This window comes from Bombina bombina, chromosome 5 (genome assembly GCF_027579735.1).
Source record: "Bombina bombina isolate aBomBom1 chromosome 5, aBomBom1.pri, whole genome shotgun sequence".
Taxonomy (NCBI): Eukaryota; Metazoa; Chordata; class Amphibia; order Anura; family Bombinatoridae; genus Bombina; species Bombina bombina.
The window spans coordinates 87,114,191-87,258,369 of NC_069503.1; the positions used below are offsets into that span (position 1 = coordinate 87,114,191).

Genomic DNA, 144,179 nt, shown 5'->3' on the forward strand with positions numbered 1-144,179 from the left:
AAAGGGGATGTTTTAACTTTTATTAATATGTTGGATTTTTTTAAAGCATTCAAAGTAACAAAGATCTGTCTCTCTCCACTTCCAAAACTGAACAGAGGTGGAGGGTGGCTGATCTAAAGTCCTAGCAACATTGTGACCACTGTGATTGGTTGTCACAGCGATCACGTGGGCTGGAACATCGTGATTTGCTGTTGCTAGTCTGCCTCAGATGCTGAGGCAGCTAGCAAGACCATTAACCCTGTGATCACCAGTACCACAGTGATCTGGGGGTAATTTTAGTGCATGACAGAATTATTCCGTCATGGGTCCTTATGGCACAGACAACCATGACGGTCCTTAAGGGGATAGAGGAGTAAAACTATAATATAATAAAACTTGCTGATTTGGTCTATTGAATCCACTACCTGTACTCAAAATTGAATACTTAAGTATTGGATATTGAAAAGCTATGTAAACAAGGGACAAGAGAAGACATTACACTCCTAGGGGTGAGTAGGACTAATGTGTATTAAAATGTTCATTTTAAATTGTTCTTTATAAATAATGGGCTTTGGCTTACAGACAGAGATAAGATAAGGAATTATTTCTGTGTGTAGAATGTGATACAATAAATAGGTATGATCTCTCTAAAGTTCAGCCCATTTGAATGAGTTTTGGTTTCAAAGAGCTAAAACACTAAACCTAAATGAACAGTTTGACATACATTTTAAACTCTACAGCTTGTATAACAAGTTACTGGAATCAGATTGAGGGGAAACCAATTTAACAGTAGACTGTAGAAGAAAAATAAATAAATATAAAATACTTTTACTAAAAATCACCTTATATAGAATATACATAATACAATCCATTTTACACTATTTTACACTCACCCAGCTGTGTGACTAATGCTGCTGATTGGGTCACTAACAGTTTCCAATTTGGACCAGCAGTTCTTTGTGTCTCCCAAGTCATACTTTACCTGTGGGTTTAACCCTTTTTGTGAAGGTTAAACACAAAGATTTGCGGTCAAGGAACAGGAGTTGTGTTTTTAACTATTTTTCTGGCACGCTAGATACAACTTCTATTTCTGCTGCCTTTTTTAACTATAACTAGTAAAAGTTACATTATAAGTGGAAAAATATATACTTTATGTGTAGAAAGAGCATACTTTTCCCTATTCTCTTAATAGGGTTTTTTCCTTTGATTTAAATGTTGTAATATGCTCTAAGCACACTCCCAGCCAGTTACCTCCTTCTATAATAAAGACAACAAGGTCAGCTGGAAGACAATAGAATTTTTGCCTTTTCCAGCAACTCTGGGATCACTTCCCTTTGTTTTGTTACAACGATTTGCAGGGTGTATAGTGATAAAACCACATGCTCTAATGAATAAGATCCTGTCACTTTGTCACTATAATGCCCTGATATAAGAATGTAACTAAAGATATATACAAAAATATATTTCAAAGCAGCTGGGATAGGCTAATATAGTATGATGTAATATACATATGGTGGCCTTTGATATGGTTAAAATCGTATCATAGATTATACCATTTTTTCACCTTTGCTTAAGCTAAATGGTTTAAATGTTTTAGAAATACTAAATGTTTAATACACTAAACTTGATGAGTTTATTCATGTTGATATGCTGTCTTAAGTATTAATCATGTGACTTATGTTTAACCAATAATGAGCGGATACTGTTTTTAAGTACACCTGAGTATGTAACCCTGTATAAGCATATATGATTAAGGCATAAAGCCGAAACGCGTAAGATGCGTGTTTTATTATCTGCCACATCGTGACATTTGTACAGTTAACCATGAGTTAGTCTTGACCTTTTGTCTCTCTCAGTTTACTAGGTGAAAGCATGTTGCCTAGTGTGGGTCCCTGTTTATAGGTGAACTTGCAACCCTTTTGTACAACCTTCTCAAGTTTCTCATCTGCTGAGAGTGCGGAAAAATGTTTCCTTATTATACCACAAATCCTTTCATATTCAGAGGAATACTCAGTAACGAAGGTAACCCCCTCCTGCCTAGTGGACCTATTTCTGTTGTCTCATGCTCTAAGGAGGCCTTGTCAATTTCACTTTTGACCCTTGTTATGTCGCTATCCGAGTATCCCCTTTTTATTAAAATATTGCTCTCTCTCTCAAATACTCAGAACCTTCCGAGCAATTTCGCTTTACTCTGATTAGTTGCCCTTTTGTAATGGCATATGGTACGTGACGAGCATGGCAGCTCTTACCATGCAATATTGTGTTACCTGAGATCGGTTTACGATCTTGGAGCTTGTTCCGGCAGCGGAGTCCACTAGTTGTGGCAGTGGAGGATGTTCAATCTCTCTCTGTGTGGGAGACTTTGAATACCAACAGCACGGGCTGAACATCCAGAGGCATTCCGCGATGAGTGGGGTGAGTTGGAGAGTTCCTGAGTCCAGTAGCCTGGTAAGGACATTGTCTAATCTTTCTTGATACGCTGACCCGTTTTCCACTTGCTGAGAGATATGGCCCTATACAGGAGCACTGTGTTTGGGATCTACTAACCAGCTTATGCTTAACCCTATGAGACTGTTCTTTACATCTCATCTGCAACGCACAGTTTCCACTTATTACAGAGCATTGATATATGAATTAGTTTCCCTTTTTTGTGATATAGATATATACACCCTGGTACTCTCAGCTCTCTGGGCTACTGAACTGATGGAATAATCTAGTTTAGCAGATCTCTTATTATGTACAAATGTGTTACTATATTGTGTTTACAGCAGCATTCAGCAGCCTGTTGTGTAGTGCCCTGTATATTGTGCAGCTTTACACCGTTCCTTTATTAGTATAAATAAGACAAGAGAAAGTGATGCTAATTTAGCCCATGCTCAGTATTTAGTGTCATTGGCCGTTATATGTGATCAGGTACAGACAATACATTGGGGCCTATTTATCAAGCCGTCAACTGCAAATACGCCGGAATTCCACGGCTTAATTGTGGAAAACCTGATTCGCCCTAGTTATCAAAGCATACAGACCGGCAAAAGTTGAATTTTGTGACGTAACATACGATCCGCCGGTTTCAATCCGACACAGATCGATGCTTACGTCATTACAAATTCGGCACTATCTGACAACTTTTGCTAGTTAACAAATTCCTAACGGGTACGCTCGCCAGCGTACCTGGTTTTCAATGTTTGATGCAGCCCAATATCCCATTGATTTCTATTGTAGAAAACCAGTAAAGTTTACACCTAACACCCTAACATGTTCCCCGAGTCTAAACACCCCTAATCTGCGGCCCCGACATCGCCACAACCTAAATAAAATATATAAACCCCTATCCCGCCGCTCCTGGACCCCGCCTCAACTAAATAAAGTTATTAATCCCCATCCCGCTGCTCCCGGAGCCCACCGCAGCTAAATAAATGTATTAATCCCTAAACCCCTTGCCTCCCACATCACTACATTAACTAAACCTATTAACCCCTAAACCGCCAGCCTCCACATCGCCATAAACTAAATGAACCTATTAACCCCTAAACCTGACAACCCCATAACTTTACATTAAATATTAACTCATCCCTATCTTATAATAAATGTAAACTTACCTTTAGAATTAAATTAAACTACATTAAACTACTAATTAACCTACCCTAACTATTATCCTACAATTACATTAAACTATATTAAACTATCAATTAACCTACCCAAACCATTATACTAAAATTACAATAAACTAACAATTAAATTAATTATATTACATATTTAAAAACCTAACCCTACTCAAGTTATTTAAATATTCTATTAATTGAAGGGACGCCATCTTGGATGACGTTATTTAAAGGAACCTTCATTCTGGAAAAAACGTCGATTGAAGAGGATGCTCCCTGCCGGATGTCTTGAAGATGGACCCGCTCTGCGTTGGATGGATGAAGATAGAAGATGCTGTCTGGATGAAGACTTCTGCCTGTCTAGAGGACCACATCTCCCGGCTTGGATGAAGACTTCTCCCGGCTTCGTTGAGGACTTCTTGCCGCTTCGTGGAGGATGGATGTAGGGTAGTGTTAGGATTTTTTAAGGGTGTATTGGGTGGGTTTTATTTTTAGGTTAGGGCTTTGGGCAGAAAAAGAGCTAACTGCCCTTTTAAGGGCAATGCCCACCCAAATGCCCTTTTTAGGGCAATGGGGAGCTTAGTTTTTTTTTAGTTAGGTTTTTATTTGGGGGTTTGTTGTGTGGGTGGTGGGTTTTACTGTTGGGGGGGTTGTTTGTATTTTTATTTACAGGTAAAAGAGCTGATTTCTTTGGGGCAATGCCCCGCAAAAGGCCCTTTTAAGGGCCATTGGTAGTTTTTTTTATTTTGGACGGGGCTTTTTTATTTTGATAGGGCTATTAGATTAGGTGTAATTAGTTTAAATATCTTGTAATTTGTTTATTATTTTCTGTATTTTTTTTTTTTGTACTTTAGATAATTTTATTTAATTTATTTAATTGTATTTAATTTAGGTAATTTATTTAATTGTAGTGTAGTGTTAGGTGTTAGTGTAACTTATGTTAGGTTTTATTTTACAGGTAAATGTGTATTTATTTTAGCTAGGTAACTATTAGTTATATTGTAGCTATCTTAGGTTTATTTTACAGGTAAGTATTTACAGGTAGCCTTCAGTTTACACCGGGGTTAGGTTCCAGAAGGAATGGTTGTAAATCGAAACCGTTGTAAATTGAAACCCAATTTATAATGTAAGTCAATGGGAAGTGAGGGAGATAGGTTCCAGGTCCCTCTCAAAATTGTCATAAGTAACACCTAATACATTATTTTTAAAGCTTTGAAATGAAGACTTTAAATGCTAAACAGCATTATAAACCTAATAAAATAATCACACAACACAGAATATATAATTAAACTAAGTTAAATGAACAAAAACATTTGCTAAAGAGCATTATAAACCTAATAAAATAATCACACAACACAGACTTCACTTGCATTTTTCTGCAAACATTTCTTTCTATGCATTCCAATCTGGACTGATTTATAGACAGGAAGATTTTGTTCCTTTGAAATCTGCTCGATAGCTCAAGTCTGATTAAACTGATTAATTTCAGCTTGCTTGGCTTTGCTGCAACACAAGCGGACAGCTCCACCTATTGGTTATTTTAATAAATGCTTCTCGATGCTTTTCAATAGCAGTCACATGACTGGAAAAATAGGTTGTTATTCTGAAACGGTGTAAATTGAACCGTTGTAAAACGAGGGCCACCTGTATTTTAAAAAAGGGATTATTTAGGTATTAATATTAATTTTTATTTATATTTATTGTAATTATATTTAAGTTAGGGGGTGTTAGTGTTAGGGTTAGACTTAGGTTTAGGGGTTAATACATTTAGTATAGTAACGGCGACGTTTGGGGCGGCAGATTAGGGGTTCATAATATTTTAGTAGTTTTTGTGAGGCGGGAGTGAGGCGGTTTAGGGGTTAATATGTTTATTCTAGTGGCAGCGATGTCCGGAACGGCAGATTAGGGGTTAATAAATATAATGTAGGTGTCAGTGATGTCGGAGGCGGCAGATTAGGGGTTAATAAGTGTAAGATTAGGGGTGTTTAGACTCTGGTTCATGTTAGGGTGTTAGGTGTAAACATAACTTTGCTTTCCTCATATCAATAAATGGGGCTGCGTTAGGGAGCTGTACGCTGCTTTTTTGCAGGTGTTAGACTTTTTTTCAGCCGGCTCTCCCCATTGATTCCTATGGGGAAATCGTGCACGAGCACGTATAACCAGCTCACCGCTGTCTTAAGCAGCACTGGTATTGAAGTGAGATGTGGAGCTCAATTTTGCTCAATGCTCACTTCTTGCCTGTTAACGTCGGGCTGATAAAAACCCGTAATACCAGCGCTGCAGGTAAGTGAGCAGTGAGAAAAAACTGCACATTAGACACGCAAGCCTTTTACCGCAAAACTCGTAATCTAGTCGATAGTTAATTTAATTGTTAGTTTAATGAAATTTTGGTATAATGGTTAGGATAGGTTAATTAATAGTTTAATATAGTTTAATGTAATTTTAAAGGTAAGTTTTAATTTATTATAACATAGGGATGTTGTAATTTTAATGTAAAGTTAGCGGGTTGTTAGGTTTAGGGGTTAATAGTTTAATGAAGTTTATAGCGATGTGGGGGGCTGGCGGTTTAGGGGTTAATAGGTTTAGTTAATGGTAGTGATGTGGGAGGCCAGGGGTTTAGTGGTTAATAACTTTATTCAGTTGCGGTGGGCTCCGGGAGCAGCGGGATAGGGGTTAATATATTTCATTTAGTTGCGGTGGGCACCGGGAGCAGCGGGATGGGGGTTAATAACTTTATTTAGTTGCGACAGGGTCCGGGAGCGGCGGGATAGGGGTTAATATATTTAATTTAGTTGCGGTGGGCTCCGGAAGCAGCAGGGTGGGGGTTAATAACTTTATTTAGTTGCGGTGTGGGCCGGGAGCGGCGGGATAGGGGTTAAACATTTTAGTATAGTGTGGGTGTTTAGTGACAAGGTATAAATAGACTTGTTAAAAAGCCGAATAGCAGCAAGATTGATGACTGTTAGTTAACAACAGTCCGCTGCTCATCGCCCATGCTTGGTGCACGGCTTTTTGACCGCTTTTTTGATACATATGGAGAGCGTATTGAGATACGCGGGTGCGATGTTAGGCGTATTGGTCCTGGCGAATACTAAAAAGTTGACGCTTTGATACATAGGTCTCAATGTGTCTAATAGCACCTTATGTCATTTACTGCCTCTGTGCTCTATACCAGGGGTCGCCAACCTTTCAAGCCTCAGGGACCACTAAATTCACATTTTTGAATCCCGTGGACCACTAACGATTTTTTTTAAAAGGCACAAACCTCTATAATGTATGTATGTGTGTGTGTATATATATATATATATATATATTATATATCCAATGAAGAATGCAAGGTTCCAGCCTTGAGTGCAGTAAAAGAAAGTCTTTATTTAAATCTTTAAAAGCATTATACACACAGCTAGTGGAAAATCCAAAAAAGGCGACAGATATATACATACATACACACATACTGTACAGAACTAGTATAACCATAGCTAAGTTTACATTATGTATATATTTATACATTTTTAAGAATTATTTTTTGGAATTAACTAACTAAATGACAGAACTGAGAGAATACTTCCAAATGACAGATGAACGGTGACTGCCAACTTTTGAGCTAGAAACAGAGGCAGAAAGTGGGAAAAAAAAATATTTTTAAAAGGACCACAAGACTTCCAAGTCACCTCCCCAGTTAGGAATGATTTAAAACTACTTATGATCATGGACAGACATTGGAGTCATAAATGAAGTTTATATCAGAAAGCTCTCAATATGGATGTGAGATAACCACCACTGATGTTACTGACAATTACTATAATACAGGTGGGATAGGGCTGATCTGCTGGATGGCCGTTACTGCAATTCAGGTGGAATGGCTTTGTGCGTGGGAAAATTATTAGAATGAAAAATAATTAATATTTAATTTAAAAAAGAAGATAGAGGGGAGGAAGACAAACATTGATGTAAGTCCATCTGAAGGAATTAGGAAAACTACTACAAAGAAACAGGTAAAGGGAAGAAAATAAATGAAATATGAGGAAATTTTTTAAATTTTTTTATATACTTTAATTCCACTATTTCAAGCCAAGACTATACCAACCTCTGCTGGCTTTAGAATGAAAGCATCTTCCTCTGAGCAGCACGCCAGGGTGGGAGGAGTTAAAAATACAATCTAACTACGCAAGTTGCACAGTACTACGCAATGTGCATAGGGAGATTGAAATTTAACACCTCCTCCGTCGGTTTTCAATGATGTCCAGCCAGGCACTTTAGGGAGTTGCGGTGTGACACCATCAGAGGAGATTAATTCCTGCTTGATGGTGTCAAGGACCACCAACATCTTCTCGTGGACCATGGACCACTGGTTGGCGACCGCTGCTCTATACGCCCCTATACATTATCCTTCCCTATCTCCCTTCTTACCTTATCTACCCCATCTTCCCCAGCACCTGTTCCTTCCAGTTACACAACACCTTGTGCTGATTGTCACATTCTCCCTTATCTATTTGTGTATTCTCAGATAATATTGTGTTTTGTTTTATATTCTGTCTGTTATTAACAGTTTGTTTTATATCTTGTTACTTTACTGGTCTGTGTTTTATTAATATCTCTCTGATTCCTCTTGTCATGTGTATGTTTATGTCAATATATAATCCATTAGAAAGAAACTTACTTTAACCCCTCAAGGACCGGGCATTTTTAGCATTTTTATCATCACTCTATTTAAACAGAAATAGAGCCTTGTTTTTTTTCTTTTTATTTACCTAACACAACTATATATTTATTCTTAGTAGACAACCCAAAGTATTTATCTAGGCCCATTTTGGTATATTTCATGCCACCATATCACCGTCAAATGCTATCAAATAAAACAAATCATGAACTTTTTTACAAACTTTGGGTTTCTCACTGAAATTATTTACATATCACTTGTGCAATCATGGCACAAATGGTTATAAAAGCTTCTCTGGGGTCCCCTTTGTTCAAAAATAGCAGACATACATGGCTTTCCCATTGCTTTTTTGGAATTAGAAAGCCACTAATAGCAGCTGCAAACCACATTTTTATTATTCCCAGCAGTGAAGGGGTTAATTAGGTAGCTTGTAATGTTAATTTTAGCTTTAGTTTATAGATTACCCTCAGACCTGACACTTCCCACCCCTTGATCCCACCCAAACAGCTCTCTTCCCTGCCTCAACCCCAGTGACGTGCGGTGAAGTCAGTGGCTGGTGAGGCACTGGCTAGTATCACAGCCAGATAAATACACATATGAACCCAAAAGAGGTTCAATTGTTGCATACTAAAAAGTCTGCATACATAGTTACACTCATACACACACACACACACACACACACACACACACTCATACATACATACATATACACACACACATACATACATACATACATACATACATACATACACACTCATGTGCACACACACACACACTCATTCATTCATACACACACACATAGATTTATTAATTCATACACACACAAACACTCATACATACTCATACACACACACACTTATACACACACATACATACACACACACACACTTTCATACACACACACACACACACACATATATATATATATGTGTGTATATAAACACAAAACAACAAAAAGTAATGGTGCACATCCAACCACTTAAGTCCACTCTTTCATGGCATATTTGTATATGCTTCTGTCTGCCAAATATACTTACATAGCTTCTAATAAGATTGGGATAAACATCTCGCAATAATATTGGCTTATATTTGAGCTGCAAAAACAAATATACTTCTATCTGCTAAATATACTTACATAGTTCAAACAAAATTGGGATTAACATCTCACAACAATATTGACTTATATTTATGCTGCAAATGCCTTTAATTGGAATGGGATCTTAGTCATACAATATGATCATATTCTGCTAAGCCAGTCACCACTTACAGGGTTTCCCATATTAGACTGGTCCTACACTAACCAATTTCCACACTGCAGCAAGTCATGTCTACACAGTGTGAAGCTTTCTAGCTTATTAAGTATATTTATCTGGAACACATCTGGGCTGGGTGGCGTGCATTAACCAAAGGAGAGGGATTTGGTCAGCTCCCTATTTAAAAGATACAACAAAGGGGTTTTTTGGTTAAGCACACCACAAAAGGACTGTTTAATTTTAACACACATATTGTGGGAGTGCTACCAAAGTGACCAAAACAATTACAAAACAACAAAAAGTAATGGTGCACATCCAACCACAATACAATACATACACACTCATGCGCACACACTCATTCATTCATACATACACACACACATACATTTATTAATTCATACGTCCGTCATATTACATTAATTTTTACAGCTATATAGCTGTAGTACAGAACACTAAAGAAGTAGAACAGTTATAGTTAGAGTACAATACGTAATGTAAACAACTGAACTCAACACACACAAAGCTAATTGAAATGAAATTAGCTGGCCAGCTCTTACCACATTGTCCGTTGTTTTCTTGGGCAGTCAGTCTACCTGTGATATGAGTAACATACAGTGTATGCATGGAGAAACCTGCAAAGTGCTGACTGTCCAGCAGCATGATTTGTGTTGTGCTTTTAAGTACAGTAAAGTTAGTACAATGCACACTGCAGCATGTGTTGGTTATTTAGCTGAGTGACTATCCAGGAAAAATGAGGGATGTGGCACTGACAAGGTAAATCCTGCAACCTGTTTTTAACAATCATGCATCAACTAATAGCAGCAGCACTGCAGCATAGTACTGTGTACAGTGAGAGTACATTTTTCAAAATTACAACAGAGAATACAATACAAAACATTGGAAGTTGGAACCTGCCCTGGTTATGGCATTTGCCATCCCTACAGCCAGACTGCAGTCAGTGCACAAAGTGCATGTGCATTTTCACACAGGAGATAAATGTGAATCACTAAGTATTTGAGCTGACAACATCATAATGGATTTGTTTGTCATAGTGAGTGACACATTAAGTACAAACTATAAGATATACAGCTTGTAAAAGGAGGGTCCATGAAGAAATTCTGATGATTTGTCATTTGTAATAGTAAATAATTTAGTAATATGTAATAACATAATTGTAATATTATTATTTACTATATATATATATATATATATATATATATATATATATATATATATATATATATATATTTATTTTTTAAATAAGAGAATAACATAAATAATATATTATATAGAACTTAAAAAATTTGCATGGTTTGGTTACTTAGGTGGTTTTTGGATAAAAAAACAACAACATCTGATTATGACAGTAGTAGTACCATTTTTTTTATTTCAAGCATTACTAGTGGTAGTGGGTATGTTTTTTTTGCTAAACAAACAACATATGTACCATTTCTGGCTTCAAGCATGAACGTTGACAAGTCATCACATTTCCTCCTGTGCTAAACACCCTCTCTGATGGTGAACTAGTTGCAGGAACACAGATATTTTTGTGCAAGCTTGCTCAATTTTGGAAAGTTAATCTGGTGTAGTTTCCACCATTGCAGAGGATTTTTCTCACTATCAATGGAGCGAGAAAGCAGGTAGCTGTTCAGCTCTGATGGTATGGCTTCTTCAAGTTGAGAGATGACGCAGCAGACTCAGTCTTGAAAAAAACTTCCTAAAGACTTTCTTGATTTCTTTGCGGGAGGAGGAGGACGTTCTGCTGCAGTTGCTGGCACTGTTTCTTCTTCTACATCTATTACTTTGCATGGGGGACTGCTGATTGCTTGACTTGGTTTCTGCATTACTTGCTGCTTAGACACAATGGCCATATCAGACATCACCCTGGCCTTGATGTTTGTAATTCTATCTGCATTTATGTAGGTTGTCTTGAATTGTGGATCAAGGAATGATGCCATATCTAGCAGATCTTGAGTATCTTCATCTTCATAATTTCTATTCATATATTCAAGAATTTTGGATTTCAGTGTCTTGGTAAGGTCAGAATCATCTTCCTCCAGAGCCAGGATGTTTGCGTTTAATAGATGCAGAACTGGTTTAACATATGATACACTGACAAAGTTTTCTCCAGAAAGGGCATCAGTAAAATCTTGAACTTGCCCCAGTGCCTTACTCACAGATTCAAGAATATCAGTGTCCTGCCATTGTGGAACCAGATGTCTGTTTTTTCTGTTTGCAGAAAGAACCTGAGTCAATGCTCTCTGTTGCTCTAAAATTCTCTCTATCATCTTTTGTCTTGAGCGCCACCTTATTGGGCACTCTGTTATAATGCTTGGGCAGTTGAAGTTCTTCCTGGGATTGAGTTAATGCCATCTTCTTTTTCCAGCTGTGTGAGAAATGGCAAACTATTTTCTTGCATAAGCCTGTGACTCTAGAAATGCGAGGCTCATCTTTCACTGCATTTTCAATTGAAAGATGCAACCTTTGCCCAAAAAACTGTAGTCTTGTCCATTTATTCAGAGCGACAGCTTTGACAATGTTTGTGCCATTGTCTGTGGTGATTGATACTTGTTGCTCCTCACAAGGCCAAAGCCTCTCTCAAACATTGGGCCACATTCTCTCCAGTGTGGTCAGAAGGAAAGTACGATGTTTGCAAACATAGACTTTTTTTATCTCAAAATCATCATTGATGAAGTGCACGGTTAAACTCATATATGGCTCCATTGTTCGGCATGACCACATATCTGTTGTTGTTGCATAGTATTTCAATTGTTTTATCTCAGATTCAATTACAGCTTTGCATTTTGCATACCTTTCTGGGATTGCAACTACTGAGAACTAACTGCAAGATGGCAGTTGGTATCTCTTGTCAAGTGTGTGTATCATTCTTTGGAAGCCTTCTTTACTAACCGTGTATGCAGGCACCATGTCTTTATATAATATGCAATAGCGTTGGTTATTTCTCTATGCCGTTTTAAGGTCTTCACATATGGTGATGTGCTTGCAAATGCCTTTATGATTGATTGTTGCTGCTCAACTTTAGCTTCACAGCTTGTTTGTGTTATCTTTTCTCTATCAGGGTTTTTTTTTGCCATACATAGTTCAGATTTCCTTATGCCTCTGTTGAAGGTGCTGGAACAGCTTTGATGTGTTACTTCATTTTGCTGCAACACTCGTTCCACAAGTCTTGCAGATTACTTGGTTCTGTTTCACATCCTCTTTTCTGAATCCAAAATATTACCAAACAACTGATGTTGATTTTTTTCTTTGGCACCAACAATTCATTAGCAACATCAACATCATCATCATCATCATCGTTATTGTTGGACACGGACAGCTCTTCAGAACTCATCTTGAATTTTATGTACCGCGCACACAATACCAACTGGCACAAAAAATGAGGAGATATAAACTACCGGAGTCTACCGCATGCACTGCAAGCTGCCACAGAAAATTAGTAGATTATATTACCGCACACACTGCCAGTATCAGTAGGGTGGCAACTGTGGCACAATGAGAGACAAGAGACCACAGACTTGCACTTGAACAGAAAGACAGACAACAATTGAATGGCCTTGATTGATGATGCAGTTAGCTGTTACCTTAGCTCTGATGATGCTAGTATAGCTTCTTCAAGTTGCAAAGATGACGCAGCAGAAGAAGTCTTAAATAAAGCTTCCTAAAGATACTGGTATAATAAGGGTAATGGCAATGTAAAACTAACACTTATTATTAGAGGTAAAATATAGTAAAATAGTGTTGTGCAATGCACCACTGTGTACTGTATGATGATTGAGGATCTATCTTGTGGGAATCTACAGTACACTCAACTAAATTATAAAATAAAAATATAATAATTAAATTTAAAATCTATCTAGTAAGTAACTATCTCTATATCATACTCTATAATCTATCTACTAGATACTGTAGATGATAGGGATAGAGTACGAGTAGTATATATTTTATAATTTATATATTTTTGTAACATCATGAATATATTATTATTTAAAATTCACTTCACAGTACATCCTTCAAGCAACCCTTAATGAACATATATAAATAAAATACATTGTAAAGTGTAATCAAAATCAATGTTATGCGTCACAGCAGAAGTTTAAAAAAAAAAAGTCAGTAAGGCACTTTAAAGTTTTTTTAAATACTCACTTTATTGCTCCAAACTTTGAGCTGTCACACCACCGCTGTCCCACCACCACACCACAGCTTGACCACTGCCACACCACTCCCAGTTGAATGCCTGTTGCTCCCACACACTCTGCAAACTCTGCAATAATGGCCATTTCGCAGGCATTCTCTGGTCCGCCAATGGCCGCACACTGGTCCGCCTCTCATCCTATACACACACACACATATGTATATATATTTACACAAACACACACAGACATATATATATATATATATATATACACACACACACACATATTATTATTTTTTTAGTTTTGGGATCCAAGCACTCACTGTAAGTGTGTATTGCCTGGGTGCACTCTATGGTAGATAGGTAGAAACTTCAAGGAAAGAAGAGGCGCTCACAGGACTTTGTTAACACAAATTTTATTAATTGTTCATCAATTCAGTCAACGTTTCGGCCCTCACAGGGACCTTTGTCAAGACTGTTTCTCAATACAAGAGTGTATGATGTGTTCAGCTGTAATATATATCTATATACACACACACACACATATATATACATATATATATATATATATATATATATATACACACACACACACATATATATACATATATATATATATATATATATATATATATATACACACACACACATATATATTTAGATACACTGTATATGTGTATGCATCTCAATGTTAAATCCCTTTGCCTGCCTTTTTTCTAACACCTGAAATATCATATCTTTGAGCCCTTATAACTTTTGTGTGCAATATTTGTTTAATAATTTATATTAGATGGTGTTAGTGTAACTGTACTGTGTAATGTATCAGCAGCTAGCGCACCATAGTGCAGTGTAAGCTTTGCCTCAAAGGACTCCAAGGGAACCAAGCAGATTTAATAATAGATGTAAATTGGAAAGTTGTTAAAATTAGAATCATGAAAGTAGAATTTTGACTTTGCTGTTCCTTTTAATGCGTTTCTAATAATTTGTCATTCCAGTGTATAAAAGTATAAAGTGTAAAGGAAATGTCACCTTTAGATTTATTTGTGCATAGAAAATAGCTGTAATTGTACACAGGCTTTTAAAATACACTTTATAAGTCACCAGTTCCTACTTAGCAAGTGCAAGAGCTTATATTAAATAAAATACACGTTATACGGCACCAGTTACTACTTAGTAAGTGCAAGAGGTTATATTAAATAAAATACAGGTTATACGGCACCAGTTACTACTTAGCAAGTGCAAGAGTTTATATTAAATAAAATACAGGTTATACGGCACCAGTTCCTACTTAGCAAGTGCAAGAGTTTATTTTAAATAAAATACACATTTTACGGCACCAGTTCCTACTTAGCAAGTGCAAGAGTTTACATTAAATAAAATACAGGTAATACGGCACCAGTTCCTACTTAGCAAGTGCAAGAGTTTATATTAAATAAAATACACGTTATACGCCACCAGTTCCTACTTAGTAAGTGCAAGAGGTTATATTAAATAAAATACAGGTTATACGGCACCAGTTCCTACTTAGCAAGTGCAAGAGTTTACATTAAATAAAATACACGTTATACGGCACCAGTTCCTACTTAGCAAGTGCAAGAGTTTATATTAAATAAAATACAGGTTATACGGCACCAGTTCCTACTTAGCAAGTGCAAGAGTTTATATTAAATAAAATACACGTTATACGGCACCAGTTCCTGCTTAGCAAGTGCAAGAATTTATATTAAATAAAATACACGTTATACAGCACCAGTTCCTACTTAGCAAGTGCAGGAATTTATATTAAATAAAATACAGGTTATAAGGCACCAGTTCCTACTTAGCAAGTGCAAGAGTCTATATAAAATAAAATATACGTTATACGGCACCAGTTCCTACTTAGTAAGTGCAAGAGGTTATATTAAATAAAATACAGGTTATACGGCACCAGTTCCTACTTAGCAAGTGCAAGAGTTTAGTTTAAATACTCTTTATTGAGGTTTCAAATAAGGCAAACATACAAAAAATGTCAGTGGAAAAAGTACAAATACAGTGTATAGTTACATTGCATGACATAATATAATCTTAAAATGCACAACAATTGCCTTTAAAACTTTAAACCCACTGAACAATTTGGCGGGCCACTCTAGGACCTTATAATGATGTATTGTGGGTATAGTTATAGTAGGTAAATTTAAATAGATTGGGATCACTCTTGGATCTTAGATGTGAAACCTTGTTTTACTCTTTTAATTTTTTATAATTAACAAGAAAAAATGCTAGACAAACCTGCAAAGCTGGGGAGGAAAAATATGGTCATTGTCGGATTGCACTGCAGGATATGTGGATATGAAAGTAATCAGGGTGCGGTACAAGCAAGATACACCGCTCAGATAACCCTCCTAAGTTAGGAAGTATATTATTTGAGAATGGGAGGGGGAGAAGGTGGTCATTATAAAGTAATAGGTTATTAATATGTTGGGTGCAAGCTAGGTTAGGGGAGCACTTAAATCAACGGAGCCATAGGTTCTATGTTTGTATAGTTGGCAAAATTTGTAGGGCTTATCTGAGATTCAGTGCATGAAAAGGGCATAAGTGATAAAAGTAATAATGCAGGACCTGCCTGCCCGAGAAAGACTGTATTAAGCTGCAAATTCTCGCAACCCCTCATGCCATAACCTCTTAGCAATTAATAATATATTTATGAGTTAAGTAGGCAAGACTATTAGCCAGAGGGTTGTACCTCCTTACAGTAATAAAAATGCCAGCTGAAATAAGTTAGCTAATATAATGAGCACTGCAATTCGTCTCTAGATACACTATGTAGGTAACATATAAAGTCTGGTAAGTCTGGGCACCAAACGTCACCACAAATAGGAGAGCTATAAGCAGAAGCAAAAAAATGGGCTATGTGGGTTGAGCTAGAACCATTGTAACATAAAACATACCTATCTATAAAAGGCTGCTGATAAAGTGGTAAGAGGTCTTATAACTTGGAGTAGCGTGGGAGCAGATGACACACTTTGTATACAGGGAGTGCAGAATTATTAGGCAAGTTGTATTTTTGAGGATTAATTTTATTATTGAACAACAACCATGTTCTCAATGAACCCAAAAAACTCATTAATATCAAAGCTGAATATTTTTGGAAGTAGTTTTTAGTTTGTTTTTAGTTTTAGCTATTTTAGGGGGATATCTGTGTGTGCAGGTGACTATTACTGTGCATAATTATTAGGCAACTTAACAAAAAACAAATATATACCCATTTCAATTATTTATTTTTACCAGTGAAACCAATATAACATCTCAACATTCACAAATATACATTTCTGACATTCAAAAACAAAACAAAAACAAATCAGTGACCAATATAGCCCCCTTTCTTTGCAAGGACACTGAGAAATTGTGGTATTGATGTGCATGAGGAAATTGCTGAAGCAAGAAAGATAATTAAAAAGTGTATGCATGAAAAAGGAAAGAAAATTGTTTTTTATGGCAAGATTGGAGAAAATGGAAAAGGATGAGTCTTGTAGTAAATATTTTTTTAAGAAAGCTTTTGAAGGAAAGACTGGTTTTGTTAGTGTTTTTGATAAGGTTGAGTGTGAAGTTAATGGTACGGATGGTGTTTTGCGTGAAGTTCATGAGTTTTACAGTGAGCTGTATAAAGAAAAAACAATTGGAAAATGAGTTGTTGGAAAACATTGAGGTTAAGTTGGAAAAGTATGATAATGATTTGTTAGAAAGGGATCTAAGTTTGGATGAGATTGCAGAGGTTGTTAGGAGTTTTAAGAATGGGAAGGTACCTGGTTGTGATGGTTTGCCTGTTGAATTTTATACTTGTTTTTGGAATTTGATTGGGGTTGATATGTTGGATGTTTGTAAGTTTGTTTTTAGAATGAATGTTTTGCCTGTTTCAATGAGGAAAGGTTTGATTGTTTTGTTATTTAAAAAGAGTGATAAGAGGGATTTGAGGAATTGGAGGCTGATTACGTTGTTGAATGTTGACTATAAGGTTATTGCAAAAGTGTTGGCAAATAGAATGCGTGGAGTGATTGGTAAGGTTGTGGGTGAAGAGCAAGTGTGTGCTGTTCCTGGGCGTCAGATTTCTGAAAGTTTGTTGTTACTACGTGATGTACTGTTGTATGTGAGGGAGAGGATGAGGTCTGTGAAGGGGCATAGTGTGCTAAAAGAGTATGCACCCTGAGTGGCACCCAAAAATGAACAGGCACAGAAGTTTTTCCAGCTTTTGTTCTGTCTCAGCTGAGTACATCTCTCTCTCTTTTTATATTTATGCAAATTGCTCTTGGGTCTCCCTAAGAGTAAAAGGAGAAACCAGACGTGGACTCCTTGCACACATGCCCTTAGAGAGATGCGCCTGCCATCCATGGATTCTGTCAGTGTTTTGATCTGTTCACCATCAACATTGCGTGCAGCAGCAACCACAGCCTCCCAGACACTGTTCAGAGAGGTGTACTGTTTTCCCTCCTTGTAAATCTCACATTTGATGATGGACCACAGGTTCTCAATGGGGTTTAGATCAGGTGAACAAGGAGGCCATGTCATTAGATTTTCTTCTTTTATACCCTTTCTTGCCAGCCACGCTGTGGAGTACTTGGACGCGTGTGATGGAGCATTGTCCTGCATGAAAATCATGTTTTTCTTGAAGGATGCAGACTTCTTCCTGTACCACTGCTTGAAGAAGGTGTCTTCCAGAAACTGGCAGTAGGACTGGGAGTTGAGCTTGACTCCATCCTCAACCCGAAAAGGCCCCACAAGCTCATCTTTGATGATACCAGCCCAAACCAGTACTCCACCTCCACCTTGCTGGCGTCTGAGTCGGACTGGAGCTCTCTGCCCTTTACCAATCCAGCCACGGCCCATCCATCTGGCCCATCAAGACTCACTCTCATTTCATCAGTCCATAAAACCTTAGAAAAATCAGTCTTGAGATATTTCTTGGCCCAGTCTTGACGTTTCAGCTTGTGTGTCTTGTTCAGTGGTGGTCGTCTTTCAGCCTTTCTTACCTTGGCCATGTCTCTGAGTATTGCACACCTTGTGCTTTTGGGCACTCCAGTGATGTTGCAGCTCTGAAATATGGCCAAACTGGTGGCAAGTGGCATCTTGGCAGCTGCACGCTTGACTTTTCTCAGTTCATGGGCAGTTATTTTGCGCCTTGGTTTTTCCACACACTTCTTGCGACCCTGTTGACTATTTTGAATGAAACGCTTGATTGTTCGATGATCACGCTTCAGAAGCTTTGCAATTTTAAGAGTGCTGCATCCCTCTGCAAGATATCTCACTATTTTTGACTTTTCTGAGCCTGTCAAGTCCTTCTTTTGACCCATTTTGCCAAAGGAAAGGAAGTTGCCTAATAATTATGCACACATGATATAGGGTGTTGGTGTCATTAGACCACACCCCTTCTCATTACAGAGATGCACATCACCTAATATGCTTAATTGGTAGTAGGCTTTCGAGCCTATACAGCTTGGAGTAAGACAACATGCATAAAGAGGATGATGTGGTCAAAATACTCATTTGCCTAATAATTCTGCACTCCCTGTAATATAAATGTCAATATTAGGGGAACATCCTAACAATAAAGGGATGGATCTATTAAACATAATGGAACACCCATTTTCCAGATATATTAATTGGGAAGGCGCAGTCCCGGCCGCTGACTACGCCTGTACCACTAAGGTAAAGAGAATAAGACAATGTAAATAGTTGTATAGATGTATAGGTGTCCATCACTTGAAATAATAGCAAGCATTTAATTTAAAAAGAAAAGGAATCCCAGTAAAGGCAGAAAAATCTCCGTAAATAAACACATAGTTGTGACATGTTAAACTGTAGAACCTCAAATTGTTAAGTATTAATTACAAACACCCTTAGAAACACGTTCAAGCCATGTAAAATATTGATCTTGGCAGACCTAGAGATATAAGAGAGATCTTTAACTGTGTTAGCAGAAACATTTTAAAGTATTGCACATGTACATAATGACAAGACCTAAGAGCATGAATGTTTCCTAAACGACTTGCCAAGGGATCAAACTACAGGGAGTGCAGAATTATTAGGCAAGTTGTATTTTTGAGGATTAATTTTATTATTGAACAACAACCATGTTCTCAATGAACCCAAAAAACTCATTAATATCAAAGCTGAATATTTTTGGAAGTAGTTTTTAGTTTGTTTTTAGTTTTAGCTATTTTAGGAGGATATCTGTGTGTGCAGGTGACTATTACTGTGCATAATTATTAGGCAACTTAACAAAAAACAAATATATACCCATTTCAATTATTTATTTTTATCAGTGAAACCAATATAACATCTCAACATTCACAAATATACATTTCTGACATTCAAAAACAAAACAAAAACAAATCAGTGACCAATATAGCCACCTTTCTTTGCAAGGACACTCAAAAGCCTGCCATCCATGGATTCTGTCAGTGTTTTGATCTGTTCACCATCAACATTGCGTGCAGCAGCAACCACAGCCTCCCAGACACTGTTCAGAGAGGTGTACTGTTTTCCCTCCTTGTAAATCTCACATTTGATGATGGACCACAGGTTCTCAATGGGGTTCAGATCAGGTGAACAAGGAGGCCATATCATTAGATTTTCTTCTTTTATACCCTTTCTTGCCAGCCACGCTGTGGAGTACTTGGACGCGTGTGATGGAGCATTGTCCTGCATGAAAATCATGTTTTTCTTGAAGGATGCAGACTTCTTCCTGTACCACTGCTTGAAGAAGGTGTCTTCCAGAAACTGGCAGTAGGACTGGGAGTTGAGATTGACTCCATCCTCAACCCGAAAAGGCCCCACAAGCTCATCTTTGATGATACCAGCCCAAACCAGTACTCCACCTCCACCTTGCTGGCGTCTGAGTCGGACTGGAGCTCTCTGCCCTTTACCAATCCAGCCACGGGCCCATCCATCTGGCGCATCAAGACTCACTCTCATTTCATCAGTCCATAAAACCTTAGAAAAATCAGTCTTGAGATATTTCTTGGCCCAGTCTTGACGTTTCAGCTTGTGTGTCTTGTTCAGTGGTGGTCGTCTTTCAGCCTTTCTTACCTTGGCCATGTCTCTGAGTATTGCACACCTTGTGCTTTTGGGCACTCCAGTGATGTTGCAGCTCTGAAATATGGCCAAACTGGTGGCAAGTGGCATCTTGGCAGCTGCACGCTTGACTTTTCTCAGTTCATGGGCAGTTATTTTGCGCCTTGGTTTTTCCACACGCTTCTTGCGACCCTGTTGACTATTTTGAATGAAACGCTTGATTGTTCGATGATCACGCTTCAGAAGCTTTGCAATTTTAAGAGTGCTGCATCCCTCTGCAAGATATCTCACTATTTTTGACTTTTCTGAGCCTGTCAAGTCCTTCTTTTGACCCATTTTGCCAAAGGAAAGGAAGTTGCCTAATAATTATGCACACCTGATATAGGGTGTTGATGTCATTAGACCACACCCCTTCTCATTACAGAGATGCACATCACCTAATATGCTTAATTGGTAGTAGACTTTCGAGCCTATACAGCTTGGAGTAAGACAACATGCATAAAGAGGATGATGTGGTCAAAATACTAATTTGCCTAATAATTCTGCACTCCCTGTAGAAGAGCTTGAATGTAAACTAGTATACGTGAGATACAAGTATAATTAAATCTTACACAACATACAAACTAGGAATTAAATACTGTGTGAGGTGGTGGCATATTGATACAACCCTGTTGCATGCTAGTCTAAAAAGGTCCATAGTTGCACTGGTGTATTTATGAGCCCCATATTTTTTGTGTCTATCCGTTCTCAAAGTACGTTAAAATCACTAAGGGGCTTACTGTCCTTTTTGTACTCAGCTTGTTTTGCTGCAGTAGTCCCTTGATCTTATCCAACATGCCTATCTCAAAGCACCATGGAATAGGCCCTACATTCCTCTTGTGCAGGATCCACTGTGAGGGGGGTTCTTCCCCACCCAAAACAAACAAGTTCCTAGTCAGGGCAAAAGTAATTGGAGAGTCTGCAAGTTCATGATCCCCTACTGCCGGTAGATTGTTCATGTAAGAGGGCTCGGTGGTTTTACTGCAAGCTAAGCTGCCGCTGTAAGAGAGCTGTGGGCTTTCAGACCTGTAGGTTTCGTCTTTCATGTCCGCCGCGAGCGCACAGGATTCTACTGCCATATGATTCACTCCCAGCGGGTCCTGCATCCGATGTTTCGCTGGCGTGGCACTTTGTAGGCCCGCGGCTCTCCCGTTCTCCTGAACGGGCATAGGGAAGTAAACAGTGTGCAGTGTTAACGCCGCTGCTGACAGCTGAGGCTCCGGTGCATAATGACATTTGAGCGCAGCTTTACATATATCGAGGAACATATGCATTTGTACCATGATGTGCTCAGAGTCCTCCATGATAGAATAGGGTACCAATCTCCACTCTTAAGGGTGAAATATAATAGCCCTTGGTTGATGTAACTCACAGTTGAAGGTGCCGGATAGGCCGCAAGATGGCTGCTTTAAACCACGCAGTTGGTTATAAACACATCAGGGTAGTGGAGTTTTATGCATGAAGTGCCGCTCTCCTCAAAATTAAGAACGGCAGAGATTTCAGGCTAACCTCAGTGGTGAAATAAAAAAGTAGATGGAGCCAGATGGTCACTAATAATGATTGTTTTATATGGTATAGTTGGAGCTGTTGAAAAGTGCGTCCGTCTGGTACCAGAGTTGGCTCCGTCCCCTGCAAGTGAAAGAGTTTATATTATATAAAATACAGGTTATACGGCACCAGCTCCTACTTAGCAAGTGCAAGAGTTTACATTAAATAAAATACACGTTATACGGCACCAGTTCCTACTTAGCAAGTGCAAGAGTTTATATTAAATAAAATACACGTTATACGGCACCAGTTCCTGCTTAGCAAGTGCAAGAATTTATATTAAATAAAATACACGTTATACAGCACCAGTTCCTACTTAGCAAGTGCAAGAGTTTATATTAAATAAAACACACGCTATACAGCACCAGTTCCTAGTTAGCAAGTGAAAGAGTTTATATTATATAAAATACAGGTTATACGGCAGCAGTTCCTACTTAGTAAGTGCAAGAGGTTATATTAAATAAAATAAAGGTTATACGGCACCAGTTCCTACTTAGCAAGTGCAAGAGTCTATATTAAATAAAATACACGTTATACAGCATCAGTTCCTACTTAGCAAGTGCAAGAGTTTATATTAAATAAAACACACGCTATACAGCACCAGTTCCTAGTTAGCAAGTGAAAGAGTTTATATTATATAAAATACAGGTTATACGGCACCAGTTCCTACTTAGCAAGTGCAAGAGTTTATATTAAATAAAATACACGTTATACAGCACCAGTTCCTACTTAGCAAGTGCAAGAGTTTATATTAAATAAAATACACGTTATACAGCACCAGTTCCTACTTAGCAAGCACAAGAGTTTATATTAAATAAAATACACGTTATACAGCACCAGTTCCTACTTAGCAAGTGCAAGAATTTATATTAAATAAAATACAGGTTATAAGGCACCAGTTCCTACTTAGCAAGTGCAAGAGTCTATATAAAATAAAATATACGTTATACGGCACCAGTTCCTACTTAGTAAGTGCAAGAGGTTATATTAAATAAAATACAGGTTATACGGCACCAGTTCCTACTTAGCAAGTGCAAGAGTTTATATTAAATAAAATACACATTATACAGCACCAGTTCCTACTTAGTAAGGGCAAGAGGTTATATTAAATAAAATACAGATTATACGGCACCAGTTCCTACTTAGCAAGTGCAAGAGTTTATATTAAGCAAAATACACATTATACAGCACCAGTTCCTACTTAGCAAGTGCAAGAGTTTATATTAAATAAAATACATGCTATACAGCACCAGTTCCTAGTTGGCAAGTGAAAGAGTTTATATTATATAAAATACAGGTTATACGGCAGCAGTTCCTACTTAGTAAGTGCAAGAGGTTATATTAAATAAAATAAAGGTTATACGGCACCAGTTCCTACTTAGCAAGTGCAAGAGTTTATATTAAATAAAATACACGCTATACAGCACCAGTTCCTACTTAGCAAGTGCAAGAGTTTATATTAAATAAAATACACATTATACAGCACCAGTTCCTACTTAGCAAATGCAAGAGTTTATATTAAATAAAATACACATTATACAGCACCAGTTCCTACTGAGCAAGTGCAAGAGTTTATATTAAATAAAATACACGTTATACGGCACCAGTTCCTACTTAACAAATGCAAGAGTTTATATTAAATAAAATACACATTATACAGCACCAGTTCCTACTGAGCAAGTGCAAGAGTTTATATTAAATAAAATACACGTTATACGGCACCAGTTCCTACTTAACAAGTGGAAGAGTTTATATTAAATAAAATACAGGTTATACAGCACCAGTTCCTACTTAGCTAGTGCAAGAGTTTATATTATATAAAATACAGGTTATACGGCACCAGTTCCTACTTAGCAAGTGCAAGAGTTTATATTAAATAAAATACACGTTATACTGCACCAGTTCCTACTTAACAAGTGCAAGAGTTTATATTAAATAAAATACACGCTATACAGCACCAGTTCCTAGTTAGCAAGTGAAAGAGTTTATATTATATAAAATACAGGTTATACGGCACCAGTTCCTACTTAGCAAGTGCAGGAGTTTATATTAAATAAAATAAAGGTTATACAGCACCAGTTCCTACTTAGCAAGTGCAAGAGTTTATATTAAATAAAATACAGGTTATACAGCACCAGTTCCTACTTAACAAGTGCAAGAGTTTATATTAAATAAAATAAAGGTTATACAGCACCAGTTCCTACTTAGCAAGTGCAAGAGTTTATATTAAATGAAATACACGTTATACAGCATCAGTTCCTACTTAGCAAGTGCAAGAATTTATATTAAATAAAACACAGGTTATAAGGCACCCGTTCCTACTTCACAAGTGCAAGAGTTTATATTAAATAAAATACAGGTTATACAGCACCAGTTCCTACTTAGCAAGTGCAAGAGTTTATATTAAATAAAATACAGGTTATACAGCACCAGTTCCTAATAAGTGCAAGAGTTTATATTAAATAAAATACAGGTTATACGGCACCAGTTCCTTCTTAGCAAGTGCAAGAGTTTATATTAAATAAAATACAGGTTATATGGCACCAGTTCCTACTTGGCAAGTGCAAGAGTTTATATTTGTGCCAGACCCTTCTGTCAGGACTGAAGGAGTTAACTGTGTTTAGCTTTAAGAATCTAATTTCTAAAGACAGGTTTTCTGGCCTCAGCTATTGTGTGCTATAATTACATTTAAGTAATAAACAGGCCATTGTTTAATCACCCTCAGAGAGCAGACGCTAGGTGATAAGACAAGCCAAATGTGTTTAAGTTGTTATCTGCCTAAGTAAAGTATTTAAGTAATGTAATTCTACTGTTTCATAAAAGGGCGTCTTCCCCTTTTATCTAAATGTACAAGAGTCTTTCAACCCCCCCATCTGGGGTCAAAACCTGTATAAATACTAGGCATTCAGCCTTTAATAAATACATTCTGTTTTAAACCTGAAAACTGGCTTGGTTGTGAATTGCTGATTCCCTATGCAGGACATTGTTCATCTGGTATTAACCCTTGGTACACTGTTGGTACCGTAACAATTGGTGGCAAGCGACAGAATGAACCTTATCGCCCAGAAGAGCAACTACACAAGCCAGTAACCTCAGGAAGAGGGGGATTATTACAATACTGACTAAGATGGAAAGAGTACCAGGGACAGAAGGAACCAATGGGCCCAGCATATCAGACAGAACCCCTGAAGAAGCAAGCTTTGATCGGGCGGTTAAAATAAGACTGGCACATTATGGCCCCAACCCATCTGCGGAAATTATCGACCGGGTCATAGCAGCTGTGGAGGCCAACCTACTTCGCCAAAGCGGCGCTGCAGCAGCCCAAGTCACAGCAACCCCAGTGGAAAAGGGAAAAGTAAATTTTGCAGCTTTTAAAAACTTCCTGGAAACAGAAGGAGAGATTGATGGGTACCTTGCGGATTTTGAGAGGCAATGTGCACTACACAAGGTACCCGCAGAGGACTGGGTCATGATATTATCTGGAAAATTATCCAGCCGGGCCAGTGAGGCTTTTCGGGCCATTCCAGATGAGGAAGTCTGGGATTATAATACTGTAAAAGAGGCTCTGCTCTCCAGGTATGCGGTTACACCGGAGGCATACCGGAGGCGGTTCAGAGACACTGTTAAATTAACTGGAGATTCCTACCTTGAGTGGGCATGTAAGGTGCACCGCACAGCAGCTCACTGGATAGCGGGGTGCCAAGCCGTGTCTGGGGAAGAGGTGCTGCAGCTATTCCTGTTGGAACATTGCTTCGACAAGTTACCTGCAGGAGTTCGAGAGTGGGTTCGGGACCGTAAACCCTCCACCCTGCATGAAGCGGCTCGCTTGGCAGATGAGTATACGGATGCCCGCAAACTGGACACTTCTACCACTAAGCCCCCTGCTAGAGTGGAGTACAGACCCCCAGTCACCCCAGCAGCTGCCAGTTACCAACCCCCGGCACACCGCTATACCACACGGCCTCTGGCCACGAACTACCCTCAGAGAGCCCGGTTCAATTTGCGGGGCTACTCACAACCGATTCGGTGCTTTGGATGTAAGCAACTAGGGCACAAAAGACCAGAGTGTCCCCTAAATGCAGCGAACCAAGCACAGTCCTGGAGAAGACCTGCCGGCGGAATCGCACGTAACCCTCAGCCTGCGGCCCGCTACGTAGAGGCGCAAGAATGCTGGGGCATCCTACATGAGGCAGACCTTGTGCAAGCTGCCCACCGGAATAACTGGCAACTGGTTAAAGTGAATGGGAAGGAGGTCAGTGGTCTACGGGATACTGGTGCTACCATGACCTTGCTTCGAAAGAACTTGGTGTCTGAGAAACAGCACACAGGAGACAGTGTGGCTGTGAGGGTAGCAGGGGGCACTGTGTTCCGCCTACCTGTTGCCAGGGTACATTTGGATTGGGGAGTGGGCGCTAGACCTGTGAATGTGGGGGTCATGAAGGATTTACCCGCTGATGTTCTCCTTGGAAATAACTTGGCCCCCCTTGTTTCTGCCTACGCTCCTATGGGTCCCGCTGATGTTAACCCTGTGACTACCCGTGCCCAGATCCGTGCAGCAGAGACTGACCCCCCTGCTGCTAAGCCCCAGGACGCTGAGCTCAGTAAATCTCTGTCCGCTATTGATACGTGGAAGTCCCGTTACAATGCGCTGATGAAGGAGAAGAGGAGCGCAGAGGAAAAAGCACGTTTAGAACAGGAATCTCTGCTAGACAGGCTGCACCGACAGACTGCAGAAAACACCAGCTTGAGAGTGGAACATGAAACATTAAAGACAAACTTAGTGACACTTGAGGAGAAGCTGACGCTGGCTCATAGTGAGGTGCAGCAACTCAAGGGCACCCTATGTCAGTATGAAGGGATTGTGGATACCTATAAAGAGCAGGTACAGAAAACTCGTAAAGAAGCTGATGGGATTTTGAAGGACTGTTTAGCCCTAGTCTGGGCACTGAGGAAGTTGAACCCTTGTTTGTATGGACAGGAATTCTCTCTCATAACGGAAATACAGATGGATTGTCCTGACAAACTGACATGCCTACCACCTCCTAGTCCGGTCATCCCCAGGTTGACCCGCCAAAGGGTCAAGCCGGGTCTGCCGGAGTGTTCCACAAGGGGGGAGCTATGTGACAGACCCTTCTGTCAGGACTGAAGGAGTTAACTGTGTTTAGCTTTAAGAATCTAATTTCTAAAGACAGGTTTTCTGGCCTCAGCTATTGTGTGCTATAATTACATTTAAGTAATAAACAGGCCATTGTTTAATCACCCTCAGAGAGCAGACGCTAGGTGATAAGACAAGCCAAATGTGTTTAAGTTGTTATCTGCCTAAGTAAAGTATTTAAGTAATGTAAGTCTACTGTTTCATAAAAGGGCGTCTTCCCCTTTTATCTAAATGTACAAGAGTCTTTCAACCCCCCCATCTGGGGTCAAAACCTGTATAAATACTAGGCATTCAGCCTTTAATAAATACATTCTGTTTTAAACCTGAAAACTGGCTTGGTTGTGAATTGCTGATTCCCTATGCAGGACATTGTTCATCTGGTATTAACCTTGGTATCCTGTTGGTACCGTAACAATATTAAATAAAATACAAGTTATAAGGCACCAGTTCCTACTTAGCAAGTGCAAGAGTTTATCATATATAAAATATGAGTCTGTTATTGGCTGATAGCTGTCACATGGCACAGGTGTAGAACAAAATGTCAGAAAATCTACTTTTGAAATTCATAGTAAGTTTTATTGTATTGTTAGTATGCATCTGTTGATTTTGTAATGCTGTACAGTACTTTATTATCCTTTTATAGGGCTGAGCTTGCTGGGAGAAAATATCTTATTTTGTTATCACTCTATGTAAATACAAAGCAACCGATTTATTAAAGTGCAGCGGACATGATCCGATGTAGCAGATCATGTCCGCTGCACATTGATAAATCCCGAAATGAAAATATGAAAAATATGTATACATATATATTAATGTATTTATGTGTATATATGTCTATAATACATATATACACATATACACACACACATGTGTATGCGATCAGGCTGATTGCTGTCCGCCACCTCAGTGCTTCTTAACTCCTGTTTCCGGCGAGCCTGAAGGCTCACACGGAAACAGGTGTATATGGCCCCATTCTGGCCATGATAAATCAGCCCTATAGCCTATATAGATAAATAAATCAGCCCTACAGCCTATATAGATAAATCAGTCCTATCTCTGTGGATGATTTTTTGTTTATTTCATGATAATCTTTGAACATATAATAAAAAATGTGAAACGGTTTCTTATAATTTTTTGTTCACTGTTTGGCCCCTAGTTATCAAGCCGTCAACCTCAAATACACTGGAATTCCGCAGCGTATTTGTGGCGAGGCTGATTCAAGTAATTTTTTTTTACAGGCAAAAGAGCTGATTTCTTTGGGGCATGCCCCGCAAAAGGCCCTTTTATGGGCTGGTAAGGTAATAGAGCTGTTAACTTTTTAATGTAGAATAGGGTAGGGCATTTTTTTTATTTTGGGGGGCTTTGTTATTTTATTAGGGGGCTTAGATTAGGTGTAAGTAGCTTAAAATTGTTGTAATATTTTTTAAATGTTTGTAACTTATTTTTTTTTATTTTTTGTAACTTAGTTTTTTATTTTTTGTACTTTAGTTAGTTTATTTAATTGTAGTTATTTGTAGTTAATTAATTTAATTTATTTAATGATAGTGTAGTGTTAGGTTTAATTGTAACTTAGGTTAGGATTTATTTTACAGGTAATTTTGTATTTCTTTTAGCTAGGTAGATATTAAATAGTTAATAACTATTTAATAACTATTCTAACTAGCTAAAATAAATACAAAGTTACCTGTAAAATAAATATAAATCCTAAAATAGCTACAATGTAATTATTAATTACATTGTAGCTATCTTAGGGTTTATTTTACAGGTAAGTATTTAGTTTTAAATAGGAATAATTTATTTAATGATAGTGTAGTGTTAGGTGTAATTGTAACTTAGGTTAGTTTTTATTTTACAGGTAAATTTCTCTTTATTTTAGCTAGGTAGCTATTAAATAGTTATTAACTATTTAATAGCTATTGTACCTAGTTAAAATAAATTGAAATTTGCCTGTAAAATAAAAATAAATCCTAAGATAGATACAATATAATTATTTATATTGTAGCTATATTAGGGTTTATTTTAAAGGTAAGTATTTAGTTTTAAATGGGATTAATTTAGTTAATAAGAGTTATAATATTTAGATGTATTTAATTAATATTTAAGTTAGGTGGGTGTTAGGGTTAGACTTAGGTTTAGGGGTTAACATATTTATTATAGTTGCGGCGGTGTAGGGGGGGCAGGATAGGGGTTAATAAATTTATTATAGGTTGCGGCAGTGTAGGGGGGGCAGGATAGGGGTTAATAAATTTATTATAGGTGGCGACGGTGTAGGGGGGGCAGGAAAGGGGTTAATAAATTTATTATAGGTGGCAACGGTGTGGGGGGGGCAGATTAGGGGTTAATAAGTTTAATATAGGTGGCGGCGGGGTCCAGGAGCGGCGGTTTAAGGGTTAAACAATTTATTTAGTTGGATCGGCAGGATAGGGGTTAATAAATTTATTATAGGTGGCGGCGGTATAGGGGGGGCAGGATAGGGGTTACTAGGTATAATGTAGGTGGCGGTGGGCTCCGGGAGTGGCGGTTTAGGGGTTAATACATTTATTATAGTTGCGGCGGGGTCTAGGAGTGGCAGTTTAGGGGTTAATAACTTTATTTAGTTGCGGGGGGCTCCGGGGGCGCCGGTATAGGGGGTAGAACAGTGTAGTTTAGTGTGAGTGCTTAGTGACAGGGGTATCAATAAAGCTGGGAAAAAGCCGAAGAGCAGCGAGATCAGATGAGTGATAACTTTGACAGTCCGCTGCTCATCGCCCCGTACTTGGTGCGCGGCTTTTTGACAGCTTTATTGATAACTTTGGTGAGCGTATTCTGGTCCGCAGCGGCGATGTGAGGCGAGCTTAGGCGAGCGTATTGGGGCCGGCGATGGCAGGTAAGTAGACACGTTGATAACTAGGCCTCTTTGTGTTTAATTGGAGTTGGTTGTAATATAGTTTTCTTTTTTAAAAAACATCTGTTCTTGTCTGGAGTAGCTGTGAAAGGTGCCCAGACAGAGATAAAATGTGTTACATGCAGATTAGATTTGATTTCAGTGCAAATCTGTTTTATTTTTTATTAGGGAACAAACTATATGAAAGTACTGAGTGTGGTAATATTTAGATACAATCAGTGACTGAAAAAACAATTGGAAAACATTATGTTGGAGACCCATGTAAGGTGACTTTTAGATGTAAAACATTGTATGTTTTAAGTTGTAGTAATATTTATACATTAAACAATATAAAGCTGACCCTTTCAAATTCAAATTTATTTAGCTTTACAGACATTTAACATTTTATATGTAGTTTTTTGTTTTTTACTATTTTCTTATTTTTAAAAATTAAAAAGATAATAGATGAAGCAATTTATAACAAACACACAAACCTGCCGGTCTGTTACTTTAGAAATTAGTGTAAAATCTTTCATTTTAGGCTTTTCCAAAGTATGGATTTATCTTAAAAAAGATAGAGCAATATGGTTTGTGTACATGTATATATTATATGTATGGGAATATAATTTATGCTGGAAAGATTAGAAAAAGAAACATTAGATAATACCGTTAGTAAACAAACCTGGCTACAGGTGATTCTATCCTATACACAAAAACTACAAATACAATTAGTACCCCCATTTAGAGATTCTGAAACCATGTATTATAATATTGAAATAGGTAGTTTCCCACCACAATGGATTGGGAGGAACAGATAGGGGCCAAATTCATTTTTTTTTTATCCCCCTTCCCAGATGTACAAAAATCCAATACTTGGGTAAAAACTGTTAATAAGCATGAGGAAGAGGCCCTGCTTATTTTTATTTTTTTCTTTTGATGATAAGGAAAGATATAGTATGTAATAGCTGTACATGAGAGCATTAATTGTACTAGAATGTAAAGGGAACTTATAGTTAATGAGGGTATGGGATTTTGTTTGATAACGTACTGTATGTATAATGTTTGAAAGAGAAGATCGATAAAAGTTTATTTAGAATCTATTAATAGATGAACTGGAACATGATCTTGATTAGGATGAAATAGGTACAGTTGTTATGTTGAAGAAAGCTTTGAAACACAAAAGGTATTATGTGAATCCAGTCTAGTTATTTGGACGCTTAGTTTATTATATTTATTGGTTTGCTAATGGATCGAAAATATGTATACCATAAGATGTAGAGATTTGTTTAGATCTTCCCTTTTGTCTAGTGCATTTTTATGTATTAATATTGTGAATGTATATTTTAGCTTACACAATAAAGGTTTATAAAAAAAAAAAAAAAAGATAATACAGTTAGTGAACAAACAATGAAAAGGTCACATTATTAGTATTCAAATACTCAGCTTTGTATCTCATATGAATCTAATAACAAGTTAATATTATACATCTGTTTGCAACTAAGTTTTTAAAATAACAATTTTCATCAATAAAAACATAATATAATGCTGTATCCTGAGATATTTTAGGACACAACAGAAAAATCTCTCACATATAAATAAACAGTTTGTTTCCTCCTAACTTATCCATATAATAATCACACCCTGAGGGGGACTCTGTATTCATGTGACACCAGAGGGGACAATAAACATCTATATGAGAACAAAAGTCCAGGTGTGACCCTCTCATTGTCTCCCAACTGACAAGTTGTACTCATGTGAGTCACACAGAGAAAGGTGACACTCCCACATTAGTATAAATATCTGTGTAACACTCAGTGATATCACAGGAGGAACCAGAGAGACTTCATACTTACAGAGCTTCTGCTAAACGGTAATATGCAAACCCTGACATAAATCTTTATTAACAGCCTCACACTGTTGTGTTTTATATAATGATGAGAAAATATTGTTCTGTATTTTGTTATGATAAAGATAAAATATTTCACTTCATATAAAAAACTGAGTTTATATTAAAAAAAAACTCAACTGTACTTATTTAATTTGTTTTCTATATTTTTCATGCTGTGTAAATTAACTTATTGTTTAGTTTTTCCATTAAAAAGCCCAATTGAATACATAATAAGTTATAGCATTTTGTAAAATGAATGTTTGTAGCTGAGCCAAACAATATTTTGAAGCTTGAGAAGGTTTTGTAATAATAAATGTGTGGGGGATGTTCCTGTTATCCAGTATCAACCAACCAGAATCCTGTATTTCTCCAACATAGGTGTGTCCGGTCCACGGCGTCATCCTTACTTGTGGGATATTCTCTTCCCCAACAGGAAATGGCAAAGAGCCCAGCAAAGCTGGTCACATGATCCCCCCTAGGCTCCGCCTTCCCCAGTCATTCTCTTTGCCGTTGTACAGGCAACATCTCCACGGAGATGGCTTAGAGTTTTTTGGTGTTTAAATGTAGTTTTATTGCTTCAATCAAGAGTTTGTTATTTTAAAATAGTGCTGGTATGTACTATTTACTCTGAAACAGAATAGAGATGAAGATTTCTGTTTGTAAGAGGGAGATGATTTTAGCAACCGTTACTAAAATCGATGGCTGTTTCCACATAGGACTGTTGAGATGAAGTAACTTCAGTTGGGGGGAACAGTGTGCAGACTTTTACTGCTTGAAGTATGACACATTTCTAACAAGACTTGGTAATGCTGGAAGCTGTCATTTTCCCTATGGGATCCGGTAAGCCATTTTAATAACAATTTATAAAGGGCTTCACAAGGGCTTTAAAGACTGGTAGACATTTTTCTGGGCTTAAACGTTTGTTTTATAAGCATGTTTAATGGTTTATTACTCTGAGGAGTTGTTTTTATCTGGGAATATTGATAATAAAAACGGCAGGCACTGTATTGGACACCTTTTTCACTGGGGGCCTTCTCTAGTCTTAGGCAGAGCCTCAGTTTCGCGCCACTAATGCGCAGTTGTTTTTGGGAGTCAGAGCATGCAGATGCATGTGTGAGGAGCTCTGATACACTGAAAAAGCGTGCTGAAGGCGTCATTTGGTATCGTATTCCCCTCTGGGCTTGGTTGGGTCTCAGCAAAGCAGATACCAGGGACTGTATAGGGGTTAAATGTAAAAACGGCTCCGGTTCCGTTATTTTAAGAGTTAAAACTTTCAAATTTGGTGTGCAATACTTTCAAGGCTTTATGACACTGTGGTGAAATTTTGGTGAATTTTGGACAATTCCTTCATACTTTTTCGCATATTCAGTAATAAAGTGTGTTCAGTTTAAAATTTAAAGTGACAGTAACGGTTTTATTTTAAAACGTTTTTTGTACTTTGTTATCAAGTTTATGCCTGTTTAACATGTCTGTACCATCAGATAGACTATGTTCTGTATGTCAGGAAGCCAAAGTTCCTTCTCATTTAAATATATGTGATGCATGTGATAGTGAAAATGATGCCCAAGATGATTCCTCTAGTGAGGGGAGTAAGCATGGTACTGCATCATCCCCTTATGTGTCTACACCAGTCTTGCCCACACAAGAGGCCCCTAGTACATCTAGTGCGCCTATTCTTCTTACTATGCAACAATTAACGGCTGTAATGGATAATTCTATTAAAAACATTTTAGCCAAAATGCCCACTTATCAGCGAAAGCGCGACTGCTCTGTTTTAGATACTGTAGAGCATGAGGGCGCAGATGATAATGGTTCTGACATGCCCTTACACCAGTCTGAAGGGGCTAGGGAGGTTTTGTCTGAGGGAGAAATTTCAGATTCAGGAAAAATTTCTCAACAAGCTGAACCTGATGTTATTACGTTCAAATTTAAATTGGAACATCTCCGCGCTCTGCTTAAGGAGGTGTTATCTACTCTGGATGATTGTGACAATTTGGTCGTTCCAGAGAAATTATGTAAGATGGACAAGTTTCTAGAGGTTCTGGTGCCCCCCGAAGCTTTTCCTATACCCAAGCGGGTGGTGGATATTGTAAACAAAGAATGGGAAAGGCCCGGCATACCTTTTGTCCCTCCCCCTATATTTAAGAAATTGTTTCCTATAGTCGACCCCAGAAAGGACTTATGGCAGACAGTCCCTAAGGTCGAGGGGGCGGTCTCTACCTTAAACAAACGCACCACTATCCCTATAGAAGATAGTTGTGCTTTCAAAGATCCTATGGATAAAAAGTTAGAAGGTTTGCTTAAAAAGATGTTTGTTCAGCAAGGTTACCTTCTACAGCCAATTTCATGCATTGTTCCTGTTACTACAGCAGCGTCTTTCTGGTTTGATGAACTAGAAAAGTCGCTAGATAAAGTTACCTCTTATGAGGAGATTATGGACAGAATTCGTGCTCTTAAATTGGCTAATTCTTTTACTCTAGACGCTACCCTGCAATTAGCTAGATTAGCGGCGAAAAATTCAGGGTTTGCTATTGTGGCGCGCAGAGCGCTATGGCTAAAGTCTTGGTCAGCGGATGCGTCATCCAAGAACAAATTGCTTAATATTCCTTTCAAGGGGAAAACGCTGTTTGGCCCTGACTTGAAAGAGATTATTTCAGATATCACTGGGGGAAAGGGCCATGCCCTTCCTCAGGATAGGTCTTTCAAGGCTAAAAATAAGCCTAATTTTCGTCCTTTTCGTAGAAACGGACCAGCCTCAAGTTCTACACCCTCTAAGCAAGAGGGTAATACGTCTCAAGCCAAGCCAGCCTGGAGGCCAATGCAAGGCTGGAACAAAGGTAAGCAGGCCAAGAAACCTGCCACTGCTACCAAGACAGCATGAGATGTTGGCCCCCGATCCGGGACCGGATCTGGTGGGGGGCAGACTTTCTCTCTTCGCTCAGGCATGGGCAAGAGATGTTCTGGATCCTTGGGCTCTAGAAATAGTCTCCCAAGGTTATCTTCTGGAATTCAAGGAGCTACCCCCAAGGGGAAGATTCCACAGGTCTCAATTGTCTTCAGACCACATAAAAAAACAGGCATTCTTACATTGTGTAGAAGACCTGTTAAAAATGGGAGTGATTCATCCTGTTCCATTGAAGGAACAAGGGATGGGATTCTACTCCAATCTGTTCATAGTTCCCAAAAAAGAGGGAACATTCAGACCAATCTTGGATCTCAAGATCTTAAACAAATTTCTCAGGGTTCCATCGTTCAAGATGGAAACCATTCGAACAATTCTTCCTACCATCCAGGAAGGTCAATTCATGACCACGGTGGATTTAAAGGATGCGTATCTACATATTCCTATCCACAAGGAACATCATCAGTTCCTAAGGTTCGCGTTTCTGGACAAACATTACCAGTTCGTGGCACTTCCATTCGGATTAGCCACTGCCCCAAGAATTTTCACAAAGGTACTAGGGTCCCTTCTAGCGGTGCTAAGACCGAGGGGCATAGCAGTAGTACCTTACTTGGACGACATTCTGATTCAAGCGTCGTCCCTGCCACAAGCAAAGGCTCATACGGACATTGTCCTAGCCTTTCTCAGATCTCACGGGTGGAAAGTGAACGTAGAGAAAAGTTCTCTATCTCCGTCAACAAGAGTCCCCTTCTTGGGAACAATAATAGACTCCTTAGAAATGAAGATTTTTCTGACAGAAGCCAGAAAATCAAAACTTCTAAACTCTTGTCAAGTACTTCATTCTGTTCTTCTTCCTTCCATAGCGCAGTGCATGGAAGTAATAGGTTTGATGGTTGCGGCAATGGACATAGTTCCTTTTGCGCGAATTCATCTAAGACCATTACAACTGTGCATGCTCAGACAGTGGAATGGGGATTATACAGACTTGTCTCCAACGATACAAGTAGATCAGAGGACCAGAGATTCACTCCGTTGGTGGCTGACCCTGGACAACCTGTCACAAGGGATGAGCTTCCGCAGACCAGAGTGGGTCATTGTCACGACCGACGCCAGTCTGGTGGGCTGGGGCGCGGTCTGGGAACCCCTGAAAGCTCAGGGGCTTTGGTCTCGGGAAGAATCTCTTCTACCGATAAACATTCTGGAACTGAGAGAGATATTCAATGCTCTCAAAGCTTGGCCTCAGCTTGCAAAGGCCAAATTCATAAGGTTTCAATCAGACAACATGACGACTGTTGCGTATATCAACCATCAGGGGGGAACAAGGAGTTCCCTGGCGATGGAAGAAGTGACCAAAATAATTCAATGGGCGGAGACTCACTCCTGCCACTTGTCTGCAATCCACATCCCAGGAGTGGAAAATTGGGAAGCGGATTTTCTCAGTCGTCAGACATTTCATCCGGGGGAGTGGGAACTCCATCCGGAAATCTTTGCCCAAATAACTCAATTATGGGGCATCCCAGACATGGATCTGATGGCGTCTCGCCAGAACTTCAAGGTTCTTTGCTACGGGTCCAGATCCAGGGATCCCAAGGCGGCTCTAGTGGATGCACTAGTAACACCTTGGACCTTCAACCTAGCTTATGTGTTCCCACCGTTTCCTCTCATTCCCAGGCTGGTAGCCAGGATCAAAAAGGAGAGGGTATCGGTGATCTTGATAGATCCTGCGTGGCCACGCAGGACTTGGTATGCAGACCTGGTGGATATGTCATCGGCTCCACCATGGAAGCTACCTCTGAGACAGGACCTTCTTGTTCAAGGTCCGTTCGAACATCCGAATCTGGCCTCACTCCAACTGACTGCTTGGAGATTGAACGCTTGATTTTATCAAAGCGAGGGTTCTCAGATTCTGTCATTGATACTCTTGTTCAGGCTAGAAAGCCTGTAACTAGAAAAATCTACCATAAAATATGGAAAAAATATATCTGTTGGTGTGAATCTAAAGGATTCCCATGGAACAAGATAAAAATTCCCAAGATTCTATCCTTTCTTCAAGAGGGTTTGGAGAAAGGATTATCTGCAAGTTCTTTGAAGGGACAGATTTCTGCTTTATCTGTTTTACTTCACAAAAAGCTGGCGGCTGTGCCAGACGTTCAAGCTTTTGTTCAGGCTCTGGTTAGAATCAAGCCTGTTTACAAACCTTTGACTCCTCCCTGGAGTCTCAATCTAGTTCTTTCAGTTCTTCAGGGGATTCCGTTTGAACCCCTACATTCCGTTGATATAAAGTTATTGTTACAAACTGCTATTTGTGACTGGCCCTTTAAATGGAAGGTTGCCCTGCTTCCCTGGATTTTGGAGAAGCCTATTTGCCAGCCTCCTTCCTCATGACTATGGCCCCTGGAAGATTGTGCCCCTGAGAGTATATTGACTTTTGTTGGGTGTGTGTGGCCCTTTGGGAAACGTCTGGGGACATATTGTGACTCTGGTGAACAATGCCCCCTTTAAGACTATGTCCCCAGACCTGTGAAATGACTTGTCCCTGGCTTTCTCCCACTTGGTTCAGTTTCAGTGTGTGCCATTAAGAGTTAAATTTTGTTCAGCTTCAAGAAACCTATTCTAAATACAAGTCTGCTGGGATTAGCTATAATTAGGTTTAGTGATCAACTTTCCCATTGTCTAATCAGACTTCTAGTATTGATAAGGTGGACTGCATTGTTTTATTGTGTGTAAAATGTTATCTGCTGAAGTAATGTTGTGGCCTGTCAAAGGGAGTGTCTCTATCTAATATCAAATGTGTGATGGGGGATTTTATGCCTCCCCCTGAGAGTGTCCTGTTTGCATGTAACCTGAATAAAAGCAGGCTGTGTGCTCCAGCACATCAGACCTATGTTGACCCTCTAACTTGAAGCTTTGACTCATGTTTGTAGGATACAGCTTATAATCACTACAGGGATTGCTATGCTCTATATACTCCCTTAGCTACTGAGCTCCTGTAAGAGCTCTTGTTCCTGGGTTCACCTACTGGAGCCTGGTCGTAGGTCCAGGGCGCAGAGCAGACGGCGAGATACCAGCCCAGCAGCGGTGGTTCATAGAGTCTGCGTTACTTATGGTGGCTACGCAGTAGTTATAGTGTCCACGGTGCTGCTGCTCCTTTGGTGAGCGCTAGGAGCATCCTTTTCTACGGTCCAACTTCCAGCCAGCCTGGAGGCAACCGTAACATTTGGCGGCAGCGGTGGGATTGGCGTCCTAGCGCAAGGAGCAGCACCACAACAGCACTGGTATCGTAGGAGAGTAATTGAGGGCAACGCTAGCCACTGCGCAGCGTCCCTACCTACAGCAGCATGGAGCTGACAAGATACTGGTCAGAACCATGTGAAGAGCACCTCAACCGGATCCGTCGCTATGAGGGCGCGGATTTCGTTTCAGAGGTAAAGAGGCGGCTAGTCCGATATGGTCCAGACCCTGCGCAGGAGGTAGTCAGTCGCATCATCCGGGAATTGGATACGGAGAACAAAGCGGCACGAGCCTTTGAGCGCCAACTGTGGAGTTTGAGGGTATGAACACCTGGTCTCTCTCCCCAGCCGCAGCATGTTCCACAGGGAGAGGAGAGCAGCGACCTCCCTCCCCAGCGGCAGTATACTGTGCAGAGGGAAGAGACAACCGGTCTCCTTCCCCAACCCCAACCAGAGATACCAGAGGCAGCAGGCCTCATAGACTGGTCCTGGGAGGACCCCCAGCAGGCAGGTGGAGATGGGACCGCAGTCTCTCTACCGGCCCTACAGGGATGCTGGGCAGGCGGCCCAGATCCCCAGCGACAGACCCAGCTACAGGGAGGGGAGAGCATCGACCTCCCTCCCCAGCCGGAGTGTGCCTTCCAGGGAGAGGAGACAACCGGTCTCTCTCCCCAGCCGCAGCATGTTCCACAGGAAGAGGAGAGCATCGACCTCCCTTCCCAACGGCCGCCGGAGTATCAGGAGGAGGAGGTAAGCCAATCTCCCCCTCCCCAGCTAACTCCTAACTTGGGCCCAGGGTTAACAGTGGAGATGTTAACCCCCACTGACCCCCACGTTCCCTTTGCCACCGGGCAGGACTATGCCCCAATTCCCCCAGCAGAAGAGCTGGCATCAGAACAGAGCGCTGCTGGCCTCTGCCCTACAGACCCCCTTGTTACAGGACTGGCCTGCAAACCCCTCACCCCAGCAGAAGCGCTGGCACCAGGGCAGAGTGCCGCTGGCCTCTGCCCCCCAAGTACCATCAGCTATTTGCACAGCTGCGCCAGGAAGGCAGAGGATGCTACACTTTCATCCTATAACCTGGAACCTACAGGCCAGTGCTACTTGTTGTGGGGGGGCTGCTTTGCTGCTAGTGTTTATTTGTGGGTGGGTTGCGAGACTAACTTAGGCACTGACCGACAGAAGGTCAGGTGCCTTGTTAGTCTCCCTCCAAAAGGGGAGATATGTTACAAACTGCTATTTGTGACTGGCCCTTTAAATGGAAGGTTGCCCTGCTTCCCTGGATTTTGGAGAAGCCTATTTGCCAGCCTCCTTCCTCATGACTATGGCCCCTGGAAGATTGTGCCCCTGAGAGTATATTGACTTTTGTTGGGTGTGTGTGGCCCTTTGGGAAACGTCTGGGGACATATTGTGACTCTGGTGAACAATGCCCCCTTTAAGACTATGTCCCCAGACCTGTGAAATGACTTGTCCCTGGCTTTCTCCCACTTGGTTCAGTTTCAGTGTGTGCCATTAAGAGTTAAATTTTGTTCAGCTTCAAGAAACCTATTCTAAATACAAGTCTGCTGGGATTAGCTATAATTAGGTTTAGTGATCAACTTTCCCATTGTCTAATCAGACTTCTAGTATTGATAAGGTGGACTGCATTGTTTTATTGTGTGTAAAATGTTATCTGCTGAAGTAATGTTGTGGCCTGTCAAAGGGAGTGTCTCTATCTAATATCAAATGTGTGATGGGGGATTTTATGCCTCCCCCTGAGAGTGTCCTGTTTGCATGTAACCTGAATAAAAGCAGGCTGTGTGCTCCAGCACATCAGACCTATGTTGACCCTCTAACTTGAAGCTTTGACTCATGTTTGTAGGATACAGCTTATAATCACTACAGGGATTGCTATGCTCTATATACTCCCTTAGCTACTGAGCTCCTGTAAGAGCTCTTGTTCCTGGGTTCACCTACTGGAGCCTGGTCGTAGGTCCAGGGCGCAGAGCAGACGGCGAGATACCAGCCCAGCAGCGGTGGTTCATAGAGTCTGCGTTACTTATGGTGGCTACGCAGTAGTTATAGTGTCCACGGTGCTGCTGCTCCTTTGGTGAGCGCTAGGAGCATCCTTTTCTACGGTCCAACTTCCAGCCAGCCTGGAGGCAACCGTAACAGTTATTATCTTGGAAAGTTTTGTTTTTGGTTGCAATCTCTTCTGCAAGAAGAGTTTCAGAGTTATCTGCTCTGCAGTGTTCTCCTCCATATCTGGTGTTCCATGCAGATAAGGTGGTTTTGCGTACTAAACCTGGTTTTCTTCCGAAAGTTGTTTCTAATAAAAATATTAACCAGGAGATAGTCGTGCCTTCTTTGTGTCCTAATCCAGTTTCAAAGAAGGAACGTTTGTTGCACAACTTGGATGTAGTTCGTGCTCTCAAATTTTACTTAGCAGCTACTAAGGATTTCAGACAAACATCTTCTTTGTTTGCTGTTTATTCTGGTAAAAGGAGAGGTCAAAAAGCAACTTCTACCTCTCTCTCTTTCTGGCTTAAAAGCATTATCCGATTGGCTTATGAGACTGCCGGACGGCAGCCTCCTGAAAGAATCACAGCTCACTCCACTAGGGCTGTGGCTTCCACATGGGCCTTCAAGAACGAGGCTTCTGTTGATCAGATATGTAAGGCAGCGACTTGGTCTTCACTGCACACTTTTACCAAATTCTACAAATTTGATACTTTTGCTTCATCTGAGGCTATTTTTGGGAGAAAGGTTTTGCAAGCCGTGGTGCCTTCCATCTAGGCGACCTGATTTGTTCCCTCCCATCATCCGTGTCCTAAAGCTTTGGTATTGGTTCCCACAAGTAAGGATGACGCCGTGGACCGGACACACCTATGTTGGAGAAAACAGAATTTATGCTTACCTGATAAATTACTTTCTCCAACGGTGTGTCCGGTCCACGGCCCGCCCTGGTTTTTTAATCAGGTCTGATGATTTATTTTCTCTAACTACAGTCACCACGGTATCATATGATTTCTCCTATGCATATTCCTCCTTTACGTCGGTCGAATGACTGGGGAAGGCGGAGCCTAGGGGGGATCATGTGACCAGCTTTGCTGGGCTCTTTGCCATTTCCTGTTGGGGAAGAGAATATCCCACAAGTAAGGATGACGCCGTGGACCGGACACACCGTTGGAGAAAGTAATTTATCAGGTAAGCATAAATTCTGTTTTCCCTATAGGTTTATAATTAACTGTAGAGCCCAGATAAACCATTTTCATTTAATATTAGTGTGAAGCTGCTATTTGCTCCAGTAATCAATATCACTCAGCTTATGGCCCTGTTGTATCAGTCTCATCACATATACTGATATAATCATAAATATCTTGTGATCTGCATATTATTTTATTTCTAATAAGGTTATTGTACCTATCTTCCCCCCCATATTTTATTATTTTATTGAGATAGAAATAATTAAAAAATACAAATACATATGTGACATTCCATATAGATCGTCATTTAAGTGTCTACTCGAGTCCATACATCTTGATAACTGGGAATACTTCCCATTGTCTATAATGTATATAATACATTTACATAGGAAAATAATAGAGTTAAAATGAGATTTCTTCATATTTATCTTATATCCTGAGATATGTCCAAATAATGAAATGCTCTCTATAATTTGTTCTCTATTATTTGGTCTACATTGTCAACCGCAGGTTGACAATGTAGACCTTCTAACTACTAATCACAGGGTCCTTCATCTACATAGAGTCCTGAAAGAACTATTATCCTTTATGTTAAAAGACTCCAGACAAACATGGAAATTCTCATTTCCCCTGGGTATCTTCTTCCTTCTAAGTATAGGAGAAAAAAGGGGGAATCCTATAGCCCTACCTGGTATAGGAATACTTCCACCATGAAGGGTACATCATAATATTAAAATAACCTTCCGATGTCGGAGCACCCAGAGTAGCTAAAATCTCCTCAAGAATTAAATGGAGGTATTCAAGCTAAAATAGAAGGAAAAAAACAAGCTCCTGATCAGATAAAGGTATCACCTCATCCGAGACTGAGAATTCCTTGTCCGGTGTTACAGAAATATCTTCCTCCTTAGTTCCAGGGAAGAAACATTCGGAATAACTACAACTGAGTCTATCACACTATTCTGAGTGATTAAGACCTCATGCACATTTTTTCCAACCGCGTGGGAAAAAACAGACAATGTATTAAAAGCAGGGCAACTCCAGGTGGAATGTGAGAGGAAACGCAGGGCCCTGCATGTAGGCTATACATTTTTTGGGACACCTTAGGAGAAATTTGTGGTATATTTGACAATTGTCACTAGGCTCCTAAGCAGTATGCGCCTAGAAGAAGTAGGTTTAGAACAAGTCTATCCTTATCAATTAAAGATTTCTCAATAAATGAGAAATAGAAGTGGATTATTAGAACCACATTGGAATCCAAGCCTAAAACAAGAGACCTCTAGCAGGGCCTCTTGGACCACCTTGAATCATATAAGGATTCTTTAACAAAAAATGAGCACATAAAAAACATTACTGTCTCTTTAAATTTTAAAAAGTAACTTTTTATTTCTGTGGGCAGAGGTAAGCTAAATTAGTATGCAAACGTTGCAGAACTTATTAAAAATGTTACTTCTTTGTTCACAGATATCAACATGACATTAAAGATGCAATGTCTTGCGCATTAATTCCAGATGGATATTGCGAGGAACCGCAGGGCACTGCATGTCTGTTAGAAAATTTAATGTACAATTCCTTAATCAATCTGCCTCACATATGGCAGAATAATTAAATAAAGAAGCGATGTCTTGCGCAGCAACTCCAGATGGAATTTGCGAGGAGCCGCAGGGCACTGCATGTGTTATAAAATTTAATGTACACTTACTTAATCAATATGACTCACATATGGCAGAATAATTGAATAAAGACTTAAACTCTTGTTAATAAAAATTAACATATAGCAAACGTTACTGTCTCTTTAAATGTTAAAGAGTAACTTCTTTATTTTTATGAGGTCAGAAATGACTGAATATGCACGAGAGGAATTTCAGTACTGCTCAACTCTCTCTACACCTTAGCTTGACCCAGCTGAGGCAGACAGCCTCTCTACACAAATTCTGTCCTTGCTATAGCGCTGTCTTAAGCGCAAGAACTGAGACAAGAATTCCTCCGTTTCTTCCGATAACCGGAAGGGTTAGGAAGGAAGTGCTTTCTGCAAGGCACACATTCTAATCTTAAATTCCTCCACTCCTTGCGTAGTCAGAAGTGTTAGGAGGAAGGAGTGCAAAACATTGGCGCCATTTACAAGCTCTGCCCCTCGTGAGCGTTTCACAAGCCATCTCCCAGTCACCATTGTTTAAGTAAAGGCACCAGGAGCAAAAAGGTAGATTTTACAGCTTCAAATTAAAAACTGCTTAGTTCGCTGTTATCATGGAATGCCTCTCACACTGTGACCAACAGCTTACAGTTTAAATAAACAAAAGCTCATATGTGATCTCCCGGCCGCTATTGCCACTCTAAGTATAACCACCGGGAGCAAGAGAACAGACTAAACAGCTTCAGTTTAAACAGCTGTTCAGTCCGATAGCTCTACATGACAGAGAAACCCCTTAGAGCACACACTCTGTCACACTCAATGTAAAAACTCAATATAAAATCTCACTGTCGACTCTATTATTAAATGCGACCGTCAGGAGATGAGACACATGTGAACCCAGTGCCTGCGTTCTATCTTCCATAATGTCTCCTAATCGACTAGGAGAATCTGAGTCCAAGTTCAGTGAGGTCTGGATAAATTAATAAAGCTCCCAAACTTTTTCTGGGATCCTCTATCCCCAGAAATAAAGTCAGCACTTACCTCATCTTCTGCCTGGCAGCAAGGCAGTTCCCAGGTTTAAGAGGTCCTCTCCCTCCCATGGACTTGTAAATAAGCTAAAGTCCTGAGTAAATATCCCTCAGGTTTTCTTGGTAAGGGCAGCGTCAGAATATGGGAGGCGCAGTGAGAATTATGTCCCACAAGTTCCCATTGCTCTAAAGCCACCAATGCCCTACTGAAGAGACTGATATGGACTACGGCTACACCCTAGGAAAAAGCAGCACAAACTTGTACTACTTTAAAAATAATAAACTCTTGATTGAAGAATCTATACTAACACCTCACTTTACCTCTTCCTATCACTAACGTAGGCAAAGAGAATGACTGGGGTGGGAGGGAAGGGAGGGAGGAGCTATTTAACAGCTCTGCTGTGGTGCTCTTTTCCTCCTCCTGCTGACCATGAGGTGAATATCCCATTAGTAATTAAGATGATCCGTGGACTTAACGTGTCATAAAAAAGAAAATAAATGATCAAATATTGAAATTAATTACACCTAATCTAATAGCCCTATCAAAATAAAAAAGCCCCCCCCCCAAATAATAAAACCCCTAGCCTACACTAAACTGCCAATGGCCCTTAAAAGGGCCTTTTGCGGGGCATTGCCCCAAAGAAATCAGCTCTTTTACTTGTAATTTTTTTTTACAAACAACCCCCCAACAGTAAAACCCACCACCCACACTTTTCTCAATTTATAAATAACATGCATACAAAACTAATTATTGAGCAATATGATTCCTCTATTGAATCGGAGCAAGAAATCAAGAGATTCTTTAATAAATGGATTAATTTTATCCAAAGTCTACCAATCCGTACCCAGAAACAATATATTTTCCTATTTCGGAACTCTATTTGTGTCTAAGAAGCACAACTTAGAGGAGAATTGCCCACCTGAAAGGTTTATTCTTCGATTGGAGCTAAGTTGGGTTACATGGAGGGGGGAACTCTTTTCCTTTCTGCTTTGTTACTTCTCCTTTTCCCTTTTTTTTTTTTTTTTTCTTCTTTTTTGTTTTGTTGACGATGGTTCGAATAGTATAGATATATACTGAAACGATTAAAGGTTATAAAATGTATAAAATTTCTAGTACTGAATTACAGAGGCATTTAGAATTGTTAAGTCATGGCGTTGAACACTCTAATGTTTAGGCGATATATAAAATATTGAACATGTTAGAAGCTTTTTGGTTTGTCATTTTCAGTTGTATGAGCAATGTGCTTGTTCTTATTTCTTGCTATCTTCACCCTGCGTGGTGTGTAATACTCATTTAATTTAAATCTTACTGTTTTCTCTGTAGCCTGTACTGGTTGTAAATAAAGTTTAAAAAAAAATCTGATTTCTTTGGTGCAATGCCCCACAAAAGGCCCTTTTAAGGGCAATTGGTAGTTTAGTGTAGGCTAGGGGTTTTATTATTTTGGGGGGGGCTTTTTTATTTTGATAGGGCTATTAGATTAGGTGTAATTAGTTTAAATATTTGATAATTTCTTTTTTATTTTGTGTTATTTAGTGTTTATTATTTTTTGTAAGTTAGATAAATATATGTTTTTAATTAAATTTATTTAATTTTAGTGTAATGTTAGGTTTAACTGTAAGACAGGTTAGGTTTTATTTCACAGGTAAATTTGTATTTATTTTTACTAGGTAGTTAGTAAATAGTTAATAACTAATTACTAACTAGTCTACCTAGTTAAAATAAATACAAACTTACCTGTGAAATAAAAATAAAACATAAGCTAGATACAATATAACTATTAGTTATATTATAGCTAGCTTAGGTTTTATTTTACAGGTAAGTATTTATTTAGTTTTAAATAGGAATAATTTAGGTATTAATTATTTAGTTATGAGTTTTATGGTACAGCTTTGTAACGTAAAACCCATAACTACTGACTTTCAGGTGGCGGTACAGATCTTGTAGTTATGGGCTGTACCGCTCACTTTTTGGCCGGACAGGCAAACTCGCAATACCAGCGCTATGGAAATCGCATTAAAAAAGGACTTTTTGAAAGGTGCGGTAGTTACGTTGTGTGACGGCCAAAAAAGTGTGGGGTACAGCTGTACCTACAAGACTCGTAATAGCAGCGGTAGTAAAAAAGCAGTGTTATGAAGCTTTTTCACTCATAACGCAAAACTCGTAATCTAGCCGTAACTCTTATTCTATTGTATTTCCAAATATTTGATAGGTTCATTTTATCTAAAGGTTTATATATTAAATACTGGCTATGTATATACATACCAATTTCATATGACAGTACATCCAATATTCAAGCCTCAGCCTTATAATTAAACCTATTCCTCATAAAACAACATCATTGTTATTATCCTTTTTTGCCATAACTTTAAAATAGAGGATATTAACATTAGGCATCATATAATCCTTGGTCTAGGAATCTTATCGCCTCAGCTGCAGAGCCAAAAACAAACACATCTCCTTGTATTTTCAATTTTGCTGGGTACAATAGTGTAAATTGTCTTTTTTCCCTGACCAGTCTCTGGCATACTTCAGAAAATTGTTTCCTGCATCTTGATAAGTCTGCCGAGTAGTCCTGGAATAAAATCATGTTTTTCCCCTCAAACAGCAGATTCTGCATACTTCTCTATGCTTTTAGAATCTTCACTTTAGTCTGGAAGCTAAGATACTTAATAATAACAACTCTGGATTTGTGCTGGTTCTGAAGTGTTGGATTATTCACACCCATTCTGTGTGCTCTTTCCAGTTGAAACATATGTGTACTATTGTCTAAGCCCAGCATTGTAGCTACAGCTCGTTCAGCAAACTCAATCAGATGGTATGATGTGATAGACTCAGGTAATCCGACCAATCTGATGTTATTTCTCCTTGTATGATTTTCAATTTCATCTAGCTTGATTTTTTAGCTTTTTATTATCTTCCTCTGATTCTCTTAACCTTTTTTCCATATCAGCTTGCTTATCCTCTGTGTCAGATACTCGCTGTTCAATTTCAGTTATTCTGCCTGTGATTTGTTGCATCTCTTGAACAACTTTATCCAAACTTGAGATTTGGATAATGAGGTTATTTTATAATACATTTCTTATTTCTATTAGCTGCACCTGTTTATCATTAGAACGTTTATCCCACTGATCTGTGACTGATTCTTGTTGTTAGTAAAGACCTTAGTAAGTGTATTCTGCACCTTCAGCTGCTGCTGTTTATGTCACATGATCACAGACTTAAAGGGACAGTGTCCTGTAAATTTTCGCTTAAAAGAACAAGAAACCCAAATGTATCTCATTATTTAAATAAAACATATAATTTAAAACAACTTTCCATTTTACTCCTATTATGATATTTGCTTCATTCTCTAGATATCCTTTATTGAAGCAACAGCAATGCACTACTGGGAGCTTGCTGAGCACATAAGGTGAGACAATGGCAAGAGGCTTGTATGTGCGACCACTAATCGGCACCTTTTCCACAAAGGTCTCTAAGGGAATAAAGCAGATTTGTTAATAGAAGGATATTGTAGAGTTGTTTAAATTTGAATCATAAAAGTTTAATTTTAACTTTGCTGTCCCTTTAATGCAGGGGTGCCCAATAGGCAGATCAGTATCTACAAGTAGATCCCAAGGGCACTGCTGGTAGATCACGGCCGATGTGATGAAAATGATGTGGTCACGTTACACAATCTCAACACTGGGGCATGAGTAGAGTATGGTTGCTAGGGATACCACTTTATCTACCGCAGTGTGTGAGGGGCAGGTCATTAAACAGTCTGATGGTCGGACATTAAAATTGATACAGGATTAGATCTTGAGGGACATTGATTTCAACCAATCAATGTAGATGATTTTTGAATGACAACACAATTGGCCTATCAAAAGCATGGTTGAGTGAGTACCCTATGGATATAACAATATAGTATCATTAGGAGGGTAAGCGGAGGCTGCTGTGCTCTGCTAAAGGAACAAATCTGATTGGCTTCTGGCAACTGAACGTGTTGACCCAGTAAGAAATCTGCATGTCGCGCTATTGAGATTTATTTGTGTGAGCCTCACTGGATCATATCAGGCCAAGCCCACGGCACAAAGTAAAGGGGGTCAGTGGCAGTCATTTGAATGCAGTGTTTTGTAACAAGGCACAAGGGGTTCCTCCTGTTAACCCAAATTAAAGTCAGTGCTACTTTTGTCCTCAGGATTAATCTGTTGTATCTTTATGCTTTTGCACATCCATGTGTTGCTAAATCATGCAACCTTAAAGGGATATGAAACACATTTTATTGCAGGGCACCCCTGCTTTAATGTGTTTCTAATGACTTGTTTTCCCAGTGTATAAAATAGCATAAAGTGTATGAGAAATTTCACCTTTAGGTTTAGTTTTTTATGTAAAATAGCTGTTTGCTGTTTGTAATTTATTTTCATTATTAAATTGTACTCAGCCTTTTAAATTACCTGTTATAAGGAACCAGCTCCTACTTAGCGTATGCAGGAGTTCACATTATATAAAAATATGAGTCTGTTATTGGCTGATAGCTGTCACATGGTACAGGTGCAGAACTACATTTAGCAGAAAACAATCTACTTCTCTTTTTAAAATCATAGTAAATTTTATTGCATTGTATTTTTATTATGCACCTGTGGTTTTGTAATTCTATATGTTATGGTCCTTTTATATTGAAATAGTTTTTATTGTTCAATTTTCGAGGTCAAAACAGAAACAAATACATTCATAAAAGCATAGTTGTACAGGTGTATTTTTGAAAACCATCAACTTAAAGCATGGATCTTAACATTCTTGATAAAAGTGGATCCTGGCAACATAGTATTAATCATCTTTAGGTCTCCAAACAATCCACTCCAACCTGTATATTGTAATTACCTTCAGTTAGTAACATACCCTTCCCCCCCCCTCCCCAACTAGAACCCTCCCCCCTCCCAGGAGGTGCCAGTATTGTGTTGTTTAAATCTATTAACTAACATACTATGACTCTATATATCGTTGCTATCTGCTTCTGCAGAGATTATAACTACATGGGCGACTAATAGAACCAAACCTTCTGAAATTGCTCTGGCTGTCCCTGTGACCACGCCGCTATTTCTGACATGGTATATGTCTCTGTTATTTTTCCCACCACCTCCTGCCATGTGGGTACCCCCACCTTCCAGTGTCGGGCAATGCAGATTCTCAAGCAAGTGCAGAGGATTTTGATGAACTTGTTTATTGATGCATTGAATGGTTTCACCCTATCATGAAGTAATGCCTGTGCGATCGTGAGAGAAACTCTTTCTTCTAACAGATTGCTAACCAGCTCTGACAGTCTCCTCCACAGTGACTGTACTCCCTGACAATCCCACCACATGTGCCTAAATGTACCCCTTTCTTGACATCCCCTGTAACAGTTACCATTTAGCGTTGTGGCAAAGTGCGCTGTCCTTTCTGGTGTCAGGTACCATCGAAATATCACCTTTATGCAGTTTTCTCTCATGTCTGCGCTAATCAATCCTTTGTATGAGTTTAGCATCAGTTCATTCCATTCATCTGTCTCCCACGTCTCTAATGTGTCCCTCTCCCATCTCTCTGTCATGTCTAGCTTGGTATTGCGTTTAACCTTCTGAATTAATATAAAGATCCTAGATATCAATTTTTTCCCTCTAGAGGTCGCCATTACCATTCTCTCGAGTTCTGTAGGTTGGGTGGTCTGCTTATTTGACATGTACGTTGTGATCGCTGAACTAATCTGCAGGTATACAAACCAGTGTAGCTGTTCCGGCTCTATTTGGTCTCTAATATGATTAAACGAAAGTAGCTTGAGGTTAGATAAAAAGTCAGCCACCCTATACAGCCCCTTATTTGCCCATTTATCGACTATTTTCCTTAATTCGTTTGGCAGTAGGAATCTGACAGGTCTTGCCAATGAGTTTGGCTCACATAACCCCAGCCCTTTCGTGATCTTATTCCACTGCCTAATTGCTTCTAGTGTTATTGGCGATCTATATTCCCCTGGTTTGGTTATTGCTTCTAAGTCCCATAATATATCCACTGCTTTCGAATTACCCGCAATCTCTGCTTCTATCCGTGGCCACACTAATCCATTGTTTTGTCTACCTAATACAGCCGTCTGCGCCAGTCTTGAGGCCTGGTAATATTCCACTAAATTTGGAACCCCTACTCCCCCTACCTGTCTGTGCATTTTCAGCAAATGCGAGGCTATTCTCGGTCTACCTTCTCCCCTCAAAAACTTCAAAATATCTGTTTGTAGTGCCTCAAGTTCCGGCATAGGAATGCCAATCGGTATGGCTCTGAACAAGTACATCAGTCTAGGAAGGACATTCATTTTAATAGACATTAATCTCCCATACCAAGAGAACTTACCCTTTCTCCACTTCCTCAAATCTGCTCTAATAGCTTTGAAAACTGGGGTATAGTTCAATTTGTAGAGGTCCGTTAGGTTATTACCCACTTTAATTCCTAAATAAGTGATAAAGCACTTTGCCCAGGAGAATGCAAAATTTAATTCAATTGTTTTTTTAGTATGTGGCGGTAGATTAAGTGCTAGTGCTTCGCACTTATCGGAATTTAGTTTATATCCTGAGATCTCCGAGAAATCATTCAAAACTCTATAGAGTTGTGGCAACGAGCTCATCGGTTTGGTGATCGTCAATAAGACATCATCTGCGAACAGCATAGCTTTGTACTCTGAAGGTCCTATCTGCACTCCCGAGATTTCCTTTGTTTTCCTAATACATGCTGCCAGCGGTTCAATACAGATTGCAAAAATAAGCGGTGACAGCGGGCATCCCTGCCGTGTTCCGTTCATAATGGCTATCTGTCTTGACAGATATCCCGCTGCCCCCACCACTGCTGTCGGTCTTGAATATATACTGCCTAATGCCTCTATGAAGGCACCTCGAAAGCCCATGACCGACAATACCTTAAACATAAACTTCCAGTCTACCTTGTCAAACGCTTTCTCCGCGTCTAGTGACAGGAGTAGAGCTGGAGTTCCTTTCGCCTTCAAATAATCTAGTAGAGTGAGCACTCGTCTAACATTGTCTGGGGCTTCTCTGTCCTGCACAAAACCTACCTGATCTTGGTGTATTAAGGAGGGCAATATCTGTTTCAATCTATTAGCCATAATTTTAGCGAAAATTTTTATATCGTGATTAATAAGGGAGATAGGTCTATAGTTTTGACACAATTTTGCATTTTTTCCCATTTTTGGAATTACAGTAATCTTGGCCTTAAGCATTTCCTCAGGTATCTCCCGCCCTTCCATGATCCCATTACAGAAGCTAGTCAGATGGGGGAGCAATTCTTTCTTAAAGAGTTTGTAATATTCACCCGTCAACCCGTCGGGGCCCGCCGCTTTACCTACTTTTAATTCTTTAATTACCCCCAATACTTCCATATTTGTTATTTTCGCATTAAGTGTCTCAAGGTCCTCAGTTGTTATAGATTTCAAGTCGGCCTTGTCTAAGAATTCAGAAATTTGAATGTCCCCTATACCCGTGTTTACTTTTTTTCCCATCGTATAATTGTTCATAGTAGTGGGCGAAGCTGTCCGCTATTTCCTGCGGGTTCGAGGTAAGTTCACCTTTTGTAGTTATAAGTTTGGGGATAGAGAAGAATTTATTTTTTTCCCTGAGTTTTCCTGCTAGATATCGATCAGGCTTGTTCGCGTATACATAATAGTGGGCTTTCAGCCTTACTGCAGCTCTAATTGAGGAATCATTTAATATTTTAGCTAATTCCTTTCTCTTATTAACTAAGATTTTATATGTTTTACCTGACAGCGTGCGCTGGTGTTCCCTCTCTAGGTGTTCAATCTCACTCTGTAATGTTTTAGTATGTGCTGTCGCTTGCTTATTTCTTATAGCCTTTTCTTTAATCAACACTCCCCTCAACACAGATTTATGAGCAGCCCAGGCCACCAGCGGGTTATCAACTGAGTCCACATTAAGTTCCCAGTAATCATTCACTGCCTTTTGAACTCTACTAAATATCTCAGGTTTTTTCAATAAGGTCGGGTCATATGTCCATGTCCGTTGTCTAGTAAAATTTATAAGTCCCTTAAGTTCAAGGTATATGAGTGAGTGGTCAGACCACACACAAGCTTGAGTACCTGATTTCACTAGATTGGGTGTTAAAATCTGACTAACGTAAATATAATCTAGTGTGGTGTATGTCTTATGTGCTGGCGAGTAGTAAGTGTACTCGTGATCCGAGTAGCCTAAAGCTTCCCATGAGTCTACCAACCCCTGTTCCTCCAGAGAATGGCGAACTGATTTAACTATGCTGTTATGTCTGTGTTGTTTGTTTGTTATTATTTGATTATCTAGTCCCCCGAAAGAGGACATATTAACATTGAAGTCGCCAGCTACTATCAATCTAGTTCGTTCCCACTGTGTGAGAAGCGCGGATATCTCGGTGAAAAATATGTTCTGCGACTCATTGGGGGCATATATATTACATAGTGTGACTTTTGTACCTTGTAGTGAGCCCTGGACTATTACATACCTCCCCTCCCTATCTCTAGTCACTTTATCCAACTCAAAGTCTAGTGTTCTGTGCAGCAAAATTGAAACCCCCCTTTTCTTGGAATCGGCTGTAGCGTGATAGTGTGATGGAAAGTGATGTGACCAAAACCCTGGAATACCTGTTGAAACGAAGTGTGTCTCCTGTAGAAATATTATTTTGGCATTAGATCTCAGATACTGAGACATTGCTGTCCTTCTTTTAATATCTGTATTCAGGCCCCTTGCGTTGTGTGAAAGGAGTATAAAATTATGAGCCATAATCATTCATTTTCTCCCCTTTTCCTTGTACCTCTGCCGCTATCCTGAAACAGTTGATTAGTATATAGGAGTAGCTATGTATCCCGTGACATCTACCTACTCTGTTGTCACATCCCGTTTCCCCCGTAGTGTTTCCTCTTATCCCGTCGCTAACTGGCACCCCCCGGTTAAACCCATAACATAAAAAACCATAACATAAAAAACAAACAATAAATTTCACATACGTAACGATACTTCGCCACATATTAACTTCAGAGGCAGTAACAGTGTTCCATCATACATTTTGAATAACAGTAAAGACTGATATTATTCCCCCCCATTTAACTAACTTACCCTCTTTTATGCTAGGACTGCTTCAAATAATCGTAACCCCCTTCTAGACCTCACAGTACAGTATCTCATTAACATCTGTATGATATTCAAATACATCTCGTAATGTCTGTCTTATATATGGTAAAGTCTTATTAGTGTCCATCAAAAATCTTGAGCCCACCACCCTAACGTATATCTCAACATTTGTATACCCCATATTTGCAACAGTAACCCCAAACAACCAACATAAACAAAACAATTTGGATAACATTATATTATACTCATCTGTCCGGAGTTCAGCAAAAGTTCCTGAGTTCCAAGCTTTTTTTTCCCTCAGAGCCTGGTGAACTGAGTCTGTTAGCGGAGCTCTTTACAGCTCCAACTCTCCTTTTGCAGATTGGTTTTAACTATACTTCGAGTCCTTTTTTAAACAACATCAAGAGATTTCATGTTTTCCTCCTCTTCTCAGGAATTTTAGACCATCTCTTCTGAGCAGTCTGTCTGCTCCTTTCATCGTTACTTGTCGGCGTTTTAAGTTGCTGAAGAGCTGGTACTTCCAATTTTAAGCGTCTGCAGATTTCTGGAATCTCCTCCGGATCTCTAATGGACATCATCCTGTTCTCCCAATTAATGTGCAGAGCGAATGGAAAGCCCCATCTGTATGGGATTTGAGCTTTCCTTAATTGTGAAGTAAGGGGTCTAAGAGCACCCCTTCTCTGTAATGTCCTTGGGCACAAATCTTGGAAGAACTGCACCACATTTCCCTGATGTTTGTATGTGGGTTGTCTTCGTGCGGCTGCTAGGATCTCCTCTTTTTCCTGATATCTGAGCATCCTGATAATGATGTCGCGTGGCGGTTCATCACCTTTGGGTTTGGGCCGCAATGCCCTGTGGGCCCTTTCTATCTGGAATTTGCTATCTTCATCTGTGTCGGTTATACCCTGAAATAGGTTGAGCAAATATGTGTTTAGTTCCTTGGGGTTCACCGATTCAGGTACTCCTTTCAGCCGTATATTACAGCGTCGACTTCGGTTCTCCAAGTCCTCAAGTTTATCGTAAATTTCCTCTATATCATGTTGATGAGCACTTGTGTGGTTCATTACTTCATTTAAACCTTCTGCTAAGGTGTCGCCATTTTCTTCAAGTGTATTCACTCTAGCTCCCAATTCTCCCATCTCCTTCTTGAATTCTGTCAAGCTGCTGGTTACTGTACTTTGCAGGACCTCCATTTTTTCTAGAAGCTTTTCAAAGTTTGTAGATATGTCTTGCTTCGACACCAGATTATCTAGATCTGCCCTTGTTAATGGCGTCTGGTTGCTCAATTCTGTTGTATACCCTGCAGAAGCACTTAGCTCCTCATCTGATCTAGGTGAATTTTGCTCTGGTGATTTTTCACCTCTGTTAGTTCTGAAGAAAATGGGAGCAGTGGTTTGTTTTCCTGCTGCAGCAGTTTTTATATTTCTTCTGGCAGCCATGTTAACAGTGCACTACCTTTAATGAGGGTCACTTATCTTATAGTTAAATGTCTATAATTTTCTTTGCTTAATCCCTTTTTCTTTGACAGAAGGATATGGACCTTAGCATCTGTGTCACTTAGGGGTTTGTCCCTTCTCAGGGTATTGTCACCGCAGGAATATCCGCCTTATATTGAAAGAGCAGGTTGTGTGCAAGCGCTGCTGCACTATCAGGGCATTTATAGGGCGTCCATGAATCTATCCCAAAAGTTTTCTTTTCTGTATGTACCTTCAATACATGTTTTACACTTTTCTTTGCCAAAAGTTTCAAACTGGGGTCTGCTAGTAGTCAGGGGCTGTCACCGTTATTTTTAATATCCTCCAGGAGGGTTAATGACTGAGAGTTGCTTTTTTCATTTCAGGCCAAGTGCGCTGCAAAACTATGGGGCCGTTTAGGTTGTGTGGGATCCCTTTTAGCGGGGTTCAAAACTGGTCATATGCCTGACCGCTCCTATTGTTTGACTCCTTAAGTTACTTTTATCCCCTTGCTTGCGATCTTAGAGACCGCCGTCTCAGCCGCCCCACGTGGGTGTCCGCCATGATGTCTCACTCACCGCACTTAGCTGTAAGTCCCAGCCTGTTCTCTTGTCACACGGAGCTTCTCGTGGCCGGTTTTTGTGAGTGCAAATGCTTCCCCAGTTGCTCCGGTCAGCGTGCTGTAGAATGAGGGTCAAGTGTTCCAAGTTTATTCAAGCATATCAGCCCTTATGCTCTGTGTACTGCCCGGAGCTTCTCGATCATGCAGCCATTACTTGGCTTCCCCAGGCTCCGCCTCTTGTTATGGTCCTTTTAAATGGACTGAAGGAGGTGAGGAGCCTGGACCAACATGGCGATGGTCTGTTAAGCTGTGAGCTCCGGGAGTAGTTTAGTTAGAAAGTGGGTACGTAACCTTCAAAAGCCAATAGGTCTACCTAAATCTCAAGCTGGACTGTCACGACAGCACAATTCAACTAACAATGAGATTGCAACTTCGTTAATGAAAGAGGTCACGGAGGAGAAGAGACACACACACAGCACAGGAAAAGCTAAACGCGCTGCAGGTGCACGGCAAGGAAAACCAAACGCAGACAAGAAAACCATAGAGATGGGTAACCGGTCTAACAAAAACAAGGTCTCTGGTAAGCATATGAAAGTGGAACTTGAATTTTAATAATAAAGTCACTGGGACCAAGAACGCTGCATAGCCACGTGGGAGGTTATAAAGATGGCAACAGGGATATAAATCTGATACGAGAGGAAACATAAACAGAACACTCCATATGTAATAAAGACACTTAGCTATACATGAACTTGTGAATGTAACCATGTTCTGGAAAGCCTAAGTTGCATAATAAGGGGAACTACAGAAATAAAGTGAAAATTATTTTTTAAAAGATTACATAGATTCACTGATCCAAACGACTCTGAAGAGCCAGGAAATAATATAACGCTGATCACTCATGCAGTTGAGCCTGATTTGTTCTAAACGTAGAAGATAGGGGGATAAATTACAATATAGTCTATTTTGAATCTCCAACTAGATAACAACTGCAGCAGCTAGTGGGAAAACACTGGCAACTCAATATCATAGACCTGAGGCTGCTTTAACGTCTTTTTGGCCCCAATACCCAAAAGGACACGTCAGCCAGGAGACAAAACAAGCTAATTCCACCAACTAAACCTGCTGCAGCAAACCTTTTCTTTAAATCGTCGAAAGGCGACAGAACACAGGAAATGGAGAAAACCAAACAAGACGGAGAGACAGACACTGATGTGGAGTCACAGTCTTCTAGCGGGAACAATACCCCTGTAACCAAAGGTGATCTAAAGAATCTTGTATCCAAGCAAGATATAACAGTGAATTTTGACAAGATGTGGGAAAAAATGGACTCACTCCAAAATACTGTAACGAGCAGTCTGGCCAAAATCAAACAGGATATGCTAGATCTGGGAGCAAGAATAGACACTCTAGAAGAAAAAGATGAATCCATGGAAGAAGATATCACTATTCTCAAACATCAATTGTCAGATCAACAACAAGAAATCACAGATATTCTTGAAAATATGGAAGATTTAGAAAATAGGAGCAGGAGGTGTAATATTCGTCTGAAAGGGGTCCCAGAATCAGTTACCACAACAGAGCTAAATGAATACCTAAGACAACTTTTCCAAGCTATCACAGGATCGTCTGAGGAAGGACAGTTTCAAATGGAAAGAGCCCATAGAGCCCTGAGAGCAAGACCAAAGGAAGGAGAACCCCCTAGAAATGTAATAACCAGACTGTTCCACTTCCAGGAAAAGGAAGTGATCATGGCAGCAGCTAGGAGAAACCCAACTTTCAAATTTAAAGGCTACATTATACAATTTTTCCAAGACCTGTGTCTTAAGACCCTACAGAAATGTTCTGCCTTACGCCCATTGACGTAACTGCTAAGAAAGAACAAAATAATATATAGATGGGGTTTCCCCTTTGCATTTCTTATACTTCATGATGGTAAAACAACTACGCTGAAGGAGAGAGAGGACATACCAGAAGTCTGCCAACTTCTCAAATTGGAATGCCCAGAGTTACAGGACAATCAGCAAGATATCAGAAGAAGACAACCCCGGCAACGACAAAGCACCCCTCAAGCTGAGAGATGGATAAAGGTTTCGAAGAAAAAGCAGAGACCTTGAAAAGTAGACATGCTTCAGACCAAATATCAATATATCTCTTGTTTTCTCTCTTTTCTATAATCATAAGTGGAGATATAGGCCTCTAGTCCGAATTGGGAGGCATTTTCCCAAAAGATTAATCCCTTTAAAACCTTCAACACACTGGAAGAGGAGATTTAACACAGATGAGTATCTGGCGGGATCAGACTGATATATTTCAGGAAAGTTTTCTTCTGTGAAAAGCACACTGGTCTAAAAGAGGCTGCGTCCGGGTGGTAAATCGCCATAGAACAAGCCACTGAGCTGCTGTTCGTTCCTGGTAGAGCGCTTCTCTCTTTGTATGCTGAGTATCTGAGTATCCATCCTTGAAGATTGCTCCACACGGGACATCTAAATGGACAGTCATGTATTAGTTGTTTGATATATTCTTTCACTATACTCTATAGATGATAGGCAATCCGCTCCAACTCAAGATATAAATTAGTCTTAGATAGCTCCCTTATTACCCATCCACATAACCTATGAACAGACCATGTATTTTATACCCACTTTCTACACTTTAACACTGTTAACCCTACCATATTTCTGGTAACTACAACCCCGATACACTGGGTAAAGGTATGCAAATGTTTTATTGGGGAGGAACAAAATTGCTATAATATGCAATTGTTCATTGTTGTTTGTTTATTAATTGTTCTATTTTGTTTTATGTCCCATCGAGCTGCAGAGAAGAAAGTTTCTCCTTTAAAAAAAGAGAGTTGAAAAACTCGCAAAATCACTACTAGAGGTTTGACCCAAGCAAAGGTAGGAGAGGGGGGATAGGAATGCTGATGATGTCCAAGCTGAGAGTAATCTCACATAACGTAAGAGGTTTGAATACAGATAACAAAAGGAAAACAGCAATAACACAATATAACCACCTAAAAGCTAACATTATTTTCCTGAAGGAAACACATTTTACAACCCAATAAATACCTAAATATTGGTGTAGACACTTCACACAACACTTCCATTCCACAACAGATAAAAAAAGAGAGAGGAGTATCCATACTTTTACATAATCCAACCAACTTCATAAAAGAGGAGGTGATATCCGACAAAGAGGGGAGATATCTTATAGTGAGCGAACATATACAAGACACTCTGACTACACTATGCAATATTTATATGCCGAATGAACAGCAACACGACTTTTTTCTCAACCTGTCACATTTTCTGACTCAGTGGTCACAATTGAGAATTATATTCGCCGGAGATTTTAACATTAACTTAAAGACACATAGTGTAGAACCACCTTCCAAACTCACAAATAAACAAATGAGACATAATTCTATCTCCAAAATCATTAAGGAAACCCTAGAGAACCATAATGTTGTAGACTCCTGGACAGCACTATACGGACAGACAACTGACCACACCTATTACTCCCCAGCACATAAAACCTACACCAAACTAGATTATATATATATATCAGCCAAATTCTACTTCCCAGTCTAGATAATTCCACAATACATACATGCGTTTGGTCAGACCATTCTATTATTTTGATACAATTAGAAGGTTTGGTTAATATATCCAGACAGAGATCGTGGACCTATGACCCTAATCCCCTTGAAACAACCAGACATGTATGACAAAATTTTGCGTAAGCTAAAAGAATACTGGAAAATAAATATAAGTTCGGAAACTAGCCCCACGATTACTTGGGCAGCCCATAAACCATATGTTCGGGGCTTACTGATTAAGGAAAAAGCATTATATTTGAGAAAAGCTAAAGTTAGGGTTGATACTCTTCAACAGGAAATAGAAGCCCTAGAAAAACAACATCAAAAAACACTATCCACAGAGACACTAGATAAGCTAACATGTAAGCGACAAAAGCTAGCTAAGATCTTAGATGAGAAGTCCCTTAGAGCTATTCACAAATTAAAAATGCAGTACTTTCTATATAGATAGATTTTTGGCCCATAAACTGAGGGAAAGGACAAAAAGTCTAGCTATACCACAAATTCAGAGAATAGATGGCAAATTAACATCTCATCCCCAGGAAATAACGGACTGTTTTGCACAATATTATGAATCGTTTTATGACGGGAAAAAGGTTCAACATACCATACAGACAAAGGTGCTTACACACCAATTTTTACAAACAGCGAATATCCCGAAACTAGATAATACAGACGCGGAAGCATTAAACTCAGAAATTACGATAAGAGAAATCGCCCTAGTAATAAAAGACCTTAAAATAGGCAAAGCTGCGGGATCCCACATTAACACAAATCCTGTAATGACATTATGCGTGGTAACCAGATTCCATCGGAGTTGCTGCAGGCCAAATTAGTGGTAATACCCAAACCATGAAAAGACCCCAAAAAGTGTCAAAGTTATAGGCCGATCTTGTTGATCAATCAAGACTTAAAAAATATTTACCAAGATTCTGGCAAATAGACTATAAACCCTATCTACCCTCCCTGATACATCCCGATCAGGTAGGATTTATAAAAGACAGGGAGGCCCCAGATAATGTAAGATGCATGGTGTCTCTGGTGGAGTACTTGGTGGGGACGAAAACGTCTTCTCTGCTCCTTTCTTTGGACGCAGAGAAGGCGTTTGATAGGGTTGATTGGAAATATATGTTCGATACACTAACTCATATATGATTTAAAGGACCCTTTTTAACGGCCATTACAAATTTATATTCGGCCCCAACAGCATTAATTAGAGCAGCAGGATACCAGTCCAGGCCAATTCCAGTTCTAAATGGGACTCATCAGGGATGCCCGCTGTCACCCCTTTTATTTGCACTCAGTATAGAACCTTTAGCGGCATGCATAAGAAACACAGCGGACATCACCGGAGTTAGACTTAACTCTGAGGAATACAAGCTTACGTTGTTTGCAGATGACATTCTGCTCACCTTGACAAAAACCCTGAGATACCTACCTAATTTGTATCAAGTGATAGAAGAATTCTCGAAAATATCGGGATTCAAAATTAATTCAGACAAATGTGAGGCTCTACCACTGACATTACCACCACATACATGTAAGTTGATCAAAGCGAATTTTGATTTTGCCTGGGCAAAAAACTCTCTCAAATATCTGTGAGTTAACATAACAAACACATTTGAGGGATTATATAAGGTAAACTATGTGGCAATCTTTAAGGCTATAAGAAAGGACATTGGGAAATGGAGGAGAGGCTTTTTCTCATGGTATGGTAGATTATAAATTATTAAGATGAACATTCTCCCAAGAATGTTGTATCTTTTCCGGACACTACCAATTTAAGTCCCACAAAAGGATCTGACGGAACTACAGTCTGACCTAACTAGATTTCTACGGGGCCCCAAAACAGCTAGAATAGCCTCCCAGATTCTTAGACAGCATAAACAACTTGGAGGAGTAGGGGTATCTAACTTGCTAGATTACTATCAGGCGGCTAGGCTAGCACAACTTACATTGATGAGTAAAAACTGTCAGGGGCTGACTTGGACTAAAATTGAAGCAGACATTGCACGGGTGAAGAACCCAGCAGAGGTTATTTGGAACACTAGAAACATAAAAAGCAAACCACTATATAAACTGAAAACTACAGAGGAATCCATACAAATGTGGAGATCAATCACACACTCTCTAAAACTCATACTTAAAAGCACCTTGACAATACCAGTGGGAGCCATACTTACTTCGGAATATCAAAAACTGACTAGCAAGTGGGAAAATAAGGGACTCTATAGAGTAGCAGACTTTTTGGATAGGGGTAAATTGATTACATATATACAAATGAGAGATAAACTTCAACCAGATCATTTACATTGGTTCCTGTATCTTCAAATCTCCACTGCAATACACAAATATAGACAACATAGTCCAACGCATCCATACACCACTATCGAACGAATCACTGTATCCCCGGGCAGAAATAAAAGATTGATTTCACAGCTGTACCTTGCAATACAGGACGCTAAAAAAGACACAAAAATGACACTTCACGAGAAGTGGGAACAGGACTTAGGAGAATCATATGACAGTGACAGATGGACACAAATCCTTTCTAAGATCAGCAAAGGATTAATAAATGCAGACCTTATTGAAAACTCTATCAAAACATCATTTAGGTGGTATCTCACACCTCTACAAACCTCACATTACACAACTCAGAAAAATAGACTCTGCTATAGGGGCTGTGCGAATTCTGGAAATTATATACACATGTGGTGGGAGTATTCGAAAATTCAACCAATCTGGGTCCAACTCTCTAAACGTCTAAGTACACTACTAGATAAATCTATAACGCTATCAGCTTTGCAGGTTCTGTTACATGTGCCAGACGAATCCTTGCACCCAGCTACCAATGTATTTATCAATATACTGTGTACAGCCACGAGGACTTGTATAGCTAGATACTGGAAAACAGGTTCTCCAACCTGGTCAGAAGTACTTAAGAAATTAGATAATATACAGTATATGTAATGTCAGAAGCAGTATCATGGGCACAAGGTACTACAACTCATTTCCAAAGTGTTTGGGTACATTGGATAATGAATAGGGATAGATATACAGTTTATGAAATGCAAGATCCTATACAACTACAATCAGGATTGTAGAACTCTATAAAGTAGCCAAAACTAACTAATATAAGGAGAACTTATAAGTAAATCAGAGACACATATACGATACTCTTGCAGCTCGATGGGAAATGTCTAAAGTTTATGAGTTTAAAGTTTTTATTAAAGAAAAAATAGAGGAAATTAGACATCTATAGTCTTGCACAGTGCAGCTTTGATTGACCACGTCAGTTCTGTGGGACGGTAGAAAATAAGAGAGGGGAGGAATATCTTGCTTTACTTAATGGTCCATTAGAGAATGGATATGTACGGGGCGTACTCTGAAAATGCCAGATGAATATATATGCAATATCTACTTCATTGTGGATAAAACCCCTTCACCCTGACCAAGATAGACCGCCAGGACTCTAAGACTTTACCCTTTAGGGGAAGGGAGTTATAAGAATATGGAAATCTCAAGGAATGTTTAAATCTCTACTGTAAGATTTTGTTGTATAAGATATGATGTTTTGACAATAAAAATTATTTCAACTAAATGGACTGAACTTGTCAAAAAACATCTCATTATGTTATTACTCTATGTAAACACAAACACTTCCTTTTCTTTTCTATATCTAAGATAGCATTTGAAATGAACATTTTAGTGCCTATCTCTCTCACACCCAATTGCAGTGCGATTTAAGACAACACAGTATTGACCAAGAGAAGTTAAAGGACTGGGGGTGGAGCACATGACAAATACAAAATGTCTGACAGTGAGAATTAGTAGGAAGTCAAATACCAATACTGCAGCATCCAATTTAACTTATATTTAAACAAATTATATTTAACATTTATTTCAGGAGAAAATATTGTTTCATATAAATGACAGAAAACAAAGATTATAATTTATTTGTAACGTTGTGATATGGCCTCACTCATAAATAGATTTCTTTCATGTAATTAGCAAGAGTCCATGAGCTAGTGACGTATGGGATATACATTCCTACCAGGAGGGGCAAAGTTTCCCAAACCTAAAAATGCCTATAAATACACCCCTCACCACACCCACAAATCAGTTTTACAAACTTTGCCTCCCATGGAGGTGGTGAAGTAAGTTTGTGCTAGATTCTTCGTTGATATGCGCTTCGCAGCAGGCTGGAGCCCGGTTTTCCTCTCAGTGTGCAGTGAATGTCAGAGGGATGTGAAGAGAGTACTGCCTATTTGAATTCAATGATCTCCTTCTACGGGGTCTATTTCATAGGTTCTCTGTTATCGGTCGTAGAGATTCATCTCTTACCTCCCTTTTCAGATCGACGATATACTCTTATATATACCATTACCTCTACTGATTCTCGTTTCAGTACTGGTTTGGCTTTCTACTACATGTAGATGAGTGTCCTGGGGTAAGTAAGTCTTATTTTTGTGACACTCTAAGCTATGGTTGGGCACTTTTATATAAAGTTCTAAATATATGTGTTTAAACATTTATTTGCCTTGATTCAGGATGTTCAACATTCCTTATTTCAGACAGTCAGTTTCATTATTTGGGATAATGCATTTGAATAATCAATTTTTCTTACCTTAAAATTTGACTTTTTTTCCTGTGGGCTGTTAGGCTCGCGGGGGCTGAAAATGCTTCATTTTATTGCGTCATTCTTGGCGCGGACTTTTTTGGCGCAAAAAAAAATTTCTTTGTAATTTCCGGCGTCATACTTGTCGCCAGAAGTTGTGTCATTTTTTTGATGTTTTTGCGCCAAAAATGTCGGCGTCACCGGATGTGGCGTCATTTTTGGCGCTTAAAGCATTTAGGCGCCAAATAATGTGGGCGTCTTTTTTGGCGCTAAAAAATATGGGCGTCATTATTGTCTCCACATTATTTAAGTCTCATTGTTTATTTGCTTCTGGTTGCTAGAAGCTTGTTCATTGGCATTTTTTCCCATTCCTGAAACTGTCATTTAAGGAATTTGATCAATTTTGCTTTATATGTTGTTTTTTCTATTACATATTGCAAGATGTCTCAGATTGACCCTGAATCAGAAGATACTTCTGGAAAATTGCTGCCTGATGCTGGATCTACCAAAGTTACGTGTATTTGTTGTAAACTTGTGGTAACTGTTCCTCGGGCTGTTGTTTGTAATGAATGTCATGACAAACTTGTTAATGCAGATAATATTTCCTTTAGTAATGTTCCATTACCTGTTGCTGTTCCATCAACATCTAATATTCAGGGTGTTCCTGTTAACATAAGAGATTTTGTTTCTAAATCTATTAAGATGGCTATGTCTGTTATTCCTCCTTCTAGTAAACGTAAAAGGTCTTTTAAAACTTCTCATTTTTCAGATGAATTTTTAAATGAACATCATCATTCTGATTCTGATAATGATTTTTCTGGTTCAGAGGATTCTGTTTCAGAGGTTGATACTGATAAATCTTCATATTTATTTAAAATGGAATTTATTCGTTCTTTACTTAAAGAAGTCTTAATTGCATTAGAAATAGAGGAATCTGGTCCTCTTGATACTAAATCTAAACATTTGAATACAGTTTTTAAACCTCCTGTAGTTATTCCAGAGGTTTTTCCCGTCCCTGATGCTATTTCTGAAGTAATCTCTAGGGAATGGAATAATTTGGGTAATTCATTTACTCCTTCTAAACGGTTTAAGCAATTATATCCTGTGCCATCTGACAGATTAGAGTTTTGGGACAAAATCCCTAAAGTTGATGGGGCTATCTCCACTCTTGCTAAACGTACTACTATTCCTACGGCAGATAGTACTTCCTTTAAGGATCCTTTAGATAGGAAAATTGAATCCTTTCTAAGAAAAGCTTACTTATGTTCAGGTAATCTTCTTAGACCTGCTATATCTTTGGCGGATGTTGCTGCAGCTTTCACTTTCTGGTTGGAAGCTTTAGCACAACAAGTAACAGATCATAATACTCATAGCATTGTTAATCTTCTTCAACATGCTAATAACTTTATTTGTGATGCCATCTTTGATATCATTAGGGTTGATGTCAGGTATATGTCTTTAGCTATTTTAGCTAGAAGAGCTTTATGGCTTAAAACTTGGAATGCTGATATGTCTTCTAAGTCAACGTTGCTTTCCCTTTCTTTCCAAGGTAATAAATTGTTTGGTTCACAGTTGGATTCTATTATTTCAACTGTTACTGGGGGGAAAGGAACTTTTTTACCACAGGATAAAAAATCTAAAGGTAAATTTAGGTCTGCTAATCGTTTTCGTTCCTTTCGTCACAATAAGGAACAAAAACCTGATCCTTCCCCTACAGGAGCGGTATCAGTTTGGAAACCATCTCCAGTCTGGAATAAATCCAAGCCTTTTAGAAAGCCAAAGCCTGCTCCCAAGTCCACATGAAGGTGCGGCCCTCATTCCAGCCCAGCTGGTAGGGGGAAGATTACGATTTTTCAAAGAAATTTGGATCAATTCGATTCACAATCTTTGGATTCAGAATATTGTTTCACAAGGGTACAGAATAGGCTTCAAGATAAGGCCTCCTGCAAGAAGATTTTTTCTTTCCCCTGTCCCAATAAATCCAGTGAAGGCTCAAGCATTTCTGAAATGTGTTTCAGATCTAGAGTTGGCTGGAGTAATTGTGCCAGTTCCAGTTTTGGAACAGGGGCTGGGGTTTTACTCAAATCTCTTCATTATACCAAAGAAGGAGAATTCCTTCAGACCAGTTCTGGATTTAAAAATATTGAATCGTTATGTAAGGATACCAACATTCAAAATGGTAACTATAAGGACTATTCTGCCTTTTGTTCAGCAAGGACATTATATGTCCACAATAGATTTACAAGATGCATATCTGCATATTCCGATTCATCCAGATCACTATCAGTTTCTGAGATTCTCTTTTCTAGACAAGCATTACCAGTTTGTGGCTCTGCCGTTTGGCCTAGCAACAGCTCCAAGGATTTTTACAAAGGTTCTCGGTGCCCTTCTATCTGTAATCAGAGAACAGGGTATGGTGGTATTTCCTTATTTGGACGATATCTTGGTACTTGCTCAGTCTTCACATTTAGCAGAATCTCATACGAATCGACTTGTATCGTTTCTTCAAGAACATGGTTGGAGGATCAATTTACCAAAGAGTTCGTTGATTCCTCAGACAAGGATAACCTTTTTAGGTTTCCAGATAGATTCAGTGTCCATGACTCTGCCACTGACGGACAAGAGACGTCTAAAATTGGTTTCAGCTTGTCGAAACCTTCAGTCTCAATCATTCCCTTCGGTAGCCTTATGCATGGAAATTCTAGGTCTTATGACTGCTGCATCGGACGCGATCCCCTTTGCTCGTTTTCACATGCGACCTCTTCAGCTTTGTATGCTGAACCAGTGGTGCAGGGATTATACAAAGATATCACAATTAATATCTTTAAAACCGATTGTACGACACTCTCTGACGTGGTGGACAGACCACCATCATTTAGTTCAGGGGGCTTCTTTTGTTCTTCCGGCCTAGACTGTGATCTCAACAGATGCAAGTCTGACAGGTTGGGGAGCTGTATGGGGGTCTCTGACAGCACAAGGGGTTTGGGAATCTCAGGAGGCGAGATTACCAATCAACATTTTGGAACTCCGTGCGATTTTCAGAGCTCTTCAGTCGTGGCCTCTTCTAAAGAGAGAGTCGTTCATTTGTTTTCAGACAGACAATGTCACAACCGTGGCATATGTCAATCATCAAGGAGGGACTCACAGTCCTCTGGCTATGAAAGAAGGATCTCGAATACTTGTATGGGCGGAATCCAGCTCCTGTCTAATTTCTGCGGTTCATATCCCAGGTATAGACAATTGGGAAGCGGATTATCTCAGTCGCCAAACATTACATCCGGGCGAATGGTCTCTTCACCCAGAGGTATTTCTTCAGATTGTTCAAATGTAGGGACTTCCAGAAATAGATCTGATGGCTTCTCATCTAAACAAGAAGCTTCCCAGGTATCTGTCCAGATCCAGGGATCCTCAGGCGGAAGCAGTGGATGCATTGTCACTTCCTTGGAAGTATCATCCTGCCTATATCTTTCCTCCTCTAGTTCTTCTTCCAAGAGTGATTTCCAAGATTCTAAAGGAGCGTTTGTTTGTTCTGCTGGTAGCTCCAGCATGGCCTCACAGGTTTTGGTATGCGGATCTTGTCCGGATGGCTACTTGCCAACCGTGGACTCTTCCGTTAAGACCAGACCTTCTATCGCAAGGTCCTTTTTTCCATCAGGATCTCAAATCCTTAAATTTGAAGGTATGGAGATTGAACGCTTGATTCTCAGTCATAGAGGTTTCTCTGACTCCGTAATTAATACTATGTTACAGGCTCGTAAATCTGTTTCTAGGAAGATATATTATCGAGTCTGGAAGACTTACATTTCTTGGTGTTCTTCTCATCATTTTTCTTGGCATTCTTTTAGAATCCCTAGAATTTTACAGTTTCTTCAGGATGGTTTGGATAAAGGTTTGTCTGCAAGTTCCTTGAAAGGACAAATCTCTGCTCTTTCTGTTCTTTTTCACAGAAAGATTGCTAATCTTCCTGATATTCATTGTTTTGTACAGGCTTTAGTTCGTATAAAACCTGTCATTAAGTCAATTTCTCCTCCTTGGAGTTTGAATTTGGTTCTGGGGACTCTTCAAGCTCCTCCGTTTGAACCTATGCATTCGCTGGATATTAAATTACTTTCTTGGAAAGTTTTGTTTCTTTTGGCCATCTCTTCTGCTAGAAGAGTTTCTGAATTATCTGCTCTTTCTTGTGAGTCTCCTTTTCTGATTTTTCATCAGGATAAGGCGGTGTTGCGAACTTCATTTAAATTTTTACCTAAGGTTGTGAATTCTAACAACATTAATAGAGAAATTGTGGTTCCTTCTTTGTGTCCTAATACTAAGAACTCTAAGGAAAGATCGTTGCATTCTTTGGATGTAGTTAGAGCTTTGAAATATTATGTTGAAGCTACTAAAGATTTCCGAAAGACTTCTAGTCTATTTTTTATCTTTTCTGGTTCTAGGAAAGGTCAGAAGGCTTCTGCCATTTCTTTGGCATCTTGGTTAAAGTCTTTGATTCATCATGCTTATGTCGAGTCGGGTAGAACTCCGCGTCAAAGGATTACAGCTCATTCGACTAGGTCAGTCTCTACTTCCTGGGCATTTAGGAATGAAGCTTCGGTTGATCAGATTTGCAAAGCAGCAACTTGGTCTTCTTTGCATACTTTTACTAAATTCTACCATTTTGATGTGTTTTCTTCTTCTGAAGCAGTTTTTGGTAGAAAAGTACTTCAGGCAGCTGTTTCAGTTTGATTCTTCTGCTTATAATTTCAGTTTTTTTCATTATACGATTTAAACTTTGTTTTGAGGTGTGGATTATTTTTCAGCGGAATTGGCTGTCTTTATTTTATCCCTCCCTCTCTAGTGACTCTTGCGTGGAAGATCCACATCTTGGGTATTCATTATCCCATACGTCACTAGCTCATGGACTCTTGCTAATTACATGAAAGAAAACATAATTTATGTAAGAACTTACCTGATAAATTCATTTCTTTCATATTAGCAAGAGTCCATGAGGCCCACCCTTTTTGAGGTGGTTATGATTTTTTTGTATAAAGCACAATTATTCCAATTCCTTATTTTTTATGCTTTCGCACTTTTTTCTTATCACCCCACTTCTTGGCTATTCGTTAAACTGATTTGTGGGTGTGGTGAGGGGTGTATTTATAGGCATTTTGAGGTTTGGGAAACTTTGCCCCTTCTGGTAGGAATGTATATCCCATACATCACTAGCTCATGGACTCTTGCTAATATGAAAGAAATGAATTTATCAGTTAAGTTCTTACATAAATTATGTTTTTCTACCATTATGTTGTATAGATCTGGGAAGATTCATATTTAAAGTGATAATAAACACCCAAAATGTTATTGTTTGATAAAATAGATAATCCCTTCATTTACTATTCCCTAGTTTTGCATAACCAACACTGTTATAGAAATATACTTTTTACCTCTGTAATTACCTTGAATTCTGCAGACTGCCTCCTTATCGGAGATCTTTTCACAGACTTGCATTTCAGGCAATTTGTGCTGACTCTTAAATAACTCCATGTGCATGAGCACAATGTTATTTATATGAAACACATTAACTTACACCCTCTAGCTGTGAAAAAAAATGTCAAATGCATTTAGATAAGAGACAGCCTTCAAGAGCTTAGAAATTAGCATAGGAGCCTCCTAGTATTAGCTTTCAACTAAGAATACCAAGAGAACAAAGCAAATTTGATGAAAAAAGTAAATTAGAAAGTTGTTTAAAATGACATGCCCTATCTGAATCATGAATGATTCATTTGGACTTTAGTGTCCCTTTAAGGGGCAATTATAACACACACAGTATTAACTGTACTAAATGCTTGTGGCGAATAAATATCACATATGTATAATAACCTAATCAGCTGATCTGTATCACATGAATTGTTATGTGTGCCTTTAATTATAACATACGTACAGTTAATCAGAATCATTATTTATTATTATCCCTTTAAATAATTTAATATCATTTTACAGACACGGCCAGAGCACTGAGAGATATTAGCGCTTCGTAATCTGTTGGCCCACTACAAATAACTGATAATAATAATATCAGGTATTGATGTAACTGGAGTGAATAAGGGAACCTTCTTCCTGAGCACAGACATTGGAGCCTGTTATCAGCATGAACTCATATGTGTTAGGTGAGTAAAATAGATATTATGCTGACTTTAATTACTGGGTAAATAGAATAGATCACTCATTAAACAAATATAAACTATTATATTTATATCTGCGTCTTTAAGTAAAAAAATAATAATACTGCAAAGGTAAGTACATTTGTGTCAGTGACAGTTAAAAAGGAGCAACTCCCATTGGGATGAGGAGAAGGGTAAAAAAATACTACTCCCCCTCTGTCCTTTTAGACAGATCATGTCTAACAACTGCCTAACTTCGCCCTCAGACTTCAGTACTCAGAACACCTGCAACTCCACCTTCCCCTGCCCTGGCCTCGCTCATGCAACTTTCTTTGTCGTCATTTTTTAATTTGTGATTTATAGGTAAATAAATTTAAAAATAAACAAAAAAAACGGAAGACTTTTTGTTGCGTATAAATGAAAAATATGATTTTTTTTTTATTTAAATGGATTATATTATAAAGAATAAATATTGTTATTTTTCTTTATTTAATTTCATTTTATGTAGAAAAACACTTGAATAGTTCATATCCATCCTTCACTACAGGAAGCATCAGAATGATACCACAGACTCCAACATTTTTAGACACTAATGGCTATTCACAAGCATTGGGGAAATCGCAGCAGATATTTTTTATTTATTTTTTTTTAAATATTTTTTATTGTTTTATGGATTATTGTACAAATACATATGGTTTTATATGCAGGGCCAATCACATTCATCAACATAAATATAATACATCTTACAATAACATAATCTTTCTGGCCCCTCACATCAAACCAACGTTTTACAAAATTTTCTGACGTCCCCCTTTGTTACATATATAACCTCAGAGGGTACAAACAATTAAACAAAAGAAGAAAAGAAAGAAAGAAATAAACCATCATATCAAAAACATAACAAAAACCCAAATGAACACAATTGTGGATTCCGATCTGCGTGTGACAAGCCAATCAATTTTTGATCAATTAATTAATTTCTGGTGTGCGGGGGGAGGGGGGCAGACAGCGAGCACCCCTACTGAGGTTCAATACCACCTCCTATAGCAGTGTACTCCAAGCCCCTGGCAATTCCCCCCTAGCAATCATGGATCTAACTATTTTTGACTTAATTAGAGGTTTAACAATTTGGAGTTGAACACCCACTGATTCAGTTTCTATTATGTTTAGCCATTTATGAAAAAAACTTTTTATATCTTTGTTTAGATCTGGATGGATGTCATATTGTTCCAAAACCATCTGATTCTTCATCCCTTTTACCAACTGAACAATGCTTGGTGCTTTTGGGGTTTTCCAGTTGCCCAGGATCAATGATCTGCCTAAGAGAATTGTCGTATTGATTAGACTGGGGTTTTCGTGCCATTCTGTACCCTGGTACAGAAAGAGCAGCATTTTATTGTTTATTTGGGTTTTTTGGTCTAGCCATTTATTTAGCCAAAATTGTACTTTATACCAGAACTGCCGTATTTTTGGGCAGACAAACAAACAATGTTCTAAGTCAGCTTCTTTCGCACCGCATTTATAGCAGGCCGTATCTAAATTCTTATACCATCTTGCCATTTTACTAGGCGTGACATATAGTTGATTAATTACTTTAAAATGTGATTCTCTCCAAGTGGTGACCTTAGTTGTCTTTAAGACAGTATTGAGACTATCTGTTAGCTCCTCCCTTGACACTATAACCTGTGCTTTCCTCCATTTATCTCTCAATAACTGTAGATGAATTTCTGTTTTATATTTCATTTGGAGATTATAGATCATCCTGATCGCATATTTCTTTTGCGCAAATGTTATGATAATTTTATCTAGTTCTCCTAATGACCAGTCATTCCCATATTTAGCCTGTAGTTCATTATGGAAGTGCCTAACCTGCAAATATGCATAAAAATCTGTATTTTTTAGCTGGAAATCGTCTTTTAATTCATCAAATGTTTTAACTATATGTTTTGTGGTCTCCTCAATTTGTATCAGGTTAGCAATGCCCTTCCTGCGCCATCTATGGAAAACTCCGCTTTCGGTGCATCCTACTAGGAATTTCGGGTTCCCTAAAATCGTTAGAAACCTTGACTTGTAAATGTTTATTCCTATTCCTTTGCCCAATTTATGCCAGGCTATTATAATGTTGTTAAATGTTAACCGCTGTCTAATTTTTGGGGGGAGATTTTTAGGTTCGCAATGCAGGAGGGCTTTCAGTGCATAGGGAGCACATATCTCTGTTTCTAGCGGGCCATAGGAAACATAATTTCCCTCGATAATCCAATCTATCGCATATTTTGATAAAGCGGCTATATTATAAGCTTGGAGATTTGGTAGTGCCAGTCCCCCAGCCTTGAGGGGAAGAGTTATTGTTTCTGTAGCACATCTTACTTTCCCTCCTGCCCATATAAACCTATTACACATCCTATTGTAATTATTGCAATCTTTCTGAGTTAATATAATGGGTAGATTCTGCAGAAAATACAGAATTCGGGGGAAAATTATTGTTTTTATTAACATAACTCTAGCCGAAATACTAATAGGTAAATTACACCATCTTTTACAGTCTGCTATACATTTGTCCAGACATGGTGTAATGTTTTTGCCATACCATTGTTTCAGGTTCCTAGTAATAGTTAAGCCTAAATATTTAATCTGTTCCACTACCTTGAATGGGCAGTCTTTACACTTCTGGCTTGATCCATATAGCCACATAATCTCCGATTTATCAACGTTAACTTTATAACCTGAAAATGCACTGAATTGCTTTATTATATCCAAAAGTTTTTTAATGCTATCAGGAGTATTTGAGAGGAACAGGAGTAAATCATCTGCAAAAAGTGAGAGCACGACCTTCTGCTGATGGATTTTGATACCTTCTAGCTCTTTTCTGAGCCTAGTAGCTAATGGCTCTATTGATAAATTGAATAGCATGGGGGACAAGGGACAACCTTGTCTTGTACCCTTTTTGAGCACAATATCTGGAGTAGTTTCGCCGTTAATGATTAAGTTAGATGTTGGCTCTCTATATATAAGTTTTATAAAAGACTCGATATTCCCTTGTACTCCAAACTTCCCTAGTACTGTGAAAAGGTGATCCCAGGTTATAGCATCAAATGCTTTTTCCGCATCTATTGCTAACACCGCTAGGTCTGGGCGATCTTTTTTGGGGTTTAGCTTCGCATCTTGATAACATTGATCTAGTGTGACAAGAACTTTGCGGATATTTCTAGCTGGATTACGTCCCGTCATAAAGCCTACCTGGTCTATGTGGATTATTTTATGTAATATTTTTTTAAGTCTGTTTGCTATGATAGTGGTTAGTATCTTATAGTCACTGTTTAACAGTGATATCGGTCTGTAAGATCCTGGGTCTTCTGGGGCTCTGCCTTTTTTTAAGATTAATGTAATGGAGGAGGCCGCAAAATACTTAGAGTGCATTTCCCTTTTAAGAAAATAACTATTAAAAAGGTTAGTAAGCGTAGGTGTAATTTCACTATTTAGCATTTTGTAAAATTCAGCCGGGAGCATGTCGGGTCCCGGTGCTTTGTTACTTTTCAGTTGCCTAATAGTCTGGGTTACCTCTTCTTCTGTTATTGGTAAGTTTAACCCCTCTCTATCGACCTCTTCCAGTTTCCTAGTTTCTAGTTGTTCCCAGAACTCTGCTTTCTGCTGGGGATCCACTACAGTCTTTGTATATAACTCTTCAAAATATTTAAACATTAACTGCTTCACTTCCTTTGTCGTATTTGCCCTCTCTGTCCCTACTTTAATCGTTGATATATAGTTTCTTTGTTTCTGCATTTTACTTAATCTGGCTATATATTTAGCGGATCTTCCGTAAATACCTCTGTATTTAGCTCTATCTTTTTCCTCTTGTTGCATAACCGTTTGTTTTATAAATATGTCTTTTTCTTGTTTACTATTTTGATACTTCAACCACGTCTGCGAGTTACCATTGCTTATATAGGCTCTGTATGTATTCTTAAGTTGGTTATTGAGTTGGCATTCTCGCTCCCTATTTTTCTTTTTCCATTTACACAGGTATGCTTTTACACTCCCTTCGATATATGCTTTGGCTGTTTCCCAATATATCTCCCATTTGCCACTATAGCTACTGTTAAAAAATGTATATTCCTTCCATTTTCCCAAGATATAATTCTTAAAATGTATATTGTGCGCTAGATATTTCGGGAAGCTAATTCTACCCGTACCACCCCCTGCTGGTATTACATTCTGGATTTCTAGGGTTATAATCGCATGATCTGAGATGCATATATCCTTAATATCCGCTTTCATATTCAACCCCATCATATTTTCAGAACTTAAAAAAAAGTCAATTCTTTAGAGGGTCTTAAATGTTTTTGATACACATGTAAACTCACGTGAATCAGGATTTTGCTCTCTCCAGACATCCAGCACCCTCAACCCTTTCATAAATTTTTTCACAAGACTCCCTTCCTTTTTGATGTTCCTGGTTAAGCTGCACTTGAGTCTGTCTACTAAAGGTACCGGTGTCAAATTAAAGTCCCCCTTCATGTCTACCACGCCCCCGCTCACGCCCAGCCACGCCCACTTCTGCCGCAGATGATGGATCAGCTAGGGAGTAGGACTCAAAGGCCAGGTGTGTTTGTCCTCGTGCTGTCTCTACTGTGCATGACAACTTCGAACAAACACACTTGGCCTTTTATATAATAGGATAAATGTAAAAATTAACAAAAAATGGAAGACATTTTGTTGCGTATAAACGAATAATATGATTTTTATTTAAATGGATGTATTATAAAGAATAAATATTGTTACTTATTTTTATTTAATTTCTTTTTATGTAGACAAACACATGAATAGTTCATATCCATCCTTAACTACAACAAGCATCAGAATGATACCACAGACTCCAACATTTTTAGACACTAATAAATATTCACAAACATTGGAGAAATCACAGCAGATATTTAAAGAAGATGGTGAATTGTCAGGAACTGGGCAGCAATCATTATGTACAGAGAGTAATTTAGTCATCAAACAAGAGGACAAGAATTATGCCTTATCTAGTGAAATGATTATCCCTGAGGATAAGCCACAAGAAGAGAAAAGTTTACAGTCTAACCAAAAGATTCATACAAAGGAGAGATCTTTCAAATGTACAGAATGTAAGAAAAGCTTTAGATATAAGTCTCATCTCCTAGAACACCACACAATTCACACAAGTGAGAAGCCTCACACACGTCCTGAGGGTGTCAAATGTTTTATACAAATAAAAAAACATATAGCTCATGAATGGACCCACACAGGGGAGAAACCATTTAGCTGTACAAAGTGTGGAAACATTTTTACAAAAAAGAGTTATCTGAAAACTCATGAAAGTATTCACACAGGAGAAAAGCCTTTTACATGTACAGAGTGTGGAAAAAGTTTTACACAAAAGAGTCATCTGAAAAATCATGAAAGGATTCACACAGGGGAAAAGCCTTTCACATGTACAGAGTGTGGAAAATTTTTTACACAAAAGAGTCATCTGAAAAAACATGAAAGGATTCACACAGGAGAAAAGCCTTTCACATGTACAGAGTGTAGAAAAGGTTTTACACAAAAGAGTAATCTGAAAAAGCATGAAAGGATTCACACAGGAGAAAAGCCATTCACATGTACAGAGTGTGGAAAATGTTTTACAGTAAAGAGTGATCTAAAAAAGCATGAAAGGATTCACACAGGGGAAAAGCCTTTCACATGTACAGAGTGTGGGAAAAGTTTTATACAAAGGAGTATTCTGAAACATCATGAAAGGATTCACACAGGGGAAAGGCCTTTCACGTGTACAGAGTGTGGAAAAAGTTTTGCACATAAGGGTAATCTGAGAAAACATGAAAAGATTCACAAGGGAAGAAACCTTTCACATGTTTAGAAAGTGTAAAAAGGTTTTTATTGAAATCGGGTATAATAAAACCTACTTAGCAAGTGCAAGAGTTTACATTAAATAAAATACATGTTATACAGCACCAGTTCCTACTTAGCAAGTGCACAAGTTTATATTAAATAAAATACACGTTATACAGCACCAGTTCCTACTTAGCAAGTGCACAAGTTTAAATTAAATAAAATACATGTTATACAGCACCAGTTCCTACTTAGCAAGTGCACAAGTTTAAATAAAATAAAATACACGTTATACAGCACCAGTTCCTACTTAGCAAGTGCACAAAAGTTTAAATTAAATAAAATACATGTTATACAGCACCAGTTCCTACTTAGCAAGTGCAAACGTTTATATTATATAAAATATGAGTCTGTTATTGGCTGATAGCTGTCACATGGCACAGGTGTAGAACAAAATGTCAGAAAAAAAATCTACTTTTGAAATTCATAGTAAGTTTTATTGCATTGTATATGCTGAGCTTGCTGGGAGAAAATATCTAATTTTGTTATCACTCTATGTAAACATAAAGGGGCCGATTTATCAAAGTGCAGTGGACATGAACCGCTGTAGCAGATCATGTCCACCGCGCATCGATAAATGGCGAAATTAAAATATGAAAAATATGTATACATATATATTAATGCATTTATGGGTATATATGTCTGTAAATACATATATACATAATTACACACACATATGTATACATATATATTAATGCATTTATGGGTATATATGTCTGTAAATACATATGTACACATATACACACACATATGTATACCTATATATTAATGCATTTATGTGTATATATGTCTGAAAATACATATATACACATATACACACACATATGTATACATATATATTAATGCATTTATGGGTATATATGTCTGTAAATACATATACACACACATATGCATACCTATATATTAATGCATTTATGGGTATATATGTCTGTAAATACATATATACACATATACACACACACATATGTATACGATCGGGCTTATTGCTGTCTGCCGCCTCAGAGGTTGCGGAAGAGTTAAGGAGCAGCTTTCTTAAGACCGCTGCTTCTTAATTCCTGTTTCCGGCGAGCTTAAAGGCTCACACAGAAACAGGTATATATGGCCCCATTCAGGCCATGATAAATCAGCGGTAGGAATTAGTGAGTACAGCGCCAAAAAAAGGCCAAGGGATATATATACACACTACAAAGAAGTCTAGCGAATAAAATATATAATACATTTAAAAACAGTTAGTCACTTAGTGTTTAACATTTTGATCATCTGGTTTAGCACACTGCACTCCACACTTATTCCTTATTTCCATATGAGTATTTTACCGTGGATCCATAACTGATAACTGTTTGGAAAGTGCCGCAACCAAGTGTGTTTTATTCCAATAGCTGCTAACAACAGTCTTTTTATTATTTTATTGCATGTTTACACTTTATTCGTACTGTAGTGAACATTTGCTTATATATGTTTGTGTGTTACTCTCTTAATAGGGATTAGCTATCTATTACCATCAGCGTAGATTATAAATTGTTATCAGTACAAGGTATTATTTTATTGACTGTTTTTAAATGTATTAAATATTTTATTTGCTAGACTTCTTTGTAGTGTATATATTATATCCCTTGGCCTTTTTTTGGCGCTGTACTCACTAATTCTTACCGTTAAACTTCTCTTGGGGGTTGGTTAGACCCTCTATTTTGTTTACATTTTAGGGATTATTTTAGCGCTGGGTCACCACACCTATCTCCCATGATAAATCAGCCCCTAACACTGAATAAATCATTGTTATGTTTTCCTATCCCTGTGGTTGAGTTTTTGTCTATGTCATGATAATCTTTAAACATAAAATAAAAACTGTGAAAGTTTCTTATAATTTTTTGGTTCACTGTTTGTGTTTAACTGGAGTTGGTTGTAATATAGTTTTCTTTTTTAAAAAACATCTGTTCTTGACTGCAGTAGCTGTGAAAGGTGCCCAGACAGAGATAAAATGTGTTACATGCAGATTAGATTTAAAGGGCCACTGTAAGTAAATATTTTCTATGCCTGTTACTAACTAACTACCCCAAATACGCTTTTTATCAATAGCATTTCATTAACATATCTCTACCGTATATCAGAAATCTTGTCTGCAAATTTAATTGTTTTCCAAACCCACTCCGTGGGTATCCTTTGATCTGTACCAATCCGTTTACAATACCTAGGTTTCCAAATGGCGCTTTAAACACAAAGTTATTGGTTTAAGTTTTTTGAACACTCAGTGCTGAGAATAGTGGGCAGGATAACGTGACATCATCGGCGAATAAAAGATATAACTTTTAGAATGTTATGAAACTTCATTTTGGAGAAAATATAGGTCAGTAGGTTTTAATTAATGTTTATTAACTTTAATATGTTAGTTGTTTAGCTTAAAAATTATAACAGAAAGTAATCCTTTAATTTCAGTGAAAATCTATGTTTATTTTTATTAGGGAACAAACTATCTGAAAGTACTGAGTGTGGTAACATTTAGATAAAATCAGTGACTGTAAAAAACAATTGGAAAACATTATATTGAAGACCCATGCAAGGTGACTTTTTAGATGTAAAATATTGTGTTTTAAGACAAAGTAATATTTATACATTAACCCCTTAAGGACGAGGCCATTTTTCAATTTCTTACCCTTAAAGGGACACTGAACCCAAATTTTTTCTTTTGTGACTCAGAGCATGAAATTTTAAGCAACTTTCTAATTTACTCCTATTATCAAATTGTCTTCATTCTCTTGGTATCTTTATTTGAAATGCAAGAATGTAAGTTTAGATGCCGGCCCATTTTTGGTGAACAACCTGGGTTGTCCTTGCTGATTGGTGGATAAATTCATCCATCAATAAAAAAAAGTGCTGTCCAGAGTTCTGAACAAAAAAAACACAAAAAAGCTTAGATGCCTTCTTTTTCAAATAAAGATATCAAGAGAACGAAGAAAAATTAATAATAGGAGTAAATTAGAAAGTTGCTTAAAATTTCATGCTCTATCTGAATCGCAAAAGAAAAAATTTGGGTTCAGTGTCCCTTTAAGGACCAGGGCTATTTTTACATTTCTGCGGTGTTTGTGTTTAGCTGTAATTGTCCTCTTACTCATTTACTGTACCCACACATATATATATATACCGTTTTCCATGCCATTAAATGGACTTTCTAAAGATACCATTATTTACATTGTATTTTATAATTTACTATCATTTTTTTTTTTATAAAATATGATGTAAAAATGGAAAACAAAACACACTTTTTTCTAACTTTGACCCAAAAGAATCTGTTACACATCTAAAGCCACCAAAAAGCACCCATGCTAAATAGTTTCTAAATTTTGTTCTGAGTTTAAAAATACCCAATGTTTACATGTTCTTTGCTGTTCTTTGCAAGTTATAGGGCAATAAGTACAAGTAGAACTTTGCTATTTCCAAACCATTTTTTTTTTTTCAAAATTAGCGATGGTTAGATTGGAACACTGATATCTGTCAGGAATCCCTGAATTTCCCTTGACATGTCTATATTTTATTTTTTAGTAGGCAACGCAAATATTGATATAGGCTAATTTTGGTCAATTTCATGCCACCATTTTACCGCCAAATGCGATCAAATAAAAAAAATCGTTAACTTTTTCACTAACTTTAGGTTTCTCACTGAAATTATTTACAAACAGCTTGTGCTATTACGGCAAAAATGGTTGTAAATGCTTCTCTGGGATCCCCTTTGTTCAGAAATAGCAGACATTTCTGGCTTTGGCATTACTTTTTGGTAATTAGAAGGCCGCTTAATGCGCTGCACACCACACTTGTATTATGCCCAGCAGTGAATGGGTTAATTAGGTAGCTTGTAGGGTTAATTTTAGCTTTAGTGTAGAGATCAGCCTCCCACCTTACATATCCCACCCCCTGATCCCTCCCTGACCCCTCTCAAACAGCTCTCTTCCCTCCCCCACCTAACAATTGTCACAGCCATCTTAAGTACTGAAAGAAAGTCTGCCAGTATAAAAATAAAGGTGTTTTTGTTTGTTTTTTTAAATAATTTTTTAATATATATTTTTTCTGAGGTGTAGGATACCCCATTACCCCACAACCTCCATGATTCCCCCCCCCCCCAAACAGCTCTCTAAGCCTCCTCCCTCAACCTATTGATTGCCATCTTAGGTACTGGCAGCTGTCTGCTAGTACCCAGTTTACAAAAAATGTGCCCCTGTTTTATAAAAATAAATAAAAGAAACATTTTCTGTAGTGTAGCTTCCACCCCTCAATACCCTACCCCTTTCCCTTTCCGTATCCATTTCCAAAAAAAATTCCCTTTCCCCTCTCCCTCCTTGGGCTCCCTCCTTCGTTGGTGGATTGATGATCGTGTGCACACTACCGAGCCCCACCCCCCCACCTCCTTGCTTGTTCACTTCAGACACATGCACGATTCGGAACGTGCACTGGCAATGGGCCACCCACCCGCCTCCTTGCTGTGGCTCAACCCACCAACGATTGGCACCAATGCTGTCCGGTGAAGAGAGAGCTACAGAGTAACTCTGCAAATCTATTTCTGCAGTGCCCCACTCGTGGGACATTCAGAAATAGTGTGATCTTGCTATTTTGAGCAAGATCGCAGCAGAGAGAAGCCCAGGACTGCAGCGACGTACAGGTTATGTCACTGGTCCTTAAGGTCATAATGACCAACATCATTCAGGGTACAACGCTGGTCGTTAAGGGGTTAAAAAACATAACGCTAACCCTTTTAAATTCAAATGTATTTAGCTTTATAGACATTTAACATTTTATATGTTGTTGTTTTTTTACTATTTTCTTACTTTAAAAAAATAAAAATATAATAGATGAAGCAATTTATAACAAACACACAGATCTGCAGGTCTGTTACTTTAGATATTAGTGTAAAATGTTTCACTTTTTGCTTTTCCAAAGTATGGATTTATCTTAAAAAAAGATAGAGCAATATGGTTTGTGTACATGTATATATTATATGTATGGAAATATAATTTATGATAGAAAGATTAGAAAAGGAAACATAAGAAAAAACAGTTAATGAACAAACAATAAAAGGATCACATTATTAGTATTGAAATACTCAGCATTGCATCTCATATGTATCTAATAACATGCTAATATTATACATCTGTTTGCAACTAAGTTCTGTTAAAATAACAATTTCCATCAATAAAAAGATAATATAATGCTGTATCCTGAGGTATTTTAGGGCACAACAGAAAAATCTCTCACATTTAAATAAACAGTTTGTTTCCTCCTTACTTATCCATATGATAATCACACCCTGAGGGGGAGGCAGGGACTCTGTATTCATGTGACACCAGAGGGGACAATAGACATCTATATGAGAACAAAAGTCCAGGTGTGACCCTCTCATTGTCTCCCAACTGACAAGTTGTACTCATGTGAGTCACACAGAGAAAGGTGACACTCCCACATTAGTATAAATATCTGTGTAACACTCAGTGATATCACAGGAGGAACCAGAGAGACTTCATACTTACAGAGCTTCTGCTAAACGGTAATATGCAAAACCTAACAAATCTTTATTAACAGCCTCACACTGTTGTGTTTTATATAATGAGGAGAAAATATTGTTCTGAATTTTGTTATGATAGAGATAAAATATTTCACTTCATATAAGAAACTGAGTTTATATAAAAAATCTGTACTTTATTTAGTTTGTTTTCTATATTTTTCATGCTGTGTAAACACATTTATTGTTTAGTTTTTGCATTAAAAAGCCCATTTGAATACATAATAATTTATAGCATTTGGTAAAATGAATGTTTGTAGCAGAACCAAACAATATTTTAAGCTTGAGGAGGTTTGTCCAATAAAACATGTGTGGGGGTTGTTCCTGTTATCCAATGAGCAATAGATTTTTAAGTATTAGCCAATAAACCAAATTAAAGCCAGTGCTACATTTGTCCTCAGGATTAATCTGTTGTATCTTTATGCTTTTGCACATCCATGTGTTGCTAAATCATGCAACCTTAAAGGGATATGAAACACATTTTATTTTTTTCTTGATTCAGATCTAGAACCTGCAACTTTCTCATTTACTCATATTATCAATTTTTCTTCATTATCTTTATTTGTGCTGCTCATTTGAAAAGTAGATCCCAGCAAAAAATAGTGTGGACACCCCTGCTTTAATGTGTTTCTAATTACTTGTTTTACCGGTGTATAAAATAGTATAAAGTGTATGGGAAATTTCACCTTTAGGTTTAGTTTTTATGTAAAATAACTGTTTGCTGTTTGTAATTTATTTTCATTATCAAATTGTACACAGCCTTTTAAATGACCTGAGGCTCCGGCTCCTACTTAGCATATGCAGGAGTTCACATTATACAGGTGAAACTCGAAAAATTAGAATATCGTGCAAAAGTTAATTTATTTCACTAATGCAACTTAAAATGTGAAACTAATATATGAGATAGACTCGTTACATGCAAAGCAAGATAGTTCAAGCCGTGAAGAACGTTATTTTAAAAGCGACGCGTTTCTCAGCCTCCAGTGGGCTGTTTCATCATTATCATCATTATCATCATTATTTGCAGTCTGGGGTGTGATAAGGGTTGTCTGGTGGTAGTTGAATGATAATATTATAGATGTGTGAGAGACTATGTTTAATGGGAGGTGTGGAGGTATATAATTTTTCAATGTTGTTTAGAGAGCGAGACATGTTTATATAATGTTGGTGAGTTGTGATATAGTGTTGTACTCTCCTGTAGGAAAACCAGTTGGTGGCCCAGTTATGGCCCCTGTCAAGCTGTTCTTGTATGCACATCTGATTATTGGTAGTAAGTTGCATAATTGATACCTCTCTATTATTATTGTAGGCCTCTATATTTCTATTTAATGACGATAAAGAGAATTCACTGTTGTGAATGATTGATGTTAGTGGACCTGGGCATGAAGTAAGGTACAGATTTTTCTTAGTGGAATTATCCCATATTTTTAATGTTTATTGGGTAATTGGATTACTGATCTGTCTATATAAAGTTTGGAATTTTGGCTGCCAGCAGATAGAAGGGAGGTTGATATTAAAATTTAGATTTTCTTCTAGTAAAATCCATCTCTTATGGTCTTTGTGTATTCTCCAATCAAGAATTCTTTGAAGAAATATGGACCTTCGATAGGAATCAATGTCTGGGACACCCAGACCTCCCTGGGCTGTGGAACGTGACATAGTAAGTTTATTTATCCTGGGGGGGGGCACCTATTCCAAATGAATGATCCAAACAACTGCTGCATCTGTGAAGTATAGGTATTGGGAAGTTGAATAGGGAGGGTTTGCATAATATACAACAGTCGTGGAAAGGCATTCATTTTAATAGTATTAATCCTGCATAACCAGGACAAATTTTTCCTAGTCCAGGACGAGAGATCTTTTATTAGAGTGTTCCTAATTGGAACATAGTTTAATTTGAATAGAGCTTCGGGATTGTCTGCAAGCTGTATCCCTAAGTATCTCAGGGACTCTTTACTCCATTTAAATGGACACATTTTAGTAATTAGGGTTTCCATTTGGTGATGCTTTTGTATAAGGTGGCGCAAATCAATGCCATTTCAACTTTTAGTTTATTTACTTTTCATTTCACTGTTTTGTTATCACATTTATTTCATGTTTATTCACTTTGTGATTTATTGGTATATTTATTTTATAGTTGAATATTAGTGTCCGGTGGGTGTGAAACACTGCTCACCTTTAAAACTTTCCCAAAGGTTTATATCAAATGCTTTTGTATAAGGTGGCGCAAATCAATGCAGTTTCAACTCTAGGGGAAGATGTTTATTTATTTATTATATATTAATAACAACTAAAAATGTGTGGCACAAATGTTATGACTCCTATTTTGTGGAATTCACTGTTTTATAAATGTAAATGTGGATAAGGATTATACCTGTATTCGTAAAGGTTCCCAAGAGTTCAAGTTAATGTATAAATGAACATAATTTATTAAGCAGAATCTATATCAAATCAATTCTAAAATAATTTCAAATGGTTAATGTTAAAACTCACCTAATGTAAGGGAAAATAACACCAGTGTTATCACTATCGCTAAAATTGCATAAGTCTAGAAAACTTTACCTACACCATACAAATACATATATATTTTAAAAACAAATTTGATCATTCAATGGCATAAAAAATAAATAACTTATGGGGGGCGTGTCCGGGCGGCGGCCATGAATGGTCGCAATATCTGAAGCTCCTGCTGAGATCCTGATAATCCGTCAATTATTGTTGGAACACTGGTCTTCTGTTAAACACATTTTGCGACTTTATACTTATGTCCCTTCTGGGGATCCAATTACTTGAAAACTGCAGTGTATTAATGACCGCAGAGCACAGATCTGGACCTTTGAGGCCTAAGGTGACGGCCTAAAACAGAGCCTCAGAACCCCCCCCAGCATCCTGGCTGGGTATAGCAGTCACTTACGACTGCCACCTTTTACCCTATAGGGGGGACCCATCTATTGCTATTAGCGAGCTACTTATATACCTTTTCTTACGGGGGAATATACATCTGAACTATAACATACAAATGGAGGCAATTATAGATAAATGGGCAGCCGAGCTGATCCGGATCACACAAGATCACTTTCGGAGCCTAGAGACGGAGCTGTGTAAAATTATCTGCGGTGTTCACCCGCTTGAAAAAATCAATCGGCAGCATCTCGACCGCTATCCAGAAGGTAGCAATCTTACCCCTTCCAGAGCGGATATGCCAAGCAGCGATATTATTCCTTCAACTGGTCCTGCGAGTCTGGGCGCTGACAAAACCCTACACACTCCCGAGTATTTGGAGCCGGAGACCTTGTGCACAAAATCTGAGATTGTCACCCCTCACAGGTCTCTATTCTTAATTGCCGGGGACAAAATAGGTGGAGGACTTTGCCCTGTCACTGAGCGCCGGCTCCATATGGATAAACTGAGGCCATGGAACAGGCCTTATAACGCAGCCCAAGACGGCACATACCTTGGTGTTATGGGTGACTCACAAACTGAGGCGAGCGGTGTTGTAGGGCCCCGACATCACTTGCAACCATCACACCTGACAAGCGGCCTGAAAGACTTTGACAAAGACCAGTTACCTACCGCTAACCTGTCTTCATGGATCCTATGTGAACTTCTTCTGAGGCCAAAGTTTATGGACAATAATGATATTGATCAGATATGTGGCCACAATTCGAGAGCAGACTACGCAGACCCCAAGATCCGCACTGATCAAGCGGTACAGCCAGACTCTTTCAGATCAGACGGGAAAGTTCTTTTTTCTTTATCAGGGATAAGTACTGCTCTATTCCCCGCTCAGCCATGCATCATAGCTGTAGAGCCTGAAAGTCACCAGAGACATTACAAGTCAGGAATTGGTTGATCTCAGAACGGTCAGATGGAAATGAACAGCCGAGCCTGTTTCAAAAATACTGATAAGTACCGGTTTATACGATTATTGCACTGCTCTGCTCACATATAAAATCCCTCAAGATGTTATACTAGGTGGACTTTTGCAGTACCTTACGTTTATACTGCCCTAATTTCCCCACCTCAGAGATACCACATCTTTGCTTGTAGTTTTTGTAAGGAAACAGTAATAATAGTTAAAGTGTCCCATGAGAGTGTAACAAATCTCTATTTTGCTTTCTGCCAAATATTGTAGGGAGTTTCTATATTTACTTAATTGCATACCCTAATTGAGCTGTCTATGAAGATGGAATAGTCTAATGCATATAAGCTCTGGGAAGGGTGCTATGATATGTACTGTACATACGTTTAGACTCTGCTATTGCATATATTTTATTTTATTCTTTATTGTAGTTTTTTTTAATATATTTTTCCCCTCTGTGTGTGAGCTGTGAGATAAAACTTGCCTAACATATTGATATTTTGAAAACTGAGATCTACTTTTAGTCTAAAATTCCCCCTGTGAGCATCTGATTTATTACTCTTTAACCACACAATTGTACTACACTACATATAGTCTATGTGTATATATCTTACTTTGTGTATATACCTATACTATGTACAGTTTTTAAGGTCCTTAAGATAGCACTTTAAGTTTGCCCCCAGTTCTTGTAACTAAGCAGTATTAGCAGACAAAGTTTTCTGAGAGTGCAGTAGGGCGTGTGAACCCATGCCCGTTCTGTGCTTTCTGTTATTTCTGTTCTATGTGACAATGTTTGACGGTATTCCTTTCCCCCATTTGTCCATTTGTTGTTTAGTTGTTTACTCATTCTAAAATATTAGCGGTGATGGATCCCTCATCAATATGACTTTTTTTCATATTAAATATATATGCAGGCCCAAAAGTGGCCATTTCAAAAACTAATTTTCCTCTAGAATAAATAAGTGGTTTAAGGTACAAGAGTGACCTTATGTGCCATATGAGGAAACCCTCGAAAGTAGAGACTATAAAACTGAGGTTTCAGATTTTCCCCTACTATGTATTCCTTGGTGTATCATAATAACCTATACCTTTGAATGTTTATATGAAGGTCTTGTTATTCATGTTATGTGTATCTTGGGGTAACCCATTCATGTTGTATTATTCGCACAACCTCAATAAAAAAAAAAAAAAAAAAAAAAAAAAAAAAATAACATATAAAATAACATTGAATCTTCGGTAGATCCTGTGTGTGATCATGATATATTATATCTATTGAGTTGGCTCGTTACCAGTTCCACTCTTACTGAGGCCTTCTGGTTGCGATACAATTTATTGCAACTTTGTTTCTATGTCTTTTAACATCAGAGATGAAATGTCCTTTTATACCATTTAGACAAGTGCGGTAAATATAGCAATTATAGGGACGTATTTGTATCCCTTTTTTTTTAATATATATATTCCTCCCTGTATATTTCCAAGGAATTATATATTATAGTTCCTCTTATTTTTCTACAATCTGCAGATTTGCGAATGTCTGTAGAGATTACATATTATTTAGGTCTTCAATATCAGTTTCAAGTTTGTACATACGGTTTCGATGTTTGGCGTTGTCTCCTCTATTCAACAGTGCACTGTTCTACGATCCTTAATCTTCGGACATGTAGTTCCGGTGGAGTGCTGTGGCTTCCAGCCTCCGTTTACCGGATGTCTTTGTGAGATCTCTGCTTTGGATAATTTGTCGCTCCTCGATATTGGGACTCACACTGTAGTTACTACATGTTGTCCGATTGTCTCCTTTAGCTCGCTAGTAGCTTTCTGCGAGTGCTCTCTGCCCACCCTTAATATTTACCGGTTTATCTCTCTGGAGCATTGCGTCTTTCACACTTGCTCTTTACTTGGCAGGAGCCTCTCTGGTATACAGGCGTTCACTTCTCACTCTGTTTGGAATCAGGTTTCTACGCGTTTCAGCTATCAGCCTTTCTCAAGATACCTGATTAGTTAATCAATGGCCTTTTTAAAGCAGTTTCTTACACCTTCTTTTTTGTAACCCCATAATTGCCAATTTTTCTGCTTTTGGAATATTCGTTGCCTTACTTTCTTATCTCTTCTATATGATTTTAGTCAATGCATTTCGTCTAGATTCCTTTCATCCATTTTTTGTTGGAAACAGTTTTTTATATACATTTATAATATATTTTATATAGAAATCAAAGCCCCAAAAAATTATGGCCATAAAATGATAGAAGTAGAAATAACTTGAAAACCATCTGTTTCAAATAATAGCGATGTATGGTGTATATATATATATATATATACTTACTAATATATGTAGCTTTAGCTTGTCTAGATGGATTTATTTTACATCTTAAATATATACTTCCGTTTTACTCCTATTATTACCTTAAGTGAGCGATGTTGAATCTATATATATCCCTATATGTGGCGTCTAAATGTAATTCTTCGTGTATGGACTTCTATTTCTATCTTTAACTCCTTTTGTTAACCTGGTTGTTATACACTTGTGTCTGGGTTTTGAGTCCCATGATGTTATTGCATTTACCTCATTTATAAAGGAATAGACTTAAAATATGGACCATTCTAAATGTGCTTTGCATTGATTTAAAATTCTGTATATAGATTCTAAAATTATATACTTGAAAAATATATATACCTTTGAAATACATATATGTATTTATGCATCGAAACTATAAAATAATGATCAGTCTTTTGAATTATAGTTTACGAATTGATCAATTATTTATATTATTTTTTACTTCTTAAGATTTATGTTGAATGTATAAAATAAGATAAGCATATTTGAACCTGACATAGTATATGTCTCTTAAATGTAAATGGGTCTATTACGGTGTATGAATGTACATGTAGAATGAAGTTCTATGGACATATATAACCTGACAAAATATAAGTATCTTTAATTGGGATATGTCTTTAATAATGTATGGAGGTATAAGTACATACACACTCATTCAATAAATATATAAGTGTAAAATATATGTCTGAGTCTATGTATATATTCATATATAAATTAATACGTTAAGTTATATTGTGTATTTATATCTCTAAGTCTCTTTGTTACTTAAAAGATGTTACTGATTCCTAAATTTCGACTCTCTGGAGGTTTACATAAATTTATTTCATAGTCGTGACTTAGATGGTGGACCAGAAATATACATAGTACTTTATATCTAAATTATCGAATTCAGATCCAATTCACTGTTCAGTCCTCTAGGGAACAAAGTTCCCATTCTATAAATTAATTCTGCCTCCTTATGGAGTAATTTCTTTTCCATGTTACCACCTTTTTCTTCCTCTTTCACTTTGGTTAAGCCCCAATATACTAGTTCTTTTAAGTTACCATTATGATGTTCCTTAAAATGTGTGTATAGTCTAGTGTTGTCCTTTCTTTGCTCTATACATCTGATGTGTTCCCTAATTCTCTCCTTGAGACTTCTGCTCGTTTGTCCCAAGTACTGCAACTTGCACAAGCATTGTATTAAATATATTATATTATTGTCTGTGCATCTGATAATCTCATTGATCTTAAATATCATGTTTGTAGTTGTTGATCTAACTGTGTTGGTTTTTTTACTGTATTGACAGGATTTGCAATCATGGCATGGAAAAAAAACCTGTTAGTTTATCTCCCTTTAGATTCACTTGTTTATTTGTTGTTTTGCATTTATATTCACTCGGTGAAAGTATGTTTTTTAAATTGGTGGTTTTCCTAAATATAACATCTGGTGTGTATTTCAATATTTTCCCTATTAATGGGTCACTTTTAGTTAAATGCCAATGTTTCTTAATTATACTTTGTATTTGTTTGTGTTGTGCTGAATATGTTGTTATGAATGGAATGTTAAATGTGTCTGTTTCTCCCTCTTCCTTATAGTTTTCCTTTTTCTCTTTAAGCAGCTCTTCTCTGTCTAGATCTCTGTATTTTTTATATCTACTGTTTTAGTTAGGTTATAACCTTTTTCCAAGAATCTCTCTTGTAGTATTAGTGCTTGTCTATCGTAATCTATGATGTCTGTACAGTTACGTCTAATTCTTGAAAACTGTCCTTTTGGGATATTTCTTTTCCATTTTTCATGGTGGCTGCTTTTGTAATCAATATAGTTATTTGCGTCCACTTTCTTGAAGTACGTGGTAGTGGTAATTTTGTTATCTAGTATTGATAACTCTATATCTAAAAAACTTATTCTTTCTTTACTAGATTCATGACTAAATTTCAATCCTGCGTCATTACTGTTTAAATCTTCTATAAATTGGTCAAATAATTCTTGGTCACCCATCCAGATGATAAATACATCATCTATGAACCGTTTATAGAGCACGAGATTCGCACCCCAAGGTGTTGTTAAGAAATTTTCTTCAAAGTTACCAACAAACAAATTGGCATAGCTGGGTGCGAATCTCGTGCCCATAGCTGTTCTTCTTTTCTTCTGTTATGTGTGATCAGTCCACGGGTCATCATTACTTCTGGGATATTATCTGCTCCCCTACAGGAAGTGCAAGAGGATTCACCCAGCAGAGTTGCTATATAGCTCCTCCCCTCTACGTCACCTCCAGTCATTCTCTTGCACCCAAAGACTAGATAGGAGGTGTGAGAGGACTATGGTGATTATACTTAGTTTTTAGAACTTCAATCAAAAGTTTGTTATTTTACAATAGCACCGGAGCGTGTTATTACCTCTCTGGCAGAGTTTGAAGAAGAATCTACCAGAGTTTTTCTTATGATTTTAACCGGAGTAGTTAAGATCATATTGCTGTTTCTCGGCCATCTGAGGGAGGTAAAAACTTCAGATCAGGGGACAGCGGGCAGTTGAATCTGCATTGAGGTATGTAGCAGTTTTTATTTTCTGAATGGAATTGATGAAAAGATCCTGCCATACCGTTATAATGAACATGTATGTATGCTCTACACTTTAGTATTCTGGGGATGGTATTTCACCGGAATTACTCTGTAAAAGTACATTAAACCTTTTATTAGGTATTTTTCATGTTAAACGTTTTTGCTGGAATGTAGAATCGTTTGCATTAGTGAGGTACTGAGTGAATAAATATTTGGGCATTATTTTTCCACTTGGCAGTTTGCTTGTGTTAATTATGACAGTTTCGTTTCTCTCTCACTGCTGTGTGTGAGAGGGAGGGGCCGTTTTTGGCGCTCTTTGCTACGCATCAAAAATTTCCAGTCAGTTTTTTCTGCATGATCCGGTTCATCTCTAACAGAACTCAGGGGTCTTCAAACTTCTTTGAAGGGAGGTAGATTCTCTCAGCAGAGCTGTGAGACTTATATAGTGACTGTGATTTAAAACGTTGCTCTGTAATTTTTATGTTTAAAATTTAATTAGTGTTATTTTACTAATGGGAACAAACCTTTGCTAAAAAGTTGTGTTGTTTGTTAAGAGTGATGCTATAACTGTTTTTCAGTTCATTATTTCAACTGTCATTTAATCGTTTAGTGCTTCTTGAGGCACAGTACGTTTTTATTAAATAAAATTGTAACCGAGTTGCATGTTTATTGCTAGTGTGTTAAACATGTCTGATTCAGAGGAAGATACCTGTGTCATTTGTTCCAATGCCAAGGTGGAGCCCAATAGAAATTTATGTACTAACTGTATTGATGCTACTTTAAATAAAAGTCAATCTGTACAAATTGAACAAATTTCACCAAACAGCGAGGGGAGAGTTATGCCGACTAACTCGCCTCACGTGTCAGTACCTGCATCTCCCGCCCGGGAGGTGCGTGATATTATGGCGCCTAGTACATCTGGGCAGCCATTACAGATAACATTACAAGATATGGCTACTGTTATGACTGAAGTTTTGGCTAAATTACCAGAACTAAGAGGCAAGCGTGATCACTCTGGGGTGAGAACAGAGTGCGCTGATAATTCTAGGGCCATGTCTGATACTGCGTCACAGCTTGCAGAGCATGAGGACGGAGAGCTTCATTCTGTAGGTGACGGTTCTGATCCAAGCAGATTGGATTCAGATATTTCAAATTTTAAATTTAAATTGGAAAACCTCCGTGTATTACTAGGGGAGGTTTTAGCAGCTCTTAACGATTGTAACACTGTTGCAATACCAGAGAAAATGTGTAGGTTGGATAAATACTTTGCGGTACCGGCGAGTACTGACGTTTTTCCTATACCTAAGAGATTAACTGAAATTGTTACTAAGGAGTGGGATGGACCCGGTGTGCCGTTCTCACCCCCTCCAATATTTAGAAAGATGTTTCCAATAGACGCCACCACACGGGACTTATGGCAGACGGTCCCTAAGGTGGAGGGAGCAGTTTCTACTTTAGCTAAGCGTACCACTATCCCGGTGGAGGATAGCTGTGCTTTTTCAGATCCTATGGATAAAAAATTAGAGGGTTACCTTAAGAAAATGTTTGTTCAACAAGGTTTTATATTACAACCCCTTGCATGCATCGCGCCGATCACGGCTGCGGCAGCATTTTGGATTGAGTCTCTGGAAGAGAACCTTAGTTCAGCTACGCTGGACGACATTACGGACAGGCTTAGAGTCCTTAAACTAGCTAATTCATTCATTTCGGAGGCCGTAGTACATTTAACCAAACTTACGGCTAAGAATTCAGGATTCGCCATTCAGGCACGTAGGGCGCTGTGGCTAAAATCCTGGTCGGCTGATGTAACTTCTAAGTCCAAATTACTTAATATACCTTTCAAGGGGCAAACTTTATTTGGGCCCGGTTTGAAAGAAATTATTGCTGACATTACAGGAGGTAAGGGCCACGCTCTACCTCAAGACAAAGCCAAAGCTAAGGCTAGACAGTCTAATTTTCGTCCCTTTCGGAATTTCAAAGCAGGAGCAGCACCAACTTCCACTGCACCAAGACAGGAAGGAGCTGTTGCTCGTTACAGACAAGGCTGGAAACCTAACCAGTCCTGGAACAAGGGCAAGCAGGCCAGGAAACCTGCTGCTGCCCCTAAGACAGCATGAACCGAGGGCCCCCGATCCGGGACCGGATCTAGTGGGGGGCAGACTCTCTCTCTTCGCCCAGGCTTGGGCAAGAGATGTCCAGGATCCCTGGGCGCTAGAGATCATATCTCAGGGATACCTTCTAGACTTCAAATTCTCTCCCCCAAGAGGGAGATTTCATCTGTCAAGGTTGTCAACAAACCAAATAAAGAAAGACGCGTTTCTACGCTGTGTACAAGATCTATTATTAATGGGAGTGATCCATCCGGTTCCGCGGTCGGAACAAGGACAAGGGTTTTACTCAAACCTGTTTGTGGTTCCCAAAAAAGAGGGAACTTTCAGGCCAATCTTGGATTTAAAGATCCTAAACAAATTCCTAAGAGTTCCATCGTTCAAAATGGAAACTATTCGGACAATCTTACCCATGATCCAAGAGGGTCAGTACATGACCACAGTGGATTTAAAGGATGCTTACCTTCACATACCGATTCACAAAGATCATTACCGGTATCTAAGGTTTGCCTTCTTAAACAGGCATTACCAGTTTGTAGCCCTTCCATTCGGATTGGCTACGGCTCCAAGAATCTTCACAAAGGTTCTGGGTGCCCTTCTGGCGGTACTAAGACCGCGAGGAATTTCGGTAGCTCCGTACCTAGACGACATTCTGATACAAGCTTCAAGCTTTCAAACTGCCAAGTATCATACAGAGTTAGTTCTGGCATTTCTAAGGTCGCATGGATGGAAAGTGAACGAAAAGAAGAGTTCTCTCTTTCCTCTCACAAGAGTTCCATTCTTGGGGACTCTTATAGATTCTGTAGAAATGAAGATTTATCTGACAGAAGACAGATTAACAAAGCTTCTAAATGCATTCCGTGTCCTTCATTCCATTCAACTCCCGTCAGTAGCTCAATGCATGGAGGTGATCGGCTTAATGGTAGCAGCAATGGACATAGTTCCCTTTGCACGTCTACATCTCAGACCGCTGCAATTGTGCATGCTGAGTCAGTGGAATGGGGATTACTCAGATTTGTCCCCCACTCTGAATCTGGATCAAGAGACCAGAAACTCTCTTCTATGGTGGCTTTCTCGGCCACATCTGTCCAGGGGGATGCCATTCAGCAGGCCGGACTGGACAATTGTAACAACAGACGCCAGCCTACTAGGTTGGGGCGCTGTCTGGAATTCTCTGAAGGCTCAGGGACAATGGAGTCAGGAGGAAAGTCTCCTGCCAATAAACATTCTGGAATTGAGAGCAGTTCTCAATGCCCTTCTAGCTTGGCCCCAGTTAAAAACTCGGGGGTTCATCAGGTTTCAGTCGGACAACATCACGACTGTAGCTTACATCAACCATCAGGGAGGGACAAGAAGCTCCCTAGCAATGATGGAAGTATCAAAGATATTTCGCTGGGCAGAGTCTCACTCTTGCCACCTGTCAGCAATCCACATCCCGGGAGTAGAGAACTGGGAGGCGGATTTCTTGAGTCGCCAGACTTTTCATCCGGGGGAGTGGGAACTTCATCCGGAGGTCTTTGCCCAAATACTTCGACGTTGGGGCAAACTAGATATAGATCTCATGGCGTCTCGCCAGAACGCCAAACTTCCTCGCTACGGATCCAGATCCAGGGATCCGGGAGCGGTTCTGATAGATGCTTTGACAGCACCTTGGAACTTCAGGATGGCTTATGTGTTTCCACCCTTCCCGCTGCTTCCTCGATTGATTGCCAAAATCAAACAGGAGAGAGCATCAGTGATTCTAATAGCACCTGCATGGCCACGCAGGACTTGGTATGCAGATCTAGTGGACATGTCATCCTGTCCGCCTTGGTCTCTACCTCTAAGACAGGACCTTCTGATACAGGGTCCATTCAAACATCAAAATCTAACTTCTCTGAAGCTGACTGCTTGGAAATTGAACGCTTGATTTTATCAAAACGTGGTTTTTCTGAGTCGGTTATTGATACCCTGATACAGGCTAGGAAGCCTGTTACCAGAAAGATTTACCATAAAATATGGCGTAAATACCTATACTGGTGTGAATCCAAAGATTACTCCTGGAGTAAGGTTAGGATTCCTAGGATATTGTCCTTTCTACAAGAAGGTTTAGAAAAGGGTTTATCGGCTAGCTCATTAAAGGGACAGATCTCAGCTCTGTCCATCTTGTTACACAAGCGTCTGTCAGAAAATCCAGACGTCCAGGCATTTTGTCAGGCTTTAGCTAGGATCAAGCCTGTGTTTAAAACTGTTGCTCCGCCATGGAGTTTAAACTTAGTTCTTAATGTTTTACAGGGTGTTCCGTTCGAACCCCTTCATTCCATTGATATAAAATTGTTATCTTGGAAAGTTCTATTTTTAATGGCTATTTCCTCGGCTCGAAGAGTCTCTGAATTATCAGCCTTACATTGTGATTCTCCTTATCTGATCTTTCACTCAGACAAGGTAGTTCTGCGTACTAAACCTGGGTTCTTACCTAAGGTAGTCACTAACAGGAATATCAATCAAGAGATTGTTGTTCCATCCTTGTGTCCAAATCCTTCTTCAAAGAAGTTACGTCTTCTACACAATCTGGATGTAGTTCGTGCCCTCAAGTTCTACTTGCAGGCAACTAAGGATTTTCGACAAACGTCTTCCCTGTTTGTCGTGTACTCTGGTCAGAGGAGAGGTCATAAGGCTTCGGCTACCTCTCTCTCCTTCTGGCTTCGTAGCATAATTCGTTTAGCCTATGAGACTGCTGGACAGCAGCCTCCTGAAAGAATTACAGCTCATTCTACTAGAGCTGTGGCTTCCACTTGGGCCTTTAAGAATGAGGCCTCTGTTGAACAGATTTGCAAGGCTGCAACTTGGTCTTCGCTTCATACTTTTTCCAAATTTTACAAATTTGACACTTTTGCTTCTTCGGAGGCTATTTTTGGGAGAAAGGTTCTTCAGGCAGTGGTTCCTTCCGTATAATGAGCCTGCCTATCCCTCCCGTCATCCGTGTACTTTTGCTTTGGTATTGGTATCCCAGAAGTAATGATGACCCGTGGACTGATCACACATAACAGAAGAAAACATAATTTATGCTTACCTGATAAATTCCTTTCTTCTGTTGTGTGATCAGTCCACGGCCCGCCCTGTTTTTTAAGGCAGGTAAATATTTTTTAAATTATAATCCAGTCACCACTACACCCTTGGCTTCTCCTTTCTCGTTGGTCTTTGGTCGAATGACTGGAGGTGACGTAGAGGGGAGGAGCTATATAGCAACTCTGCTGGGTGAATCCTCTTGCACTTCCTGTAGGGGAGCAGATAATATCCCAGAAGTAATGATGACCCGTGGACTGATCACACAACAGAAGAAAGGAATTTATCAGGTAAGCATAAATTATGTTTTTTGTAGATAGTATTTACCATCGAATTTGAATAGTTATTGTTTAAAATGAATGCCATACAGTCTAAAATTATTTTTTTCTTTATATTGTTCATATCTTGATCTTTTTCAAATATTTTTTGTAGCTTCTAACCCTTGTGTATGTTCTATGCAAGTGTATAAGGAACTTACATCGCATGTTGCAAGTATATAGTTTTCACACCATATCACTTCTTTAATTATATTTAGAAAATGTTTTGTGTCTTTCAAGTGTAATGTTATTGATTTCACATATTTCTGCAAGAAAAAATCAACATACTGTGAAATATTTGAAGTTAGTGAATCTATCCCAGATATTATAGGGCATCCTGGTGGATTTTTGATGTCCTTATGTATTTTTGGCAGAAAAGAGAATACCGGAGTTCTCGGGTGTTCAATGGATTTGGTGATCAATGGCCACTCCCAACATTTAAGATTTGTTTATTGATTTTAAAGTTAGACAGTTTGTGAAACACCTCTAACTCTCTCATACGGGGGGGGGGGGGGGGATTGTTTTAGCTGGTTCTGTTAGTGAAAAAAAGATATAATCTGCAAATAGTGACATCTTATATTCTTACCCCTCTATTCTTAGACCTTATATGTTTTTGTTTAATCTAATTTTGGTCACCAGGGCCTCAATAAGACATGTGAAAAGCAAGGGGGATAAAGGGCAGCCTTGCCTGGTGCCGTTTGTTATCTGTAGTGGACACGATAAGACTCCATTGAGGACTATTCTTGCACTGGGTTTGTTATAAAGTGCGAAGATTCTATGCAATATTCTATCACTTAATCCAAAGGCCCGTAGTGTTGCCTCTAGAAAAGGCCATCCAACTCTGTTGAAGGCCTTTTCAGCATCAGTAGAGAGCCAGATTGAGGGAATATTTTTGGATTTAGCATGCCACATCAGATGTAGGTTGCGTACTGTATTGTCCTTAGCCTCGCGGTAAGGGATGAAACCAACCTGATCCTGGTGTATAATTTTAGGTAGAATTAAATTAAGCCTATTAGCTATGACTTTTGCAAAAATCTTTATATCTGTGTTCAACAGGGAAATTGGTCTATAATTTGGTATAAATGTATTAGATTTATTTGGCTTTGGAATCAGAGTTATATTAGCTTGCAAGGCAAGGGGGGGAAAATTTGTTGTCTTTGTCTATACTTTGAAAGTACGCTAGAAGGTGTGATATTAGGAGATCTTTAAAAGTGGTGTAATAATCATTACTGAAGCCATCAGGACTTGGTGATTTCCCTGTTTTTTAATGATTTAATTGCTAGTTGAATCTCCTCAGCTGAGAAGGGTGCTTCTAAGTCATCTCTCTGTTCTTCAGTTATTCTGGGTAAGTGTAATTGGGCTAAGTAATTTTGTATAACTGTGTTTGTTGGGGGAGGAAAAATTTGGTTCAGGTTATATAGGGATTCATAGTATTGTCTAAAACTGTCCGCTATGTCTGTTGACGTATGCCAGTCTTTCCCCCTTTCATTTCTAATGTGTAAGATATACAGGTTGAGCATTTTTTTCCTAAGTTGTCTAGCTAGGAGTTTCCCTGTTTATTAGCACCCTCATAGAAGGTTTTTTTAAGAAATAGCGCATTGCGTTTGGCCTCCATCCCTAGAAAACAATTGAGTTGTAGTCTTTTATGTTCTAGACTTTCAAGGAGGGAATAGTCTTTAGGGAATACTTTATGTATTTCTTGAAGCTTATTTAAGTCAGTCAGTAACGAGGTTAAATAGTTGTGCTGTTGTTTTATTTTGGCTGCTTTCAAAGCTATCAGTTCTCCTCTGAGAACGCACTTATGGGCATTCCATATGTGTTGTGAGCATATGTCAGGGGTATTGTTCAGCTCAAAGTAATCTTTGATGGACCTGGTTAATTGGATTCGTATTAAGGGGTCTTTCAAGAGGTATTATTCTAACCTCCAAGTTCTTGTTTGGGGGGTGTGGGTGGAAAAATTAAAAGTGCAACTAATCATGGCATGATCCGACCAGGTTATAGGGTATATTTCTGAGCGAAGAACTTGCGATAGGCTGGTTACATCAGTCATCAGATAGACTATTCTGGAGTAATTTTGGTGAGGATGTAAGTAAAAGGTGTAGTCTTTTATATCTGGGTGATGAATACGCCAGACATCATGTATTGCAAGGGTAGACAGGTGGGTCCTTATTAAATTCAGAGTTTTGTTGGGGACCGATGATTTTCCTGTGGAACAATCAATGGTAGGATTCAATGCGACATTAAAATCCCAGCCAACAACAAAACTATTTTTAGCGGATTCTAATTTTATTACATATAAGGTGGAAGAATCGGGGAGAATCCAAGCTAGGCACATAAATATTAGCTAGGCTTATAGGTTTATGATGTAGAATCCGAGAGATAATTAAGTTTCTCCCTTCCTTATCTTTAATGATTGAGTTAACCTTAATGGGAATGCCTTTGTTAATCATTATACATACTCCATTGTGTTTGGAGTTATTAGAAGAAAAATAAGCTGGGCCAAATTTCTTAAAGGAGAAGTGAGGTTCATGTCCCCTCTTAAAATGGGTCTCCTGAAGCATTACAATATCGCATTTAAGTCTTTTATAATCCCTGAACTCAACAGATCATTTCTGGAGGATATTAAACCCCTTGACATTATGTGAAAGAATTTTAAGATTACTCGTATTTGTCAACATTGATAAACATTGGTTTATAGGCTATTACAAATGACGTGTTACATTTAAACATGGAATTCGTGGCAGGTAAGGGCAACATTAAGAGAAAGGCCTGAAACATCATATGCACATTAAACATAACAGTAACATTACTAATTAAACAATAGCTGAAAACAACTCCAACATAGAGTGTATTTTTGAAATTATACACCTTAATAGGGGAGTGAACGGTGTCGCATATTGCTCTCGTTAGCTATATATATAAAGGGTCAGGGTGGAGACCCAGGTATAAGAAGAAGAATAATTTAACATGGATCCCTAAGATCGTAATACAACTGAGGTAGGGTATTGACGGTAAGTGTCCCTAGTATTATGTGTCTAAAAGACAGGTAGTATCAGTTTATTCAATGTCCAGGGATCAAACATGGTGATTTGAAATAACATGAGAAACAAATTTATAACAATGCCAACCTACTAACAAAACATTTAACTATTTGTTATCATTTGGTTCTTACCCAATACCCAAGTCCAGGGAAACCTCCGTAAAAAGGCCACTAATGGTCCATTAGTGATCCTGAGTTGTCCCAAACTTGAAGATATCATATTCAGTCCAGATTTGTAAATTAGGACAAACATTGGTAATACTGGGGTCAGGGGAGGTCTGAAGGAGATGGTTCTGTTTTCCTTCTTTTAGATTCAGACTTGTTCCATTGTGGGCGTTACTCCCTGGGAGGATCTTGATTCTTATCTCGTTGTGGAGATGAAGTCTCCAGGACATCATCCACTGGTTCAATTTCTTCGTCAGATTATCTAGATCCTGGAATGTTTTGTAAATGATTTGAGAGCCATTGTGATTGATGATTAGACTGAATGGGAATCCCCAGCGGTATCTAATATTATTATCCTGCAGGGCTTTAGTAATAAATCTGACCTCTTTCCTCCTCTGTATAGTTAGAAGGTATCTAGATTAAAAATACAATTTATTTTACAAATACAGTAAAACAGTTCAGTAAAAACAAATCACAATAAAATACAGTACAATACATTAAAACCTACATGGATCCATGGTTAATCTATCAAAGTCGAGAATCTATGACAGTACTAGCACAAAGCAGCACTGGAGAGTGTGTGACAGTGGTAGCAGATGCTATACAAAGAATAATAAATATATATAAAAAAATACAATATGAAAAATAACAATATAAAAATAAAAAATAACAATGAGGTAACAAACCAAGTTAAGTAAGAAGGTGTCTATGAATGAACAGATGAAGCAAATCTAGTGACAAATAGCAAAGGGTGTCAATGTTGTGTATCAAAAACACTAGTGAACAAATAAACAGATGAAAATCAAATGAATATAACGATGAAAATAAAAATATCAATGTCAAAAAATGTCCCAAGGAATGTCCAATTCCAAACAGTTCATTGTGAATGATCCCATTATACTGTCTCCATCGTGGAAAAAAAGAGAAAAACAAAAGCAAAAATGACATCAAAACACTGTAGTCCAAAACGCAAATCCGGTGATATTATTGATAAAACAAATCACAATAAAATAGAAAAATAGCAATTTCGACGTGAAAAAATGAAAATATGAAAACCAGTGATGGAACCTTTTGGAAATAGGTGGTGAACAAAGTAAGTAGAAAGTAATAAAATTGAAGAAAAAAGTGATGTAAAAAATATTGGAAAAAATGAAGTCTCCTGAACCCAGCAACAGCTCCACAGGAAGTAAATGGGAGGGGAACAAAGGGTCTAGCTGCAGACTGGAGCTCCACTCTAGACAGGAAACATGTGACCTCCACTCAAAACTCCTCTGTATAGTTTGCAGGCAGAGATCTTGCTATATTTGCAGGGTATGATCTTTGAAAGTGATGGTTATTCTTGACCTCGTAGCTTGCCACAGCTCTTCTTTAGTGGTGTACCTCAGGAACCTCATAATCACATCTCTTGGTGGAGAGGGAGGTTTAGAGGGGGGTCTAAGCACTCTATGAATCCGTTCAATGGCGTCATTTTGAAGCTGAGGTGATCTAGGGAGTAAGGAGTGAAACAAATCTTTGACATAGGATTTTAACTGATCTTGAGGTACTTCTTCAGGGATACCTCTAATCCTAAGATTATTCCGTCTCCCACGGTTATCTAGATCTTCAAGTTTTTCCTGCAAAGATTGTACCATTGAATCCTGTATCGATAACTGGTGTGTATTTGAGCTGACCATGTTATTAAGAGCATCTTGACCTTCCTCAAGGTAGTCGAGTCTAGAGCCCATATAATTCAAATCCTTTTTAAGGTCTCTCATTTCTACCTTTATAAAGGACTTTAGAGAATCAAGATCAGACTTGGAGGGGAGATCTGCAATTTTTTACTGCAAGACAAGTAAAGAGTTATGTTATAAGGGCATAGATTCCAACTGTATCTCTGAAGTAAACTTTTCTTGAGGCTGGGATAGCTCTGCTGGGACAGAATCTGAAGAATGAAAGAAAGTAGACACAGATGGAGTGGTTGCTACAGGCTTGTTGCCCTTGTCCATTTTGGGACCTTTGCGTTGAGACATGATGGTGGCCTTCAATAAGTGTGTGTGATAAACCTTCTAGATTTCTAAGAGCCGTATGTAAGGTATTAGTTTGGGGTTAGCCTCAGGTGTGAGGGTCATCTATAAAATCCCACTTTGGTTAATGAGAAGTGTTAATAACTTCTAAATGGAGTAGCCCCACCTAAAACAATGTGACCCTCCAATAGTAGTAGAGGATAACAAAGACATCTGCTGGTAGTATTGTCACTTGAAGTGTTTAGAACCAGTAGAACTTATTTTTTACTTGTTATTTGGTAGGAGGAGGATAAAAGAAACTTTTGTCCTTTATTTATATTTTCTTTATTTAGAAGAATAGATCAAATGTCCCTGCAGCCTGACAGCTGGTATTATTGTCACTATAAGCGTTTTAAAACCAGTAGAACTTGTTTTTTACCTGGTATGTGGTAGGAGGAGGGTTAAAGAAATGTTTGTCCTTTATTTATATTTTGATATCTGGCTTTATTTGGAAGAATAGGTCAAATGTCCCTGCAGGATGCCGAACATCAATACAGGCTCTGTGTTCAGAGTTCAGTCACAAGACCTGCCCCCACCAGCCTCCCCTTGTGTGCCTGAGGAACAAATCTACTCACAACTAGGATGGAGGCAGCTGGATATCCGGAGGTCGCGTGTGCTAGTCGCAGTGGGATAAAGGGTCGATGCTAACCCCTAGAGATGGATACCCCTCCTGAACCTGTCCAGACGCACCATCTCCTGCTTCTGTTATGCGACGTACAAGTAGTATGAATGACAGAGACAGCAGCTGCAACTCTGGCTGCTCTGTATCCGCGTCTCTCCAGGTCAGTCAAGCAAGTCACAGCGCAGCAGTGGATCCCTTGACTGGAGACCGGGTGAAGTCTGCCTCTGGGGTGCTCCTGCGGGTCCAGATGTGGGGAAGGCTGACAGGGGTATCGTGGGGGCCTTTCCAGGCAGGATCCAAGATGGCAACTGGGCCTCCGCTGAGAATGGGAGCAAGTCATTTGTAGGTTCTCTAGGTGTTGGAAGATCTCCAATTCTTGCTCCGGGCCTTGCTAGTGAAGTTAGGGACCAGGTACGATAAAGATAGGGCCTCCACCTGCCCGTTATGTAGCTCAGATCTTTTGACAGACTTGCATTTCAGGCAATTTGTGCTGACTCTTAAATTAACTTTACGTGCATGAGCACAATGTTATTTATATGAAACACATGAACTAACACCCTTTAGCTGTGAAAAATGTCAAACGCATTTAGATAAGAGGCAGCCTTCTAGGGCTTAGAAATTAGCATAGGAGCCTCCTATGATTAGCTTTCAACAAAGAATACCAAGAGAATAAAGCAAATTTGATGATAAAAGTAAAATTAGAAAGTTGTTTAAAATGACATGCACTATCTGAATCGTGAACGATTAATTTGGACTTTAATTACCCTTTAAGGGGCAATTATAACACACACAGTGTTAACTGTACTAAATGCTTGTGGTGAATCAATAGCACATATGTAATAACCTAATCAGCTGATCTGTATCACATGAATTGTTATGTGTCCCTTTAATTATAACATACGTACAGTTAATCAGAACCATTATTTATTATTATCTGTCTAAACCATTTAATATACTTTTTACAGACACGGCCAGAGCACTGAGAGATATCAGGTATTGATGTAACTGGAGTGAATAAGGGAACCTTCTTCCTGAGCACAGACATTGGAGCCTGTTATCAGCATGAACTCATATGTGTTAGGTGAGTAAAATAGATATTATGCTAACTTTAATTACTGGGAAAATAAAATAGATCACTCATTAAACAAATATAAACTATTATTTTTATATCTGCATCGTTTAAGTACATTTGTGTCAGTGACAGTTATAAAGAAGGAGCAACTCCCATTGGGATGAGGATCAGGGTAAAAAATAATACTCCCCCCCTCTGTCCTTTTAGACAGATCATGTCCAACAACTGCCTAACTTCACCCCCAGACTTCTGTACTCAGAATACCTGCAACTCCACCTTCCCCTGCCCTGACCTCGCTCATGGAACACCCATAACTAGACTTAAATGACTACCTTGATCCCAGTGAGTGTTCCCCACCCCAGAACCGCCCCTGATTTGTGTGCTTAATTTTGCAGTAAATATTATTAAAGTAATAAAGTTTATGGCTGTTTATATAAATTAAACAACCACAGCTGAAGTTTAAAAGTATTGTAAAATCACTGCTTCTTACCCTCTCAAAACATCTCACACTGATGAACAGTCTGTGATGATTAAGACATCATGTTCTCACCCAAATTATTGAGCATGAGTCGGGCAGTGCTGTATGTGCGCTTGCTTGTGCAATGTTAAATGAGGATGGTGGATGCCACCTCTCTTGCCTGGAATACAGATGTTCTTGTTCCCTGGCTTAGAACATTATCAGACATCCCAACCTGCAAAAACTCATTTCAGGGAGGTGGCTTCACCGGCTACTGCGCCACCCCCCCTCCCAGTTATATATTGGACACCTTGAAACCCTAAATAAGATAGAGTATTATCATTAAAGTAGCTTCCCACTAAAGTCACATTAAAAAAAAAAGTAGCTTTATTGCACAACCACATACAACAAACCTATTTCTCTTGTTGTATTCAGTCCACGGGTCATCCATTACTTATGGGATATATTCCCTTCCCAACAGGAAGTTGCAAGAGGATCACCCAAGCAGAGCTGCTATATAGCTCCTCCCCTCACATGTCATATCCAGTCATTCTCTTGCAACTCAACTAGATAGGACGTTGTGAGAGGTCTGTGGTGTTTTTTATACTTAGTTTATTTCTTCAATCAAAAGTTTGTTATTTTAAATGGCACCGGAGTGTGCTGTTTGTTCTCAGGCAGTATTTGGAAGAAGAATCTGCCTGCGTTTTCTATGATCTTAGCAGAAGTAACTAAGATCCACTGGCTGTTCTCGCACATTCTGAGGAGTGTGGTAACTTTCAGAAAGGGAATAGCATGTGGGGAATCCCGCAAACAAGGTATGTGCAGTAAATTATTTTTCTAGGAATGGAATTGACTAAGAAAATACTGCTGATACCGATGTAATGTAAGTACAGCCTTAAATGCAGTAGTAGTGACTGGTATCAGGCTGATGAATGTATGTACAATAAGTAATTTTCTAGGAATGGAATTTGACTAAGAAAATACTCTTAATACTGAAGTAATGTATGAGCCTTAACTGCAGTAGAAGCGACTGGTAGCAGGCTTATTAATAACACTACCTAACTTTTAAAAGTGCATGTTTAAAACGTTTACTGGCATGTTATTCGTTTTTTGTGAGGTACTTTGGTGATAAATCTTTTGGGGTATGATTTTCCACATGGCTGTCGTTTATTTCTACATAGAAACGGTTAACTGAGGTTTCCCACTGTTGTAATATGAGTGGGAGGGGCCTATTTTAGCGTTTTTTTTGCGCAGTAAAAATTATGTTTCAGTCTTCCTGCTTCTTCCTCCTTGATCCAGGACGTCTCTAGAGAGCTCAGGGGTCTTCAAAATTCATTTTGAGGGAGGTAATCAGTCACAGCAGACCTGTGACAGTGTGTTTGACTGTGACAAAAACGTTAATTGTTAAATTGATTATCCGTTTTTGGGTATTAAGGGGTTAATCATCCATTTGCTAGTGGGTGCAATGCTTTGCTAACTTAATACATTTACTGTGAAAATTTGGTTGCTATAACTGATTTGGTTCATTGTTATTTCAACTGTGACGATTTTTTGTGCTTCTTAAAGACGCAGTAGCGTTTTTTATATTGCTTGTAAATTTATTTGAAAGGATTTTCCAAGCTTGCTAGTCTCATTGCGAGTCTGTTTAAACATGTCTGACACAGATGAATCTGTTTGTTCACTATGTTTGAAGGCCAATGTGGAGCCCCATAGAAATATGTGTACTAAATGTATTGATGTCACTTTAAATAAAAGTCAACCTTTATCGGTAAAGAAATTATCACCAGACAACGAGGGGGAAGTTATGCCGACTAACTCTCCTCACGTGTCAGTACCTTCGCCTCCCGCTCAGGAGGCGCGTGATATTGTGGCGCCAAGTACATCAGAGAGGCCCATACAAATCACTTTGCAAGACATGGCTGCTGTTATGACAGAGGTATTAGCTAAATTGCCTGAATTAAGAGGCAAGCGCGATAGCTCTGGGTTAAGGACAGAGCGCGCTGATGATGTGAGAGCCATGTCTGATACTGCGTCACAATTTGCAGAACATGAGGACGGAGAGCTTCATTCTGTGGGTGACGGATCTGATCCAGGGAGACCGGATTCAGAGATTTCTAATTTTAAATTTAAGCTTGAGAACCTCCGTGTATTGCTAGGGGAGGTATTAGCGGCTCTGAATGATTGTGACACGGTTGCAATTCCAGAGAAAATATGTAGGTTGGATAGATACTTTGCGGTACCGGTGTGTACTGACGTTTTTCCTATACCTAAAAGACTTACAGAAATTATTAGCAAGGAGTGGGATAGACCCGGTGTGCCCTTTTCCCCTCCTCCGATATTTAGAAAAATGTTCCCAATAGACGCCACCACACGAGACTTATGGCAGACGGTCCCTAAGGTGGAGGGTGCAGTTTCTTCTTTAGCTAAACGTACCACTATCCCGGTGGAGGATAGTTGTGCTTTTTTGGATCCAATGGATAAAAAATTAGAAGGTTACCTTAAGAAAATGTTTGTTCAACAAGGTTTTATCTTACAGCCCCTTGCATGCATTGCGCCTGTCACTGCTGCTGCGGCATTCTGGTTTGAGTCTCTGGAAGAGGCCATTTGCACAGCTCCATTGGATGAGATTATGGCCAAGCTTAAAGCACTTAAGCTAGCTAATGCATTTGTTTCTGATGCCGTTGTACATTCAACCAAACTAACGGCTAAGAACTCCGGATTCACCATCCAGGCGCGCAGAGCGCTCTGGCTTAAATCCTGGTCAGCTGACGTGACTTCTAAATCTAAATTGCTTAATATTCCTTTCAAAGGGCAGACCTTATTCGGGCCCGGCTTGAAAGAAATTATTGCTGACATTACTGGAGGTAAGGGTCATACTCTTCCTCAGGACAGGGCCAAATCAAAGGCCAAACAGTCTAATTTTCGTGCCTTTCGTAACTTCAAGGCAGGAGCAGCATCAACTTCCTCCGCTCCAAAACAGGAAGGACCTGTTGCTCGTTACAGACAAGGCTGGAAAACTAACCAGCCCTGGAACAAGGGCAAGCAGGCCAGAAAGCCTACTTCTGCCCCTAAGACAGCATGAAGAGAGGGCCCCCTATCCGGAAACGGATCTAGTGGGGGGCAGACTATCTCTCTTCGCCCAGGCTTGGGCAAGAGATGTCCAGGATCCCTGGGCGTTGGAGATCATATCTCAGGGATATCTTCTGGACTTTAAAGCCTCTCCTCCACAAGGGAGATTTCATCTTTCAAGGTTATCAGCAAACCAAATAAAGAAAGAGGCATTTCTACGCTGTGTGCAAGACCTCTTAGTAATGGGGGTGATCCACCCAGTTCCGCGGACGGAACAAGGGCAAGGGTTTTACTCAAATCTGTTTGTGGTTCCCAAGAAAGAGGGAACCTTCAGACCAATCTTGGACCTAAAAATCTTAAACAAATTCCTAAGAGTTCCATCATTCAAAATGGAAACTATAAGAACCATCCTACCCATGATCCAAGAGGGTCAATACATGACCACAGTAGACTTAAAGGATGCCTACCTTCATATACCGATTCACAAAAATCATTATCGGTACCTAAGATTTGCCTTTCTAGACAGGCATTACCAGTTTGTAGCTCTTCCCTTCGGGTTGGCTACGGCCCCGAGAATCTTTACAAAGGTTCTAGGCTCATTTCTGGCGGTTCTAAGACCGCGAGGCATAGCGGTGGCTCCGTATCTAGACGACATCCTGATACAGGCGTCAAGCTTTCAAATGGCCAAGTCTCATACAGAGATAGTTCTGGCATTTCTGAGGTCGCATGGGTGGAAAGTGAACGTGGAAAAGAGTTCTCTATCACCACTCACAAGAGTCTCCTTTCTAGGGACTCTTATAGATTCTGTAGAGATGAAAATTTACCTGACGGAGTCCAGGTTATCAAAACTTCTAAATGCTTGCCGTGTCCTTCATTCCATTCCACGCCCGTCAGTGGCTCAGTGCATGGAAGTAATCGGCTTAATGGTAGCGGCAATGGACATAGTGCCATTTGCGCGCCTGCATCTCAGACCGCTGCAATTATGCATGCTAAGTCAGTGGAATGGGGATTACTCAGATTTGTCCCCTCTGCTAAATCTGGACCAAGAGACCAGAGATTCTCTTCTCTGGTGGCTTTCTCTGGTCCATCTGTCCAAGGGTATGACCTTTCGCAGGCCAGATTGGACGATTGTAACAACAGATGCCAGCCTTCTAGGTTGGGGCGCAGTCTGGAACTCCCTGAAGGCTCAGGGATTATGGACTCAGGAGGAGAAACTCCTCCCAATAAATATTCTGGAGTTGAGAGCAATATTCAATGCTCTTCTAGCTTGGCCTCAGTTAGCAACACTGAGGTTCATCAGATTTCAGTCGAACAACATCACGACTGTGGCTTACATCAACCATCAAGGGGGAACCAGGAGTTCCTTAGCGATGTTGGAAGTCTCAAAGATAATTCGCTGGGCAGAGTCTCACTCTTGCCACCTGTCAGCAATCTACATCCCAGGCGTGGAGAACTGGGAGGCGGATTTTCTAAGTCGCCAGACTTTTCATCCGGGAGAGTGGGAACTTCATCCGGAGGTCTTCACTCAACTGATTCATCGTTGGGGCAAACCAGATCTGGATCTCATGGCGTCTCGCCAGAACGCCAAGCTTCCTTGTTACGGATCCAGGTCCAGGGACCCGGGAGCGGCACTGATAGATGCTCTGACGGCTCCTTGGGTCTTCAACATGGCTTATGTGTTTCCACCATTTCCGATGCTACCTCGACTGATTGCCAAGATCAAACAGGAGAGAGCATCTGTGATTCTGATAGCGCCTGCGTGGCCACGCAGGACCTGGTATGCAGACCTAGTGGACATGTCGTCCTGTCCACCATGGTCTCTACCTCTGAGGCAGGACCTTCTCATACAAGGTCCTTTCAAACATCCAAATCTGATTTCTCTGAGGCTGACTGCATGGAGATTGAACGCTTGATTCTATCAAAGCGTGGCTTCTCGGAGTCAGTTATTGATACCTTAATACAGGCACGGAAGCCTGTTACCAGAAAAATTTACCATAAAATATGGCGTAAATATTTATATTGGTGCGAATCCAAGGGTTACTCATGGAGTAGGGTTAGGATTCCTAGGATATTGTCCTTTCTACAAGAGGGTTTAGAAAAGGGCTTATCTGCTAGTTCGTTAAAGGGACAGATTTCTGCTCTGTCTATTCTCTTACACAAATGACTGGCAGAAGTTCCAGACGTCCAGGCTTTTTGTCAGGCTCTGGCTAGGATTAAGCCTGTGTTTAAGACTGTTGCTCCTCCGTGGAGCTTAAACTTGGTTCTTAAAGTTCTTCAAGGGGTTCCGTTTGAACCCCTTCATTCCATTGATATTAAGCTTTTATCTTGGAAAGTTTTGATGGCTATTTCCTCGGCTCGAAGAGTCTCTGAGTTATCGGCCTTACATTGTGATTCTCCTTATCTGATTTTCCATTCAGACAAGGTAGTTCTGCGTACTAAACCTGGGTTTTTACCTAAGGTAGTTTCTAACAGGAATATCAATCAGGAGATTGTTGTTCCATCATTATGTCCTAATCCTTCTTCAAAGAAGGAACGACTTTTGCATAATCTGGACGTAGTCCGTGCCCTGAAGTTCTATTTACAGGCAACTAAAGATTTTCGTCAAACTTCTTCCCTGTTTGTCGTGTACTCTGGTCAGAGGAGAGGTCAAAAAGCTTCGGCAACCTCTCTCTCCTTTTGGCTTCGTAGCATAATACGTTTAGCCTATGAGACTGCTGGACAGCAGCCCCCTGAAAGAATTACAGCTCATTCCACTAGAGCTGTGGCTTCCACCTGGGCCTTTAAGAATGAGGCCTCTGTTGAACAGATTTGCAAGGCTGCAACTTGGTCTTCACTTCACACTTTTTCAAAATTTTATAAATTTGACACTTTTGCTTCTTCGGAGGCTGTTTTTACGAGAAAGGTTCTACAGGCAGTGGTTCCTTCCGTTTAAGTTCCTGCCTTGTCCCTCCCATCATCCGTGTACTTTGGCTTTGGTATTGGTATCCCATAAGTAATGGATGACCCGTAGACTGAATACACTTAACAAGAGAAAACATAATTTATGCTTACCTGATAAATTTATTTCTCTTGTAGTGTATTCAGTCCACGGCCCGCCCTGTCTTTTAAGGCAGATCTAAATTTCAATTAAAACTCCAGTCACCACTGCACCCTATGGTTTCTCCTTTCTTGTCTTGTTTTGGTCGAATGACTGGATATGACATGTGAGGGGAGGAGCTATATAGCAGCTCTGCTTTTGTGATCCTCTTGCAACTTCCTGTTGGGAAGGGAATATATCCCATAAGTAATGGATGACCCGTGGACTGAATACACTACAAGAGAAATAAATTTATCAGGTAAGCATAAATTATGTTTTTCCAGTGATCATACGCTTGTTGAATGCTTAAATATTTTAGAATACAAAGTTTAATTATGTGCAGTAAATAAGGTAGTATTTGTGTTTTATTTTATTAAATTCAGTGAGGGCTTTTTGGCTACTGATGCTTTGAGGGTTCTTTAACGTCCCAGCAACTAAAGGCATTCCTTAAAGAAATACTTTTCCGGATTTGGGCCACATTGGATCATGGTACTTTTAGTTTCAGGGAGATTGCATTCCATTTCCTGGCATCAGGGAGACACTATTACAATTAGGGAGACTCCCTGAACTTCAGGGAGAGTTGGGATGTCTGCATTATGCAACATTCTTTGTCGTCATTTTTTAATTTGTGATTTATAGATAAACTAGTCCTAAAGCGCATTCACACGGGCCATTTTTTGCAGTACAGTGGTCCAACTCCTTGCGCTCTCTCCCTCCCCCACTCTTTTGCTCTCTCTCTCCCCCCTCTCTTTTGCTCTCTCCCCCTCTCTTTTGTGCTCTCTCTCCCCCCTCTCTTTTGTGCTCTCTCTCTCCCCCCCTTCTCTTTTGTGCTCTCTCTCCCCCTCTCTTTTGCTCTCTCTCTCTCCCCCTCTCTTTTGCGCTCTCTCTCTCTCCCCCTCTCTTTTGTGCTCTCTCCCCCATCTATTTTGCGCTCTCTCTCTCCCCCATCTCTTTTGCGCTCTCTCCTCCCCCTCTCTTTTGCTCTCTCTCTCCCCCTCTCTTTTGCGCTCTCTCTCTCTCCCCCTCTCTTTTGCGCTCTCTCTCTCCCCCATCTATTTTGCACTCTCTCTCTCCCCATCTTTTTTGCGCTCTCTCTCCCCCTCTCTTTTTAGCTCTCTCCCCCTCTCCTCTCTCTCTCTCTCCCCTCCCTCTCTCTCCCCTCTCTCTCTCCCTCTTTTGCGCTCTCTCTCTCCCCCCTCTCTTTTGCGCTCTCTCTCTCCCCCTCTCTTTTGCGCTCTCTCTCTCCCCCTCTCTTTTGCGCTCTCTTTCTCCCCCTCTCTTTTGCGCTCTCTCTCCCCCCTCTCTTTTGCGCTCTCTCTCCCCCCCTCTCTTTGTGCTCTCCCCCCTCTCTTTTGCGCTCTCTCCCCCACTCTCTTTTGCACTCTCTCCCCCCCTCTCTTTTGCTCTCTCTCTCTCCCCCTCTCTTTTGTGCTCTCTCTCTCCCCCCTCTTTAGCTCTCCCCTCCTCTCTCTCTCCCCCTCTCTCTCTCCCCCCTCTCTTTGTGCTCTCTCTCTCTCCCCCTCTTTTGCGCTCTCTCCCCCCTCTCTTTTGTGCTCTCTCCCCCTCTCTTTTGCTCTCTCTCTCTCCCCCTCTCTTGTGCTTTCTCTCTCCCCCCTCTTTTGCTCTCCCCTCCTCTCTCTCTCTCCCCCTCTCTCTCTCTCCTCTCTCTCTCTCTCCCCCCTCTCTCTCTCCCCCCTCTCTTTTGTGCTCTCTCTCTCTCCCTCCCCCTCTTTTGCTCTCTCTCTCCCCTCTCTATTTTGCGCTCTGTCTCTCCCCCTCTCTTTTGCGCTCTCTCTCTCCCCCTCTCTTTTGCGCTCTCTCTCCCCCCTCTCTTTTGAACTCTCTCCCCCTCTCTTTTGCGCTCTCTCCCACCCTCTCTTTTGCGCTCTCTCCCCCCTCTCTTTTGCGCTCTCTCTCCCCTCTCTTTTGTGCTCTCACTCCCCCTCTCTTTTGTGCTCTCTCTCTCCCCCCTCTCTTTTGTGCTCTCTCTCTCCCCCTCTCTTTTGCTCTCTCTCTCCCCCTCTCTTTTGCGCTCTCTCCCCCTCTCTTTTGAGCTCTCTCTCCCCCTCTCTTTTGGGCTCTCTCTCCCCCTCTCTTTTGCGCTCTCTCTCCCCCTCTCTTTTGCGCTCTCTCTCCCCCTCTCTTTTGAGCTCTCTCTCTCCCCCATCTCTTTTGCGCTTTCTCTCTCCCCCCTCTCTATACCCCCATCTCTTTGGCGCTTTCTCTCCCCCTCTCTTTTGAGCTCTCTCTCTCCCCCCTCTCTCTCTCCCCCATCTCTTTTGTGCTCTCTCTCCCCCTCTCTTTTGATCTCTCTCTCCCCCTCTCTCTCCCCCTTCTCTCTCTCTCTCTCCCTCCCCTCTCTCTCTCCCTCCTCCTCTTTCTCTCCCTCCCTCTCTCCCCCCTCCTCTCTCTCTCTCTCCCCCCTCTCTTTTGCGCTCTCCTCCCCCTCTCTTTGTGCTCTCTCTCTCCCCCTCTCTTTTGCGTTCTCTCACCCCCTCTCTCTCTCCCCCCTCCTCTCTCTCTCCCCCCCTCTCTCTCTCCCCTCTCTTTTGTGCTCTTTCTCCCCCCTCTCTTTTGCTCTCTCTTTCTCCCCCCTCTCTTTTGTGCTCTCTCTCTCTCTCCCCCCTCTTTTGCTCTCTCTCTCTCCCCCCCTCTTTTGCTCTCTCTCTCTCCCCCCTCTTTTGCTCTCTCTCTCTCCCCCTCTCTTTTGCGCGCTCTCTCTCCCCCTCTCTTTTGCGCTCTCTCCCCTCTCTCTTCGTGCTCTCCCCCGTTTCTTTTGCTCTCTCTCTCCCCCATCTCTTTTGCGCTCTCTGCCCCATCTCTTTTGCGCTCTCTCCCCCCTCTCCTCTCTCTCTCCTCCTCTCTCTCTGCCCTTCTCTCTCCCCTCCTCTCTCTCTCTCTCTCTCTCTCTCTCTCTCCCCCTCTCCTCACTCTCTCCCCCTCTCCTCTCTCTCTCCCCTCCTCTCTGTCTCCCTCCCCTCTCTATCTCGTGACCGTGCCCAGCCACGCCCCTTTCATGGCCATCGCCGCACGGCCACTCCCCCTTCATGTCTACCACGCCCCGCTCACGCCCAGCCACGCCCACTTCTGCCGCAGATGATGGATCAGCTAGGGAGTAGGACTCAAAGGCCAGGTGTGTTTGTCCTCGTGCTGTCTCTACTGTGCATGACAGCTTCGAACAAACACTCTTGGCCTTTTATATAATAGGATAAATGTAAAAATTAACAAAAAATGGAAGACATTTTGTTGTGTATAAACGAATAATATGATTTTTATTTAAATGGATGTATTATAAAGAATAAATATTGTTACTTATTTTTATTTAATTTCTTTTTATGTAGACAAACACATGAATAGTTCATATCCATCCTTAACTACAACAAGCATCAGAATGATACCACAGACTCCAACATTTTTAGACACTAATAAATATTCACAAACATTGGAGAAATCACAGCAGATATTTAAAGAAGATGGTGAATTGTCAGGAACTGGGCAGCAATCATTATGTACAGAGAGTAATTTAGTCATCAAACAAGAGGACAAGAATTATGCCTTATCTAGTGAAATGATTATCCCTGAGGATAAGCCACAAACATTTACTGAGTTTTCAAAAAAATTTAAAGAAGAGAAAAGTCTACAGTCTTGCCAAATGAGTCATACAAAGGAGAGACCTTTCAAATCTACAGGATGTGAGAAAAGCTTTAGATATAAGTCTCATCTCCTAGAACACCACCAAATTCACACAGGTAAGAAGCCAAACACATGTCCTGAGGGTGTCAAATGTTTTATACAAATGACAAAACGTATAGCTCATGAAAGGACCCACACAGGGGAGAAACCATTTAGCTGTACAGAGTGTGGAAAAAGTTTTACACAATTGGATAATCTGAAAACTCATAAAAAAAAATCACACAGGAGAAAAGCTTTTCACGTGTACAGAGTGTGGAAAAAGTTTTACACAAAAGAATGATCTGAAAAAGCATGAAAGGAGTCACACAGGAGAAAAGCCGTTCACATGTACAGAGTGTGGAAAATGTTTTACACAACAGAGTGATCTGAAAAAGCATGAAAGGATTCACACAGGGGTAAAGCCATTCACATGTACAGAGTGTGGAAAAAGTTTTACACAAAAGAGTCATCTGAAAAAGCATGAAATGATTCACACAGGAGAAAAGCCTTTCACATGTACAAAGTGTGGAATTTTTTTTACAGAAAAGAGTAGTCTGAGAAAACATGAAAGGATTCACACAGGAGAAAAGCCTTTCACATGTACAGAGTGTGGAATTTTTTTTACAGAAAAGAGATATCTGAAAAGGCATGAAATGAATCACACAGGAGAAAAACCTTTTACATGTACAGAGTGTGGAAAAAGTTTTACACGAAAGAGTCATCTGAAAAAGCATGAAAGGAGTCACACAGGAGAAAAACCTTTCACATGTACAGAGTGTGGAAAAAGTTTTACTCAAATAAGCAGTCTGAAAAATCATGAAAGGATTCACACAGGAGAAAAGCCTTTCACATGTACAGAGTGTAGAAAAAGTTTTACAGAAAAGAGTGATCTGAAAAAGCATGAAAGGATTCACACAGGAGAAAAGCCTTTTACATGTACAGAGTGTGGAAAAAGTTTTACAGAAAAGAGTAATCTGAGAAAACATGAAAAGATTCACAAGGGAAGAAACCTTTCATATGTTTAGAAAGTGGAAAAAGGGTTTTATTGAAATCAGGTATCACAAAACACCAAATATTTACACACAAATAAACATTATATACACAGTGTACAAACCTTTTTTAAAATTATCATAAAGAGAATAAACTCTCTTAATTGAAGCATCAATAGAGATGTTATTGTAAATAATACTTTCTAAATCCTAGTTATAAAAGCACCAGATTGGAAGAGCTCTCCTTTGTTCATCTATTTATGTGCTCCTCAGTTTCTCTCATATAAATGTGATAGAATTTAAACACCACACAGGAATATACAAATCTTTCCTCATACTGACCAATTTACTAAACCATTCACTACCAAAGCACCCACAGTGTTGTTTATTAATATGCCAGTATTAGGAGTTGTACGTTTGATTTACATAGGGGAGCAAATAATTACATTTACAGAATTAAGGAGTCTTTATATGAATAGATTGTTAGAAAATTATATAAACAAGAACATCAGTCTCAAATGATTGACATCTGGGAGATATATTTAATGTGCACATCATGGGGATAAACCTTTTCTTATAGCAATAGATGCTTAGCATTGTACATGTTATATACCAGAGGAATTACTGAGGGGAAACTGATTTTATTTCATGAGACACAATATCAGTAACCGGTACATATGTGATCATTATCAGTTTAATTTTAATGGCTACTATAACCTACATGTATACTGGGTATGTAATATGTGTGTCATGTGATCATAATCAGTTTAATTTAAATGGCTACTATAACCTACATGTATACTGGGTATGTAATATGTGTGTCATGTTCTGTAACTGGATATTATGTCTGTTAGATGTTTTCATGTTAGTTAGAAGCCACAAGAACTGATAATAGCACATACTGTATATATAAAGGGAACATTATATGTCTGATAAATCCCTTTGTATCAAGAGCACAAGTGTTAGGTATATTTATACCATTGTGTGCATATATCATGTAATGCTGCTTTTTACTATATAATGATATACAATGTTTTTTCCTGCAAATAAAAAGTGATTGTAATCGAGACCAGTATTTTGTGTAATTAACAACACAATATCACAGAATAATTAGGAAAACATCATCAAACACAGAAGCTAAAACTGACAGTCAAAGTTAAACGCTGATAATTCAGATAGAGCAGTAATTTTACCCAACTTTCCTATTTACTTCTATTATGTAATTTGCTTTGTTCTTTTGATATCCTTTGTTATAGAGTAAACCTAGGAGGCTGATATTATATGAGTTTAGGGGCGTGCACGTGTATTTAGCACTCTGTGCAGCAGTGTTTGCAACTATGTATAACATTGCTATAAATGTTTGTGCAAACTCTGCTGTCTGAAGATACGTGCACGCTCCTGAGTTCACCTAGGATAGCTATTTAACAAAGGACACTAAGAGAACCAAGCACAAATGATAATATAAGTAAATTGGAAAGTTTTTTTTTGAAATGTCATGTTCTATCCAATCCATTTAAGTTTAATTTTGACTTTACTGTCCCTTTAACAGTACATAAAACTATATCAAATTAACCCCCGACCTTCACTAACCCGGATTATTAATCACCAGCAAGGCTTTATACACAGACATTTTCTGACACTTTTAATTTAACTTCTGTTATCAAACTTATGTAGTACTGGGAGCTGACTGGTAGCTACACACATGTGTCTCTTGTCATTGGCTCATCATATATGTCCAGCTAGCTCCCAGTAGTACATTGCTGCTCTATAGCTGTTGTAGGAGTTAAAGGGACAGTCTACACCTTGGTCATCTTAAAGTCTTACCTTAGATTAAGCTGCAAATAGCCTCCTGCACCCTTTCTATATCATGCAGCAGGAACAGTAAAAAAGTTATTTTAAAAGGAATAATGGCTGCCAAGCTCAGCCCACTGATCATGACCTGGGCTGCATCTAGGCACTCTGCTGAATAGCAATGATAGTCTGTTGAATCCAACTAGTGAGCCTTTTATGATTGGATGCCAATTGCCGCCCAGATCATGATGTCATCAATGGGCTGAGCTTGGCAGCATTTCAAATGCCTGAAAAAATATATTTATTTTAAAATAACTTTTTACTGTTCCTGCTGCATGATATAGAAAAGGTGCAAGAGGCTATTTGCAGCTTAATCTAAGGTAAGACTTTAAGATGACCAAGGTGTACACTGTCCCTTTAAATACATAGTTATAGGAGTGCAGAGTCAGACCGAGCTCTAAGATGGTGATGTGAATTAGAAGCTCCGTAGCACACAGTCACCAAAAAGGAGCAATCTAGTCCCTAAAGTAATGAAAAAGACAGGATCCTGTCACCAGACATGCAGGATAGATGGGAGACTCGCTGGGTGTGAAAATTTTGTGGACCGGAGTCATACAGAATGCACAGAGTCTGATATACTGTTAGCCGTTTCACTGCGGCCTAAACCACATAGCGCTCCATCGGACTGGCTTGATTTAGAGGCAACCAATCCTCCAGAGGTCTCTTTTCACCATTGCAAGTCATTGCCATAGTTCAAGGTGGCGAAATATATTTAAAGGGACATTATACACTCATTTTTTCTTTGCATAAATATTTTGTAGATGATCTATTTATAAAGCCCATAAAGTTTTTTTTTTTTTTTAAATGTATAGTTTTGCTTATTTTTAAATAACATTGCTCTGATTTTCAGACTTCTAACCAAGCCCCAAAGTTTTACGAGAATACAGACAGATACCTACTCCAACTTGCTCCTGTTTGCGTAAAGGTTCATTTCCTATGCAAAAGAAGGGGGAGTGTCTTATTTCCCACTTGCCGTGGGCTTTCCAACTACCTTTTAAACAGAGCTAAACTGAGAGCTTCTAAGTAAGTTTTAAATAGTTTTATACTGGATTTTTTATAAAAGTATCTATGCATCTTATTCTTTATAGTAGTGTCTATTACATGCAGTTATAGGAAAATTGGTGTATACTGTCCCTTTAAGGGAGAAGGATGAAAAAAATTCAGAGTCAGAAGTGGGTGAGACAAAAACATAATTTATGTAAGAACTTACCTGATAAAATCATTTCTTTCATAGTGGCAAGAGTCCATGAGCTAGTGACATATGGGATATAAATTCCTACCAGGAGGGGGCAAAGTTTCCCAAAACTCAAAATGCCTTTAAATACACCTCCCACCACACACATACCTTCAGTTTTAAACATATCGCCAAGTAGTGAGGTGTTAAAAGGAGTAAAAAAGCATATAACAAGAAGAACTGGAAAAAAATAATGTGCTTTTATATAAAATAAAATCATAACCACCAAAAAAAGGGTGAGTCTCATGGACTCTTGCCACTATAAAATAAATTAATTTATCAGGTAAGTTTTTACATAAATTATGTTTTCTTCCATGTAAGTGGCAAGAGTCCATGAGCTAGACACATATGGGATAATAATTACCCAAGATGTGGAAATCCACAGCTTATTTACACTGAAAAAAATTAAATCCAAATAATAATTGTTTTCTTAAATTTAAAAAAACTTAAATCATAGGCAAAGGAATCAAACTGAGACAGCTGCCTGAAGAACGTTTCTACCAAAGACTGCTTCTGAAGAAGAAAACAGATTAAAATGGTAACATTTAGTAAAAGTATGCAAAGAAGACCAAGTTGCTGCCTTGCAAATCTGATCAACTGAAGCTCCATTCTTAAAAGCCCAATAAGTGCCAGCTGATCTAGTAGAATTAGCTGTAATTCTCTGAGGTGTAGACTGTCCCGCCTCCAAATAAGCCTTGCAAATCAAAAGTTTCAACCAAGATGCCAAGTATATGGCAGAGGCTTTCTGGCCTTTCCTAGAACCAGAGAAAACAACAAATAAACTAGAAGTCTTCCTGAAATTCTTAGTAGCCTCAACATAGTATTTCAAAACCCTAACTACATCTAAAGAATGTAGAGATCTCTCAAGAGAATTCTTCGGATTAGGACACAAAGAAGGAACAACAATTTCTCTACTAATGTTGTTAGAATTCACAACCGTAGGCAAAAATTTAAACGAAGTCTGTAAAACCACTTTATCTTGATGAAATATCAGATAAGGAGATTCACAAGAGAGAGCTGACAACTCAGAAACTCTTCTAGCAGAAAAAGAAATAACACTTTCCAAGAAAGTAGTTTAATATCCAAAGAATGCTCAGGCTCAAAAGCAGGAGCCTGCAAAATCCTTAAAACTAAATTAAGACTCCAATAACAGGTTTGATATGAACCAAAGCCTGAACAAAACAGTATATATCAGGAATGTTTAGCAATTTTTCTATGAAACAAGACAGAGCAGAAATTTGTCCCTTCAAAGTATTTGCAGACAAACCCTTATCCAAACCATCCTGAAGAAACTGTAAAATGCGAGGAATTCTAAAAGAATGCCATGAAAAATTATGAGAGGAGCACCATGAAATATAGGTTTTCCAAACCCGATAATAAATCTTCCTCAAAACAGACTTACGAGCCTGTAACATAGTGCTAATCACTGAATCAGAGAAACCTCTATGACTAAGAACTAAGCATTTAATTTCCATACCTTCAAATTTAGAAATTTGCAATCCTGATGGAAAAACGGCCCTTGAGACAGAAGGTCTGGTCTTAAAGGAAGTGGCCAAGGCTGGCAACTGGACATCCGGACAAGATCCGGATACCAGAACCTGTGAGGCCACACTGGTGCTACCAGAAACACATGAGATTGTTCCAATATGATCTTGGAAATCACCCTTGGAAGAAGAACTAGAGGTGGAAAAATGTAAGCAGGTTGGTAAAACCAAGGAACTACTAAAGCATCCACTATCTCTGCCTGAGAATCTTTGGATCTGGAAAGATATCTGGGAAGTTACTTGTTCAAACAAAAGGCCATCAGATCTATTTCTGGAAGAAATCACATCAGTACAATCTGATAAAACACATCTGCATTAAGAGACCACGCTCCCAGATGCAAAGTTTGACGACTGAGATAATCTGCTTCCCAATTGTCTACACGTTGAATATGAATTACAGAAATTAGACAAGAGTTGGACCTCGCCCAAGAATGTATCCAAGATACTTCTTTCATTGCTAAAGAGCTGCGAGTCCCTCCCTGATGATTCACATATGCCACTGTTGTGATATTGTCTATCTGAAAACGAATGAAAAGTTCTCTCTTTAATAGAGGCCAAACCTGAAGAGCTCTGAAGATAGCACAGAGTTCTAAAATATTGATTGGTAACCTCGTCTCTTGAGGTTTCCAAACCCCTTGTGCTGTCAGAGATCCCCAGACAGCTCCCCAACCTGTATAAGACTTGTGTCCGTTAAGATCACAGTCCAGGAAGGACGAACAAAGGAGGCCCCTCGAAAACAGACAGAGAGTGTTAAATGTTGGGATTTAAGTATATCAGTTATGATATCCGAGTATAATCCCTGCACCATTGATTCAGCATGTAAAGCTGCAGAGATCTCATATGAAAACGAGCAAAGGGGATCGCCTCCAATGCTGCAGTCATAAGACCTAAAACTTCCATGTACATAGCAACTGAAGGAAACGATCAAGACTGAAGGTTTAGACAGGCTAAAACCAATTCTGTTAAAGACAGAGTCATGTAAAACAAGGTAATATCTTCCAGCACTGGTGATGGGAGTGCAAACCTGGGGAGCTACTGCCAAAGCTCCAGACAAATCACTGTATACAAAAAATTCAAGCATCACTTCCACTTGTACACAAATATCCGTTTTATTGTACCAAGACACAAAAATCCATGACGTTTTGGGCTCAAATGCCCTTAATTATATGACTTTACCATACTACACACCTCTCCTAAATACCCTATACCACAGGTGTTACTAATTACATCATTGACTGATATCAAAATTTAACTTCTAAGTATAAATGCCACCTAGTGGGTCAGTATATAAAATTACGCACAATATACTTTCCTAAACAAGTCTAACAGTGCTACATATATGCAATGAAGTACACAAAAACACTTTTTTTACAGAATTTTTTTCACATTTCACAGAGTAGTTACAATCTAGAAGACTGGGTTTCTTCTTCACAATGTTCATAATGAGGGGGGAAAGTAGAATCTAGAAAAAATTAAAAAGACAATTTAGAGAAAAATATTAAGATCTATTTCACGGTTCATACCCTTTGGAAAAATACAATCTAACCTATAGATCCACATAGATTCTCTTCTCTTTAAAATTAACTCTCTATTCCCTCCCCTCCGTGGGACAGGAACATGGTCTATGATTTGAAATTTCATTGTGCTATTGAGTGTCCTTTGTTAACAAATGATTAGAGACTGAGGCATTTAGGTCTTTGCATCTTATATTGGATTTGTGTTGGATAATTCTATCTCTTACCCTCTGGGTAGTCTCGCCAATGTAGATCCACCCACATGGGCACTTAATAAGATAAATAACATAACAAGAGTTACATGTGAAAAAAGCATTAATTTTATAATGTGTGTGGATGTACAAAGGTAGAACCCTTTATCATGTTATTGCAATTCACACAACCCAAACAAGGGTAGCAACCCAGATTTCTCCCAGTAATAAAACTCTGTTTCAGTTTCTTACTGCCAATATCAGCCCTCACCAATCTATCTTTAATACTGGAGTCTTTCCTATAAGCAGACATAGGGCCATCAGAAAATGATTGTATACCTGGATGGCATTCTTTCAACATAAACCAGTACTTATTATAATCTTTTTTGTCTTTGATACTTTGGTTGTTTATATTCAGAAAAAAAAAATAATTCTATCTTTCTTGTCCTTTATTTTAATAGCATTGGGTACATGTCTCATCACTAGCCCTTCCAACTTCATTCTGTAAAAGATCAGCTGGGTAACCCCTAGCACTAAACTTCTTGCCCATTTCTTCAAGCCTTTTGATAACAAGTGAAAGTCGATCTTTTAACATCTGATATAGAAGCAAAAATGGCCGAGATTGACAAAGAGATCAATGAGATGAAGAAAGAACTACAAACCAAGAAACGAGAGAAGTTTTACCGTGATGAACAGGATTATCTGCTAGGAACTGTTTATCGGTGGACAAGGGACAACACCGGAAGGGACCGCAACTTCACTTCCGGTTGGACCAGACACGGTAATCGCTATCAGAGACGGGAGGTGAACACTATGGACTCACAGACGGATAGCTCTCCCGGGGGAGTCCAGATGCAGGAAGCGAAGTGGTGGCAAAAGACACAACCAGCAAAATGCCAACAGGGAAGGTGTTACAGAAGAGCGGGGCAGTATCAGCAGCGTTCAAACGAGGCGGAGGAACAAGGTCTAGTGGTAAATATATCCGGAACACCCACTGACTGCCACTGAAGGAAAAGTACTCAATAAGGGGCTTTCTTTCTGCCCCAAGCAGTGACTGTGATTTCTTTAATTTGCAACAGGACTTAAATAGACTGTTTAGGAACATTAAGCTTAAATCTTTTTTTTGCCAATAATGAGTTTTGTGCAAGTACTAAAATAAGTACTGAGTTAAGTATTCGCAATTTTGGGCTAAAAAACAAGAGCAGCTTTGTCCCTAACAGTTATAACCACTGTATTGACACGTACATTGATTTAGTACATAATGATATCAATAGGCTAAGAGATGGTATGTTCTGGTGGTAGAAGTACTGGTGGGTAAGAGAAGTAACAGGAGTGCTAATGTTAATAATCTTGGTAAAGCTGAAAGATATGCCCTGAAATTGTTGAAAAATAAGAAGAATGTGATTTATAAGCAGGCAGATAAGGGCGGTGCTTTGGTGGTACTAGATAAAGGGTACTATGTTGATGAAATTAAAATGCAATTGAGTGATACAAGTGTATATCGATTACTAAATTTTAATCCTACATTGGTAATTCAAAAAGAAATAGCATTCTGTTTAGGCTTTTCAAAATGGTTTAATTGATGACGAGACTAAAAAATTTCTGTACATTGAGAATGGGATAATACCTGTTTTTTACACCTTACCCAAGGTGCATAAGCAACTTGAGAGACCACCTGGGAGAGGCCAGTTGTTGGCTAGCACAGATTCTATCTTTTCAAATATATCAATCTATTTAGATAAAATCCTAAGGGGTTATGTAGAACAATCAACCTCGTATGTAAAAGACACTGGAGATTTCCTTGATAAGATTAAGACCATGGAGACACCAGACAGATTATTCTTTATAGCCTTGATGTGGTTAGTCTATACACCTCAATTGAGGCATGAAAGTGAATTGGTGCTATAAGGATATTATTGATTACAAGCGTGTATATACTGACTCAGCAAGACTTTTTTGTTGAATTTATTGACTATAATTCTGTATTGTAATTATTTCTTGTTTGAGGATAATTTATTATATGCAGGTGAAGGGTACGCGATGGGGTCCAATGTCGCCCCTACCTATGCAAACTATTTAGTCTGCATTTGAAGAAAAATGGTGTCTACCAAAATGAGATGTTTCATCTATATGGCGCCACCTGGTGGCGCTATATAGATGACATCTTTGGTGTATGGTGGGGCGACATTGGATCCCTTCTAAAATTTGTAGATGATTTAAACAGCCCTAATAGATACATTAAATTCACCTTACCTGGGATGAACAATCCTTACATTTTCTTGACACTATTGGGTTTATAAAGAAGGTGGTATGTTAAAGACACAGACATTTATAGAAAAAGTACTGATAAGAATAGTTTATTGCACTTTTACAAGTGCTCATCCACCAGCTTTAATTAGATCTTTACCTAGGAGCCAAATGACAAGGGTTAAGAGGATTGTGTCTGATAAAGAACTTGTTATCAAAAGGCTTGAAGAAATGGGCAAGAAGTTTAGTGCTAGGGGTTACCCACTGATCTTTTACAGAATGATGTTGGAAGGGCTAGTGATGAGACATGTAACCAATGCTATTAAAATAAAGGACAAGAAAGATAGAATTATTTTTGTTTCTGAATATAACAACCAAAGTTCAAAGATAAAAAAGATTATTAATAAGTACTGGTTTATGTTGAAAGAATGCCATCCAGGTGTACAATCATTTTCTGATGGCCCTATGTCTGCTTATAGGAAAGGCTCCAGTATTAAAGATAGATTGGTGAGGGCTGATATTGGTAGTAAAAAACTGAAACAGAGTTTTATTACTGGAGAAATCTGGGTTGCTACCCTTGTTTGGGTTGTGTGAATTGCAATAACATGATAAATGGTTTCTACCTTTGTACATCCACACACAGGCAAAGTCTATAAAATTAATGCTTTTTTTCACCATGTAACTCTTGTTATGTTATTTATCTTATTAAGTGCTCTGTGGGTGGATCTACATTGGCGAGACTACCCAGAGGGTAAGAGATAGAATTATCCAACACAAATCCAATATAAGATGCAAAGACCTAAATGCCTCAGTCTCTAATCATTTTTTATCCAAAGGACACTCAATCGCACAATTGAAATTTCAAATCATAGACCATGTTCCTTGTCCCACGGAGGGGGAGGGAATAGAGAGTTAATTTTAAAGAGAAGAGAATCTATGTGGATCTATAGGTTAGATTGTATTTTTCCAAAGGGTATGAACCCGTGAAATAGATCTTAATATTTTTCTCTAAATTGTCTTTTAATTTTTTCTAGATTCTACTTTCCCCCTCATTATGAACATTGTGAAGAAGAAACCCAGTCCTTAGAAGTTTAATTTTGATATCAGTCAATGATGTAATTAGTAACACCTTGTGGTATAGGGTATTTAGGAGAGGGTGTGTAGTATGGTAAAGTCATATGATTAAGGGCATTTGAGCCCAAAAACGTCATGGATTTTTTGTGTCTTGGTACAATAAAACGGATATTTCGTGTACAAGTGGAGGTTCTGCTTGAATTTTTTGTATACAAAGACAGAGTCCATGGACACTGAATCTATCTGGAAACCTAAAAAGGTGACCCTTGTTTGAGGAATCAATAAACTGTTTTGTAAATTGATCATCCAACCATGCCTTTAAAGAAACCACACTAGTGTTTTTGTGTGAGATTCTGCTAAATGAAAAGACTGAGCTAGTACCAAGATATCGTCCAATAAGGAACACTGCAATACCCTGCCTCTCTGATTACAGATAGAAGGGCTCTGAGAACCTTGGAAAAGATTCTTGGAGCTGTCGCTAGGCCAAATGGAAGAGCAACAAACTGGTAATGCTTGTCTAGAAAAGAGAATCTCAGAAACAGATAATAGTCTGGATGAATCGGAATATGAAGATAAGCATCCTGTAAGTCTATTGTGGACATAAAATGCCCTTAGCTGAACAAAAGGCAGTGTAGTCCTTATAGTCACTATCTTGAAAAATTTAGATTTAGATAGTTTTAGATCCAGAACTGGTCCTGAAAGAATTTTCTTTCTTTGGTACAATAAATAGATTTTGAATAGAAACCCAAACCTCTGTTCCCTGTAGAGGAACTGGAACAATCACCCCAGAAAGCTCTAGATCTGAAACACATTTCAGAAAAGCCTGAGCATTCACAGGATTTGTCGGAACATGCAGACATTTTTTCTTTTCTCACGGGGGTCTTTTTTTTGAAACCTATTCGATACCCTTGAGACACAATATTCTGAATCCACTGATTCTGAACAGAACCTGATCAAATTTTCTGAAATAATTTCAATCTGCCCCCCTCCAGCTGAACTGGATTGAGGGCCATACCTTCATGCAGCCTTGGGGGCTGGATTTGGTTTTATTCCAATTTGAAGAGGGTCTCCAATTTGAACCAGAGGCCTTAGGGGAAGGAGTAGACTTTTGTTCCTTATTCTGGCCAAAGGAATGACAATTATTAGGAGCCTTAAACTTCCCCTTAGACTTTTTATCTTGAGGTAAAAAACACTCCCTTTTCCCCCAGTGATAGTGGAAAATAATAGAATCCAATTGAGCACCAAATAAATTCTTACCCTGGAAAGATAAAGATAGTAATGTAGATTTAAAGAAAAAGCAATAGGTCCAGCACACACTGTAGTATTGGGTACAAGCTATAACAGGGCACTGCACAACCCTGTATCGATATCCAAGAATAAAAGTGAATAGCAGCACTCCAAAGAGTAATAGTTACCAAATTTTTATTTGTAGCTCTTGGCTACAAATAAAAAATTGGTAACTATTACTCTTTGGAGTGCTGCTATTCACTTTTATTCTTAGTAATGTAGATTTAGACACCATGTCAGCATTCCAAGATTTAAGCCATAAAGACATAGATTTAATATCAATCTTAATAATGTCAAATATAGCATCACAAATGAAATGATTACCATGTTGAAGCAGAAGAATAATGCTAGACAAATCAGGATCTTCTACCTGGTGAGCTAAACTCTCCAACCAAAATGTTGAAGCAGCAGCCACATCAGCCATGGTAATGGCAGGTCTAAGAATATAACCAGAATGTAAATAAGCTTTCCTTAGATAATATTCAATCTTTCTATCTAAAGGATCTTTAAAAGAAGTACTATCTTCCATAGGAATAGTAGTATGCTTGGCAAGAGTGGAAATATCCCCATCAACTTTAGGGACTTTTCCCCAAAACTCCAAATTAGCCACAGGTAAAGAATACGACTCATTAAACCTTGAAGAAGGATTAAAAAAAGAACCAGGTTTAGACCATTCTTTAGTTATCATATCAGAAACAGCATCTGGAATAGGAAAAACCTCAGGTGCAACCCTAGGAGGTTTAAACAGAATTTAAAGTTTACTGGCTTTATTATCAAGAGGACTAGACTTTTCAATGCCCAGAGTAACCAGAACTTCCTTCAACAAAGAACAAATATAATCAATCTTAAACAGGAAAATTTATCAATTTCAGAATCTGATTCAGGATTCTCTGAACCAGAGGGAATCCTCATCAGCAGAAGATATTTCAGTATGCTGTCGGTCAATACAAATTTCATCAGAATTATGAGAAGTTTTAACAGACCATTTACATTTATTTGAAGGCTGGATAGCAGACATAGCCTTATCTATAGCTGCAGCAATATAATTCTTTACATCTGCAGGAATATCAGGTACATTAGATGTTGAAGGAACAACAGATGATGAATTAGTACTGATTGAAACATTATCAGCATGCAAAAGTTTGTCATGACAGATGCCACATAATTGAGCTTTAGAACTAACAACAGTTAATTTACAGCAGATACACTTAGCTTTGGTAGAACTGTGTTCAGCCAGCATGGCTTCTACAGCACCATCAGAGGCAGGATCAGATTGAGACATCTTGTAAAATGTAAATAGAAAAAAACAACATTTAAACAAAATATCCAATTTCCTCATATAGCAGTTTCAGGAATGGTAAAAAATGCTTATGCTAAAGTAAGATGCAAAAAACAAGCATCAAGGTACTCTAAAGAGAACCAGAAGCAATAAAAGAAGAGAGGGGTAATAAAACAAAAAACTTTGGCGCCAAGTATGACGCATTACGCAAAAGGAATGACATTTTTTTTTTTAACATTCTGTTTTATTGAGGACAAAAGAAAATGTACAGAAAAGTTTACATCTTTACATCCAAGACAGCTGTTTCATGAATAAATGAAGATTTGTACAAATATAAATATCGGTAGATATAAAGTAAATAACGCCATGCATCATTGTCTCATGTTCCATTTTTTGGGTTTCAGTTACCATCCATTTCTTATGGAATATCAACAAGCTGTAATTTTTTCTTTTTAAACTCAAACTTAACCTAACTAAAACTTAAACTTAAACTAATCAGCCATGTGGTGTCACAACTATTATCATGGAATGAATCAGCCTTAATTCGTACTTTGAGGGCTATGAGAGAAGAAGAAGAAGAAAAAAAAAAATAGAAAAGAAAAGAAAGGGGGGATCCAAAAGGATCTGAAGAGGGGGGTAAACAAATGGGAGCAAGGGCGGGTAGGCGTTGTCAGTTCAATAGATATTAATACTCTCTCTCCCCTCTCCCCCACCTCCCCGCGTCTGGTATAAGAATCCCCACTCTCCCCTCAGAGAGGCTGTCAGCATGTATTCAGTGTGTGCAAAAGGAAACAATAACTGCTTTTGTGCTTCTAAGGTTAGAGTGTCGATATATTTCCGCCATTTAGTAATAAAGTGTCTAAGTCTTCTGTCGGTGTCCATCTTAGTATCTAGTTGTTCGATAAGCAATTGTTTGTGCAAGTTGCGTTTAAATGCATTAAAGGCAGGAGCAGCGCTCTCCGTCCAAACCCCAAGTATAACCTTTCTGGCAATTAGAATCATAGTAGTGAGTATCGGGACGTGTCTAGGGTCCTGTTCCCCCCATTCCAGGAAGCAAATTTGCTCCACTTCTATCTTGACCCTGATTTTTATGACATTTGTGATCCAGAAGGCTATCCTACCCCAAAACTGCCCAACTCGTGGGCAGGTAGAGAAGTAATGAAGAAAATCTGGGTCACTTATCTTGCACCTATTACACTCATTCACCACCCCATGTTTTCATTTAGCTAGTCTTCGTGGGATAATGTAATCCTTATGCAGCATCCTTATTTGAGATTCTCTCAGAGTCATAGACAGCGTTGCTCTTTTAACATTCTCTATACTCCGTTGAATTAATTCTGGTAGATCTCCCCTCTCTAGGTGTCCCCTCCATGTATTCTCTAACAAGGTTAAGTGCTTAGATTCCATGTGGTTCAACAGTGTTTTGTATATCCCTGAAATAGAAAAGCTTCCTAGCTTATAAGCGGACACTGAGAAGTGGAATGCGTGCGGCTCCCAAAATTGTGAATCTTCCCTAATTAGCTGGTCAATGTAATGCCTCATCTGAAGATAGGCATAGAAGTGGGCCCTCGGTAGCCCATATTGAGTTTGCAGATCCTCAAAGGACCTGATGCATTTCCTAGATAGATCTAGAGCATCTCCCACTGAACCTAATCCCCTAGCTTCCCAGACAGTAAACGGGGAGGTATCAATCCCAGGGGGGAAACAGGTATTGTTTCTCAGTGGAGTTAACCTGGGAGACACATACCGATGGCCAATGTATCCAAGAGCCAGCCGCCACGCCCTCAGCACGTCTTTGTAAAGAAAGCTATCCTTGACTTCCGCGGGGATGCTATTAGGCTGAGCATAGGGTAGGAATGAGGGATCCAGACCCCCCAGAGCATGCCCCTCTAGTTCAGGAGTATAGAAGTGCTCTGTTCTGAGTTGCCAATCCAGCATGAGGCGGCCTAGCGTTGCCCAGTTATACAGTTTCAGGTCGGGGAGACCCAGTCCACCACAAGAGGGGCGTGCATATAATTTTGTTAGTGCTATTCGGGGTCTGCCCCCTTTCCACAGAAACCCAGATAGGGCCTTTGAGTATAGCGCCATGTCCTTTCTAGTAATCAGAAATGGTAGCATCAAGAGGGGGTACAGGATCCGTGGTAAGATTACCATTTTTACTAAGTTGATTCGTCCTGTGAGGGAGACCGGCAGGCTCCTCCACCCCTCTAAGGTTTGAGCCAGGTCACGACACACCCGCGTGACATTACCATGGTATAAGGTTTGCCTGTTGGTGGACAATTGAATGCCCAGATAAGTAAGTGTGGCTTTGGCCTCCTGAAACGGGTAGGAGCAGAATTGTGCCTTGCGCTTCCGAAGCCACAGGATTTCCGACTTAGTTTTGTATATCCTATAGCCCGAGAAAGATCCGAAGGCTTCGATTGTCGCTATGATTTTCGGGATGTGCTTTGCCGGATGCTCCACAAATAGGAGCATGTCATCCGCATAGAGTGCTAGATGCAGTCTCTCATTTCCTAACGTCATGCCCGGGTAGACCTTACGCAGTTTTACAGCCAGTGGCTCCAAAGCCAGGTTAAAAAGAAGGGAGGATAAGGGACACCCCTGACGAGTGCCCCTTTGTGGAGTAATGCGCGGTGAGAACAAACCATTAGCCATGATGGAGATCCATGGAGCCGTGTATATGTTGCAAATATAGTGAAGGAATGATCCCGAGAAGCCAAAACATCTCAACACATCCATCAAGTGGCCCCATTCCACCCTGTCGAAGGCCTTCTCCGCATCCAGGGATAGCAGGAAGGCCTCCGATTTATCTAGTGCTTCCGGGAGTCCCGGCCTTTTCTCGTAGTGTGCTATGGAATGCAATACCCGTCGCACGTTAGTCACAGATGTTCTGCGGCACATGAATCCGGTTTGGTCCGGGTGAATATTGTCCGTCAGGATTACTTTGAGCCTGTCGGCCAAGATCTTCATTAGTATCTTGTAGTCCGAGTTGAGCAGGGAGATGGGGCGATAGGACTCAGGGAAACCGGGGTCCTTCCCTGACTTTGGAATTAGTGACACATGTGCCATTGTGAACACCTGTGAAGGCGTCACCAAGTCCTTATAATATAAGTTATATAATTTAGTTAAGGTAGGTGTGATCTGGGGTTTGAGCAGTTTGAAGAACTCAACAGGGAGGCCGTCGGGACCCGCTGCCTTCCCGTTAGACATAGAGGAGATAGATTTTAGAATTTCTTCAGGAAAGATAGGTGAATTGAGGGCCGCCACCTGTTCTTCCCTGAGTTGTGGGAGATCAAGATCCCTCCAGAAGGATGTTATGACCTCCTGAGAGGGCTGCTTCTGGCTAGTATATAGGGTAGTGTAGTAGTCCGCTAAAGCTCCCACTATGGAGTCTGGGGTTTTATGTGTCCTGTTGCGGTAGGAGATAGCCTCGATAGGTCTACGAGCCGTCCGCCTGTTTACCAGCAAAACCAGCAGCCTACCAGATCTGTCTCCCTCTCTGTAATATTTAGAATTGGTTCTGAGGAGTTGTGTAACCACTTGGTGACCCAGAAATAAATCCAGTTCGCCTTTGGTTTCAAGATACTTGTCCCTTAGGGCTTGGCATGGGTTGCCACAGTATGCTTGGTAAGACTCCGTTAGAGCTTCCTGCAATTTTTGCAGTTTGGCTTGTGTTTTCCTTCGCAAGGTGGCTACATAGGAAATGATGTCGCCTGAAAGAACCGCTTTTGCCGTATTCCAGAACAACTCTGGATTGTCCTGGTGAGCTTGGTTGTCTGTGTAGAAGTCGTTCCACGCATGTGTTAAATGCTTGGAAAAGGCCTCAGAGGCGTAAAGGAAGCTCAGGAATCTAAGCGTATTCTTATTGGCAATCACAGCTCCGACCGAGACCACAAGTTCAACTGGTGCATGGTCAGAGACCACCACATTGTGGATCTTGGTTTTAGTAACCCTCGGAATTATGCTAGAGGATATCATAAAGAGATCTATTCGTGATAGTGTTGGAGTGGCTCTAGAGATGCAAGTAAAGTCTTTACTTTCCGCATTTCTTAACCTCCACACATCAACAAGCTGTAGGGAGTTAGAGATTCTAGAGAATATCTTACGCTCAACGGTGCCATTGCCCCTTGGCTGGCACTCCCCCGTCGCACGTTCCGGATCCCGCATTCTATCGCAGATGGGATTTGGTGCTAAATTGAAATCTCCCCCAAGTATGATCTCTAGGCCCGAGAAAGGAATAAGTGTTTGTATGAGTTGTGTCCAGAAGGTAGTAGACTTGCAGTTTGGGGCATATATATTACATATTACCAACACCCTCTGGTTTACTCTGGCTTTAACTACTAGAAATCTACCCTCCTTGTCCTTAAGTGTGTTTATGACATTTTTTTTTAGCACCAATACCAACACCTGGAAATGCCCCAACTCGCATCATAGCAATCGCAATTCCACGCCAAAAACCGTAACATCAACAAAGACGCAGGGAATGATGAGACTTGCGTCACCACAGATGCAACTTCATGTCAAAAAAAGTTTGCGCTAAGAATGACGCAATAAATAATAGCACTTTGCGTCCTCATGAGCCTAGTTTGCCCACAATTTTTTTTGGAAAACAGTCAATATTTGAAAAATTGGAACCCCAGGTAAGAAAAAAATTATTTAAATAATCTTCAAAAAACATAATTTCCATGCTGAAACTGTTAAATTGAAAAAAGGGAAATACACATAGACCTGACTCATGGCAAATATAAGTAAATACATATATTTAAAACTTTACAATATAATATAAAGTGCCAAACATAGCTGAGAGTGTCTTAAAAAATTATGCATACTTACCAAAAGACACCCATCCACATATAGCAGACAGCTAAACCAGTACTTAAAAATATCAGCAGAGGTAATGGTATAAGAGTATAACGTCAATCTGAAAAGGGAGGCAGGGGATGAATCCCTGCGACCGATTACAGAGAGTCTTTCAAAGGATTTCCCATGGCTGAAACCACTAAATCAATAGGCAATACTCCCTTCACATCCCTCAGAATGCTTAGAAGCGCTTATCATAGAAGAAATCATACAAATTAAGCACACACTTACTTCACCACTTCCATAGGAGGCAAAGTTTGTAAAACCGAAGTATGTGTGTTGTGGGAGGTGTATTTATAGGCATTTTGAGGTTTGGCAAACTTTGTCCCCTCCTGGTAGGAATGTATATCCCATATGTCACTAGCTCATGGACTCTTACCACTTACATGAAAGAAATTAAAGATATGCTAGAGAGTGCACTTGGATTTTTATTTGTAAAAGCGCCATATATAAGGTGAACTCAACTAGAAGAAATAGTTTGGAGGCCGTACAAGTGGGGTGTATTTTAAGGAAAGGATGTTGGAGTGACAGAGAGTGGCATAAAAAGAAGCATACAATAATTAAGTGATGACTGGTAAATTGATCTAGGCAGAGGATTCCTGGAATGCAGTTTGTATTTTGCAGAGAATATTCATACTGGGCATGGAAAGCAATCAATACAGGACGTATTAAAAGTGATGCAAGAATTAATGTACAACAAAATTCCCAGACCGGCTCCAACAGAGGTTTAGAAAATGGGGGTTCTTTATTCAAGAAAAGTTAAAAACGTTGATAATGAGGACCACATACAAGTGAGCAACGACTGCTATGCAAAAAAATCAGAGGCTACGACCTGGGGCCATATGATGTCACTGACCCGTTTCGGGTTTCTCTGTAGTCATAGTTAGTCATACTATGCCTCTCTCTTCCTTTAAAAGGTAAATGTACAGGTGTTAGCCTCATTTTTATATATGGCTGTCATAGTAATATTAAATAAGCATACTCATACAGTATGGTTACAACATTAATGGTCTCTAAGCTATCTCATACTTAAAGCATATTTAATGATATAAATAAAAAAGTGTATATATACAAATTCACTTAAATTCAATACAAAATTACAAAACTATTATTATGAGATAACATTACAAAGTAATATGAAAGTGCAGGGCTCAAACACCTTAAGGGTTAAGGATTCAGGGAGGAGGGGTGTGTGTGGAGCTGAGGGTTAGATTTGCAACAGTGTTGGACTTTTTATACTATTATCTTCATGTGTGTTTATACTTGTGGAATTGGCAAATTTCCACTGTCTACATGAGCACTATATGATACCTATGTGAAGTTGGCACCCCATGTTTGTAAAAACTGAATTAAAATATACCATTCGTTTGTGCTACGTTTGTGCTGATTTGTGCCACAAAAACCAACGTTGGATTTTGCACCCCATAACATGGGGTGCAAAGTAGGCAGAGTTTCAGGAAATATAATGCACTATATCTCCGAAACCAAACCGGCACAAATGTTCATTTTTGCGGCACAAACCGGCACAAACCAGCACAAACGCAGCACAAACAAATGGTATATTTGTTTTTAAAATTGCATAACATGGGGTGCAAAGTGGGCGGGGTTTCATAAAAAAATAAGGTGCAATATCTCCTAAACCAAACCGGCACAAACGTTGGTTTTTGCGGCACAAATCAGCACAAACGCAGCACAAACGAATGGTATATTTTAATTCAGTTTTTACAAACATGGGGTGCCAACTTCACATAGGTCTATATGATCCAGCAGCTGTTCCAACACTTCACTTGGACTGTAACAGCTGAGAGTGCCTGCAGCTAAGAAGTATATATACATCTTGCAGTTAGCGCTGCAGAATCTGTTGGCGCTCTACAAATACCTGATAATATCTAATAATAATACGATAGGCAAAGTACTGCAAGACGTATATAAATGTCTGGGTGAAGGGGTTAAAGAGTCATGATGGCCAAAAGTGAAATTAACCCATACACATTTAAATTTTGTATAGAAACATTTTAATTACACTAATAAAATGCTTGTGTGCACCTATATCAGAGCTTCTGCTATATTTATGAGGTCACACTGTCAATATTTAGCAGATTTTATGACTTTTAAACTTACAGTACTTCTTCACTCTTTATATAATCACTGCTGGAAATTTCGCTTAGATTTTTTTAATTTTAGAAATGTGCATCAAATGCCCCCAAAATACAATTTAGTGTATTTTATTAAAACTAAAAATAGTATCATTTTGGGGGCGGAGCCTGGCCACGCTAGCTGATGGCCTCACACTGACTGAGCTCTGAAGCCCAACGCTTTCATGTAAGGTTTAAAGTAACCCACAGCAAGTTGAAACTAAGATAAATTTATCTAAAGCACTTTGGAACAAGTAAGGCATCTAAATTTGAAAACTGGGCCTTACGGACTGAAATTTGCATTAACCCTGATCAATCATACTACTGTGTGATTGGGCCTACCCTGGAACGAAGCGCTCTACACACTGCACATCTGCCATATCAGCAGCGATAGCACTGAGGGTCATTGGGCACGGACATCTGATCTGATTACCTGCTGGGTAGTCTGCTGGTCATAATAGCACATCGCAGGCCATGTAATGGAGCGGGCGGCAGCCCACACTCTTACAGGCAAGCAGCTGCGAGGAGCCTCAGTCAGCAGAGGGCACAGCCTGCATCACACTAGGTGGAGGTACCTCCTTCTAATCAGCCCCATAGCAGATTTCTGCGGGTGGAGAGTGTGTTAGAATATAACCGGAGGAGAGGGTGAGTGACAAGTAGCTGGGAGAGGATGGACCCTGCGGCTCAGTAACGGCCTCTGTCAGCCTTCTAACAATATTGCAGCCTGTTGGAGGGGACCGGTGTCCAGAGGTGAGGAGGCCTCTCCTAATACATTGAGAGGGTACGAGAGAAACATAGTTTGAGTGACAGCTCCATACAATACATAGACAACAAAAGGAGGTTTATTGGGCCCACTCTATCTATTTGTTAAATAGAGCCACTTCATACCCCTTGGCACTGAGGAACTCAGACCTAAAGGGAGCAATACTCTAGGGCAGCAACCATGCACCACCTCACAGCTAATTGAGCTGTAGTTAACATATAAAAGAGGGGGAAAGAGGTAGTGCCCAGTTACTCACAAAGACAGTTGTCTGGGGATGTCTAACAGACGAATAACAAAGCCAGCTAAGGGCTCCCAATCCACAAATATGGAGAACTACCTAATCCCACCTGAGCCAACCCCCTGCTCCAATATAGACCCACCTGAATCCGGCAGATAGATTGCAGCTGCACAAACACAAAATGCAGAGTCCACGCAGCATGGTTATGTCACTAAAGAGGACATTAAGCATTTATCATCTAAAAATGACATAAAAGAGGCTATGATAGATGTTAAACTCATGTTCGGTGAACTAAAAAAGGATATTGTAGCAGTAGATCACAGGGTCTCTCAAGTGAAATGCAGGAAACATTGCGCTCAGACCTTCAGCATCAGACAAGTTGCATACAATTTCAAGAAGCAACGGTGTAAAGTCTGACCGACAGAATTGAGGATCTTGAGAATAGAAGCAGGTGGAACCACCTGTGGCTCAGAGGGGTGCCGGAATAAACCCGCCTGAAATAGGTCAATATATTCAAGAGCTATTTAAATTTATTAAGAATGCCCCAAATGCTGCACCGGGCACTTAGGCCTAGAGCGCCAGCAAGAGCCTCACCCAGGGATATCATCATCAAGCTCCCCCTTAGGCACTCTAGGAATAAGCACCCCCTTATGTACGAAGGAACGGAGACTCAAGTCTTTACAGATTTAGTCCAGGGACCCTCCAGAAGCAGCGAGACTTGCGCTATATAACCTCTAAGCTCAAGGAGCAACAAATCCAATACAGATGGGGGTTTCCTACCTGCATAATTACTTCTAAAGACGGCACAACAGCTATCTTCAAAATGTCTGCTGACCTCCCTGCTTTCAATCAAGCCTTGGGTCTACAGATAAGGCCACCAAACGTAGCAGCAGTTCCAGTACAGCCTGGACCTGGGGCGAGCCGAGGTGAGGAGGGGATCCGGCCCACCTAAGTCACAGGCCAATCCATTAGTATGATTGGGAGAATCACACCACTCTATTCAGTGAGCTCAGGAACATTGTGGAGACTCCTGCCCGGGACTTTTGCCCCAGCTGTATCCCTGGACATGTGACAGATAAGTTTATGTTTGTCTTTCTTTTAGCATCATAGGCATATTGTGTTAGTGCCCCTGGTCAGAAAAGGCCCCTATAACAATTATTTCTTTATTTCACAATAGAGAACCTCCGTCAGATCCTTAGCTCAAAAATTGGTTACAGCTACCTCCGGTCCATGCACTCTGGAGAATCGCAGAGGAGAGACTGTTTTATGCATGATGGACTAGAATGTTCACAGAATATTATTAATGTCATAAGAGTACATTGTCTAGCAAATGTGAATTGGAAAGCTTTCATAGAGAATAGATGCCTACACATTAATAATACCTTGGTGGGGCTTGTGCACCTTTTGTTATTGTTATTCCATTGCAGGTACTAAATGGGGGCCTCCTTTCTGCCATTAACAGAGACTCTGGGAGATCTTTAGCATAGGACTACAAGCCACCCCCGTAGGAAATTAACTGAGGAGGGACAGGCCCTGTGCATGCTGGAGTGGGAGTCCCTCAGCAAATTTAAATGAAAATGAATATCAAGAGGTTTTTTTTTTTAGAAATGCCTTGTTTAAGCTGTCATATATTGAAATGCATTTGTTACTTGTTTATGGTTATTTTCGCCCACACAGGTAGGTGGGAACCTCGCTCAGGGACACTTTAGTTGAATGTCAGTAAGCATGACCTTCCCTCCTTTGAGAGAAAGGATAAGGTAGGAAGAGAAGGAAGGGAAGAAAAGAGAATAAATCTTTAGCAATTATCACCTAGGGAATGTTAAGGTACACTAAGTATCATCCCCATCAAGCAATATTTTGGCCTACTTATGTAAATAATTTGGCCTAATTTATGTAAATTTCACATAAAGACTAGAAGGGTACATTAGGATTAGGCATATGACTAGACTTTGGGGTGGGGGTCATCCTCCTCTTACACAACTAGTAAAAGCGATGGGGCAGCGTTTAGTTCCACTGTTCAATTCTTGTTCATATTTAGGTTCTAACCATAGTTTTAGATATGATATTGGGTTACTTTCACCTACTAGGGTTAATACTTCTATTAATATATCAATATATGAGAGTAATGGGGTTACTACCCCCTGTTGTATACTTTTATCTACTTTCTCAGATTGCTACGTCAATTATTTTCCCCCTAGATCCGACTGTGATACTAGGTGGGGGCCTTGGCACCTCTTGTTTTGACCTTTTAAGGATCTATTTCCTTTCTTTCCCCTTTCTAAACTATTAACCCCTCCTACCAAGATAACCCTCATCTCCCATTTGCTGAATAACTTGATACCTCTCTAACAGGTTCTTTCCCCCCCTCTCCCTTTCCTTAGCCCCCTCTCCCCTCCCTCCCCTCCCTTTTTTCTCTCTCATCCGTACGCCTCCCAATACACAAATGGCAGACTCACATTCACAGGCTAGAGGACACTCCATGGATCTGCTCACCATAAACGTTAAGGGTCTAAACAATCCAGGGAAGAGTTCAATAATCACCCGAGATCTACACAAATTGGGTGGCGACATTATATTTATTCAGGAGACGCACTTCTCCAGGCTCAGGGAACCTAAGTGGTTTAACCGACCGTATCCAGTGGCTTATTTTGCATCAGGGCCCTAAAAAAAAATGTGGTGGGCATATTATTCTGCTCCACAGTGCCTTTCTAGTTAGAGCAGACATTTGGAGACCCCAATGGTAGGTACCTGATTTTGACGGGTACACTATATGGTAGACCCATGACCCTGGCTAATCTCTACTTCCCGAGTAGTGCACAAGACTTGTTTTTCAAAAAGATCATGCACAAATTATTAGAAGTCCAGAAAGGAATCCTTTATTTGGGAGGGGACTTCAATGTATCGCTGAACCCCATTTTGGACACTCCAGCGCCTCTCCAGCGCTTCCCACAAAGTGGTTAAAGACCTCATTAAATCCTTCAGGGATCATGTTCTGCATGACATTTGGCGCACTTTTCACCCTTCAACCAAAAACTACACCTTCTACTCACATCCACATAGAAAGTGCACAAGGATTGACTACCTCTTTATGGATTCAGCTGGTCTTTCCATCATGACGGGTAGTACCATTAACGCAATCACTTGGTCGGACCATGCCCCGGTCAGGTGAACTATTGACTGGCCCAATATCCCAGTAACTCCTTATCTTTGGAGACTGGATGAATCTTTATTAAATGATCAATCTTTAAAACAAGAACTACGCAAAAAAATTGAAGAATACTTTTGTTTGAAAACAGACAATACCATGAGCAGTGCCACTATCTGGGAGGCAGAAACAAGAGTGTGCTCAGAGGCATACTGATTAGACATAGTGCAGCCTTGTGCAAGGTAAAAAGATATTTATACAGGGCGCTCTTGGTGTGGGTAACCCAAAAGGAATTAGCACACAAAGATCAACCTGCTGACAAGGTATTGCAAGAAGACCTGGCACTTGCCAGGTCGGCCCTGTTGTGTCCCCTTTCACCTCTGCTCATTGCACTCATCATGGAGGTGTTGGCAAACAAGATACGAGCTAATCCCATTGTTCGGGGTGTTGTGGTAGATGGAACTGAATATAAGTTAGCAATGTATGCTGACGACGTCCTCCTGACTCTTCTGATAATGCCTCCTCTCTTCAAGCTTCGTTGGCAGAGTTTGAGGCGTATGGGCGGGTCTCTGACTTTCTACTTAACCCTATTAAGTCTGAGATCTTAAACATTACTGTACCCCAGGACACCTTTGAAGGTCAGAACCAGAACTGACCCCTTAAAATTGCCCAGAAGCACTTAAAGTATTTGGGCATCACACTGGCCTCCTCTGTGAGAGAAATCGCAGATGTGAATTATAAACACATTATAGACGAAATTACAAGAGACCTTGCGACGTGGAAAAACAAAACCATCTCTTGGATGGGAAGGATACATGTTGCGAAGATGAACATTTTACCTAGAGTTCTGTACGTCATGCAGACGATCATCAGCTGCGCATATAATCCATCAGATTCAATCAGTGATTGAATCATACATTTGGAATGGCTTGAAACCGAGGATCAGTAAAAAGACAAAAAGACATTATATCTCCCCAGAAGCAGGGGAGGGGCGGGTGTCCCGCTATTGAATGAGTACCGTAAGGGGATAAGCCTCCAGCGTATTGTGGAGTGGAGTCATAATTCTGCAGATAAGGCCTGGATAGGATTGGATAGAAAGATACTTCAAAGGGGCAATGTCGGATCACTTGCGTGGGTAAAGGCTATGCACCGCCCCAGTTGTATCTCACAATACACCCTGATGGAGGATGTCTTTTTGTGTTGGGATAAGCTAATCAAAGTTGAAAGCGGTATATCTTCCATAATTTCACCGGTGACTCTGGTGCGAGAAAATCCTTACAATGGACTAGCAAACAAAGCACATAATCCTGGTTCCTTCTACCCATTGTTAGAAGCAACCATATCAAACGCTGTTAACCAGGGTAAGCTCAAAACACAGGAAGGTCTAGTCGAATGGGATCGGGATATGTTTTCCTCATGGTTCCGAATGGCACAATTAAACCATTACTTCAATAGTCTCAAGGACAGAGATTCCCTGATCAGACAGAAAACACCTTTTGAAGTGCTCTGTACCGCTGCAAACACCCCACACCATATAATATCGCTTCTATACAGAATGCTACTGGTGGGGAGCAGGGCTGTAGTGCCTTCCTATGTGGTTGCTTGGCAAAGAGAGTTGGGCTCTGAAATTGATACAAAAACTTGGCTGTAAAAAAAGGCCTCAGTCTCGGCAAGACTTCAGGAGATGCACTACAAATTTCTATGTAGGTGGTATCTGACTCCACAGAGATTGAAAATAAATATACCCGCACACGGGTGGGAAGTGCTGGAGGGGCTGTGGAGAGGAGGGTTTGCTTTTACATATATGGTGGCAATGTCCTTGCATACAGCCCTTCTGGGAGAATGTGTTCCGTGAAAGCGGTAGACTTCTGAAAATCATTTTACCTCCCAACCCTAATTACTTAATATACCATGAAATGCCAAAAATAGCGGAGGAGGCAAAGCGCCAGCTGTTCCTCCTGATGCTGAATTGTGCTAAGGGACTCATCCCAAGATACTGGAAATCGCTAACAGTGCCAGGTCAGGGGGAGTGGAAGTCCGGGGTCTGGGATTTGCTGGGCCTGGAGAGGTTTCATTACCTGAGGGTTGGGAAAATAGAGACCCATGAATACATGACATTAATATGGGAGGGCAAAAATGTGTAAGGCCCGATCTTTACCTGGTGGGTCTCTTGACCCTACCTCACACAAGACGGGTGTGTTTTATTTATCACTACCCCCTCTCATCTCTCTTCCCCTTCTCTTCTTCCTCTCCTACTTCTGTGTCTTATTGTGGACAGCAAGTGCTGAACAATCGATACCCTTCTGTTCAATGTTCTTAAAAACAGAGGTCTACAAACTCACTGCACTGTATGTTTAGGTATGAATAAATACCTATGCTTTCAAAAACCGCTTCATGAGACTGTGTATGAAAAATGTACAAAGCAAGTAGTATGTACAATAACAATGAACAACCAAATTGTAAAACTTCTTATCCTGTTAGTATAGACTGTATTGCAATAGATTTGACCTGTATTTACATCACTAAAAACTATTTTGTTTTTGTAAATTACCACTGATGTAAAACTTCATATGTTCATTCAATAAAGCATTTGTAGCATTTTTATTTTTTAATAAAATAAATGCACTAGACAGTATTTTGGGGGTAAAGTTGTCGGGTGTGGAGCATTAGAAAAAAAATGTAATTGAAAAGTGCCTTTACATTGTGGTCTATGGGAACTGTGTGTTTCCAGTAAATATATATGTATATGCTTATATAAAACTTATCCTCAATTGTACAATGGTATTTAAATCCAACTCAAAAACAAATGGTTGGCAAATATGTAAGTGGCAGATAAGTGGAGTCAGCTATATTGGTATGTGAAGCGTATAGGTAATGTTCCAACAGACTTTGTATAAGCGTGCAGTTGATTTAACAGCCAGCTCAATTCTGAGCTCCTACCTTGCGGCAAATTGCAAGAATCATGATGGACGCCTTACTTGGTATACTTGATGAGCTTGTCGCCTTGGAGTCCAGATGACCACCAGTCCCCCAGGTAACATTCGGTTCCACTTCCAGACTCCCCTTCTATTGTGCCCAATGTGGTAGATTTTCATTTTACTTAGCTGTATTCATGCTCCATATTCATTCGATAGTCATTGCAACCAACCTGCTCCTCCTCTTCAATCCGTAACAGTAACCGTGGTTATAGTTTTAACCTCCACTATTCACCTACTCACCTGGCCACTTGTAAATAAGTAAATCACACAGGGTGCTGTAGCTACTGCTCAGTTTGGTTTGAGAGACGCCAAGTTTGAGAGGGAAAACTTCCATAGCAAATTATCAATAAAACTGGCAGTACTGAAAACCTCAGACCTACCATACTGACTTTTTAACATTGGTTAATAAAAGCTTTGTTTTACTTTAAACTTGGGAGTACTGCCAGTTTTATTGATAATTTTTTATATGCTTATATACATATATATTTATGTGTTTATTGGTGCCCGAAAGTTTTTGAGATAAACCATTTCAAATATATTTATTTTTACATTTTCACAGAAGATTTCACTTTACTTTTTACTTTTCATATCTCATGAGAGTTGGTTGTAGGCAGCATCAATGTCATGAACATGATACATTAAGTTTAAACTGACAACAAGTGGTATTGGTAATCATGGATGGTATCCTAGAAATGTTTAGGATGATCTATAACATGCATTTCCTAAACAATTTACAGGAGTGGCCAAAAATGGCTGCATCTTTATTAAAAATCAAATCATAATGCATTTCCTTAAGGAATAATAAACAACAAATGATACCTTGGCTGAGGGCTCTGTACTGATGAGTCAGTGATAACTGATACTGCAAAATCATTGTAGATGGCGATGGTCTGTGACAGTAAGTTTGACACAACAGTGTACTTGAACTTCAACTTCTGAGTCACTTTTGTTGGATTCTGCAACTGTGTGCTCTCAGGAATGTGACTGCACATGCACAGATCATCTGGTTGCACATTCTGACGGGTTGCAGAATTCAACAGAACAGCCAACCCTTCACAGAGATTGTGATACACAGACAGTGATAAGGTTAAGAGTGGCGATTCCCAAATCCCTCCCACTGACGGTCAGACCCTAGAATTAGAGACCCCCAAAGACAGGCAGCCCAGAGACTGTCTTCAATGCCACTCCTGAGGCTGACGATGACCCGTTGTACAGCGTGCCTGTCATGCCAATCCCATTATCCCACCCACTGACTACTAACCAGTGGTCACCAACCTACCTACTACCTGTCCTTAGTTGTCTGAGTCAACTAAGGACAGGTAGGTTAGGATTTAGAAGGAGGAGCGAGTGGCAGTCTGTCTTCAGTGCCGCTGACCATTAGCGCTGGGTTAGCGGATGACCCGCTGACGTTAAGCGTTGTCAAAGAAATACCAATCCAGGGCTGGCTATTGGATCAAATGCAGAATGACTGGTGAGAGAACAGAGAGTCGCTCACTGGAGCAGCAGTCTAGACACAGACAGAGTGGCAGACAGGAGCAGCAGTCTGACTATAATAAATATGAGTGAATTTTGTGATATAGTTACTGACTGAAGTGACACCCCTTGTCAAGTGCTGCCTGGGTCTGTTGGTCCCATTGATAAGCTGGCCCTGCCTAGAGATGAGGAGAATGATGGGGGCTATAAAACCACTTAGTGGTGTCCTTTAGATATTTCACTTGCTCTCTGTGTTGGGGACTTTTGTCAGCTCCATGCAGCGTTGTCCTGGATGTTGCAAACTCACAAAGTAATTATTATTGGAAGTGCAGGGGAGGCAGGCTGGGGAGGGATGAGGTCCGGTGGGGAGGGGGGTGTAAATTAAGGGTGCAGGTAGCAAACATTTGACTGAACACTATAGCGATTGTCACGCATTGTGTGTGATTGAATAGGTGATAATAATGTGTGGAGTATTCAGTGTATGTGACTGTGTGTAAATATATGTGTGTGTGTAAATATATATGTGTGTGTAAGTTATATGCATGTGTAAATTATATATGTGTGTGTAAATTACATATGTGTGTGTAAATTATATATGTGTGTGTACATTATATATGTGTGTGTGTAAATTATATATGTGTCTGTAAATTATATGTGTGTGTATAAATTATATGCGTGTGTGTACATTATATATGTGTGTCTGTAAATTATATATGTGTGTGTAAATTATATGTGTGTGTACATTATATATGTGTGTGTGTAAATTATATATGTGTCTGTAAATTATATGTGTGTGTATAAATTACATGCGTGTGTGTACATTATATATGTGTGTCTGTAAATTATATATGTGTGTGTAAATTATATGTGTGTGTGTACATTATATATGTGTGTGTACATTATATATGTGTGTGTGTAAATTATATGTGTGTGTGTAAATTATATGTGTGTGTAAATTATATATGTGTGTGTAAATTATATGTGTGTGTGTAAATTATATGTGTGTGTGTACATTATATGTGTGTCTGTAAATTATATGTGTGTCTGTAAATTATATGTACTGTATGTGTGTTTCTATGTCAGCATCGTTTCTTTGATGAGTTTGAGCACCACAAGCATCTTGTTTGTGAGAAACATTTGAAAACATGCAGACAGTGCTGTGATTATTACCTCAGTAGTGCTTAAAATGTCTCTTTTTAAAATAAATATTTTTTTTTGTTATTTTATCTAAAAAATTGATGCGATCATTGTTTACAAATGATTATTATCTGGTTTGTGGCTTTGGGAGCTATAAATACAGGGACAGATAGCTCAGCATGCTACTGCACTGTGGCTGAGCTCTGTAGCAACCCAAGTGTTGCAGGTTCGATCCCTGGCAAGGTCCACTCAGCCTTTCATCCTTCCGAGGTCGATAAAATGAGCAGTGCCTCGAGACCCTTACGGGTGATTAGCCGTGCTTTACAATTACCCCATACATACATACTTTAGTTTGGATAGTCAGAGTTGTCACTTAACCACCTTGAAAGGCTGTGACTTTTTATTTTTTTGAAGAGATCTCAATTTGTTAAGTTACATCAGAAACACTCACCCCAGAGATAAGAAGAGGGATGGGGGTATAAGACAACTTAGTGGTGCCCTCTGTGATGGGAACTTTGGGCAGCTCCATACAGCGTTGTCCTGGATGGTGCAAACCAGGGACGGGCACTCATAGGAGGCAGGGGAGGCAGTGCCTACCCTGCCATATGGGGCCAAAGTGTAATTAAATTTTAATAATAAAAAAAAGACGCATAGAGAGGGGAATGGGCTCATCTGTTCTGAATGGGATAACACTAGACACTGGCGCGCTCATGTGGCTGAACACACGTGGCCATGCTTGGCCACATATTCCCCCTCACTTCACTTCCCCTCCCATCCCTTTTGTTTTTTTTGTGTGTTTTTTTTTTACCACTGGGCCCCACGACCGAAGAAGACGCAATTTCCAGGTTATTTATTTATTTACGTAGTTATTTACTTGTTAAAAAGTTGGGTTTAAGTTAGTTAGGTTGTAGAATTAAGGAAAAAAGAAAAAGGAAGATGTTGAGTAGAGATGGAACCACAAAGAGAGAAAGAAAACCATGAGCATAGATATAATCTGGTCAGGAGACAATCTTTTCAAAGTGTTGTTTAAAGAATCTTGAACGTAGACTTAAAGTGACCAGAAAACAAAGTTATTGGGTAGATGTTTCATTTGTTAAGGTTCATTGTTAAAGAAGGTACAAATTATTTATATGCTGTACTAAGTAACATCATGAACATGGTTATATTGTATTATCTGTACAATTGCATGTGTGTAATTCTTATCTCTCTCAACAATAAAAAAGATATTACATTTTTTTTCACCATTTACCCCCCCCCCCTTATGTAATGCTATGGAGAGGCAGGTACAGGAACGCTTCTCTCCATTGCAGTACATGGGTCAAGGAAAAAGCTGCAATATAGCGCCACCATGTGTTCTGTGAATATATTAGCAGCACCAATTGGAACCAATAGGAGGCATCCCTCTTGATGCCTCCTAGCAAGGGAGCCAATCAGAAATGGTCATGTTCTCCTGGTGATTGACAGCACCAGGAGCACTTGACTGTCATGGTTGGCACCCTGCGCATGTGCAAGGGAGCAGCATAGACAGCACGGTACTGGTGGGTAGGAGAGACTGCTGCCTCCTGTCATCCATCTTGAGCCTGGATTCAAGTTTCAACTTGGTCTTGCGATCATTGACATTAATCGATCAGCTACTGCCCTACCCTGCCCTACTGTACGGTAAGTAACTGAGAGCGTGACAGTCAGCCCTGCTAAATGT

The 144,179-nt window shown here is 39.4% G+C and overlaps 1 protein-coding gene across 1 annotated transcript; it reads left to right on the top strand.

The window, feature by feature from the left end:
• The first annotated feature begins 69,525 nt into the window (after positions 1-69,525).
• On the top strand, positions 69,526-114,597 carry LOC128661341 (oocyte zinc finger protein XlCOF6-like). Its single transcript, XM_053715604.1, has 4 exons — positions 69,526-69,669; positions 74,472-74,878; positions 74,948-75,506; positions 112,773-114,597. Exons 1-4 carry the CDS (start codon positions 69,651-69,653, stop codon positions 113,564-113,566), a joined length of 1,779 nt encoding a protein of 592 aa, XP_053571579.1. The 5' UTR covers positions 69,526-69,650; the 3' UTR covers positions 113,567-114,597.
• The last annotated feature ends 29,582 nt before the right edge of the window (positions 114,598-144,179 follow it).

Excerpts from the sequence above, each read along its gene's own strand:
- LOC128661341 (XM_053715604.1), top strand. Across the intron at positions 74,879-74,947 it reads CTCACACACGTCCTGAGGGT|AGCTGTACAAAGTGTGGAAA; the intron begins GTCAAATGTTTT and ends GAGAAACCATTT. Across the intron at positions 75,507-112,772 it reads GGGTAATCTGAGAAAACATG|AAAAAAATCACACAGGAGAA; the intron begins AAAAGATTCACA and ends GAAAACTCATAA.